At 42.2% G+C, this 144,179-nt stretch overlaps 7 protein-coding genes and 1 long non-coding RNA gene across 15 annotated transcripts in view; 5 read left to right on the top strand and 3 right to left on the bottom strand.

Annotated features, from left to right (window-relative positions):
• The first annotated feature begins 20,280 nt into the window (after window positions 1-20,280).
• Window positions 20,281-29,259, top strand: LOC118222549 (pantothenate kinase 3-like). Its single transcript, XM_035408216.1, has 7 exons — window positions 20,281-20,754; window positions 22,195-22,547; window positions 23,098-23,336; window positions 24,821-24,997; window positions 25,715-25,838; window positions 26,508-26,636; window positions 28,407-29,259. The coding sequence occupies exons 1-7, from the start codon at window positions 20,727-20,729 to the stop codon at window positions 28,536-28,538; spliced, it is 1,182 nt and encodes a 393-aa protein (XP_035264107.1). The 5' UTR covers window positions 20,281-20,726; the 3' UTR covers window positions 28,539-29,259.
• A 6,757-nt stretch (window positions 29,260-36,016) lies between these two features.
• On the top strand, window positions 36,017-58,265 carry sncb (synuclein, beta). 2 transcript variants are annotated; one of them, XM_035407500.1, is made up of 6 exons: window positions 36,017-36,416; window positions 37,569-37,703; window positions 51,686-51,715; window positions 52,727-52,845; window positions 55,225-55,302; window positions 57,347-58,265. In XM_035407500.1, exons 2-6 carry the CDS (start codon window positions 37,583-37,585, stop codon window positions 57,380-57,382), a joined length of 384 nt encoding a protein of 127 aa, XP_035263391.1. In that variant the 5' UTR covers window positions 36,017-36,416; window positions 37,569-37,582; the 3' UTR covers window positions 57,383-58,265. The 2 variants fall into 2 exon arrangements, with proteins under 2 accessions (XP_035263391.1, XP_035263390.1); XM_035407499.1 differs by having other exon boundaries at window positions 36,018-36,416; window positions 37,517-37,703; window positions 57,347-58,264.
• A 7,833-nt stretch (window positions 58,266-66,098) lies between these two features.
• On the top strand, window positions 66,099-69,378 carry LOC118222527 (flocculation protein FLO11). Its single transcript, XM_035408179.1, has one exon. It carries the CDS (start codon window positions 66,277-66,279, stop codon window positions 68,593-68,595), a length of 2,319 nt encoding a protein of 772 aa, XP_035264070.1. The 5' UTR covers window positions 66,099-66,276; the 3' UTR covers window positions 68,596-69,378.
• A 1,758-nt stretch (window positions 69,379-71,136) lies between these two features.
• On the bottom strand, window positions 71,137-94,217 carry cdhr2 (cadherin related family member 2). The gene is made up of 31 exons (XM_035408345.1): window positions 94,144-94,217; window positions 92,220-92,284; window positions 91,535-91,600; window positions 90,992-91,146; window positions 90,078-90,128; window positions 89,886-89,972; window positions 89,365-89,454; window positions 88,323-88,442; window positions 87,979-88,122; window positions 87,596-87,671; window positions 86,530-86,648; window positions 85,877-86,104; window positions 85,386-85,535; window positions 84,785-84,949; window positions 84,595-84,656; window positions 84,146-84,392; window positions 83,432-83,671; window positions 82,979-83,048; window positions 82,111-82,701; window positions 81,565-81,636; window positions 81,059-81,108; window positions 80,784-80,932; window positions 80,334-80,439; window positions 79,747-79,835; window positions 79,136-79,204; window positions 78,477-78,615; window positions 76,081-76,202; window positions 74,046-74,150; window positions 73,374-73,457; window positions 72,499-72,562; window positions 71,137-72,136 (listed from the first exon to the last, which is right to left on the bottom strand). Exons 2-31 carry the CDS (start codon window positions 92,260-92,262, stop codon window positions 71,996-71,998), a joined length of 3,894 nt encoding a protein of 1,297 aa, XP_035264236.1. The 5' UTR covers window positions 92,263-92,284; window positions 94,144-94,217; the 3' UTR covers window positions 71,137-71,995.
• A 4,716-nt stretch (window positions 94,218-98,933) lies between these two features.
• rnf44 (ring finger protein 44) lies at window positions 98,934-124,874 on the top strand. Of its 3 annotated transcripts, none has more exons than XM_035409325.1 (11): window positions 98,934-99,242; window positions 112,156-112,353; window positions 113,469-113,691; window positions 114,556-114,723; window positions 116,220-116,393; window positions 116,967-117,128; window positions 117,442-117,557; window positions 118,192-118,279; window positions 118,429-118,550; window positions 118,740-118,839; window positions 120,324-124,874. In XM_035409325.1, the coding sequence occupies exons 2-11, from the start codon at window positions 112,247-112,249 to the stop codon at window positions 120,384-120,386; spliced, it is 1,323 nt and encodes a 440-aa protein (XP_035265216.1). In that variant the 5' UTR covers window positions 98,934-99,242; window positions 112,156-112,246; the 3' UTR covers window positions 120,387-124,874. The 3 variants fall into 3 exon arrangements, with proteins under 3 accessions (XP_035265216.1, XP_035265218.1, XP_035265217.1); XM_035409327.1 differs by having other exon boundaries at window positions 98,936-99,242; window positions 114,556-114,675; XM_035409326.1 differs by lacking the exon at window positions 98,934-99,242 and adding an exon at window positions 109,196-109,763.
• A 1,555-nt stretch (window positions 124,875-126,429) lies between these two features.
• On the bottom strand, window positions 126,430-135,548 carry faf2 (Fas associated factor family member 2). The gene is made up of 11 exons (XM_035409324.1): window positions 135,411-135,548; window positions 134,213-134,281; window positions 132,961-133,095; window positions 131,904-131,980; window positions 131,374-131,512; window positions 130,549-130,634; window positions 129,962-130,053; window positions 129,463-129,640; window positions 128,799-128,970; window positions 127,659-127,802; window positions 126,430-127,433 (listed from the first exon to the last, which is right to left on the bottom strand). The coding sequence occupies exons 1-11, from the start codon at window positions 135,471-135,473 to the stop codon at window positions 127,251-127,253; spliced, it is 1,338 nt and encodes a 445-aa protein (XP_035265215.1). The 5' UTR covers window positions 135,474-135,548; the 3' UTR covers window positions 126,430-127,250.
• A 242-nt stretch (window positions 135,549-135,790) lies between these two features.
• LOC118223145 lies at window positions 135,791-137,191 on the bottom strand. The gene is made up of 3 exons (XR_004764405.1): window positions 137,104-137,191; window positions 136,612-136,709; window positions 135,791-136,046 (listed from the first exon to the last, which is right to left on the bottom strand). It is a non-coding gene; the product is annotated as an uncharacterized LOC118223145 (long non-coding RNA).
• Window positions 136,108-144,179, top strand: part of cltb (clathrin, light chain B) — a 14,556-nt gene continuing 6,484 nt past the window's right edge. The window contains exons 1-7 of one of the 5 annotated variants that reach the window (XM_035409328.1): window positions 136,108-136,255; window positions 138,245-138,602; window positions 140,713-140,759; window positions 140,999-141,034; window positions 142,313-142,435; window positions 143,278-143,395; window positions 143,905-144,016. In XM_035409328.1, the coding sequence (XP_035265219.1) occupies window positions 138,416-138,602; window positions 140,713-140,759; window positions 140,999-141,034; window positions 142,313-142,435; window positions 143,278-143,395; window positions 143,905-144,016 (623 nt within the window). In that variant the 5' untranslated portion in view covers window positions 136,108-136,255; window positions 138,245-138,415. The remainder of the gene's footprint in view (window positions 136,256-138,244; window positions 138,603-140,712; window positions 140,760-140,998; window positions 141,035-142,312; window positions 142,436-143,277; window positions 143,396-143,904; window positions 144,017-144,179) is intronic. The other 4 variants (XM_035409329.1, XM_035409330.1, XM_035409331.1 and 1 more) reach the window with 4 other exon arrangements.

Raw genomic sequence — 144,179 nt, forward strand, 5'->3', positions numbered from 1 at the left:
TTTGTACTGTAAATCCTGAAATTACCAAAGTCACGACTGCGTGTGTCTGTCCAGTATTAACAATTCAGTCATTGCTGAATTGTTCCTGCTGTCATTGTTTTATCATAAAGTCCACCAGCACTCCAAAACTGAAATTCAAAAACAATCCTCAAGACGGCTAGCATCAATACTGGAGCAACATCAGTCACAGGCCTTTCTTGCACTTTACTGTTCACCGTTGAAATTTAAACTCATCATAGATTAAGGCCAGCATGCACTTGAGCCATTGAAGAAGTTGCTACTGTACAATATCCCAGTGGTTGTCTCCACCTTCTGGTGGGCTTCAAGGGCATATCCCTGTGCTAGGCGAGCTGGGAAAACCGACAATGTGCCGGCGCGTCTACATTTTCCGTGAGTCTCCGATGGGTGGAAATGTCCCCTTCCGGAATCTTCCTGTCGCTTCCAGCCCTCGCCCGCCACTTCCACTTTCATGGTTGGCATCATCCGTGCATTTTCTTGATTCGGCCTCTTGTTTACACTGCGAGGTAGGACTGTGGCAGCTGATCATTTTTTTCACATAAATCAGACGTGGTGCGATAATCCAGACAGGCTCTGGGCCTTCGCCTCCCGCGTAGTAGAAATCGCAGCTGCATAGCTGTCAGCCAAATGAACAACACAGCTGCCTATGTGGCTAGCTCTAATAGGCAAGCCTATTACCTATTGTTCAGGGCAGTGCCAAAAAAGGTGTTGTTGATTGTGATGTCAGCTTGTCACCGTTCAAAAAAATGATCTGTTTGTGTTGTCCTCTATCAGTTACACAAATAATCCCTCCCTGTCAGTAACAATGAAGACTGGTCAGTATTTCAAAGCTTTTCAGTGTATCTGATGTTTTCCTTGATGAAATGTGTGGCTGCTGGTTATTTTATGGAGTACACACAACAGAATCCACTATATAGCACAATGTATTAACTTCAGTGTAATACGTTTTCCATGCATATGCCTTAGGTGATGGTAGAGAAAGGTTTGCATCAAGCCAACAACTTATGTGTACTAAAGTTACCACAAGGCCCCTGTGCTGTCCACACTCTTTTGTCTATTTTGTGCTTTAATGAATGAGAAGACACATTTACAGTCTAGTGGGAAATCTACACACTGAAGAGGCAGAAAAAAGGTTACTTCTGGAGCTACAGTAGAAATTCTTTTCTTTCTAATTTTTTGACAGCATCATGGAGAACAAAAGGTTGTTTTGTTTGAGTTTGTGCAGCAGCTGAAGTCGATATATTGCAGACTTTGACCTTCAAATGAGCCACTCACAGTCACAAAACATCTAATTAAAAACTAAATATGTAAACCATTTACAATCTGCAGTGACCTCCCACACAGAGCGGACACTGGCATACATACCTCTCCTCTCCTTCTCCAGCGTTATCCCGCTGCTCCTTTGGGTCACACATTATCTTGGTGCCACATGTGAAAAATAGCCAGGCAACTTCCTACAAAATCCCACAGTCTCATAGAGAAATTGACCTGGAAGTTTCTAAGAAGCCAGTGTGGAGGTCCCCAAATTTACAGAGTCAACTTAGCTTACTGATGTAAATTTCCTTGTACACACCTGTACTGTACCTCTGATATGTACTATGCCATTCTGCTGTATCTGTTTTACCACTTTCTCTATTTATTGAGGTTGGAGGGGGTGGGGTGGATTGGGGGGGGGGGGGTTAGTATGTGCTGCAGTATGTGGGGAATCATTTTGAATTTGAGTGAGCGTCTCTCATGAGTGATTGTGATAAATGATGTTTGGATGTTTGGATTTTGGTTCAGTTTGAATTGGACCTTGGTTTTTAAGATTGAAGGCCTTTTACCCATTATGATGAGCTACTGTGACTTTAAGTAGGTAATTCTTTGATATGAAACTGCCAACACATCAGATCACACAGCCGCGTGATCACTGAATATAATGACATCATCTCTTTCGCGGGATCATTGAGCAGAGACCATGTACATGCACATCATGGCGCATTTTAGCAATTCCTTCCAGACAAAAACGACCCGGTAATGAAATGTATCAAATGTGTTCATCAATTTGTCACATTGTTTAAACATAGCATTATGTATATACAGTCCCTGAATATGTATATAACGACCTGTGTGTAAACCCACTACACCAATTTCAATTTAACAGCGTATGGATTGATGGGATCATTAGCTCCTAATGTGAATGTCTAATTGAACAATTGACAAAGTGACTTATGTGTCTGCCCGTGACAGATGTCCCAAGCATTACCTCTTGCAAATCTTATGAAACCTGTGTCTACCCACATTTTCCCACCCCCACAGACTCACAACCAAACATCTAACAAAGAAATAAATGATCCCTAAATCAATGATTCTTGGATCACACAAAAGGAATTCATTTGAAAAAATATGGAGCAAAGAACCAAAACTGTAAAATAAGGCTATCTATCCACAAGTGCTTCTCTCTTATGTATCGGAATTCAGGGCAAAGAAATAAATCATTTGAGAGTTCAACCACAGAAATGTGTAGCGCACCCTCAGTACAAAGGTCAAAACCATGAAGCCTGCTTCTGTATTTCATATAATTATAGTTTTCATTTCCACCTGTTACCTTAAAATTGAACCTGACTGAGTGAGATTTATGCATTCAACATGCCTGCTGTGTGCATATTTAACACAGCCATCATAAAAAGAAATAATCACTACAACCTTAAGGGAAAAATGACCCATGAATTAAAAATGCTAGCACCAAATTCTCCTCCCTGGTTTAAAATGTCAGCCATTTTCTTCAGTGTCATTGCATTACATGTGTGCTCAGCTATCACTTTAGTCCAGAGTGATTTACAGATCTTACTTTTGCTCAATATCCATTTGTACAACCTTGACATTTTACTGAAGGAGGCATACAGATGAGCTGTTAGGTGCAACTGAATTATCTTAATCAGCATCTCTGTGACTGTGAAGTGTGAAACAACCACATCAGTAGCAGAATATTGCACTCGCATTCACACATATAATATTTATATGTATATTATAAAAACTATGGATGCGCAAGTAACCAAACTAACTGTTTGATTAATCAAAGCTGGCATCAGATTTTTTAAAAGTAAATGAAAACTAAAAAGGAAACCATAAGACTTGAAAAAGCCAAGCATAGGAGTACCTAATTAACGTAATTAACATTATGTTGAATGCACATTAGCTCACAAGAACTATAACTAGCAGAAAAATAATTGATATTAGTTTAGGATAAACTCACATCACTGTGCTAAAATGTTAGAAGCTTTGCAAGAGACATGGTCTGTATTTGCGACAGCTGCAGTGGCTGATTGTGACTTCAGCTGCAGGTGTGTTCAGATTCAGAATGTTCCAACAATGTTAATTAATGGGAAATGTTTTGATATCAAATCATAATCATCTAAAAGAAAGTATTTACGCTATTGAGACAAAAAGCACATGCAACACAATCACATGCTTGGTGAAGCGACTGGCTGAATTTGGTGAAAAGTAAGTTTTTTCAGGCCAACTTAATAAAAAAATACATTGTGAATTTTCTCTCAGCTTTGGTGTTTCCATGTGTTTGCCACCAAATTGTCAGCCAATCTACGCTTCCATTAAACATTTCCGAATGACTGACGCGCAGGAAATCAGATGAGATTTGAAAATCATTTTTGAGGTTAAATTAAGTTATGAGTTATTCTCTCAGCTGGAAACTGTTCTTGAGAACAAATGTTGCAGTGGTAATTACCTCAAACCTCTTATTTTTAAAAAGTATCTTTATCTTTGGTATTTGAAGCGGGGAGATAAACTGTCACTGATAATCCTTCTGTAGACCCATGAATAATGGCTCTTTTTAATATCCATCTACATTAATGTATGCACTCAGTAACCCAGGGTTGGAAACCTCAATGAAAAATGCTTGTTTGTTAGCAGAAACCTTCATATATTGCAATTTTACGCACAAACACACACATACACACACACACAGACACACAAACACGCACACATACACAAGCACACGCACACACACCTAGTCTTTAGTTAACTGTTTTTACATGGATTGCCATTTAGTATAATTAGATTTTAATAAATGGATATGTCATAATTATTTACATGTCACCCACATGTTTTGTGAGAAAATAAAGTCGATTTAATCAAAGGTTTTATCCTTGGAGTGCTGTTTCACCTTCAAACTTTTTTTGTTAATCAAATACTAAAGTAATTCTGGGAAATCATCAAATGCAAGTCAAATTGTTTAACCCCCACGATTGCCCCTAGGCATGTAATAACATCATCTGATAAATTTGGAAATTCAAATATTGCTTTTCAAAACTGAATGTCATTACAGCACCTATTCATGACATTGCATTACATTACAGGCATTTAGTAGAGACTCTTATCCCGAGCAACTTACACAACGTTTTAGCATTTTTACCTAGTATCTATTTATACAGCTAGATATATGCTGAGTTCAGGTTAAGTACTATGCTGAAGGTACCTGCAACCAATGGGTTACAAGTCCAGTTCCCTAACAATTATACTACACTGCCACACATTCAAGTGTACAGTAATGGTCCCAATCCATCCCTTCTACTCAAAAACCACTTACATACCTTGAATCAGAGTGTTATGATAGATGCTTTCTTCAAAAACAGGTAATTATGCTCTCAAACTGAGAATACAACTTATATGATCCTTTCTAAACCCATGGCTAAACAATAACATCTGCACTTTAAAAAAATGCAAAAAAGACTTTTAAAAAATCAAATAAAATGGGTGGAGCTTTCAAGTCATTGTCTCACTATATGAAAACAACATCCCATTCTGCTCTATGTCATAGTGCAAATTGTTTTTCGGTGTGTTTGTTCGCTACTGTTTTTTTTTTTTTTTTCTTGTTTGTTTAAAGGTCATTTTGTGTTTGTTGCTTAATCCTGTTCCTCTCAGAATGTAATTATCCTGTCCACACAAGACCACCTCAGAAATTAGATTCTTCACCTCAAGGGGCTTTTTGGACCGATTGGAGAGTGAAGCCTCATGAACTCCATAATTGAAGAGGTAAAACTAAACTGTCAATCATTGTCTTTAAAAAATGCATTGGTTTAAACCAATAAAAATATATATTTGTGCTTCTCACAGAAAAGCAATGATTGGTTCACGTCAGTGACCTGTGAATAGAAATGAATGAAAACTTCACCGAATCTTGTTTTTTTTCTCCCCTAGTTTTGTCCTCTCGATGAAGGTAATTACCAGTACTTGGTCACTGCTCTCATTATGGAAGGTGATGAGACCACAGTAAAGGAAGCCCGTTGTTTGCCAAAATTTTGTTGGTTCACACAGAGTCGACAGTGTATTTTTACTCATGACAGATCTCCAAGCCTGCTTTACGTGAGAGAAGTTCAGAGTTTCCAAACATTTGCCTTTCCAGAAACGTCAGTAGAGACGCGGTGTCTCAGGGCTGAGAGGTGTCTTTCTTTATCCTGTGATGACACCAGCCTGATAATGCCCTGCTCCCGTGTTTCAGAGATGGAGATTTGCCCGCGCCCTGTTCGCTAGCAGAGTACATTCTAGCTCATCTTTTTAAAATGAGTGCGGTGAGTCGCTTTCCCTCCCTCATCTCTTATTCATCAGCTGCAAATGTTTTTTCTCTCGCCGCGATGGCGGGATCGTCGTGTTCCCCCCGAGAGAACCGCTCTGCCGTCAGCGCCCGTCTTTCGCTCAGCGCCTCACCCAGTAATCTTCGGCGCGGCGTTCCACACACCCTCAGACAATCTGTTTGTGCCACCCAACACCCCAGACAGAGGTGCTTCTGCAGCAATAACGGCAACACAAGAGCAAATTCTGCTAAAAAAATAAAGGTGGTATAGTGTGTGGAGCACACCTGTGCATCTCAAGCTGAAGCAGTCCCTCCTAAGTTTATGTCAGGGGTAGGGGAGCCCCGTTCCTGGAGGGACACGAGAGCATTCGGCAGCTTTTGTTTATTGGGAAGCTTTTTTTGCAAATGCAACTAAAATGTCGGCTGAAGTAGATGGTTCGGCTAATCAATGATTAAGGGCAGAAGTTGGCATGAAATCCAGAAAGAGGTACGATGCTCCAGGAATAGATTTCCCCATCCCCAGTTAAAGGACTCAAAAGGAAAAATTATTGACAAATCGCGCTGCGGGGCAACAGGCATTAAACCCAGGGTCTCAAATTCCAGACCTGGAGGGCTACATTTTCTACTAGACTTTTGTGTGTTTCAGCACTTTTTTTATTTGAAGTCATTGATTGGCTGAAGATTCCAAATAACTTTTTTGAATGGCCTAAACTAGCTGGTGATTGAAAGGAAACAACAAAAACCTATATGCACTGTAGGTCGCCGGGACTGGGGTTCGAGATCCCTGCAGTAACGGTCAGTGGTGTTTTCATCTGAAACAGTCTTCAGGAAGCCTTTGGAAAAGTTTGATAACCACAGTGCTCTGATCAATGGTGGTTCCATATGAAATGCTCCCGGGTCTGGAGCTGGCTTCCTTCATTTTCACCCACAATGAGTTCATTAAACATTAACACACAGGATTAATCTGATTTGAAGAGCTCACAGGCAGCCATTTCTCCCACGGCTGTCTGAGCCAATCAGAGGCGGCAGCCCTTATCTGTGATAAGCTCCCAGCCAATCGGACGCCACGGTCCTTATCCGTGATAAGCGGGGTGTGAAAATGGAAAACTGATTAAAATGTGTGGGAAAAGGGTTTCACTTGACCTCACCACTTACCCTTCAAAGTGTGGCACAAGACACAGATTTTTATTTTTTTTTATTTCTTGCATTTGATGGTTTTCAACATGCCATCTCTTCACTTCAGACACAGAATCCATACACCAGTCAATGGGCCAAATGTACAGAGAGACATTCATCAATCAACTGAATTTAATGTAATGCAGCACTATCAACAGAGGAGTGCTCATTGAACAGGAACAATATTCATTACAGATGTCATGCATTTATAATCAGGGCTCTTTCTTCCTGACGTCTTCATTACATTTTCCCCACTGAATAGCTTTTAAATCTCTCTCATTCCATACAGTTTGTAATTGATTGTTTCTATGATAAGTTCTGGACAAAAAGCCATTAATTAACCCTATGTTGACCCTTAGCCAACATTAATCATTTGCAATATTGCCAAGTGAGATGAGCGTCCCCTAGGGTTAATGAAGGAAAAGCACGTACACTTCAATATGATGTTTGACTGTCTCTCTTCATATTTGTAATTAAGTCGGGGCTTGCAGAGGGTCAATAAAGTCGTGTATTATTGAACCATATCTTAGACAGCACTTCATAGTATGTTCGTTTTATGCACAAACTGGATATAATGAAAAAAATGTGGGTTTATGTATAGCCTGAATAATTCACATAAAGGTGGTTTGTATAATTAATGCGAAGGTGGAGGTGTGTACAGTATTATTAAAGTGAAGATGGAGTTATGTACAGCCTGTGTATAAATGCTGTTTGTAATATTAAAGTGAAGGTGGAGGTTTGTATAATTAAAAGTGGATGTGTGTATAATTAATGTGGAGGTGTGGTTAATTAAAGTGAAGGTGGACATTTGTATAATTAAAGGTGGAGGTGTGCAATTAATGTGGAGGTGGAGGTAAGAGATCGCTGATTCCTCCTTCATTACCTTTCAGTCGCGGTCCAAGGTCACAGTCTCTCTCTCTCTCTCTGCTCAGTGCAATCTACACAAATTGCCAGCGCCGGATGACCATAATCTCCATGTGCCTTTAATGGATCTGAGATCTGTTTACCAAGTAGGTGAGACCTTACAAAGTCATTTTGCAATTTTTTGTTCTTCGCTTACACAGTAATAGAATTGGAATTGGCTCTTTGATCAATGACATCAGTGGTTTACCTTGATATATTTAATAAGTTCTGCAACCTTGAAGCATCACTGCATGCTTGTTCAGAATAACAGCCTAGGAGCAACCCTCCTCTTAACTGTCATTCTAAGGTTTCAGCTGTGGCACACTTCGTAAAAACAGTTTGCTAAGCCGTTGCCCTTTTTCAGGGTGAACCGTGAAGCTAATGGTCAAATATATAACGAATTTATATGAGTGGAAGCATACTGTTGCCGGAGAATGTAATTTAATGTGCTTTGTATTTGGCATGACAGGGCAAAAAGATGACATAAGAATAGGTGATATAAGAAAATAATTCATCAAGACCCCATTATAAATTGGGAAAGACAGAAGGGGAACCGCAGAATCAAAGCAAACCCCCGGGCAAAGGACTGCAACTGACGACTAATCAAGATCAAAGTCCATAGAGGACTGCTGAGCACCCCGCTGCTACTGCACTGATTATAAGAGGGGTCTCTGGTCCTTGCAGCGTCGCCATGGTTGTACAGATAAAACATTTTCAACCTGTGCTGGCCTGGAGTTCTGCGGCCTTTCTTCAAGCTGGGTTCCTGAAACATTTCCTTTTATAGTCGATAAAGTAAACGCTAGACAGGACTGAATCCTACAACCTTCAGGTTATGAGACCGACAGTGAACACAACCTGTAGCCCACAGATCTCATGTAAGCAAGCTGATAAATATTTCTACTTAATAAAACTGCTATTTATGCAGCGTGGTCTTTCTTTGCATGCATGTGAAGATTATGTGTTAGGCCTTGGTCATCCACAAGGTCACCAATTCACCAGGAGGACAAGCACCACTCTCAGAGCTGCTTACGCTCAGTGTGTAATCCCGCGGAGGAGTTTTTATTGCATGTATCTGTAAATGCGCGTGTGAACTAACATTAAACAGGCATATAACTCCATTACCTGACTGTGCTTGGAACCTCTGTTTCTAGCAAGAGGGTTTAGTCACAGCAAGCAGATTGTTGCTGTCTGCAGATAATGTAGACATATTAATTTTTCTCAAGAAAAACTTGAAAATTGTGGCACAGTTGCCAGATAAATCTTTTGAACAATGCAGTGCCGTTTGTTTAGCTGAGATGACATCTGTTTTTATCACCACATTTTGCTTTGTTTCATTAAAAGGCTATGCTTTTATTTTATGTTGATATATGTTGCCCCAAAAAGGCATTCTAAATGCATCAGACAAAACTCCCTTGTTAAATTACAGTGTCAAATATTATACTTTTATCATGTCAAATGTTTCAATAAATTTTAAAAATTTAATTTAAAGCATGTTCTCAGACATTCCTTTTTATTTTCACTGTAAGGAAAACATCAAATCGTGAAACTACCATATTGTATCAAATCGAATACTGAATTTTGTGAATCATTACACCCCTATATATATATATATATAAAACGGGTGTATTTGTTTTTGTTGTATGTATATTTATTCATTTTACGATGAACATATACTTCTCTTATTGACCTCCATTAAGCTGTAAGTGTTAATGCTACATTGAGTCAGCGTCACTCGGTGTGTTGCGGGTGACCCTGTGTGTTTGTGCCTGTAAGTTGAACCACAATTTGCATAAAGGGAAAGGGGGTCGGCTGAGGGACGGGCCGCAGCGGCGACTGCTTCGTTTCTCTGCGGTCTGCTCCGTAGCGTTAATGGCTGAATAGATGAGAACGGACACGGCCGAGGCCTGTAACCGGCCCGGAGGATCCCCGCAAGGGAGTCAGGGCCACACGGGCTCCATCTGTGCCTCAGACACACACAGGGCCTCGCTCTCTGCCGGGCGTGAAGGGTAATCCTGTCCGAGATTCTTTATTTTTCTCCCTCGTTATTCGGCAATCTTTCCAAACAATCCGTCTCGCTGTTCTGTCCGCAGGGTCCAGCAGGACCAGGGCTCACTTGGCACCCGGCCGGCAAGGGCGCCATGTTGGGAAAGATGCCTCTTACTTTAGCCCGATCTGACCCCTCATTTGCGGCAGTGGTTTAGCAGGCCGCATTTCATTGGAATTATGCGTCAGCACCATGACAATTTAAAGAAGGACAAGAGGAAAATTCCTGTGTGCAAACCCTGGCGCTTCTCTGGACCAGAAGGCTCCTCCCTCCAGGATCTCAGTTCGGCATTCAGTCTCTCGGGCGGAAAAGCCCAATGTTTTGCTTTAAACAACAACAAGCAAGAGAACAAACCCAGATTTCAAATGCTTACGATGAAAGAAAGTGAGAGAGAAAGAGAGAGAGAGAGAGAGAAGCACAAAGGGAAAAATAGCAAAGGAGGGATGGAGGGAGGAGGAGAGAGAGGTAGGATGAAGAAAATAGAGGGACGAGATAGATGAGCAATAGGCCTTTGGAAAAGATTTATTTATTCTTGGGAAGTTTTTTAAGCAGAACCTTTGAATTGTTACTGTGCATTGCACCATCTTTGCCATTGGCTAATGATTTCCCATTGGAATGTTTTAAGAGCAGCATCCTTCTCAAAGTACCTCTTTGTCATTTTCATTTCTCTGCAGCAGAAACCCATAATTCACTCAAACCCAGCTGCTTCCCTTGTCTTCCCTGTGCGAAAACAGTTTCATGGCTGGATTTCCTAATGATCGAAAAACTAAAAAAAGGGGGGAAAAAATTCTAGAAGAGTTCCATTAAGTGTATTTGGTGCAATAAACGAGGAATCTTGGCACTGGAGAAGGAACTGAGACAGACAGATCCAGACTTCATGGAACCCACCAGGGTTCTTAATCATGTCATATTAAGCATACCCATTATTGATGCTTTAATTCTGAATGATGTTTCAGATAATCTGGACTTTCAGCTCTGCTTCAACCACTGGGCCCATTTTATCACGTCTTCACACTGTGATTATGATGATGATGATAATGATGATGGAAGAAGAGTACTCAAACTCAGAATCCGAAATATTTGTTTTATGACAGAGAATCTTGATTTATTGCTGTTTGAGTGCTGTCCTCTTTTTCCACTCATTTGGGCACCGTTCAAACTTTTGAATCTGATTGGCTTTGAGGAGCTGTGGCAGAATGCAGAACTAATCTGATTGGCTGATGAGGACCAGTGGCGGAACTAATCCGATTGGCTGTTAGGACCAGTGGCAGAACTAAACGGGGTCTCATTTGCAACGGGAAATTCACAGCAGGGCATCATGCGCAGTGTGAGAGAGAAGTCATTACTACAAAATAACTCTCAGCTTGACTGCAGTGGGAGCTCGTTGTCTCCTGTAAATAACAAAAAAACAGACTCTTTGTAGTGCAAATGATGCCCTCACACACAAATTCACTTTTGACTTATCACGAGGGTGCAGGCTGCTCCCTTACTTTCTTTACTCTGCAGTTTTTTGCAAGCCCGAGCAGGAAACTCTATCCCAGGGCCGTGCAAGAACCTACCTAATCTACCAGTGGCAAATTAACAAAGTAGCAAAGTCATTTCTGTTTATTTATTTATTTATTTGCAAATTCACAATTAAAGCCTGTGTCCATGCATGACCTATTTACAGTCCTTTATCTCCCTCTCAGGTATGCTTGCTGTTCATCCTGCTAGAAAATGTGTGTGTTTGGGAGGAGGGTGCTTCTCCCGATTAGAAATGTCATTATTTATTTAGTTATAATAGATTGCGGCGGTGTTCCACTCTTTGGTGCAGACTGCCTGCAATATGCAAGCAAAGACTTTCTATGTAGGAATTTGTTGAAACTCATAACAACATAAGTTTCTACCACCACTCTTGACTTGAGTCAGAGTCACCATCTATATTAAAATCTATTTTATCAGACAACCTTATCCAGAGTGACTTACACATATTAAATTCTTAATTTAAAAAAAAAAATTTTAAGCAGACAATCCATATATGCACTTGGATATTTACTGAAGCAATGGAAGTTATGTACCTTGCAGAATGGTACAATAGCAGTGCCACACCTGGGAATTGAAACTACAGATTTCCAAGCCTGATTCCATAGCCATTATGCTACGCTGCTGCCCTTAGTGGCACATACAGTGGGGTGGGGGAATGAACCTGGTGATAAAGACATTTCTCCCTTATAAAACTGTATAATTTGGAGAAAGAATAGCTCATGCTGGTGGAAATTCAAACTACCAGCTTAAAACTGGGTATAATCTGTGCGACATTTGCCACAAGTTTGCAGTCGCAGAAAAATTTTTATCATATAAGATCATCGATCGCCGAAATCAGCCATCTTAGAGCTCCCACTTAGCCTCCGACGGAATTAGCTGCTACAACCACAGGCTACGGACTTCTAATGAACTACCAATAGGAGCACATTCTTTTGAACTTATCGCACAAAAGTGAAAGACAAGATATTATTGGGACTACATTGCACAGTCTCACATAAATCAAACTCAAAAGGAGGCCTCCAGTGGCGTAGCCCTTAGAGCGCTTTCCACATGCTCATTGCGAGCCGCGATGTCGGCGGTTTGAGTCCGACCCTCAACCTTTGTCGCATGTATTTCCCTCTCTCTCTCCTCCTAGTTCTTCCTGTCTCTCTAAACTGTTCTATCAAATAAAGCTGAAAAAGCCCAAAAAACTATTTAAAAAAAAAAATCTTAAAAGACAGTACACACCCAGCTTAAGATGGAATCTGGCTGAAATCAGCTTCTGCTCCAGGTGGATACCATCTTGAATTTGGTGTAGGTCTGTTGTCTATACCAAGCTGGCCCACCAGCTGGACCTGGTCTTGCTAGCACGGCTGCTTTCTGAACCATCTTACTGCGAACTTGACCATCTCCAAAACAGCTATAAAACCGGCTTGGAACCATGCTAGAATTTCCACAACGGTACTGGTCTTTCCGCCCAACTGGCTCATGCTAAGAAGTCCCTTTCTGACAGTTCTGCTGCTCTTGTGTGGCTCCACTGCAGTGAATTGGGGACTCTACATGGACTGCTACGCCCCATAGCGACGGGTGAGTGACAGAGTTGAAATGGCAACCAGCTTACATCTAGCCCTGCCAGCCAGCAACCTCTTAGTCACAACATTGAAGAAATTCCAGCAAGAGACCTATTACCCCTGCATTTCAATTTCACAAATAAATGTCCTTCAGCATATTTCAGGAGTTCGGTATTTTACAACTGTGAAATTAAAATTTAAGTGTAGGCTTTTGGGAATATTACTGCAAGTAACTAGATATGCTTAGAAATCTACAGGGGCATATTCGGGGCAAAAAGAGAGTTTACTTGAACTTGGTTTGGAAAACAGTTCAATAGTCTCTGAAATCATTGACCAACATACAAACATCAATGCAGACACAAACACACATTCACACACTCAGACATACATGTGTACAAACACATTCAAACACAGACGTGCTTCTGCAAAAATATGCACAAAACACACACAAACACACACACACACAGGCACCCACACACAAAAATATTCATGTGCATGTGCACACACAAACACCCACCCACACACACAAGACTACAATGCACCAAGCGATAAGATTATGTTCCCTATTGTTATAACTCACTGATCAATACTCCCCACCCCCAAAGGGTTTATCTCCTCTTCTTTTCTGCACAGATTTCAGGGACCATGATTGATGAGTGCTGGACTGTTTTGTACCAAACCCACAGTTTCTATAATTACCCATGATACACCTGAAGAAAAGGAATCGGTAGAAAGGAGGGGAAGAAGAGCAGATAAAATTGCTCCCTCCCCCTCTCTCTCTCTCTCTCTCTCTCTCTCTCTCCTCTTCTATAAAACAGAGGGTTCCGCCTCACTTCTTTCTTGGCCTTCAGCGAGAGATGAAAGTCGGGGACGTGTGTCTATGCATGTCTGACAGGTGCGCAGTAGGTTCATTCTAAACTCGCCATCAGCTAGTGGGTTTCTAAACAGACAGGCCAACAGACAGCGGGGTTCTTTCATTGTATCTGCAATGCACCTCTCTAACAACCTGAAATGAATCAGGCTTTCTGCTTGGGGCCGCAATACAAAGCAAACACCACCAAACGTGTGTTTGCTTTGTGCGCAGTCTAATCTAATGAAGAGCTACGAAAAGGATGACAGTTTTGTCTTCAACCCTCTGTTTTTTTTTTTTTTGGCATACAAGAGAATGCTTATTTTATGAAATAAAATATTTAGACAGAGAGGCTGAGGAGCACATAAAGTTCCAGGCGTAGTGGGGCTTGCAGGAGCATAACACAGGCTTGTGTGTTTGATAGCTCTTGCAGAGACATGGTGTGACTTAATCACCAAAAGCAGAATATGAACAATTACCATGGTAACACACTGACAAATGGAACACCAAAAAGACTGGTCAGCCAGCTTCAAACAGACCTCTCTGTGGCTGCAGGGCAGACGTGGGTGAGCTACCGAACACGCCCTGCACCGCACAAACCCTGCGCTGCACACACCCCGCTCCCCAGATAAGCACTGAAGGCATACTGTCTGTGCTAAAAGGGCAGCAGCTCTACTTGCAAAGACGTATTTAAGCGAGTTAATCATGCAAAGGTGCGGACGCAGACATGTGCCGTGAGGACAAAGGCCAATCAGAGAGAAGGTTTTTTTGCCCGGGGCCCCTCTAGGTGCTTCTTTCCCTCTGACGCACGGATTGATTTTTGCGCTGGCTGGACTGACGCCCGACCCGTCTTCCTGGCACAAACTTTAAAGCCGTCAAGCCCGGATCCAAACCCCGGCCAGCCAATTCCGCTTTGTTTGCATGTCACTTTGTTCCTGTCAGATTACTTGTCAGCAATCAATCAGAACCCTTCCCTGAGCTGCCTGAGCCCGATCAGCAGATGCTGCCCATCAACTATTGATGTGGCATGTTAAATTCAGGCCTCCAAAGGAACACCACCCCCCCCCCCCCCCCCCCCTTTACTCAGCTGCATGGCAGGGTGTGAATTGGACACGGTGCATCATGGGACTAACACAGCCACCCAGGTCAGGTGTCGCATCCCGTCATTCAAAACTGCAAGTCATTTTGAGAATAGACCCACCCCCTCCTCCCTCCTACCCTGTCCCTACTCCTATAGGGGGTATGTACCCTTTTCCTGCAAGTATGCATGCATGCACAAACGCATTAAGATGCCACTTCATCTTCAGTACGCTAAATGTTCCCTGATGGCTCTTGTCAGCTGTCAGGAGGCTAAGCACTGGGACATCACTGCAGGGGAAACAGAGAGTGCATCTCCACGATGCGTCACACATTACAAATGGACAGCCCATACTCCTGCAATATGGCAGTAATAATTTCCATGAAGGACCATTATTAGAATTAAGCCTCAAGGCCCAAATTCAATCTTTTTTTTAAATATATGTTGATTGTATAAGGTCATAGATGCCCTGAAGAAAGGCTTTCATATAAAACCCTCAAAAACCCCACACTCTGCAATGGCTGACTGCTGTTGAGAAAAGTACTGCTAATTGATATTGAGAAGAAAAAAAATCAAAGCATACGAGTTCAACTTGCAGAATAAAAATATGTTACATTTACATGTATTTCCAGAGTATAAGGTCATGTTTCGTGCAATAAATTTACTTGTCAAAAAGAGACACAATGGAGTAAAACAATTAAGCCTTTAACTATCCTGTTTTTTATATAATATTCAGCAGATTATTTTGCTCCATATCTCTGTTAGGTAAAATGAATGAATGTGATTTAGCTGCCGGAAACTTTATAAGCTCTCTGTACTTTGTACGCTTCTGTTAAATATCTGAAAAGATCCAAATGATTAATTTCAATATTTTTATTGCTTTTACAGAATTAATGGGCCTTCCATTTTCTCTGGCCACAAGCAGAGTTTTTTTTTCTCTGCATAAAGCATGTTATATCTGCTGACTTGCACTTTTGAGAACATAAAGTTTAAAAACGGTACTGCATTCCCCCATAATTTTTATTAAAGAGGAAATGTGTGGGTGGCATACATTATGCGGGAATGTAAGCATTAAGTTATTATAATAATTTAACAATATTATGTATTATCAGGGCTAGGGGACTCCTATACATGTTAGCATAAGAATTACCCAGAAATAAAACAAGTAGAAAGGGCTTCTTTCTTTTTTTTTTTTTGAATGGTTTCATACTGTTAACTTTCAACAGACTGCAGTACAGGCCTTTCCTCTGTTGTCCAAACTCTTGTATCATAGTATTTGTTATAAATAAATTTGTTTTGCTTGTTTCATTACAGATGATCTAGTTACCATTTTTATTACAGGAAAAAAGAGCTCCTGAACAGTTATCACATTGGTTCTGTTAGTCATACATTCATATATATATATATATGTGTGTGTGTGTGTTTGTGTGTGTGTGTGTGTGTGTGTGCGTGTGTGCGTGTGTGTGTGTGTGCGTGTGTGTTTGTGTGTGCGTGTGTGTTTGTGAGACCTCAAAGTTCCAGTCATTTGATTTAATGTCTGCCTTTCAGCCCTGTTAGAAGTAGGTGCCTTCAAAGGGCTTAATCCCAGACTTGACCATATTATTTCCAAGTTATTTGCACAGTAGATTTCTTTATCCAAACTGCCTCACATGGCTTAGCTTTTGCACAAAGCCGAATATGTAAAGACAGATTTTTTGATATTTAGGCTATCTTAAGTGCTTTGAGAACTGAACCTGAAATCCACTGGGTGAGATGCCATTACACCAACTTTGTTACTGACTGGTGAAAAGTGTGTTTGTAAAACATCCGTCAAACTATCGGTTCTGACACACCACAGCTTTTAGGTCAGTTAAATCCTTTTATATCCTTTATGTCCTTTAAAAAAAGAATAAATAGGCACCTGAGGAGTAATTAGTTTGGTGTGAAGAAATTTTAGAATTTAAAAGTACTTTCCAAAATAATTTAATTTTGAATGGACTTTGATGGTGAAATTTGCTTTCTGTTACCAGAGGTTTGTAAACTGAAATACCTCGAGCAACCACTGGAGTTTGTGAGCTTCATAGAGAATGGCAATCCCAGGACCCCCGCCTGCAATATTGCGACACTGGAGGGAGGGAGGAAACGAGGTGGTGGTGGAGAAAAGGAGGATCCGTTTTTTGAACATTGGGACGCACCCCCAGAAATCTTTTTGGGCTGCTAATTAGTAGTCCGGCTGTCCAAATAAGGATTTAAATGTAAGCCTACAAGATGGTAGAGCTCCAGGAACAGGGTTGGTTACCACTGCCCTACCGCAATTCACCACCAGAACTGTAGCCCTGGATACAAATCACAACATAGCTATAACGAGCTATAATTTTGCTACATTGACAGGAGCACATATATAATTTCGGACTGGCAGGATTAAGGGGTACCTGCATGAGAATTAATTTGTTCCTTAAATATGAAATATATTTCTTGATTCATTTTTGCGTTGATTTGCATTACAATGCCAACACTTGCACAAAACAGACTCCCCTGTTAGTTTAGATTTTCACCCTTCCAGACACACCACCCCATTCTGGACTGGTAACAAACTGTCGGAGGAATGTTAAAATGAAGCAGGAAAAAGAATAAAGAAGAACGCAAAAAGTGCGGTCTTTGTCTCCACCAAGTGGTTCTGTAGCGCCAATAATTCCTTCTATTTAAAATGGGCTACGAAGGCTGCATTTACCCTTGGAGTGTGTGTGACTGCGATTTTCCTGTTTGAGTAAGGCTGGCAGCATTCTCAAATCCACTCAGCACAGCATTCCCCTTCCTCTCACCCTTTTAAAAATGATGCGCAGTCTAATGTGTTGGGCACGCTCACGTCGCCGGAACCCACTCACAACCGAAAAGCCTGCATGAAAAAAACAGCTGTAAATATAAGAGGGAGTCGTGACAAGGTGTCAGGATTTTACAACTCAGATTAATGGAAATAAAATAGCGCCGGCTAAGCATGACGAGCACATTGGTGCAATTTCAAAAGTAAGCGGTGAGGCTGCCCTGGAAGATGTGATGATATTAGGTGCATTGGGCACCGAGACTCTCTCCAATGGTTCTGATAAGATTACCGCATATGCGACAGTTGCTGAGGAATAACGTTGTCCTATTCCTCGGTGCGGGTTGCAAGGGACTACCAAAAAAATGGCCATCGATTGCCATGAGTGGGTAAAAAAGAAGGGTTCTCTGGATCCCTTGCATATTGGCTAAATGATGTTCTGCTGCAAAATGGCTGCCTTGCATCACCCAGGAGGGTGTTATGCTTTGGTTGTGCTTTGAGTGGGTCACTCCCTTCCCTCCAATCCTACGGTTGCCAGACATTCGACTGAAATGTCCGGTTTTTTTAATGATTTGTACAGGTCCAGTTTGTGGTCTCGAATGATGGAAGAAATTTACCATTAGGTGTAGTCTTTAATGAATTTGTGTGCCTTTTTCTATGTCTGTGCAAACTGTTTTGTTTGATACTTGATACAATGTTTAGTTTGATCCTTATGATACAAATCTGATTCTGTAGCAGAGCAGCGGTAAGCAATGTAGTAGCCGTGACATTTCCCCTATGGGCAAACTACCTCCACCTGCGTTGCTTTCCTGTGTGCTGTCTGGGTATTACCTGCTTTAACAATGAAGTGGTCTTATACACCTGTTTTCTATAGAAACTCTTTGTGACAATGCCTCACACACACAAGTGCTGAGACTCCATGTCAGAGCAGATCCCATCAGGGGTATAGGAGTGAGTCTGACAATGGGGAGTGCATTTGCTCCCCAGCCTCTACCACAGCTACCCAGTAGAGCTACTCTACACACCACCTCCCCTCCATCTCTCTACCCACCCTCCTTTCTATACCCACCCAAACGCTCTACTGACGCATATGGAGTCTATCAAATTTATCAAAAAACATTTACATCATTTGAGATCATGACGTAGAGAAATACAGAAAGAAAGATAGGCTGTATAACCATATGCAGACCTTGTTAATGCAGCGCCATAAATTGGACTTTTGTAAATTAAATCGGGCTGTTTTACAGCCTACTTCCATGGAGTAGGCCTACGCATAAAAAGGGTCTGTGTAGGTGTTGTGAAGCATGTGCGGCATATGCAAAGGTTGTCACATCAACCATTAGCTCAAAAGATCTATGAAGAGAGGAGAAACGAAAAATAAACGAAATAAACAAAAAAATCGATTATTCTTATCGATTGATTATAAGATCGATTTTTACCCATGTTTTTTTTTCACATTTAGGAGATGGTATAATGTTAATTAACTTCCTGTTCCAAATTTTAAACAAGGACTAGTTTAAATGCAGACTAGTTTGATTAAAGGTTAGCTGAAGAGGTTTGACGATACCAAAATACTTTATCAATATTTGAATATAAAAATACCAGAAACGTCATTAGGCGGCCTGCGCAACCTGTGCGACTTGCCGCACAGGTATGAATGCTTAGCCCGTTCGCGAGTGCCGCAAACAACACAAATCATGCAAACTATATGCACATTATGTAATAGTATAAAACAACCTTTACAATCACAAATCTATTACAAGACCTCATCTCACACCTGCAGGTGCCCAGAGCCGAGGAAGACGAGAAAAAAGAAAAAAAAAACATTGTTAGGGGGTTCAAATGGTAGATTAGCAAGCAGAGCAGGAGAGACCGAGGTGCCTGCGTGCGATAAGGAAAACCCCGGCAGAATAAGGCTATGGCAGCATAGCTAAGGGAAACAGAGGCAGGGGCCAACGCAGCCATGAGGGCAGGCTTGAGACAGTCATCACCAGACCATGACCGCTTCAGCTTAACACAGCACTACCAATGATGATCCAGTGACAGCACTAACCGTTCAGTCCACCAGAGACTCTATAGCTATGCCCGCCACCCACTCCTGCCCCTCAAATATGAGAGAGACTAAAAAGATATGTTTTCAGCCTAGCTTTAAATAAGGTGATAGTGTCTGTGCCCCGAACATGGGCAGGCAACTTGTTCCACAGGAGGGGAGCACGATAGGAGAAGGCTCTACCACCTATGGTACTTTTAGCTATTCTAGGAATAACAAGGAGGCCTGCACCCTGCGAACGGAGCGTTCGTGAGGGAATATAAGGAAGAGAGTGGTCAATGTGTGGACGTATTCTATAATTATAATATAGACTGCCAGTAGAGGCAGAAACTCAGGGGATTTTCAAGACCAGGCTTGATTTGGTGTTAAATACAATATAGTCCACAGGTAAGCAGAGCACTAGGTACAATTTAGTCCAGAAAATGGCGAGCATTGTTGGGCTGCATGGCCTGTTCTCCTCATTATTTTATATTATGTAATTGTATGTTATGTTTTGTATGTTTTATGTTGTAATACTGAAAGCACCATTGGCTTTCAGTATTACAAAGAAAATACTGTAGTCAATTCACTTACAGGATCCCATTCATGCAATCAAAATCAGTTTTAAGTATATAGTATGCCTTTAACTTTTGGATACTGGTGTCATTTTAAAGTAAAACTGCTAGCATCTCCGTCGCCAAAAATAAAAAAATGAAAGGCGATACTGGATTCCACAGCCTTGCTTTATCCCGCGCCTGATGTTAAAATCGAAGGGAGGTTCCATGAGAATAGATAGGGAGGGGCAGCCTCTTTCATCCCCGCTCCCGTTCCGGGTATCGCTGAGTCAAGTTTGCATCTTTCGCTCTCAGCTGAAACTTCAATAATTAACAAATGGGGGCAACAGTCACGCCTTTTTCACTCACCAGGAAAACCTGTTTTACAACGGAGGAGCAGAAATATATGTTCTGCATTTACACTGAACAACAGCAGTGGATACAGGAGAAATATATGGACGGAAAGTAACCCTGGCAATTCATCGAATTGTAAACGTGTTTACCAGATGATTCTGGTTGTTGTACCCTGTTAAAAGGCTGAAGGGAAATAATCGTGATAGAGAGCCAGATAGTTGCTGTAAGCTAAGTGCCATTGGCAAGTGCAGGCACGCTGTGTTCCATCCGACAGGAAAAAATGAAAATCGAGGATGACAAAAGACCCTGTAAGTACCATTCTTTTTTTCTATTTGTAATTCATAGTAAACATAAGAGCAGACATTTTCGTGGAAGCATCTTTTCGTCAAGAGTTATGATGGCGGTGGCTAGCTAGTCTGCTAATGTAAACGATTCGTGTTCGGCTTATAGACTGAAGGTTCTTGTGCTTTGCTATCATTTGCCAGCATTGGCTAGCTCGCCTGTCATGCAGTCATCTATTATCACTAACGTTAGTTTTGTACACTACTGCGTCTAGCTAGCTTTAATCATGCGTTGCAGAAGGATGCAAGCTTAAATTGTTGCTTCTAATAGCTTCTGAATTTATTTTGCTCGTGAAATATAATACTTGATATTATACGGTCTCCGTCTAGCCATCGGAACAATTTAAATATTCCATTATTTTATTTATGCCAAAAAAACCTTTATATGGTATTGCAAAGAAGAGAGGTAAATTGTGTAGGCTAATTAGCGTGTGAGCTAGATCTCAGTTTAAATCAGAACCCTATGGAACCACAATGTCACTAAAATGTCTTTAGACAGCTACTGTCGTTAGCTGATCCCTTCCATTTTGTTTTCTGACTTAGACTCCAGGTAACATTGACCAAGTAGTGTATAAACTTTGACCAAAATCATGTCACTGTGTTGTCGACATTACGAATGTTCACTTGAAAGTATTTCGGAGGCTTAATACGGCTTAATAGAACTGAAGAAACTGGTCAGGAATGGAAACAGGCAGAACCTTCCTTTTTTCCTGAATTGGTCACAATTAAGAGTTTATTCTGGCATACGCATAGCAGTTTTAGTTTCCCATTTCACTGATTTAGGATATCCAGATCAGTATTATAAACTCTGACACCCCTGGCCTGGGCCTGGATCATCAACCCTTGTTCTGAAGAGTTAAGCGGTCTGCTCATTTTTGTTCTTACAGGACTACAATCAATTAGCCTAATCATAACAGCTGACGAACAGTTAACTTGCTGCACCTGTCTTTCTTGAGTCTAATTGGTTGTTGATTAAAAAGAAAATAATAAATAAACAGGCCCTGCATCTCTAGGATGGGGTATGGGCAAAATGGCATGCCTTGCTTGGCTGACCATGCTAAACTGCAATTATCTTCTTCACATTGGTGTGATTAGCTGTATATGGAGGGTACAGTCTTTTTTGTACAGCCTGTATATGAAAGGTCCTTAACAACGCAAATTCCTCTCAGGCCTCCAGGTTGAACCAGAAGTCAAATCCTGATCCTGATGTCACACTTAGTCTTTTCTCTGCTTTTACTAAGTAACTATACTTAGGATGTGAAAAGTAGCAATACATTGATTGATTGATTATTGATGATGATGATGATGATGATTATTATTATTATTATTATTATTAGTGGTAGTAGTTGTTGGCTGGGGTGTTTTTTTCCACACACCCAAGACTAATCCACACCATTGTTTTGGCAGCTTTCCCCTGGGTTGGCATGGACATTGGGGGATCCCTGGTGAAGCTGGTGTACTTCGAGCCACTGGACATGACAGCCGAGGAGGAACAGGAGGAGTCAGAGTGCCTGAAGAGCATCCGGTGCTACCTGACCTCCAGCGTGGCCTATGGCTCCATGGGTATCCGCGACGCCCACCTGGAGCTCAAAGACCTGACCTTGCTGGGTCGCCGCGGTAACCTGCACTTCATCCGTTTCCCCACCCAGGACATGGCCACCTTCTTCCAGATGGCCCGTGAGAAGGACTGCTCCACCCTTCAAGCCATGCTCAGCGTCACCGGAGGCGGAGCGTGCAAGTTTGAGGAGGAGTTCCATGCAGTGAGTTTATTGTCCAAGCTTTTTTATGCTGGCTAACGAGATAACTTGCTATCTGTTTGCACATATCAAATGACAAGAATAGGCACTTAGCTATATGGATGGAGGAACTGAGGGGGCTACAAGGGGTAGGGCTGTCACTCAAAAAAAAGAGTTACAAAAATGTTTTTAATTTTCTAGCATCAAAATTTCAATAATACGTTGCCTAAATGTATAATTATTATGGCTCAGTTTTAGTTTTGCATTAGACTTGTAGCTACATAGCTTCAATATGTTATGCCATAACTAAGAATTAGGCCTAATGGCAACAGTGTTTGAAGTTTTTTGGAAAAAAAAAATCCAGTGCCAATGCCAATAACTCCGTAGATGAGCTGTTGATGAAAAAATAATAATAATAATTATAATGCTCAAGTATCTTGTTTTCTTTTAGTGGAAGGAACAGTTGTGAAACTGCAGAGGCTTCACTGACACGTGATACTTTGTGCTCATCTCTCACTGACCTGTGAAAATTGCAAAAAAAACAAATTGGTTCCTTGTTCTGTTCCCTCTCCAGATTGGGAACTTGCAGCTGCACAAAGCTGATGAAATAAACAGTTTGGTGCGTGGGGTGCTGTACCTGTGTGGCCAGATCGAGTGCTACTCCTTCCAGAATGTGCAGGACATGGAGTGTTGCCAGAAGGCTCCCTATGACCTGCAGGACCCCTACCCTCTGCTATTGGTTAACTGCGGGACTGGGGTCAGCATTATCGCCATCCACTCCCAGGATAACTATGAAATTGTGGGCGGCACCAGGTACCCCAGTCTCTTACTACCTGCTGTACTATATAATTATAATATTAATAATAATAATGGTAACAACAGTAATCATTTTACAGTCCCTCTTGCCTTTACCAGTCTGCCGCCCCCTTGGGTGATGCACTGTGGCCTCTGTCTGGCAGAACTCTTACCAGATCAGCTGAAATGTGGAGGAAGAGAATTGCATTACATTTAAATGCTGAAACCAGTAAAATGGTTGCAGTTTATTGTGCTATAATGTATGACAAGCCTACCTGCATCAGTATAGGTACTGGTTGAATTGGCCATTGGTGTAAATATTGGTTGTTAATATCAGCCTAGAATTCCTCTATCTTAGATCAGTGCTTTATTATTATTGTTATTATTATTGTTATTGTAAGGAATTAGATTTAGTTGCAGGGAGGAAAACATGTTTATCTGACTCCATTAACTTCAAATCCTGTAAAGTGAAGATGTATGTGAATACATGTGATCGCGTACACGTGCATTGGCTGCTCTGAAAAAGGAAAAAAACTTTATTATGACACAGTATGATCGTTGGCAATAACCAAGGATAGGCAGTTTCAACGATGGAGAAGGTGACCACTTTAATTCACAAAGCAAGACAAAAGACTGCTATGAAAATAAAAGACATACAAACTAACAAATTAGGACAAAGAAAAGGAACACAAAGTGAGTATTGATGAATGCCCAAATATTCTGTACAGCAAAGACTATGGTACCAGGAGAACTGCTAAGCAGATTCTCCTGGAATGTTTCTTTGGACTTCCCTTAAATCCAATCCTGAGAAAGCCTTCCATACCCCACAGCTCCCTGGGTTTGCTCAAATAAGGTTTGGACACAAATAGGCAGGTAACATCTGCCCCACCAAGAACCCCCCCTACTCCTCCAGAACGAGAGAAACTGCACTTCCCCCCCTACTCTGTAGACAAAGGAGAAGTATCAAAATCCAGTGACAGTAATAAGATAACTTTATAACTTTGTACGATGGCACGTGATCCTATGATTTTACCTATCAATTCTCCAAATACTTCTCTATGGGAATCAATGGTGGTGACCCATCTGTGACCCAGACACGTATGTAGGCATACCTATGTATAAATATACTATGCTTTATATACTTGTGATCATAACCCCACATACCATGTCATACCCATTCAGTGTGCTTGTCTATGTGCTGCTCTCCCCATCCTGGGGCATTTTATGGCTCCACTCATGTACAGCAGTGGCATTTTTACAACTCCACCAGTGTGCACGCCATGGAAGAATATGTCCCGTTGTGAAGGAACAACAGAGTTGATTGGGAAAACTGAAATTTTACTTTACATTATTATTTTTATTATTATTGACCTTTGATTATATACTTCTGATGTGGAGTGCTTTGTGATTTGGCTTTAAATGAAAAGGGCAATAGTAATATTATATCATATACATTAAAGTAAGTGTTATCGTGACGTGTGTCTCACATCATGTCGTTTCAGCTACGGGGGCGGGTCCTTCTTGGGCCTGTGCAGCCTGCTGACTGGGTGCGAGACGTTCGACGAGGCCATGGAGCTGGCCTCCAGAGGAGACAGCAGTCGCGTCGACGTGCTGGTGCGCGACATCTACGGCGGGGACTACGAACGCCTCCACATTCCGGCATGGCTCGTGGTCGCCAGGTGAGTTTCGGCGACCGGCCGGCAGGATTTCGCCTACCGGCGCGCGCCGAAGTGTCCGGAGATGCTGTGCATCGCCACTCCCGCTTTCGGCAGTTCCCACCTTGCGGCGACCCTTATTTTTCAGGCATGATTACCACACACGCCAAATCGATATGTCCTGTCGTGAGTATGTGACACTAAGCGCGAGAGTGCGAAAAATGTGGAACGCACCTGTGCTCTATCACCTTGCATAGAACTTTTAACTGTAAGTTGTGTAGGACACCTTATTTGAAGTGGATTTCCGTGCGTACACACAATTTATGCGTTTGAGCTTTGGAACAGTGATGAATCTGCCACTAGCTTCTATACTTGTAAGTGGTCAGGCATATTTGCCTTTTGGAACACCCAAGACCCTTGCTGAACAAAACCAGCGCAATGGAGGAGTGTGTGTTAGCATGTGCGTGCAGATGACAGCATGTGTGAGAGACGTGTGAGTGTTTGCATGTACGTATGCGTCTGTATGTGTATGTGGGTGTTAGTGAACGTGTGTGCGCATACAAGTGTGTGTGTTTGTGTGTGTGTGTGTGTGGGGGAGAATGGGAGGCAGGATAACCTTTCATTTACACACCCAGTTTAGTAATGAACCATTCACATTCTAATCCTTGTGTACCGATACACACTGTCTCCCTCCCTCTGTTCATAAGCCACTCAGCTCAACCTGTGCTTGTTTCTCTGAAGCTTTGGGAAGATGATTCATAAGGAGAAGAGAGAGGCGGCCAGCAGGGAGGATCTGGCGCGTGCAACGCTGGTCAGTGTCACCAACTGCATCACCGGGCTCGTCTGTTCCAAAGGCATCTTGAAGGTCAGGCCTCTACCATTCTTCTCTGCTCACTTGTAACACACACACACACACATGCACATTCACTCACATACACATACCCATACACAAACTCACACACGCACACCCCTAAACATTAACACACACACACACACACATGCACATTCACTCACATGCACATACCCATACACATACCCATACACAAACACACACACGCAAATTCACACACACATTCACACACACACACACGCATATACATTCACACACACATTCACACACACACAGACACACACAAACACGCACAGACACACGTTCACGCACACACCGGGCTTTGCGAGGATCTTCCTGCTGTCGGCCTCTTTACAGTGCTGCCTTGTGGCCTGTCAATCAAGCAGCATTGTACAGGGCTATGACTGCACGGAGAGATGGCCGTCTGCACAGAGGCTACGCACTCCTTAGGGCGGTGCCTCCCGGGCTAGGGCACGCACCCCCCCTTCCAGGCTGTAACGCAGCGTTTTTGCAGTGTTTTCACACCAGTCATTTCTCACCTCTTCAAAACCGATGTTGGTTTTGTCTGTGGGTTTGTGTTCGTTTGTGCGGGCAGGTAGGCGATACGTTACTCTGACCGATTGCGGCCGTAACCGCCCTCTGTCTAACGTCACCCGACTGGTGTTTGTGTCGCCCATCCTGCAGGACATCCTTGACCGGGTGTTGTTTGTGGGGAATTTACTGCGGGGGAACACTATCTCCAGGAAGCTGCTGGCCTTTGGAGTGCAGTTCTGGTCCAGAGGTCGGATGAAGCCACTGTTCCTGGAGCATGAGGTATTTTCACTCAACTGCACGCGCTCACTGTAAACACACTTATTACATTACATTACATTACATTACAGCACAGTGACCTACTTGAGATATCCCTTTCTCGTGCACAGCCTACACATGCACAGGCTCAGAAACTTTGACTCCGTTACTCTAAAACTCACCCTCACAGTCATTCAGTCTCTCTCTTCCTCACACACAGTCAGATTCACTCGCTTACACTCACATATGTTATTACATATATAATTACATTTTTTTCGAGCATTTATTTCTCAGCAAGCAGGAATATGATTGTGCCTCTCCTACTCCCAGCCACACAGCACTGCTGGTGAAGCATTCTTCTAATACACTCACGCATGAGCCAGAGCCATACCTGTCTACCCACAAAACTACAATGCCCACAATGCACCACTGTCACACCATCTCCATGGCAACAAGTTATCCTCCATCTCAAACTGGAAAATCCTGAAACAGATCCAGAGCTGTACACGCTATTAGTAGGAACATACAAGAGTGCACAGTAGCTGGCAGTATGATTACTGATGGATTCCAGCATGAATGTATTTTACCTATTTTTCTCATTTAGTAAATAACATACATTTTCCTGCAAAATGATCATAAGAAAAAGAAAAGGTTTTGTTACATGAAATTATGAGCGCATTCTGTCAAATAGTTTTTTATTAACACTGTGACAGCTGTAACACTTGACTGTCAGTCCATACACTGGATCCCCCATCTATACAGCAGTTCTTAATTCCACAGCGTCCGTCTGTTATCATTAAACATCTTATCAGTTCAGTTGTCCTGTTGCAGACAGACAGCTATGGTTGGGAATGTCCTGTTAGTATCGTAGTCTCTTCATTTGGTGGTCCGCTGCAGCACCCTATTTATATCGCACCACTGGCATTTACATATTCCTGTAATGCCTCTCATTCCTGAAGCGAAAATTGGCCTTCGTTCTTAGCTGAGCGATCGGCTGGTTTCGCTTGCGATTTTTGCGATCACTGCTCACCGTGTGTGTGTGTGTGTGTGTGTGTGTGTGTGTGGGGCCTGCAGCGTTTCAGCATGCGGCGGCTTTGCCAAAGGACACCTCAGCCCTGCTCTCTTATTGCAGTGATTCTCCGTCCGTTGCTAGGGACCTCTCTGCCGTTGCTAAGCTGAGAGTTATTAATCAGCGTGGTTTTTTTTTTTTCCCCTGGTACCTGCCTGAGCCTTCAGTTAGTATTTATTTATTTATTTATTTATTTATTTATTTATTTATTTATTTATTTATTTATTTACTCATTTAATACTTTTAGTAATGGCTGTTAGTATATGGACCTTGAGTCCGAAATAAAGTTTGATTGATTGATTAATGAAGTCAACAGCTGGACTGAGTGAATAAACTGGGCTCAGTGAACTCAGATGTTACAGATGCTCTATGAAATGGAACTGAGAGAGAAGAGCAAACGTAAGGGTGCAGATGTTCCATAATAACAGGCCTTCTCCAAACCTTCCCAGCCTAAAACCAAATTGACCGTGTGGCATGTGGTACAGTATGTTATGGGTATGCAGTTGACTTCTTGTGAACATAAGCCAAAACGACTGCCGCCTCAAACTAGCACTGAGTATGTGACAGGCACAGTGTTTTACTGTGGCTGTGGTGTGTGTCTGTGGGAAGGGCATCCGTTCTGTACCGCGGGTATCTTGTGATTGTCCTGGGCCCCTGTTAGGGCCCTGTCGTAACGGATTCTAACTCTTACCCCCCCCCCCCCACTCCCACTCGCTTTCCTGCAGGGGTATTGCACCGCAGTGGGAGCGCTCCTCCATCGGCTGAACGGCTCAGCCCCAGAAGCCTCGGAGGGACAGCAGCCCGGGTTCGACACTGAGGCCTGCTCTCCTCGGGAGACCGAGGATGATGAAAATTAATTCATAATTAAAGGATCAGTGCTGATAGATAGATTAGTGGAGAGTGCGAAGCTCACATTGACAGGCACACACACACATACACACACACACAAACTGCACGGGAGGGGCAGGACCAAAAATAAGCGGTCTCCTCACAGTTTTATCGGCGCGGAAACGCGCGCCCAACCTTTCGATCCGCAGAGATCTCCTTCAGTAGGGATGATCGACCGCCGCAGCGTCGCGGCGGCTTGGCGGCATTGTCCTGGCAACCACTCTGCACCACATAAACATTACGCTCCCAGCGTTTCTCTCTTGAGAATCCACAGAGCCGTACGTGGTTCTCGGCCAGAGCGTGTGTGCTCTGTAACGGATACTGTATCGGCTTGTAGAAATGAATCCATGTTATTTATCTGTGCTGGGGGACTATCTGGCTGTTCATGACCTCAAGGGTGTGTTCCCGGTGATCAGCCGTTTGATCTTTTAGTATGTGTGTCAGAGCTGGCAAGCTACGTTTTTATATAGTCACTACGGTACTAAGGGAAGAGTGGAGGCACTACGGAAGCCTACTGGGGCTCCTAAAATTTGTAAAGTTTAAACAGTCCATGACAAAAAGGCCTTGCAAATGGCCCAACCTCTTCCCTCAATGGGAACAGTTATGCTGTTTTGACATTTCACTTTTTCCCTTTTCTCTAATGGTGCATTTATTTTGTGTATGGAAATGGTTTCTCAAAAAAAAAAAAAACAGAAAAACTTGAAGTTCTATTTTTGATAGCATATCTTAAAATATGCTGATTGTACAAAAGCAGATCTGAAACCTAAAATGGTTGCTGTGCTCAGTAGCAGCCTGAAACTCATATTGAAATTGAATGTTTGATTAATCGCTATGAAAGAAGTGGTGCATATACCTGGGTTGCAGTTTTGTCCATAGAATTGTGTGCACCTCAATAAGAAAGAAATGGCCTTTCCACCTCTAACACTGTTTAGAGTGTTCTTAAAGCTGATAGAATAACGGCCTGCCTTTTGCACATCATTTTGATGCGACCGGTCCACTGTGCTTTGGTTCATTTCTGCTCTCCTGTCTGAAGGCTGTGAGCATGAGAATGGGTGGTAATGATGTGAATATTGGTGCACAGGTCAGTAGTGCCATAATACATCCTGCCTCAACAGATGCAGGCACCTTTAAAAGTCAGCTCTAAAATGTTGCCAACAATATTTCTGCAATGCCTACCTCAGTTAAAATCCAGAATGACTGTTCATGAAGGATGTGTGCAACATTTTTAAGAACAGGCAGAGGGCGCTGTTTAACGTCCACTGCTTTCAATTACCAGTAGAGGGCAGTGTGTAGCCTGTACTTTGTGCAGCTGAGACTCCATTTTGCTCTCAAATTTGCCTTGAGTGTTTTTTTACTCTCTGAAAGTAAAACGATCATTTCCTCTTTACTTCTTATTTACTTCTTATAATTTACTTCATGTCCTCTTACATTTTTATATTTATGTGGATGTTTAGAAAGAGGTGACTCGTTTTTAAAAGGGGAGAAATTACAGAATATTACTGATCACTGTGAGAGTTTTGTTAATATATTATTTTTAAATGCTTTGATTTTTTTGTATGCATTCATGTTGTAATGACTTTCCTGTTGAGTCTAAAACTACAATCTAATGTATCAGATGTACAGGTTTGTTTTTTAAGATGCTGCTTTTCACAGTTTTTCACAGATAATCTTTCATTTTTGATTTGATTTCTATTATTAGTCTGTATTAAATACTGAAATTGCACCTGTAATTCAGATATCAAGTGTTTACTGTATAATTAAGTGTGAATGTTAACTTGAATAAATTAACTAAACTTTTAACTCTCTATACTGGATTTGTTTCTTCCAAGCATTACACTCAGAGGATTTAGAAGCATCAGTTAACGAAGGTCTGTTACATGTACATGCACTGGGTTGAACAGTACTGCTGTTAACCGATATGTGTCCACATTCATCAAGTTTCATTGATCATATCTTGTTGCTGACTTGCACCTGAAAATGGTGTTGGAGATGGTTCCATTTACTCGCTTTTGGTTATCACACTGATGAAAAGCTTAATAACAGATCATTGTAGAAGTCTGGTTGAATATTACTGATAGTCAGTTTTCTAGCTAGCTTACCACTTACCATTACGCTTGCTAATAAGTCCAGACAAAGGAATTCATGAGCTTGCATTGAGTTTTGTACACACAGCTGCAGACATGATTGGTGTGAAAGCTCCCTGGTTCCTATGCATACTAGGAACCAGACACGTTTAGTCAGGGGACTTTAGTCTCTGGCTGTTTGGCATGTTGATATCCTTGGGGACCAAGCCGCGTGACTGCATGTGTGCACCACATGACATAGCGCGTGGAGGGAGAAGTGGTTTTATGACACATGGTACAATCAGAGAGGAAACTGCTTGGGAGTCCTCAAGCTTCTGAACCCCATGTTGGATAACGGCATGCTTCATTTTATTGCACGGCTTGCATCTTGTCCCATGTGAATCTGACTGATTTTGCTTACTCTGTTATGTGCATACACTTGGAAGGATGTGATTTTCCCTATGACTGAAATGCCAACTTGTATTTCCCCCTGTATACTGATTCTGAATAACCATTGTGTTTTCTAATGTCATCCACTTCTCATAGGTGTTTGTGTGTTGTATTAATTTTTTGAATAAATAAAAGGATCAATTTATCAATTTAATGGTACCTTGGTGAATGAAAATATCAGTTTCTTTCAAAAACATGAAAAGTTCTCAGTGATTCCAAACTTGTGAAGGGTAGTGTATGTAATTATTATGAGCTCACTGTGCATTGTCATTGCAACAATACAACAGCAGAGGGCAGTTTGGGCTGAAATGTGACCTAGAGGCCCTACTGACATCAGCAGAGCGTACCGGAAACAGTGGTTTTAAATGGAGGGCTATCCAGAGACATATGCACGAGACTAGTATATGGGAGCACAGCAAGAGCTGCTTAGTTCGGTTTAAAAATGTCACCTGCAACCTGCTCCTTGTGCAGCCAACCTGGGAGTCATCCTCTATAGAACGAAGCAAATGTTAAGAAGCAATCCTTTTAAGCACCTTTTCTGCCTCACGGATGCGGTAAAGTACACAAACGCGGTAAAGGAAACAACCTTATCTCACCCCCAAGCTTCCTGTTTGCAAGCACCCCACATCAAATGTCAGATTTCCTCTGTAGAGCAGAGGAAGCAACAAATCAGATCTGTTCTAAAACAACTATCAGATCTGCTCTCATCTCATCATTGTATCAATAATGATGATGATAATAATAATAATAATAATAATAATAATAATAATAACACTTCAAGTGATCTATATCCTCTTGAGACCCAGCAAAAAAAAAAGGTTTCTGAATTTTGTATGTCTACTGTAGTGGTATAGTAGCATGCATGGCTATGTCAGAAAAACATGTCCTCTGGAGAGGACAAAATTGAATGGCCCAGGTCTCAAGAAGATACAGCAACATTAAACATCAACAAAAAGAAATTATGTAATTTTAGCAATATGGTTGTCACGCTCATGGAGACAGGAAGAAGGAATTTGATGTCATTACAGACAAACATCCCTGGGGGAGTAGCAGAAAGCTCCCATAAGGGAATATTTTGCTTTACACCCTGGTTTTCACTGACGGTATAGTTTAGAGCAGCCAAGTTTAATTGTAAAGGTGGAGCAGTAGTTAGGGTGTGGGGAGCATGGGGTGTGCAGGTGTCAGTTCTTCTAAGGCATCATGGTTGATTTCTAGTGGACTGGAGGTGAGGTTTGAATATTCCACAGAGATTTAATATTTCTGATCCCAGCTCCCTGGCTTGCAGTTCCGTCTTTCATGAAAAACAAACAAAAGCACTGTCCCACACACATTGTAATTCTGAGAGTGCTTACTACATTACTGTATACAGCATAACAGTAATGACACTCAGTTTCAAAGCCATCTCACCTTTACCCCTGAACACGGCCATCAACCACTTCCTTTCCAGCGCTCTACCTCTGTCAGAAGAGATGAGCGACAGGAGACACACAAAAATGGACAAGCCAGAGCTGCATATGACATCCGACAGAACAGATGCGGAGGACGTAGAGGGAACAGAGAGAGCTTCTGCGAGGAATACAGTCAGTTCCACACTCCACTAAGATACCGCACGGAGCCATTTCACAATGTCTTTGGGAGCACAACGGGGTTAGGACTGCCGTGGGTCTGAACCATGGCCTCCACCATCCACACAGGACAAAAGATACAATTAGCCCACTGATTACCTAGGTGCAAAGGAACTAATCGCACTCTTAATTGAAACTGCGAGGTAAACTGCTGTGCGTGAGGGTGGCTGTTTGGAGAAGTCTTAAACCTTCCTCAGGAAGATATCCATGTATATTTGTAACATATTTCATTTTTAAAGGGATCCTAATGATTTTTTGCCACCCAGGGTCAGTTTCATAGTCAGCATTAAATAATAAATGCTGCTGTTATCAGTGTGTATGGTACCACAGTGAAATACACCGGTCAGCCACAACATTAAAACCACCTACCTAATATTGTGTAGGTCCCCCTTGTGCCGCCAAAACAGCTCTGACCCGTCGAGGCATAGACTCCACCTCTGAAGGTGTTCTCTGGTATATTTGGATTTCTGTATATATTTGTATTTACTGTATATTTGTATCTGATATTTTGTATATACTGTAAATTTGTATCTGATTGTGTTACTTTGTTGTCTTGCTGCAACAGTGCAAATTCCAATAAAGTACACTACTACTACTATTTATTGCATTATTGGTTTTTATTACATAAAAAATTTGAAATGGATGACATTATTGGGAGTTATTACACTATTGGTAGTTTATTACATTATTAGTTGCTACTGGGCTATAAAAAGCTAAGATATTGTTAGAGGGTGAATTATTTCCACATGATTTTAAAAACTCTCGATGAGTCAGAGCTGATTTGGCGGCACGAGGGGAACCTACACACTATTAGGCAGGTGTTTTAATGTTGTGGCTGATCAGTGTAGTTGGGTGTCAGTGCGGAAGGGTTGCTGAAGACTGTTGCTCTCTGCTGCCAGGGAAATTCTTCATATTGAGCGTAAGCGTATTGACTGGTCATAAAAGAGACTCCAATTAGACTAATTACCCACCAGAGCAGCCAGGTTAATTGCATCACAGATCCTCTGTCTCAGAGCTATCACATTTAGCTGGTTTTTAAGACTGCGCAACTTTTGCGTGCAGAAAAGATGTTGGACTAGGTCGGTGTGGGATGCTTCGTATTATGAAGTGAGACATTTGTGACAGTGGAAATCATAGCACCTGATGGCCTTGGAGATTTTGTCTTAAGGCCTTCAAAGAAGAATATTTTTTCAGACAGAGGTCGAAGGTCAGTCTACCATGTCCATTTTAAGGCATTGACAGGAATATTGGCCTGGTTCATAAGCAGCACATGAGATGGGTCTTTGAAGCTGTTCTACAGTGGATTCCAATTTAGGCTCACGGCAGAATCAATAGTCCAATAAGCCAGCATTTGAGGCCAGCTGTTATCTCTCTATACCCCATAGGATGATAGAACAGAGATCCACAAAATGGTGAATTGCAAATCCTCCCTATATCTTTCTCTTTCTCCCTTTCTCCCTTATTGTTAATTCTACTAATGATGCCCATATAAAACCATGAAAAACACATAAACACACTTAACTGCATTGAACTAGACTGCACACCTCAGATGTTACATTGTGGTGCAAAAAGAAGGGAAAGCTGGCTATGTGTGTAGGAGCCACATACAACCAGGGGCCACCCAAAGCCGCGGGTGTGCCATGAAAATGGCCTTGAGAAAGACATCAAGAGAATATAATTACTGTAAGCAAAACCACCTTGAATTATGTGTACCAAGGAAAATAATAAAATAACGAAGTCTAATGATGATAACTGCCATCCAGCCAATCTGCAGCCGACTGGTCATGTACTTGTCTCCAAAACAATGTATTACAAATACACTTTAATATGAATGTGTAAACCGTATTACTGCCCATTTACTATCTGCATTGATTCTCAAACATTACATATATATATATATGCGTGTGTGTGTGTGTGTGTGTGTGTGTGTGTGTGTGTGTGATTCATATTTACAAATCCCAAAAGATACTGTCATTGAAGAAGCGCTCAATACCTGGGGAACAATCTGTTTAAAAACATAACGGTACGCGTTGTACAGCGAACACCCTCTACCGAGGGCAGGTAGTGGCAAGAGTAATAACACTGATGCACAATTTCTCGGTCAAACGGAAAATCTATATAACATAAAGAAGAAGAATATTATAAAATAATTGTTAAAACAGCATGAATGCGGACAGCAGGCATGTGTTGCGAAATTACTAATTATGAATGGGACCGGGGACAATCCATGACATAACATGTACACTGTCGTGCCAGCCACAGTCTTACAACACTAAGGCGGAATGTGTGCGTAAAACACGCATTTACGCAGTAAATCTTGGACACATTTGTCCCGCTATAGACCTTTGCACGAACTATCCCTTCCTTGTTATAAATATTTTCTGAAAAATTATTGGATTTACGTGTTGATATGCATCTATGCTGTTGTTTTGTTTGGATTACTGAACACGGGGCGACATAATTACGTCACCTGACATAAGTGGGTGTTAAGTTAGGTTAACAGTGGTATATTGCTGCTAAGGCGAAAAAATCTCATTAGCCTTGTTCTACTTACTGCTCCGACAGCAGCTGTCATGTCGCCACACCATGTAATTTTGGAAGGGCGCGTCATGGATTCCAGGCGCACCTTGGAAAGGACTTCGCTCTGCTTTAATCATATGTGAATCGTTTTGAACGAGTCTGCATTTGATGAATTGAATGGATCGAACTCAGTTCGGTGCTGAGTGAGGTTCGGAAGAGTGGAACGATGATGTGTGGTTCAGACCCCTCTACCCCCCACCCATCTGTTCAACCCACCATTGCTCTCCTCTAAAAGCCAGCATCATGTGCTATGGGATGGGGATTCCTATTGCAGGGGCTTCCGTCCAACCCGTGCACTGTAATTCTTATTGCACATTAATTTTTTTCTGTCTTACTCCATCTGATTACCCCGATTGCTTTCCCGCTGTTTGCAGTTTGGGGGCTGACACTGTGTGTCTCCAAACAGACGTAATGAAGCAGAGATGGTTTGATTTACGCTTGGCCATCAAAATAAATAAATTAATAAATAAAAGCATTCGCAATACTCATGTAATTGCATGATGTATGCTATTCATTTGCATATATAATTGCATAAGCCTACCCTGTAATACATACATATCAGTACAACAATCAGTGCAACCATGATGTGAAAACGGGATGAAATTTCTCACTTATTATAAGAGTTGAGACTTCTGGATGACCAACAGGGATGACTTATTGTGGAACACTGGTTGGGAGGGGGTGGAAGGGGGCGGTGTACCACGTTCATAACGGAATGATGGCATCTCGCCTTTCGTAAACCTTGCACTGAAGCCCGACACTGCAAAAAGGTGTGGGGGTTGTGTTTAGCGTGCGGCGTGTCACTGTGTTAATTACGGGATTTGTAAGCCAGCGTTGATGAAATCCGCAGACTAAGCAGGGCGTTCGTCTATAGGGGGACGCTTCTTGCAACATTAAACAGACATAACAACATAGGTCCATATACAATCTGACATCTTCGGGAAGATCAATGACAGGGTCTGACTAACTCTCTCATCCACACCACGAGAAGGTCTGCAGCTATTGGCTGAGAACGGGGAGAGGAAGTTCCACCTCGTGATCATATTCTGATTTTACCCCCTTCGACGATATTTGAATCTACCGGAGTGCGATTGAACGACAAGGGAGTAGGTCTCACTGTTTCTGAAAGGTACGTTTCTTATATGAATTCGATTTTCTGTGTGTTTTGCCAACGCTAGAATAGAGACCAAAACTGTATCGTGATGTAGGCTAGATATATACAACATCAATAGATTTTTTTTTTTTTTGACCAAACATGCCACTTAGCTTTTTTTCTAAAAGCAATAGAAATATCGGTTTGTGATTGACATGGATGTATCCAGTAGCGGCATCGCAAGTGAAATGAAATGGATCCTCATCAGTCGACGCTTTTTGCTTCACGGGGGTCCTGTGGCCTGATTTTGAACACTTGCAATAATTCGTTAAATATTAAATTTTAATACAGTATTCATTTATATGTATCTATAAATGTCTTATGCATTGCAAGTCTCTCGAATGGACTATTCGTATAGTATACATGTATTGTATCTCAGCATATTAGGTTATGTTATGAATTAATATATAATTCCATTTTGGAAATAACACTACAGTAATATTATGTACACTTCTCAGGGGGGAAAAATGAATAGCAAGAGTTTCTTGTCAAGTTGTTTGTTTAAGCCTATTAAATCTCAAAATTCTAAATTTTAATTTTATTTTTGGCTCTCCCATTGTTTGTGTGTACCAATAAAGAAAAAAATAGGATATAAATAATGAAGTCACGTACATCCCTCTGTCAGACGCGATCTGTTTCAAACACGGGGTGCTGATTAAAGTAGTATTACTGGCATGCAACGTGTTCTTGGTTCGTGACAGAAACGTTACTCCATACAGTGAAATTACAATTCATGAGCGCGTGCACAGTTAACCCTTACACCCCCCAGGTTGTTGCTGTTCCCAATGCTTGATATCTAGCATTTATATGATAATTATTGCTGGGAGGTGAGATTTTTGTTCTTTTATTCGATTATTCATTTATATTTCGTGTTTGGGTGAATATACTGGCTTACCTGCAGGACAGCACCGTAGCCTATTCCTCCCTTCGTTAAGGGAATTGGCAAACACGGTAGCTAAGTGATTCCTCGCCTACTTACCCCCCTATGCCGTGTGCAAATATCATATGGTGGGATAAATAAGGGCGTACATTTTAATTAATTAATTAATGTTTTCTTTTATATTTTCCAAACACAGCTTATTTCCCAATCAACGCATACCCGTGTTACTGAGTCGCTCTCTTCCTCAGCACAAGGAGCCAAGATGGATGTTTTTATGAAAGGATTGTCTAAAGCCAAAGAAGGAATGGCAGCGGCCGCAGAGAAGACCAAGGAAGGGGTGGCAGTCGCGGCCGAGAAAACTAAAGAAGGGGTCATGTATATGGGTAAGGTGCAAATTAAATTATGTTTCATATTTGTGTTAGCAAGAAAACGGCGTAACCTACGAGAGGACCATGAGGGAAGCGACCAATTGCTTGTCCCGGTTGTCGTAGCGCAGTGATGGAAAAAAAATCCTCCTACGTCTCCAGTTAGAGCGACGCAATAGGCCAGGGGATAGCTAATCGTGTTATGATTGTAGATTGGCTGGAATGGGGGTGGAGTGTTCATTATTTTACCATCATGCGTTCCCACCGAATCAGGTTCTCCCGTTTAAGGCTTATATAAATATTTTTAAGAAGCATTTATTTCAACGAAAGTCTGCCAGCAGGGTTATGACTCCTTTGCTTCCTTTGGACGCCTGTGTGAGGTGTGGACTCAGCTGTGCTATTCAGCGTGTTGCATTCGGTAGCAAAGTGTTTAACCACAACTCTGTGTGGCATCTCAATAGGCTGCCTCTGAGCCATTTTTACAGAATTTGATGAAGTGGGAGAATTTCGTTAAACATATTCCACTAAATAGTCGGTTATTTAATAATACAACAGTTTAATTGCGAAGGTATTTTTTTGCTTTTATTTCAATTGTAAAATTAAGCGAGTATAAACCTATACCCCATGTACGTAAATCGCACCGTAGGCTCTCCTTGAGGTGCCCGTGCCCTGTACATGTGTGATATGAGTTTGAATAGACCTCGAATGAGATCCTCTGCATTTTTCAGATTGTCGGGATGGATCGATTTGGACGATACACTTTTAGACCCTACAAAGATTATTCACAGTTACAAGATGGTGCGCTCTCCTCACCCTTCAGTGACATTTCAGCCTCTTAACGTTGCATTACTGGAGCTCGATGTAGCTACGTCCCCCGATTAACGAAGCACACTGCATAACGTCTTTTTATTGGACGTTTCATTTGTTCACGTTTTATTAGTTTTCATATAATTTTTTAACGTTTGCAAACTGTTGCTGAATCTTAATTTCAGGACACGGTAACGAATGTATGCTGAACACTTAGGAAGTCGCATTTAGAATTACGTGGAATTGTGTGCTCAGCAAAGATAGTGCCTGGCTACTGAAATATAATCGTAACTACGTTAATTTTGTCAGTAGGCTATTTTGATTGATTGAGTCACTTACTCTCATCTTGTATTTTAAACACCTGTTCTTTTACCTTTGTTTTCATTCTGCAGCCAGGTACACTGGGCAAAGAATGCTACTTGTTGATTTTGTTTCTATGATTTATTTGAAGACAATGACCACGCGAACCCCTAGTCTAGGCCAAGAGGAAAGCAGACAAGCTTAATGCAGACTTCCTCTGCCCAGGTTTTAAAGCTGACCGACTTGGCAAATCTTCAGGATACCCGTGCATTATAATCTGTGCCTAGCGGTGCAGTGGGGAAGTGAATGTCTCGGAGCGGTGTCCCGGAATCGTGGCACGCTCTGTGCGTGAGCGTGCTCAGCAGTCTGCACTGTTTTTGTCAGCATGTACACACTGTTGAGCCTCACATACTTTATGAAGCCTTGGACTTTCCTTCAAATTAACATAGCTCCAGGCTAGCGTACTCTGGCTAGCTACCTAGAAACTCTGGATTCTTTTAATATTTAAACTTTTCTGTTATTCCGAAATCTCCAGGGGATATAATTCCTTTTTATTAAAATTTGGCTGTATGCCAGGTGATTATAATGCCAGTGTCTAAGGTTTCAAGTACATGTCATTTTGAAGGACTGCAGTTTTTCTCTACTAACCTGTAGCTTTCTCATGGCAAATTGCTGAAGTTAAACTGGGGTGGGTTTGGTTAGTAGTTGGATGGGAAAGTTTTTGCTGTGTGTTTCCTGGGCCATCTTCCCTTTTGGCCAAATTAAGCCCAGCGCAAAGCTGTAATGGCAACACTGTGCTGTAGGAGGCAGGGTCTTAGTTTTGGGTGAGACATTAAGCTGAGATAGCCCCATATTATTTATAGCAGAGAGTAGGGGGTGCCTCATTGTCCTTCTCAACCTTCCACCTATTCACCCCCCCCCCCCCCCCACCCCCACACACACACACACAGATTTATTTGTTCAGTAATTCCTTTTCTTTTCACTTCATCTGATATGTGATGAGCATTCTCATGCAAAATGGCTGCTGTGAATGATCCAGCATGAAGAGAGAAATGATGATGATATGGAGATGAACAGTTACCATCAATACCAATGCAATTATTATTATTATTATTATTATTATTATTATTATTATATTAAATTATCTTTAAAAATGACCAAACCAATCCAACTTTATTCAATTACGATTACATCACAAACACTGTCATTGCATATTGCTGTTGTAAGGTTTGTATTGACGTGTGGGGAATACATCTATGATCATACTTTAAATGAACCCCTCCTTTTAATCTCTCATATTCTTCCTGAGGCAGCGTTATCCATATGGAGAAGTATAGGTGGGGATGAACAGAAAATCTCTCTCTCTCTCTCTCTCTCTCTCTCTCTTCCTCCCTCCCTCCCATAGCTTTGGGCTTGTAAATGCCCACCCCTCCCCCTTTACCCTGCACTGTCCAATCAGATGCAGGACACATTCACCATACAAGCCGGTTGTCTCCCAGTACACCCAGAGAGATGCATGTCTCCGATTTGGAGATTAGCACTGATGGTGGTGGTTAGGGGTTTTGGAGTTGATTGTTTTATTGTTTTATTTTTATTTGAATATATGAATTTGGGATTGAGGTAATATATTACTTTCTGTTACCGGCACATATTAAGGATGCTCTATTATTATAGACGACAAGTGACCTGGGCTTGGGGTTGCGCAGAGAGGAACCCCCTGGTGTGATTGAGTCACATGCCCCCCTTCCCCCTCCCCTTTTCAGCACAGCCATGCACGAGCCACCAGCCTGCAGCATGTCTGCATCACTCGGAAAAGGCTGTATTTCATTTTATTTCATTGTTTTTTCACCCCCACTTCCTATTTTATTATCTCCTGTCATTTGCATTCTAGGGATGCAGCACTACTACAGTCCTGCCCCCCCCCCCCCCCTTCTCTCCTTCCTCCAGCCACTCCCCCTCCCCCAAGCCTGCTCACACAGCAGGTGACATTTGTTGGGGGGCTGCAAATTACCTGTAGCCACAGAAGAACAGGCTAAGGCCCCAGTGCGCATGTCACATAATATTGGTGTCATCACAAGGCGCTGGTGAAATTTAAGATTGAAGGTGGAGGTTGAATTTAAGTTTATGCTCACAAAATGATTATTATTATTATTATTACTATTATTATTATTATTAGTATTATTATTATTATTATTGTGAATTTGCTATCTATAAGAACTTGGCTACAAGCAATAATTTTTCGATTATTTTGAATCTTCTGAAAAACACGAAAGAATCTTCTCATGAACCTAACAACATCTCATTTCCCTAACTAATGTTGGCTGAATGGTGAGCCAATTAAATTGACCTATTTGGCCATGTCCAGTAAAATCCCTGTCATTTATATCAGACATGGCCTTTGGCCTTGAAACATGTTCTGAATTGAAAGGCATGTCATCCTGAACTAGAGACATATTGAATGATGTCAATAGCTTGAAAAACATGGTCGCTGTTAAAGAAATGTTATTTAGTATTGTCAGCCATTGTTCCATCGGAAAAAATAATATTTAAAAATCTTCTCCTGATGAACCGTGAGTCTGATCAAACTGCCATTTTGAACAAGGACACTTCAACTGCCTAAATATATTTTGAAGGAAAGATTTCTACATTCAAATATGGTGAAATGACAGTCAGTCATATTTCAGTGTGTGAAAATTTGCATAATGCTATGTCACAGCTTTAATTCTCGGTCTGTTTAATTCCAGACTTTGACCTTGATACACTGAATTGAAGGGCAAATTCTCCTGCACAATGGAAAAATTGAGTGGCATCTATAGCTTGAACAATATGGCTGCCAGTCTGGTTTTAGTATTCAACATGCATTGGCTGTTCAGGGTTGTGACAATTCATGGTGTTGTTAGATGGACATGTCTGATTTGCAGCACTTGAATGATGATGAATATTCAGAATATTAGGCCATTGTTCCTTTTGAAAAAATAATATTGAAAAATATTTCTCCCATGCAGCATAAATCAGATCACATGACATTTTGAACATGAACTCTGTGTTCAGCGAGCATGGACATAGCTGATTGCAGCATCATGTTCCACAAGCCGCTCAAACTCTGAAATTGCTGCTATGTATTATTATTATTATTATTATTATTATTATTATATGTGCTGATTGCTTTCTGTAGTCCTTGTGCACTGGAAAGCTGTGCCACAAATACTTCAGCTCACCAGATCCGCATGTGTTCCTTCCATTCTCCCTGCTCCTTGACATCAGGAGATTCCAGACGGTAAAAGGTTCAGAATGTTCAGTTCCACAGTGTTGTACTTGGTCAAGGCCTTTTTTATAAGGTGCATCAAATCACAATGTTTCACCATTGATGCAAAGGAGACAGAATGTTCAATGCTGAACATGTTCAGCATTCAAATAATGTAGAACTGTATCTGGTGAGTACAGAACTTGTGACTGCACTTTGACGCTCTCAGTCAAGAGCTGGAAAGAGGGCAGGGCCATATAGAAGGAGTTGTCAAGATGTCATAGAGTGCAAAGCCATTGGGTGCATTCCAATCACTTATGTTTTTAACTCCTTGCTTCCTTTCCTTGCGTCCTTTCCAACCTCCTTGCTCCACCCATCAGTGGATGCACGGAAAGACGCGAGGACTGAGGAATCAAGTAAACATGTATTCAGCAAATGGAAGGTCCTTGTTCAGACAAGTGTCAGTTCTAAGCCACGTCAATTACAAGTATGGCAAATGTGGAGAGGTAGATCCACAGGTTGATCATTTATATGTTGCACATTCTAAAGAAAATACTAATTAATGCACCCTTCGGGAGTCTCCTACCTCCTCGCTCCTCGCTCCTTCAAGGAGCATTTAACGGGTTGGAATATCCTTGAAGATGGCGGCCCTCAATCGATTTCTGTCAGGCAAGGACCGAGGAGGCAAGGAGGGATAAAATAAGCATTTGGAGAAGTAGCCCATGGAGAAAAATGGGGGAGCAGTTACAGAGAAGGAGGGGTCAAGGAGGGGAGAGGACAAGAAGCATCACATCTGAGGAATATGTTTATTTTATTTAATTTTGGTTGCAATTAGTAGTTTATTCTCAAATTTTCAATCTTCTCATTTCCGCCTGAGTGACTTTTATCTCAACTCCCGCTCCCACACTTCACTTCTTTTAAAATCTTATATTTATTTGGGGGAGAATGAGGTTAAAGATGTTGGCAGAGGGGTGTATGGAGTGCTTGAATGATGGATGTTACAAGTATTGCTTTACCGCACAAAAAAACAAAAGAAATTAAGTTTATGACAAGCAAAGCAAAAATACCATTCATCACTGTGACTTGCACTCTTATGTATTCTTTCCCTATCATATTGAAATACTAGTCAAAGTAGAACAAATCTTCCGGCTGTATGTAGCTTCCTGATGTTGTGGTATTGTGGCCTGCACTGATTGCAAAGCATTATGGGAAAATCCCGATGATGATTAAGTGAGGCTGACCAGCTGTCACCAGTTACTAAACGCCTATAAAACAAGTGCCTTTTATTTTCTTTTCTTTTTTTTTTTTGGTGTATGGAAGCACATCTTATCTTGCTTGAAGCGCATTTAAGACCGTATTGTTTATTAGATTTCACCCCCTCTCACAAGTGATAAAAAACAATGGGTCAGCTTTTAAAATATACATGTTTTTGTCTGTCTTTGGGAGTATTGCATCTTACCCATTTCTTCCACAGAGGTGGGGGAAATTTAGTCATTTACAGGCATGCACTTTTTGGAACTGGCAACCCCAGTTAAAAGCTGTGTGTGCTTCTGACATGTGTCTTGTGAGAGAACCAGCCAGGGGGTTCTGTGGAAGGGGGGGCAACTGGGTACATTGTCCCAGGCCCTGAAGGAGGGGGGGGGGGGGGTAGTAATTTTACCCAGCAGCTCTGACCATACTGCACACCTCCAGCACTGCCAGTTACTCAGTCACCCGAATAGCACGTCCAGTGCTTTGTGTCTGCACACCGGCCCCTCTGAACATCACGGCTGTGAGACCTGGACCTACCCCAGGAGACAACTCTCACGTGGATTTTTTTTATTAATCATTTTTCTGTTACCCCAAAAAAGCTCCACCATAACCCCCCACGTCTCCAGCCAGACCCAGCTAACTCTCCTACATCCGGCCCTCTCCGACCCCCAGCCCAGGCAACTCGTTTTCTTTGGCCTGTGCACTCCCTCAGCTAATAATAATAATAATAATTGGTTCAGGGGAAAATATCTTTCATATGATTGTACACTTTGGTTGGCAAGGTTTTTTTTGTTGTTGACATTTCTCAGGGAATCTGCAGGATTGTGTTAAAATGTTTCCCTTATGTAAAGAGTTCAGGACTATCACGTATGTATGCACCTGTCCCCATCCTCTCATGCCAGCCAATGGAAAGCAGAGAAAAGGGGGGGAATCAAAAAGAGAGAGTGCTCACAAGGTGACTTCACCACAGAACAGGAAGCTCTAGCGAATGATGTGCTTGAGCCTGTGACAGGCATTTAAACTGTACTGCGCGTATGAAGAAAGAAAGGAATGTAAAACATGTGGGCCAGTCCTCTACAGTTCATTTTCTTCCACTTAGACTTGTAGATGTGCCAGGTGAGAATTTATGTTGTGACGTGCCATAGTATCAAGTATTTTGCTTCTGTCACATACAGTCTGGATGTATTGAATCTATACTGAGTATACTGAAATTATGCTTATATAAAGGAAATAGCAACAGTAATATTTTTTGTATATTGTCAGGAGCTGGTCAATATGAAACATAATCCATTGTTTTCAGTGGGTTAATATATTGCCCAATTTGATTGATCCCTCTGTGAGTCTAAGAATGGCTTTTAGCTTGAGCATCACTCTTCTTTTTAAATAACCAGGCCTCTTGCTTGAGTTGGTTGTTGTATGCTGGATATGTGCTGTCAGGCTAAAGGTTAAAGAACAGGATTAAGGTTTGATCACAAAAGGGCATGGGTTTAGAACTTGGCATATAGACATGCACTGACTGTACTTTAAGTAAATGGACTGGCTGCACTGTAATTAGCTGCTGCTAGTTTTCAGTCTATGTTGCTTCTCCTCTGTGGATGGTCACCGTGAAATCAGTGTGTGCGTGTTTGTCTGTGTGTGGGGAGGGGGCACTGTGTGTGAGGGGCTGTGTCTCCGAGCTCAACTGGCTGTGACTGTTTCCCCAGAGGTGACACTTAAATGAGCGGGGCTTTTTTCTGGAGGGGGGATACTCCAGTGGTGGGGTCTTGGACTGAAGATCAGGGGTCTGACTCAGCAAGCTTCATCCCCAAGATCATTCCTTCCATAAAAAGCGTATGGCCACATGTGGCTGTGTGTTCTAGGCATAGGCAACAATGGCGGGCGCTGGGGGTGGCGGGGGGGGGGGGGGGGGGGGGGGGGGGAGGAGGACGGAGCCAAACGAAGGAGGAGCAGAATAAAGCTTCTCAGATACTGTAGTTCAGGTTCCGCCAATATCTGATACTGGAGAAACACACATAGTTTGAATGTTTCTTAAGTTCCATGGTTCATTCCAAGTTTGCTACACCACCGTAGAAAAGCCACAGGCTAGACTTTGTTTTGTTATGGAGCTGTGGTGATGTGGAACTTGCTGAGTAAGCTCTTTCTAGGAGGGAAATTGATAGCTATATGACTGATTGAAATTCTCCTCTTTCTGGGAACCAAATAGCTAAATAGATATAGAAGGATTTAGATGAACCTGTCTGAAATCATTGTGTGTCGGAAAAAAGAACAAATTGGATTATAGGCCTACTTGTTAAAATTATTCATTACTGTCAAAACTAAAAACCTAGAGGCCCTTCCTGGTACCTCTCCCATATCTGACCCACCTGACAACTCAGAAAAACCAAGCTGAAGACTCAATGTATAGCCGTCTTCTCCGCCAAGAGCTTAGTTCAGTTCTGACTCAGTTCTGACTGGTGCTACTGCAAGAAAGTCAGTTACTCATAATGTTAGAAATATTATTTAGAGTAATGGGCCAAACCCCCTGTGGTTTTCAGCTGCAGTATAATGTCCCACTATTCTAAATAGTATTCCTTGTCCCATTTTCTCACTGAAGGACAAAGCTTGGGCTGTTTGACAGCTGTGTCTGTAACATGGAGCTGTACCTCTGTGGTAATTAGGTTATACCTCAGCAGTGATTCATTAAAGAGGCTCTCTCTCTCTCGTTATCGCCCTCATTATTCCTGGGCACTGAAGCAGTGGGAGGATTGGAACCCGAGCAGTTCTGCTGTGGGCCTGGTGTGAGTTCAGTCCAAAATCGCAATTTTATATCAGCCTGACTGCCCTGCTGTTTCCTGTAGCCTGCAACTTACCGGCTGGCTGACTGGCTGACAAACTGCTCTGCAGTATCCTGGAGCTTGCGGCTTACTGACTGATTGGGTGGCCAGCTGACTTACTGTCTGACTTACATACTTATTGGTTGACCAGCTGACTTACTGTCTGACAGACTGACTGGCTATCTCACTGAATCTGGCAGACTGTTCTGCAATATTCTGGAGCCTAAAACTGACTGACTGAATAACTGTTGGCCTGATTGGGCTGAGTTACGGTCTGAGTAGCTGACTGACCACTCACTGTCCGGCTGATTGACAGACTGCTGTTTTATCCTGGATCATGCAACTCACCAACTGACTGATTGGCTGTACGGTTGACTTGGTGACTTGACTGACTGACTGACTGACTGATTGACATTTGTTTGTTACAGTAGATGACCGCACCGGAGTTAAGTGGGCAGGGACAGGCCGTTCCTGTAAACTCTCAGGGCTGGGCTGGTGGCTTGATTTTTAGCAGACAAGTCGTGAGAAGCCAAGCCTCAGATGCTGTACAAGTGTTAATCATCAACACGTCCCATTTCTCTCCAAAAAGTCATCCAGTCCCAGTCTGGGAGCCTGCACATGAAATGAGCTCAAGGTAGGTAAAGACACAGAGATTCACAGCACGGCACGGCACAGCAGAGGGAGATTAGCTAAGAAATGCATTTTCATAGGTTTCGCATGAGCAAAATGCATTTGGCACTTATACATAGACAAATACACACACACACGCACACACCTATACATGTATGCACATGCACACACAAATAAACACACAAACTCACTTGTTTGTCGGATCAATACCCCAGCTGTTATACGTTTTGGCTACCATGAGGGAGGGGGGATTTTTAGGGAGGGGCTGTTGTTAGAACTGAGTGCGGAGCTGCATGAGAGAGACCCATGGGGCTTATGGGTGTCTTCACCCGTCCATTAGACCCCCCCCCCCCCCCCCCCCCCCCCCCCCCCGCCAGGTATCCCCATCCCACACCCAACACACAGGGGATAAGAGTGACCCATAGCAGGATTAGGGAGAAGAGTTCCAGTGACACATGCAGTGCCCAGACTGTTAGGGGTTTACAGGTGATAAGTCACTAAACCCCTCCACCCTCCATTGCTACGCACACCTAGCTCTTGTCCCACTCTTGCGTCTGTCCCAGAATTCTAATTTTGTCATTTAGGTTAGTTTCACCAGTGGCCCCGATTCAGTCACACAGAACACCGTTTAGTGATAAGCCACTACAGAGACTTCCCACCGGCCATTTTGCACACCCATGATTCAGCTCTGATCCATTACTGTGCACATACTCTTGCCAATCATAGTAATTTTTCTGTGTTGCTCTTTGAAAAAATAATTAATGTAAGAGCACTGTGTACAGCGTGTGGCCAAATGTTCGCCTGATGTGTTTGTAAAAATAAGTTTCAGTGCATTGGACATAACGGCATCGTAACATCCTTTGCTAAATAAGTTATAAGGTGTTAGATGAGCTTTGTGGATTTATATGGCTGTTATGCCCTTCTCTAATGTAGCATATTGGATGTGCTTGTGTGCTTTATGAAACTACACTTAATGTAGAAAAGCTCTATGGCTTGCTCACTGAGTCAGTGAAGCATATATCCGCGATGCTATTTCCAAGGTAACAGGAAGAGGCAGTCGTGCACACTGGAGAGCGTATTGGAAGTGTGTGCGCCTGCTTGTTTTATTCCCGAAGACCATTCTCCCAGAGAAATGAAACGTTATTGTTCCCTCTCTTTTACCACCAAAGGAGAAGTACAATAAAGCTTGGAGCTGTCAGCCACAGGAAATGCGATAATTGCATAAATAAAACATGAGATGTATAAATAGGAGAAGCTTTTCATATACACTGTCTGAGCCTTCCCACTGCCCTGCCCCCCCCCCCCCCCCCCCGCAACCCCCGTCAGCCACTTTTCCAAAATCCAGCGCCAGGCAAAACAACACGCCAACCCACAAGTGATAAAACCTGCGACTGCACCTTAGCATTAGAAATAAAATACTGCTTATTTTAAATCATTGCTGCTTAGAAACAGCATGGTGCATCATGGTGTATGTTAATTCAAAAGTGGTGACTGATGACACAGGTTCACATCACTTTGTCGGGGCTTAACCAAGGGAAAGGTGGTAGGGCATACAGACTTATAGGGATGACTGGGTACAACAGGCACACCAGGCAGTGCACACAGAGGCCACAACACACAGTGCTGTGGACATGGACTGATTGGACTGATTTGGCTTCTGTGTCCACGGTGCATTGATTGACAGGACAGGCACTTTGTCTTCATTGTCTGGTTTCTGAAGTTTGAAGTTTGTCCTATGCGGAACTGTAATTCTGTGTGTGTGCATTTGTGACCGCAATTGGGGCATCAGAAACCTCACCCAACTTTATTTTTTTCATTCTCATTGCTTACTCGTTCAATCATTGTATAGAGAGACTCTAGCACTGAACGGCTGTCTATCTGTAAGTGTTTGTGTGTACGAGTGTGTGTGGATATAAGAATGTGTATGTCCTAATAATTTCATAAGCCATCCTGCCAATTTAAACTTTAATATTGCAATATTATAATATTTCAGGTGGGTATTTTCACTGCATATGAAGACTGGTATATGCTTTTTGGTTGTCCCTTGTGCTCACATTGACTGACTATGGTGAATCCAGTTCATTCATTTAATCATTAGATGGTAAAAGTAACAGTGCCTGAAGAGTGCCTATCCCCTGCTTGTTTTCCAACAGGATTACAATTGATCTCTTATTACAGACAGATGATGGCCTTGCAAGCGTCTTGAACGGAGAGCTTAATCTGGGCCATGGTCCAAATGTACTTTGACTGTAAAAAATGGCTTGGCTCTAACTGAACCCCTATTAATCAGAGCCTCATCACTGCAACTCCCTGAGTCAAACACCGTCTGGAGGAGGTGTCTCTGACCACATCCACTGTAAATCAAAATGGCAGTCCTTGGACAGGAAGTGGAACAACTTCAATCAATCAGCTGCTCGATCGGTCAGTTAATCAGTCAGACTGTGTTGCAGAGACCCTCAGAGATTTACAGAGAATTGCACAGAGACAGCATCAGTTGTTGCCAGTATGAACGGAGAGGAAGAGCGGTGAGCTTTGGTTGAAGAAGAGGAAGAACGAAAGAGAGGAGCGTGAGGACAGAGTGTTAGCGGCAGAAGCAACGAGATCTAAAATGGTTGATTGGAGACAGAGAAACCATCAAAAAACCTTTTAATATAAAAGTGGAAAAAAGAAATAGCCCTCTGTGGCATAATAGCTACAGCATATCTATTTCGCCTTTTTTCCCTGTGCTGCAATATAAGGCTTCCAGGCAGTTAACCATGAAATGGTTAGGTATGTGCACAAAGGTTAGGCATGTGAACACCAATGTGCACCCCCAAATAATAAGGATCCTCTTTACTTCTGATGCCAGAATGATATTCTGTGCCAGACCCACGAAATGGATGGATCAACCACATGTCAGTAATATCAGAGATGTTATTGACCATTTGTGGGGTATAGGAAGCCTCACTGTCCTATACTCCCACCGCCTCTTCGGGCTTCTAAGCTTGAAAACTCTCCTTATACCTGACAGTTTTCCTGAATCTTAGTTTGAAAACGTGTCTTTATTCCCAAATTTGGACTGCATAATCACATGTCCAGGGGTGCAACACCCTTCACTAATCCAGCAGGGCTCACATGGGCCTTTATGTCGTAAATATGCACAGCCAGCCGCCATCGCTTCTCTTCACTGCAGTCTGTCAGTGGTACAGCTACAGTAGTACAGGCAAACTGCAGGCGCAGGAAATTAACCAGTGACATCGCTATTGTGCTGTAAGTTGGGAAAGGTCTTGCTGATTTAAACTCTCCCTCCCTGAACAAAGCGATTGCCAATCACGTGCTTTCCCTAGGGTCTCCTGGCAACAGTCGGCGCGGGTGTGGTTAAGGATTCGGAACGCGCCAGAGAGCCAAAGCTTCAGCCAGAAACGCCGCCCAGGCGCTCGCTGTTTTGGGCTCATTTTTGATTGTCATGAGAGATTGACAGGCGAGTCCATCTAAACATTCACTTCAGATTCAGTTTTTTTTTAACGCAAAACTACATTTCCTTCATTGTAGGAAAACAGAAATATAGAAACGTACGCGTTTCAGTCTGTTCAGAAGGCTGAGGCCGGAGCGTCAGCTGTCCTCCTGACAGGCGGAGAGCCAGCAGGTCATCCTGCTATCAGAGCAGTGGGGGAGAGGGCTAAACAGCATCTATCCACACAATGATTAGCTGAATCCGGTCATTAAGTCCCTGCTGAAACCAAGGCCTGTAAACCTGGGATGGGTCATCGCAATGTTCCGCATTCTCATTCTGTATATCTAAGGCACGTATGCCATTCATTCACAGAAGCATCCTTATACATAGAAGAGCTCATTAAAGCTGAAATTTCATTTTTGTGTATTGTACATCCATTTCGAGATAGAACCCTGTCAAGGAGGTTAAAATGTTTCAAATGCATTCATACTTTTGAGTCTTTACTTACCTTGATAAGTATTCATAATTGTAAGGAGTTAATGTACTGTATGCGGTGGGATTGGATTTCTTAATCCTTTTTTGCACCCTTTGAGCAAAGTAAATATTTGGGTCGTCAGATTTGAGCTGCGGAATTCAACCTGGTCAAAGGCACCTGCTAAGAAGACAGGTAACACATTTGGATACAGTATAATAAACGGAGGAGAATGCAAATGGGATGAGACACAATGTAGCAGTGGAAAGGATGAGAATGCCAGAGCCCCCCGGGGAAGAGTTTCCTTTTTTATGAGAAACACTGTGAATATGAGAGCCACTGCAGAGGTGTGAACCGTGGGGAGTTTGGGCAGGGGAGACGGTTTATGCCATCACAGCGTCTGTTCGGATGGGGGGGAGGGGATTGCCTCTTGGGGAGGCTTGTGCTTTTTAATACCCATAAATCTGCTGGGAGTCCCCACAAGGTCACCCCCAGGGGAGCAGGGGGTCCATGACTCACACTCTAAGGACAGAGCTTCCAGCTGTGTTTCCACACACTGTTTCTGTCTGCTTCGTCGGTATTCACTCTACAGGATTTATGGGTGAAGAAGGCATGGTTTTATTTTCTGAAATGCATATCGCATTCATATAAATGCATTATTATCATTATGATTAGTACTATTATTATTATTCAGTCAGTTGTGTTGCTCACAGGTATGCTGTGTCTTCCCGTTGAGAATTTCCTACCTCGGAAATAATAACGGTTTTATATTATGACGCACCAATGTTCTATTTTCTTTCGTCTTTTTTTCGTTGTGCAAATGCAAGCATGGAGTGAGAGAGACTCTCACCCCTGATCTTGCTGTCATATGTCAGTGTGTCGTCTGTCACCCCGGCTCTGATGAGGAGCCATTTTGGCTCCAAACACCATGAGAAAATCCTCCCCAATTATTTCTTTTTGTAATGTTGTTGTCCTTTTGTTGTTAGATCATGAAACATTTTTTCATTGTGAATAAGTATTATCTCTCTCTCTCTCGTTCTCTTTCTGCAGGTAACGTCACCAAAGACAGTGTTGCGACTGGTAAGTTTCAGTTTCACAAAGGCAGTTTACACATGGTCTGGTACACACAGACACTAGTTCACTGCAGTGTTAATGCAGAGAGGAACCCTGGAATTTAATTGGAATCTTGACTATTTGAAGCTATTTCGGAGCTGAATTTGATGCATTTGATTTGTAAATCATTACATTTAAATATCTCAATTGGGATTTAAGTTGAATTTAGATATTTTGAATTGGGATATAATTAATGGCCAGAGCAAGTCTTACTCCCAACCTAAATGCTGAAGAACCATCGCTGCCTTAGAAAGTGCTGTTTCCCCTTTCTTGTGAGGCTGCCATAGCTATTATTAGCAGGGTGGATGATAGAACTGCCTGACGGATTGTGTTTGTAGTTTCTATTTATACACTACGATCCTGTTCCTCGGTAACAGACTCCTCTGTGAGGAGTCACACAGCCAGCTGATTAGATTGTATTTGTCTTTGCTTTCATGTTGAGGAAACATGACTTATATTTAAATTAGATTCACCAGTAGCCAGTGCACAGCCTGGTCTGGTAAACGCAACATTCCATTTAATGGATTTCCCCCCCTGCTTAATTAATGCAATTAAGACTGAAATGCATCTCATAACCAGTTATATATCAGGATTTAAGTTGCACTATACCGTGAAGAAATTGTGCAGCTACAGTACAAAAAGACAGTGTTCATCTCAGATAGTGCTTTCTCTCTCTTCCATGAACTACATTGCAAGCAAATTGTAGCATAGCCTGCACAGTTATTTTTTAGAACACCAGCAGAAAATATATCAGCAGAGGTCACTGTACCCACGTATTAGTGATTTTTTTTTTCTTTTTCTTTTTTTGTGGATTCTGTAAAAAATACTTTTAGCATTTGAGAGCTGTGTTAGCTAAGACTGAAGGTCTATCAGTGTGCACAGATACTTACCTGCTCTACGGGCAGAGTGGTATTTAAAACTGGTGAGTTTGCACAAAATCTGTGCTCTGTGACACCTTGTGCATTCCCACCCCCTCAGTGGCTGAAAAGACAAAGGAGCAAGCCTCACAGCTAGGGGGCGCTGTCTTCTCTGGGGCTGGCAACATCGCTGCTGCCACAGGCCTGGTGAAGAAGGAGGACTTCCCTGCTGATATGAAGGTAATGCTAACGTAAGAATGTATCATTTCACACTTCCCATGGAACTACTAATACTGCTACCACCATGGCAAAAGCTAATACCCCTGCTACTACTATTATTATCACTCATATTATCACTAGTATTACTACTACTAATACTATTAAGAATAATAATAATAATAATAAAATAAATAAATAATCATTAGAGGATAAAGGGCTGGGTCATAGGTTCACTCAGAAGGCATGTGGCCCCGGGCCAGGTCTTGTCTCCTGTGTTTCCTGGTGTATCAGAGGGAAAGAGACAGGAGACCTGGCCCAGTCCATCCCTGGGGAGGTATCGCTTATTGCCACATCACCTCTGCTTCTCCAGGCTGCCTCTCCTCCCCTCTCCTCCCCTTCCCTCCCCCATGACCTTCCCCCACCTCAGTCAGCGCCATCGATCCAACACCCACACTGCTCTTTCATGCAGGCCTTTTAGCATGGACCCAGGGAGCACACCCGTTCAAAGCCGCCAAAGTCACCCCGTGCAGTTAGGTGTGCAGTAAACTGAACGATTGCCATGTTCAACCCAGCACTTCCTCTTAGATACATTTGACTTGCCAGAGAAATCTTTGATTTCCTCAGAAGATCTTTGATTTCCTCATTTGTGGGGAAATGGTGTAAAATAAGTGAACACATCCTTAACCAGGCCGGTCGAAAATACTTTATGTGAGATCTTTTCCTCAGGCCATTGGTTGCAAAAATAATGGGTAACTGGGGCCTGCTCAGAATTGCCCAACTGTGAGCGTGCAGGGATGTTAGCTTGCTTAAATAGCACACCTGTTTGGAATCCCCAGCCTTCATTTACCCAAGCGTTTCCCTTTCGTTCCCTTTCGTTACCCGTGTGTTGTTGGCCTAAAACCCCAAATAAAATGTCAATAATTACCAAAACATCAATGTTACACAATGCACCTTTTATTATACCATGAAGTCAAAACATTGTGAAATGTTTTAAATTGTGTCTCCGCAGTACAGCAAATAGGATTGATTTTTTTGTTGGATTTTAATTAGAAATTGTGCCGCGAGGTTTAATTGCCGTTCTTAATTTGTTTATTGTTTTTTATTGGCCTTCTCGAAAGGTTGTAATAAAGAATATAACTTTTTCAGAACATTACATTTGCATAATTCAGATGCAAGTAAGTCCCTGAAAATGGAAAATAATGCAGACTGTTCCAGAATATATTTGCCTCGTTCTCACTACATTGCCTAAAAGTATCTAAATGTCATCCATGGGAAAATTGATATTACAGCCACACTGGTTTGCATCATTCTGCACTTCCCCTCTGGCTATTTTCTACTTTGTATTTTGGGGGGGTTGTTGGTTCTTCCCACAACTTGGGGGAGGGGGGAGGGGTCACATGGCACAGGTTCGCTGGGGGCAACTATAAAGGAAAAACGCTTGAAAGTGTCAGATATTTGTGGCTCTCCGGCTCCTCTCTCACCAAAGCCCACCTCCGTCTCCACCCTGCCCGGAAGCTCCTCGTACTGTTTCTGGAAGGGGGCGGGGTTCACGAGCTTGAGATCGCATTAAACGCATCCTTCCTGCTTTCCCATGGGGCTGCGTTCCAGGTGTGGAGCGTAAGTAGGGCTGGGCCTCTCCCGCGGGGTGGAGATTTATGGGGCCGGTCCAAGGTGACCTCATTGACTTGATTAGCGGAGTTTAAAAATAAACACGCTAACGCTGGCCGCGGTCCACGGCTTAGCTCCAGAGGAACCTGAGGAGCGCGGGCGAGCAGGTGGCAGGTGTTCGGGTGTCAGCACCGCGCTCCGTTTCTCTGGGAGGAGACCGCTTCAGGCCTCCGGCGAGGCAGCGTCACAGTTTGGTCTGCGCCTTCACGAATAATGACGGAGCCGCATTAAGTTAGGTAATGTCATCCAGCTGGAAGGCTTCCGTGCTCTGTTGCATCGTCGAGTCGTGTCACTATGGCAAGCTGTCAATGCCTCCTTGGCGAAGAACGATGATCTTCCTTACACACAGAACACACGTGTTCAATTATGCATGCTCCCACTACTACGCAGTCAGTTACATGAAGGTACACAGATATAAACTGATAGAATATCATTCCATGTGGGTCTATTGCACATTCCAAAGCACATTGAAGCCAATGAAGGATGGATCTGAGTGAGAACTGAAGCTTGGAGAAGGACATACGGATGTTTCAGAGGACCGTTGTGCTGATCAACGTTTGATGAGTGACTCCACTTTGTGCTTAAAGCAGCCTGTAGTACTAACTGTGGGAGGGTACTCAAGGGTCGAGTTAGACTGGGGAGAGAGCTGTCACTCAGGCTGGTGCGTGTGTGTGCGTGTGCGTGTGCGTGTGTGTGTGTGTGCGTGTGTGTGTGCGCGTGTGTGTTCCACAGCCAGAGGAGCTGGGACAGGAGGCCGTGGAGGAGCCCCTGCTGGAGCCAGAGGGGGAGACATATGAGGAAGCCCCCCAGGTAAGAATTCACACTGTCATACATACATTCTCTCACGCACTTTTCACGCACTCACACGCACTTGACATGCACACATCCACACAACCAATCACACACACACTCGCCTGCGCACACGCTCTCACACACTCACAAACTCTCTCTCTCTCTGTCTCTCTCTCAGACACATACACCAACTCAGATAGACACACACACGCACATGCACACACACATGCACACACACACACTAACAAACTCTCTCTCTCTCAGCCACATACACCCACTCTGACAGACACACACAAGAACACACACACACACACACCCACTCGTGCGGTAATAACACGTGGGCACACATGCGGTGCCCTCACATGCTGCTGACACACACAAACAGACGCGCACGCACACACACACACACAAACAGACGTGCGGTGCGCGCACACTGTCACACAGACTTTGCTCACAGCTCTATGCTGAGTGTGAATAAATAAGCCAGGTCAGGTGTTCTTGCTTGCTAAAGAGAGAAGAGGCCATCATTGTGCTGCTTTTCAGTTATTCCTCCTGTCTCCACAGGCACTCAGTAAGAAAACAACACTGCAAATTGGTTTATATACAGGTCCAGCCAACTGCAGGGCATATAACTGCATTTTCAAACTTGATAATATATTAGCAAAACTGTCCTTCATGTCTTGGTATAACCACATCCTGACAATGTAATTTTAAAGGGTAAATACAGTTATGCCCACTTCACTCTGGCTAAAGGAAAAATCCACTCTCTGATCTGGCTTTGGCTGTCCTGCTGTCGACCCCCGTCAGTGTGCTATGGAAACACCCCAGGATCACCCTTGGTGTTACCAGTCAGAGGCTTATGAGGGTCAGGGGATTCAGGGATACAGAGGCACACTGCACAGGCTTGTAGATTCGCAAGATTTTTAAATATTTTAGCGAATCAAAGCTTTCCCTCGAGAGCAGAGAGAAAAACAGCCATGCATCCCCCGCCCTTGATCCAAGACCACCCCTCCCCCCACCCCTACAAGATCTATTCCCCCTTTTTTATTATTTCTGTCCACAGCACTGGACATATTGTAAGAAGCAAATTCAAAGGAATGGCTCCTAGCTGACATAAAGTGTGCTACCTATACATTAAAAGTGAGAGGCAGAGAGAAAGAGAGAGAGAGATAGCTTGTGCTCCATTGGAATGAATCCCCGTGGTTTTATTGAATGGGTTGATAGTGGCTTAGCCGTACTAGAAAGGGGATTTTACTCTAACTGGGATTTTTTTCTAAATGGAGGCTGAACACAGAAGCATGCAGCGATGCTTAATTAAACTGCACATGGTGACCCAGATAGAGAAAATGAGCATTATAAAGATGTGAATTTACACCAAAAAAAAAATAAAAAATCAGCCTAGGAATGACAGAGAGGTCGAGGCAAAAAATAAAAAATAAGAAATGGAGGTGCACCGATCCTCCTCTCTGTCTTTCTTTCCCTCGCCCCCCTCGCCTCTCCATCCCCCAGCCTATGAAGCTCTGCCTTGCCCTCCCCCCATCTCTCCACGCACCAGCGGGCTGTCACTAACTGTGTGGGTGTGGCAGTGATGCAAGGCCTCACAGTGCATTGTGGGTAGATGAAGAGACCGCCCCACATTTGGCTGTGAATAGGGAATCTCACTGTGGACGATCCATACAAACGTGCAGAGATTCTTTTTTTTTTTTTTTTCGTATAAAGCAAAAATATCCCAAATGGGGCTTGTCATTTCACCTGCCATCCTTCTTTTAACCTTTTTTGATGCCCCAATGTGTGGATGAACAATGAATAAGAGGGTTAGAAAGACAGCCGCTGAGATTGCTGTTAGCGTCTCGGAGTCGGTTTCTAAAAGGAACCACTGCCCTCTGGTGGCAAGCAACATATATTACATTCAGTAAAGCAAAGCCTTGTGCACCACTCACGCTGCACTGAACAAAAATGGTTTGCAGTGAAGATAAAATAGATATTCAATAAATTTAACTTTATTTTTAAGTAAGTTGGCCTCTGCATCGTAACTATTTTTTCTTCTCCTTTGTTTCTTCAGCAGGAGGAATACCAGGACTACGAACCAGAGGCGTAAAACCAGCTATCGCAAATCTTCAGTCAACCAGCAGCACAAAAAAATGAATAAAAATAAATCAAAGTTAACAAGAAAGGACAGACGCCAAAACCCACACACACGAACCGTTCTAGCAAAAAATAATAATAAATAATAAAAGTTTCCCACGGATATGTTCTTCCTGAAAAGTTTAAGAAACTAAAAAAATTAATCTTTTAATAATGATATATTGTAAAATGTCATGTTTCTCCTGTAATGTGTTTGTTGTAGCTGTTTATTGAATGCCTGCTCAGCCAGATCTCACGTCTTTGTTTCCCTCCCAAAGATGTGAGACCTTGTGCTGTTTGTGTTCATGTACTTGTGTTTGTGGGCGTGGTGTGTAGGTGTTTCACATCGTCAAATGAGAATGAGAGAAGTTGCAATGCCCTCTGGGAAACGTGTACAAGAACAATAATCCTATATAGCTGTGTACAATGCCTGTGTGTTGGATCTCTTTTTCTTTCTGTTATTAATGATTCGGGTGTTTAATGGATGTTTCACATGTTGGGTTTTTATACATGGTATCTTTACAGTTGCTTGTGAAATCATTCCTGTGAATAAAAAATCAGTTCGATATGGATATGGGCAAAACATGTATATGTATATATGTGTCTGGGTGTGCGCGCATGTGTGTGCTTGTGTATGTGTGTGTGTGTGTGTGTGCATGTGTGTATGCGTGCGTGTGTGTGTGCACATTGATGATTTAAAAAAAAAGAATTAAGTAAAAGTCAGTGTAAATGTGTCTCAAAGTTATTCTGGGTGTCAGTTACAAATATGTGCTTCGAAGAATGCAGGAATCCACATTGTCTTTGTGTCGAGCAAAAATAACAATTTTCTCTGTAAATAATAAAAAATGAGAAAAGTTGGGTTTTACGGTTGTTCTGTACATTTCGTTTTTTGTTTTCTCCTTCACCCGTTGGATCTTCTAGGGTGCGGCTAGCATAATTATTCCCTCCATGTGGTTGTATACCAGAGGGTATACAGAAGAAAATCAGATCTCAGTACAGGAGCTATTCTCTCCCAAACATCCTGAACTACAAGTAGGCTGAATTCAGGGATCCATCTCCAAGCAGACAGTGGTCGGGGAACTTGATTTGCAGCCAAGGTAAACATAAGTTCTATTGGCTACAGGTGGTGGCCCAACATCCTATCAAATGATGTTAAGTTTAATATTTGTCACTGGAGAACTCCAATCATGCTGCTAGATTTGGGAAATGCAGGACTTTTGGAGGTGGTTTACTCTCATGCTGAAATTGCGGTTGCTACTGTACCTGTTTTTCTACTATGATTTCACCATGTTGAATGTTTGCGTAAATATGTGCAATGGACTATTTTTAAATTAATCTAATATGATACAGGAACTTCATTGCACTATCTGCCAAAATGGAAACATTTCTCTGACAACACCTGTTTACTTTTTGTTGAATGAGTATTTATCTAGAATTTAAACCAGGGGTACACGACAAAAGCAGACAAACTTTGGTGCATAATTATCAAATCAGCACAATGACTTATTTTATGTATTTTTCTGTATTTTCATTTCAGCTACAGGTGCACATATATCCTAAAAAAAAACATTTTACTGTGGTCTGACACTTGAGTGAACCAGACATGGTGAGATCAGCTTTTACAATATTATGGCAGAATAATTGGTTTGAGCCAAAAGACATCATTCACACTCTGGCCCTGCAGGAATGGATCTGCGCCCTTCTGCTCTGAACTCGCCCTCTAAAGTTCAACAATAAAAGCTTCATATCCAGACAGTAACCAGGGCAACGGCAGCTGAGTCCCCAGGGGCCACATTGCTTGCGTCACCATTACATCATCATAGGGTCAGTTGACCCATTACATCACCACAGGGTACATTGTCCTGCAGGAGACACCAGTCTTCTGAGGAGATGTTGAAGTGGGATGCTGATTCATTATTTGAAAGACTAGGTGGTGGTAGCTCCATAGTTATTACTAAACTGTCTATTTACACCTGGTCACTTAATCTTCTTCATTATTCCTGATTGGTCAGCCATGGATTTTGATAAAAGATACTACATTTAGCCCTGTGTTCTTAGAAAGTTGTATTGGGATAATCCCTGGTATGATGATTCCTATTGGATTATGCAGTGTATGAAAAAGCCTTCCCATGTTCCCAAATTAATTTGTCCTTTTGATTTTTTCTTTTTTATAAACCCATTAACATGACAGAATTATCTGGTCATGTATTGTCTCTTCTGTAAAAAAAATAATAATAATTATGTCAAATCAGGGAGTAAAATGGCTTATTTCAATTCATATGGCCCTGAAATACAAGCAGAAATGTATGATTGTAAAAATGTGCCTCTGGGAGTCTGATTAAATATATATTACCGTAACTGATATTCTGAGCTTCACAAGCCAACTGTGTCACCACCTTCAATCGACAGCACTACTGATGGTTTGCATCACAAAACATCAAAAATATTATGGATGCGCACATTTGCATGAGCAATGTTCTCCATTTAAATTATATTGAGGCCTTTTAGATCCAGAATGTGATCATCAGCACCATCTTGACTTTGCCTCTCTGGTGAACTCATCATTATTCAGCCAATATGTTAGTTAATTCATCCACTTGACGATGATGGAGTCAAAGGACAGATTCCCTATAAAAAGCATAAAACGTTTATCATTTAGCTGTGGCAGACATAACAGGCCATCCCCTGTCTCAATGAAATGCAATACAAAGCATTACTACAAGACCTTTAACCAAAACATATTTTTAGACCCTTTTAATTGAAGAGTTACATCATTGTTGAATTTCACATATTGCCAGACTCAAAACCTTTTATTTCCAAAAAAATAGAAATCTAGGGAACACAAAATAACACTGAGAATTTACCAACATAACATTGTTTATCCATAAGGGGGTTTTGAGACAACTGTATTGGTTATAGGCTTATTCAGGATTTACGGCACAAGCTGCAAAAGAACTGTTAATTTACATCACTTTAAGACAAAAGCCTTTTTACAAGTAATAAACTAGATTCCAATCTGGCGTTTGCATTGGCTCTGCGTGGGAATCGTTGGTTTTTAGCTTCTTTATACGAGAGTAGCATCTGAGCTGAATCTGCCATTTTGGAAACCAGCTCCAAGCTGCCTTCTGCATTTCCCTTTCAGTGTGTCCCCAGGTACCTGTCATGTCTGACACCGGATTCTAAAAAGTAAACAGTAGCCAGTGTGCACTCTGTGTTGAAGAGAGAAGGTGAGCAGTGATGGAGGAAGAAAGGAGTCTCTCACTTTCTCTCCTGTGAATGGTCTGGTAATACAAGAGAGTCTCAGGAGTGCTCTACGCCCACACATCCAGCCAACATTCAATCCAGCAGCATCACAAACACCCAACTACATGGCTTTAAAACGACCTCCAGCTCAAATGAGTAGGTGTGCGAGCATGTCTCAAGTGTTTGTTTGTGCATGGAAGTGTGTGTGCGTGTGTGTGTGTGTGTGTGTGTGTCGGTGTGTGTGTTTGTGTGTCTGTGTGCATGGAAGCAGTGTTTGTGTGTGTGTGTGTGTGTGTGGGTGTGTGCTTGTGCATGTGCATAAATGCATGCATGTGTGTGTGTGTGTGTGTGTGTGCTTGTGCATGTGCATACATGCATGCATGTGTGTGTGCCTGCTTGTGCGCACGCGTGACTGTGTGTGTGTGTGTGTGTGTGTGTGATATTCTCATTCTGTTTTTGACATGCACTGAACATTAGGCACAAGCTGGGGTGGGGGGGGGGAGGGGGGTCCTTCTGAATAGAGGCACTCCATTTGCAAGGCCATACAGAAATAAAAGCAGAGCACTACTTTTTTTTTTTTTAAACCTTCCGGCAGAATGTATTCTGTCACTGGTAATCTGTGCTTCTGTGTTCATCAGAGATTGTTCCTATCAGCCCCATCACATCACACAGTAATGAATGTATTTATGCATCCCTGCTGGTACACAAACAGAGCTCTGAGTGGGGATGCATTAAAATCACATATTTATTGGAACCTTACCAGAACAACAGATTTTATATCAGGTGCTCTCAAAGGATTTCAGATAAATTTGTAATTCACGGTGCAAGAAGACATTTTGTGAAATTCAGGAGATAGAAATTGGATTTGTAACCAACAACACAGGAGTAAAATGAACTTGCAAAATTTAATGAGCAGGTTACACTTGTCTCCACTCGCTGTGACCACAAAATTGTTCATATCACCGCATGATAGGAAACAAAAACGCAACGTTAAAATATTGACATCCTTTCTGCCTCCCCTTGAAAATGGGTGCAATTAAAACGTGCAGTTTAAAGAATGCCATTGTTGTCGGACCACTTTACTGTAAGAGCGTGCAGGCCACGTCACACGAGCTGGTATCCGTAGCGTCACTCAAAAGGCCAGTGTAGACTCATCTGTTGCTCGTGCGAAATGATAGGTGGTAACGGGTATACATCTACGTTTCCTTCCGTTAAGAAATCTCTCAATTAGGAATCTTACCATGTATGGGTAGCAGTGTATTCAAGGTTAGCCCAGTTTGCCATTTTAGCCTATGAATGTTCTGCTAGGGAACAGTATATGATAAATGTCTGTTTAATTTAAGGATGTGTGAATGCCAATCATGTCCCTAACATGAAGCAATATAATATGTTTAAGATGTTTGACATTCGTTTAAAAACATATTTATACGCTCATTGACATGCTGTAATTCACACCGGATGTCAAAACCATGTCAACACATACTCATTTGCCAAAAAGACACGTGTTGCGACAGCCTTTAGTGCCTCCTCTAGCCTTCTCCGTCTTGATCGTTTTATTTAAAATCGAGAGTTGTTTTCAGACCACAAAATCTGACCCGTGTTAAGTGAAATTCATCCACCGACAATCAGTGTGAAATAGAATTAAAAATCAGTGGCTAGCTTCATACTTTTTAAACACTGGTGTTATTTCAGCTGTTTACTCGTAGTGTTATCACAAGACCAAGTCACCCACTTTTCGCAAGGCTGGTTGCTAGGAAACAGGATTCTGAGGCAGGCATGGATTGGTGGAGGCGTGGAGCCGATGATGAGAGCGCAGCTGACAGAACACACGGCTTGCAATGTTGCCTAGCCTAGTGAGATTTGACAGAATCAACAACATAAAATGCTTCTGATTAGGCTACAACTAAAAGGAAGTTGTCTTTATCCTACTGTGTCGTCAAAAGATGAAACCAACCAAATTACAAAACAAAAAAGCACAAATAGGCATCAGTTGTGGGCAAATGCCATCTGAAATCCTACTTAGTTGGAATTCGTTTAAATATTGTTACATTTTTAACCACATTTTGCATGCTGAAATCTGTTTTTAACTTTTTTTTAAATAGGAAAAGGTTGAGGCAGTAGGCTACCTACTGTCTTTCCAGCCTTCCACTACGTTGTCTTACTCACATTGTGCCTTGTCTGTGTAAATATTAACATTATTTTGCGCTATTATTGTTCGTGTGCACGTTCATTTTCTTCTTGCATTTCCGTTTATGCTTTTATCAGATTCTCTTATTCAGAATGACAAACAAATGTGCAGTGGTCCCTACAGTGTAAGGATTCTCTTCGCTGTCAGTGAAATGAGTGGCCGTATAAGGGTAGAAAACAGTTGCTTGCCATTGCGGCCGAAGTGCTTGTGGGTTGATTGGATTTGGGACTCATGGCATCTACCCATAGCAGTCTAGGCATATTGTTTTCTACACACAGATACAATTACGAAACGGGCTGTATTCATAGTGTTCAGTCACGTGACTACTACGAAGGGGTGGCAGCATGGACGACAGAAAAGGGGAACAAATCCATTCCAAAATCGAACATAGAACTAAAACTACCCCTCTTGACACAACTTGACTGCAGATTTACCGTGAGAGTTGCCGTAAATTCGCTAGCTATGTAGCTAGCCGTGCTCTACCAAACAAAGCAACCTTATGAGGCAATGATGCTTCTTTTTTTCCATGATAAACATTGGTGACTTTTCTTCAGGACACGTCGCCCAAGTTCTTGTTATTTTGTAATGAAATCCACAGAGCAAACACTCACACAATTTATACATTGGGATATATCAGTTAAACAGTCCAGGTGAGGTAGCCTCCCTTGCTCAAGGGTACAACAACACCCCAGCTGGGACTCAAACCCACAACCTTTGCATGGCAAGCATCAACATTGTGCTATACTGTACCATCCCAAGCAACAAACTGCTTTTCATTGAAACTGCATGATGGTTTCATTTTTTGGTGACACAACGCAAGGTGACAGCCAAGCAGTCAAGCCCTTCGTAAGTTGTATCTATTATTTACTGTCCATTGGAGAGGCACAGAGTGTACTGGTTTATGTTTTCATATTCCAATCTGTCTCCTGTTACTGTGCCTTAGATCAATACCAGCGAGACAAAGTGGCAGGCTTGATAGATTAAATTTCCACTGTGAGATAACTCCCCCCCCCCCCCCCCCCCCCCCCCCAAAACACACACGCACAATCAAACTCTTCCTCCGACATGCACACTGGTTAATTGGTTAATGTTGCATGGGTTGCTAACATAAATGGGCCCATGTTCATTTATACATTCAATGAATTAGCATCAGCTTCCAAAGGACTTTTTCAGTATTGATTCGGATTCAAGAAGAAGAGTGTCACTTTCAGTTACTTAAAAGTGAACATAGGAGAAGTCAGGGCACCAAAGATTCACAGGAGAAAATAATTAAGTTCCAATAAATAACAAACTCACAGTGGTCAGCCTTATGGGATTATATATGGGAAATATGTGAGACATACAAATATAAAAATTCCCAATACAACAACATATAGTTTCCCTTAGAAAGTTTTCGGACAAAAGCTAAACTGTCCCAGTTTACAGCTCAACTTTGAGGGACTGTCATGATCAGTAGCAATTATTCTAGACGCTGCTTTTAAAAATTCACCCACGGCATTCTTTTCCAGCCTTTCTTCCGGTTTTCGGCACGCATCACCAATGGCCGAAATGTGTGTCAATAATTTATTATCACTTTTGAACATTTAATTGTTTTGTGGCAGAAATGCAGCGGCTTCACGACAGCACCATCACGCGTGCACCGTTTACCGTAGCTTAAACTGTAGTGTAGGCTACTGGAGAGGGCTGTTGTTCTTCAATCACCGTACATTGCCAGAATGGCAGCCAGTTTCCAGGGAGACGGAAAAACCAGAGGCTTTCAGTGCTCTCACCCGCAGCAATATCCAAGGATTTTCAGAAAGATCCTTGTGGTGCTAACTCTACCTCACAGCACAGCCGTTCTATACGCAGAAGCACGGCTACACGCTCGCCGCGATCAGCGATAAACTACCCCAGGAACACAGGGCAGGAGCAGTCTGGTTTTACCCCACAAATGGTCTGACTTCCCCCTCAGCTACGAGCTTCTGTGGCGGTATGTGCAATTTATCTATTTCAGTACGTCAAATGGTATATATTTTTTCTTAATTCCTATTAAAATGAGTATGTTTGGTTAATAACTTTGATCAAATATTTTTGTTTGCATTTGCGTATACATTTTTTGTTGTGTTGTTGTTGCCTTTTTTAAATAAACTCTGGGCAATCCGGATGCTCTTTCACTTGTGGAGAAAAAAACGGGAGCATATGGTGGAAGGTTTCCATGGCACTAACCTCTGAAAGCATTTTTACAACCTGTTTCTAATTTGCTTGTAGCTTAGGATGGAGAGTGTAGTGGATGCGTTTGCAAACTGGGTCTATTCATTTAATTGAGGGAGTCAGCGTTCTCCAAAGTGCTCCTCTGAGAAAGATTTTCAACTAATGAAAATTACATCTGTTATATGTTATTATGCAGGAAATGCAATTAAATGCAATGTGGAATTGTTATCTCTCATAACAATGGAACATATAATATCTACTGTAATGATGCAGAAAGAATAAGAGGTCTTCATTGCAGGGTTTGGTTTGGAACTGAATTTAATAGTTTTTTAATGCCTTCTAGTTAGTTCCAAACCAGAATGTTACCTGTGTATGTGTATGCATGTCTGTCTGTGTGTGTGTGTGTGTGTGTGTGTGTGTGTGTGTGTGAATGTGTGTAACGTGCTGTTATTGCACAGATCAGGTTCTTTCTTGTCCTATCCAGAGACATCTTGCTGTTCTATCTTTGCTTTGTTCTTTGGTTCGTTGCATAACGTGGCATTTTAATTTTCTCTGGTAGAAGTCAACACCTCATCCTGTCATTTCCATTACTCCTCAGTCTCATGTGATGTCACTTTGGATGAAGCAACATGGTTGGAGATTTTGTACTGTCTTTGCTGAGCAGTAATACCAGATGAGTGCCTGTGTTTCCCTCTCAATATGTCCTGCAGGTAACTGTACATCTAGAAACATACCCCTTCTCCCCCCCCCCCACCTCCTCCAAAAGGCTGTGGTGTGAAATTCAGGAACCTCAAATCTCTTAAGGGCAGGAATCTTGTGGGGGTTTGGGTGGGGTGATGATGGAAGGTCCCACTATGACCGAAAGTGGACCGAGCCTCGACCGCCACTGCAGCCAAGTACTGGAGGGTGCAGGGATGTGTGAGGTGAACTCCAGCGGCGACCTGTCTCAGTCTGCCGCAGGTGAGGGGGGTGAAACCAGGCCCTCAGAGTCCCGGTTAGTGGAGGACGCGTTCAAGGGGCACAGCGATGGGGGTACCCAGCCCTCCAAGCATGTAGAACAACCCAGGGTGAATGCGAATGAAGAAACAGCCTTAGAACATTTCTCCATAGAGGATGGCGCACCGCAGGCCAATCCTGCTTTACCAGTGACCAGCGGCATACCCAGCGAGCTCCGAAAGGTGTCCACGGGCAAAGGTAGGGGAGAGGAACCTGAACAAAGCACAACACAGCAGAAATCTGGGGAGGGCATGACCGTGACCAACCAGGAGCCAACCATACTGGTGACCAACCACGACTCCCCCAGTCAAGAGGGGGACGAGAGAGAGACGTCATCGGAGAGCCACTCCTCTGAGCCTGAGGGGAGAAAGGAGGGCGGCACGGGGCCTGCCAAACCCGACTGTGAGGCGGAATGTTCTGGAGACGCGTTACCACCACTCAACACAAGTGTGGGAGAAACAGTGGCTAAGGAGGTGAAGAAAGGGGAAGAGGATGTGCTGGCAGGCATTCTAGAGGGTTCAGAACAGAATCATGCCAACACGCTTGGGGAAAAGGTAACGGGAGCCTGTGGCTTGAACAGACAGCCCTACAATGCACCTGCAGAGGAGGCAGGGGTGGGGACGGCGGGTTTGCTCTCACCCCTGCTCTCTCCCGCCCCTCCCCCACCCCCCCACCACCAACACATCCAGACGCAGGTGAGCCTGGAGACCCCATCCTGCCACTCAGTTGCCACCAGCCCCATGACCCCGCCCCAGGGCTCTGGGGACTACTTCTTCCCCTACTCCTTCAGGAAGGCAGGGCTCGACAGCGGCGAGCTGCCCCAGCCTCTCTACCGATCCGTCGCCACGGCGCCCATGAGCCCCCTCACTCCCACCATCACAGTCCCAGAATCCCCCTGTCCTGAGATCACGGTCACAAGGGCAGGAAATGGGAGCAGCCAGCAGGGGCCACCACAAATTGCACATGGGGGTATTCAGAAGGGTGTGGCCCCACAGGTGGGTGGGAACACTGACATGCTCATTGGGGGGCCAAGACCAGCAGAGTCAAACATCAAGAGCACTGAGAGCATAGCCCCTGAAGGGCCCTCAGCCACGACCTCAAGTGCATCTGGCCCCACCCCAGGTCAGGAGACCACAGAAAGAACGCGGGACCAGTGCATCAAGCCTGGTGCTGATGCGGGCGCCGGGCAACCAGGCCCTTCACTGGCAAATCACGGGACTGTCTGCTCTGTCACACCACAGGGAGACACCAGAGAAAGAGGATCAGCACCACAATTAATCGAGCTTGATACAAAGGCCTCTAAAGTACAGAGTGTTGACCTCGGTCCCCAGAAGAGTGGGGGGCATGCTACAAATAGGGCTGAGGGTGTGCCAAACAAGTATAGTGGCAGGGGACACTGTGACCTAGGGGAAGCCAGGCAACTCACTGTGGAAGACTTCACCTTTGATGATGGGCAGTCCCATAATGCACCTGCAGAGGGAGTATCAGAGAAAACAGCTGGCCTGCCATCGCCCCTGCTCTCCCCCGCTCCTCCCCCACCACCTCACCACCATCACATCCAGACGCAAGTAAGCCTGGAGACCCCATCCTGCCACTCAGTCGCCACCAGCCCCATGACTCCGCCCCAGGGCTCTGGAGACTACTTCTTCCCGTACTCCTTCAAGAAGGCGGGGCTCGACAGCGGCGAGCTGCCCCAGCCTGTCTACCGATCCGTCGCCACGGCGCCCATGAGCCCCCTCACCCCCACCGTCACAGTTCCACAGTCCCCCTGTCCTGAGATCACGGTCATGGATGTCAAAGGGGATGTGGATGGGGTCACAGAGCTGGGGAAGGTGAAAGCAGGAGATGGGCAGCAGGAGGTGGTGCAGGCGGTGCGCTGGGATGAGAAGGGCATGACCTGGGAGGTGTATGGGGCTGCAGTGGAGGTGGAGGTGCTGGGCACAGCCATCCAGAAACATCTGGATAAGCAGGGGGAGGAGCCAGGAAAACAGCCTCCGCCCCTTTCCCCTCCCGTTTCTCCTCCCCTTTCCCCACCTCCGGCTCCGCCCGTAGATCCACCGTCCTCCCCTTCACCTCCCACATCCTCCCCTCCTCCTCCACCTGACTCACCTCCTGCCTCTTCCCCTCCTCCTCCTGCTCCTCACTCACCTCCTGCCTCCTCCTCCCCTCCTGCTCCTCCTCGCTCACCTCCTGAGCCTGTCTCTGTGCCCAGCAGCAACGGCGGCAAAGTGGAAGGAGAGGGTGTGGCCAGTAAGCCGGACGTGGGCGATGAGGTGGGAGTGACCAGTGAGCCGGGCACGGACGGTGAGCCGGGTGTGGCCAGTGAGGTGGGCATGTCTGAGAAAGTGGGCGTGGAGGGAGAGGTGGGCGTGACGGGAGAGGTAGGCGTGGTGGAGGAGGTGGATGCGGCTGAAGACGTTGCCGTGGTCGCTGAGGCTGGCATCGGCGAGGAGGATGTGGGCGGGCAGGAGCCGGAGGAGAAGAAGAGGCGTCGGCGCAACCCGTTCCGTGCCATGTTTAGGAACATACGCCGCCCACGCTGCTGCTCCAGGACTCACGCCATTGACTGACAATATCGCCGTCCAGCAACAATGGGCCTTTGCTAATGCCCAAGGATCGTTCAGAGCAATCAGTGCATCCAAGCTCACACACGGCTGTGTGTACAGTGCATAATTGTGCAGCTGTGTGGAGCATTTAGATGTCTTTGTGTAGACTGTAATTCTGCAAAAGTCCTCATGTTAGAACAGTATATTTTTCTAGCACTGTATTTAAAAAGGTATGTGGACTGCACTAGCCAGGGGTGCAATATCCTGTTGCTATGATTGATCACTTCTTTTTTGTGATTCGGATGAGAAAATTTAATCTGAATAGATTTGATTTGTTCAAGGATTTATGGGAAGGGGAATTTGGGTGGGGGGGGGGTGTTGGCAGTGTTGTCTTTTGATCGTCTTTCTGGATATTCTGGGCATTGCTTATTTTCTGAATTCTATAGTTTTAGTATAGTTTTTGCTTGAGTCTAAGAAACATTTGTTCATGTTGTTTTTATTATCAGAGTTATTCTAGACTGCCATGAAACAGAATTAGTCAGAAATGCCAGTTTATGTATTTTCTCTGTATTATTATTATTATTATTATTATTATTTTGTATCTCCACAAAGCATGTGATAAAGATCTTCATAGAAAAGATCCGGCTTCTTGGTTATGAAAACAGCAGTACATTCTTTGCAGTTTTGTCCACTTTGTCATTGTTGTTGCATCTGGATTTTATTAGTGGCATTTGGATATTGTTTTAAAATGTGAAGTTTGACCTGTTATTCTGTGCACAATAATAAATCATCACTAAATCTAATCTATGTAAAAAGTGTATGACCCCCTGCTTCCCAAACAATAGCTCTATGCTTCTATTTAAGTCTCAAACAAGTATTTTTGCCTGTATATTCCTGCACACATTCTGGGAGAAACAATATTGTGTGTGTGTGTGTTCATAACATTAAATCTTAACAAATATTACCCTTTAGCTCATTAATTCAGCTTGGATCTTTCGGGACAAAGAAATGAAAGAAAATCAATTATTTATAAGTTTTCAAGGAGAGTTTTTTAGAGGTTGTCTAGAGCAGTGGTTCTCAACCTTTTAGCCCCCAAGGCTCCCTGTGTCCATGAAAATATTCTGCCCCCCCCCACACACACACACACACACTCACAGAAGACATGATAACCTGTCAGCCTGTCATCATCATGACTCTGTATACACTCCGATGCAGTTAGTCAAGCTGATTCATTTTACCCCCTGAAAGCATAAAAGTGATTTTTAAAATGTGTCATTGTAGTAATATAAAAGATTTTCAAAACAAAAATCCTTTGTTTCCTTTTCCCTATTCATAGCAAACAGGAGTGTGTGACATCTTAAAGAAAATAAGAGGGCTAATAGATTTTACATACTATTATTTGCTTGCTTTGTGTAATTTATTTAACTGAATAATTACTTATGTCTTGATGTTTTGTGATGGAAGCTTTCAATAATTTCCAGAAGTCATCTCCAGACCCCCCTTGTAGCTCCCCTGGCCCCCCTGTTGAGAACCAATCTTTTTCATGGCTGTATGTTCAACAACATGTTTTGTTGAAAATTTTCAGAAATGTGCAGGAAGGTTTACATATTTTTCCAATTTATAAAGCGTTGTACACATTTGACCAAAGTCTGTTTCAGTGATTATCCTCAGATTGTAGATACTGTAGATCAAGGGTGGCCAACTCAAGCACTGGAGACCCTGCAGCTGTGCTGGTTTTTGTTGTCTTTCAATGCTTAGCTGACAGATTGAAGCAGTCAATTTCACACTTACCTCGCTTGCTTTCTTGGGTCTGAATTTGTTATTGATTTGAAGTTTAAATCAAAACTAAAACCAGCACACAATGTAGCCATCCAAGACCAGGGTCTGGGATGCCTACTATAGATGAAGAGTCATCATTCAATTCTGTCAGTGTTGTGAAAGCCAGACGTATTTTAAGATATCTGGATTAGTCACTGGAACAGTAGCTTCACGGTCTGTATTGCTTTTTGTACCTACTGAGAACTAACAGTTCCCGTCACGGCATACACGGATACTAAAATCATTTAAAATATTTATATTTTATATTTATTTTTGTACAACGTGATTTTTTTTAATTTTTGGAAATGCTTGACTATAATGCTTCACTGGCTGATTCAGACATTTTTCAGTGAATACTTTGGGGAGAGGAGGGGTGTCAGCAAGGCCTTTCTTTACCAGGACCCCCATTAACTGAACTCCATCGCTGGGAAACAAGGTTATGTCCACCTTTTTATATATAAATTTGGGAGTTTGACATTCACACTGTTAAAGGGACCTGATGGACAGTAAGTTATGCTAAAAACACAATAATCATACTTAAAGCAACCTGGAGTTGAGGGAATTGGTGTCACATTTGCATTTAGGTACATTTGTCCTGCACAGAGAGAGAGAGTGGCGCTAATGGAAATCACAAAGTTTCTATTGAAGTTCCACACTCGATAATAATACACATACAAGAAGTATAACTTCATCAGAATTTTACCAATGTGTTATTTTGAAAAATAAAATACCCCCAGATACGATTCCTGTAGTTAACATGCAAGCACACAGCAACCTTACATATTCTTATAATTTATTTGCCAAGCAACGTAAGACAAATGCAATCTGATGCCTTTATGACAGGTGTTGTACACAGGCTGCATGATTACAGAACTGAAATCGGAGAGAGAGAATGAACTGAGAAGGTTGCAGTCAGACTGCAGCAGTGTGCCGTCGGGCACTGTACGGCAGAGCTAGGGCAAAAGGTGAATCTTTTGTACCGGTGAATCATCTACCCTTAATTCACAGACAAATCTTCGGCTTCGGAGGGGCTTTTCTCTTTTTTCTTCTCCTGTTCTCTTCGCCGCCATTATTCTGGGTCAGAATAGCTGACATTTTGCTCTCCGTAACCGGGGGTATCGGACAGAGGAGCGCCGCCATTAACCGCCACCCTTCCGCTGGCCAAACCAGCCTCTTCACCCAGCAGGTTGCCCGTTAAAAAAAAATCTGCAACCCACTAATGGTAATTTGTCCTTTCTTCTGTGAGGGAAGTGTGAGAGGAAAAAAAGGTGCTTGGTTCCAGCACTAAAGAACCGTTTTTTTTACAAATAAAAAAATACATTTTTATATCATTTGGTAAAGCACTCTACATACGAGGATTTACATATGGAGCAAATATATTTGCATTCGTTCAAAAAATAAAACATAATTCACATAATAGCCAGTTTGTCCCTGGTTTCGGGGAATGTATGGCCTTCATAAATACATGAATACAATTACAAATTTTCAAAACTTGGATTGCTTCAGATTACTGGCAAATTGATGTTTGCTTTACGATACACATCACTGTATTGGTGTCATGTGGTGGGAGAACGAAAAGGTATGACCCTTGACCCCCAGGCAGAGGTTATAGGTCAGTGGTGTCAAGGGTGGGGTTTGTGAAGCCGTGGGGAGCCGCTGGAGCATGCTTCTTGTTCCCACGTGCAGCCAGAGCAGCGTCCAGTGGTTCAACGTGCTCCTCCATCTCCTCGTTCTCCTCCTTTATCGGCTACACACACACACACACACACACGTGCATAATTAAGCCTCCCAGCAGATATATGGATTGCATTGTGTCAGTTGAAGAATTTTCCAAACTTGTTCTCTCCATTTCATGCTTGTGAGATACAGAGTAGCTACTGCATTTTCCATGCAGAAAATATAATGATCTTACTGCAATACTGTAATACCTCCATAGACAATAGCACAACCTGATCTCAGTAGCATAAAATCTGAGAACAGTATGATCTCAATACTACTATATCAGCATATAGAATGCAAATATCTTGTTGGGCATGTTTGACATCCTGAAAAGCTTACAGGCAGATGAATGTGACAGAGGGGCTGGTTTGAGGTAAAACGAATGCTTACTATCATGGGCATTGTGTCCTTCTCAGTCATGTTCATATCAATGTTGTAATCCAAGGAGTCCACGCTAAAGACCAAGACAAAACCCAGAGAGATATATTTTAAAACTCAGACAAAGCTGCAGGAAGAAAAAGGATGCTACTCTCAAGGGATGTTAAGAGAAAATAACAAAATGGTGACTTGAAAGAAAACCAGAGGAGAAACTGGATTTAATTAAGGAGAGCACATGCACAGAGAGAGAGAAAAACATTTACTAGTGAAATCCTGAGAGGCTTATTTCTTAGAGTTATTCAAACAGGGGTCCAACCCAGAACTAAGATTTTTTTCTGGCCCAAACAAAAATCTTTGGAGAATTTTTTGGAGAAAGTTTTTTTAAGCCAAAAACCTTGTGATTGCTACAATAGATGTGTAGCTGAACTGCATAAAAGATGACAACTCATGGTCTAATAGCAGTGGTACCCAAGAAGGAATCTAAGGACCTCCAGGGGTCCATGGCAAAATGGGAAGAAATATTTAACTTTAACAAACTGTTTTTATATTTTAATACTTAAATAGCATATTTTATACTTTGGGATAAAATACACCTTGTCTGATTTATATGTTCTTGGTGTAATTGTGACCATTGTATACAGTATATTAAATATTCACATTGTAATAACTAAATTTTCATTAACAAACTTGAAACTGGTCCTCAAGCCCCCAGAGTTTATTATTATATTTCTCAAGTCTAGAGATGCTCAAACAAGCACTGCAACCTGTAAATTTCATGTTGTTTGTTGATCTACAACATCCTACACAGTATGTAATATAATTCTAATAAGTGCCAAATAGCACACATTCTCTGTTACATTCACGTTCCGAGATAGATGACATCCTACCTCACTCTGTCTGTGCTGGAGTCTTCCTCATCAAAGCCAAGGTCTGTCGATGTGTCAATGTTCAAATGCAGCACAGGGTTAGCCCTTGAGTGAGTGATTAAGTGAGAGAGAGAGAGAGACAGAGAGAAAGGGAGAGAAAGAGCTTGCATCAGGGTTGAATCCCAGTGAACCAAATCATACAGTGTACAGAGTACAGTACATGTGTGATATTTATTTTCAAATGTCGTAGTACAGTATGGCTGACATGCATTTATTAAAACCAGTGGATATATGTGGAAACTGCAGATTCCTTTTAAGAGAACATTTTTCTTGGCCTGATACAGTACATATCTTCAGGAAATGGCATTTTTGATAATTATGAGGTGATAATTATAAGTGACTGCACAAAATAAAGTAAAAGTCTATTCAGATGACTGACAACCCATCAAGCTAATAACAGGCATTTAGTAATTGTCTATCATGTGTGGACTGTGAAATTCCAAGTGCAGGATGAGAATGCCGCACCCCCTCCCTTAAAAAGGTGAAAAATTCAACACAACGAAGCAATGCTATGAGCTCTGTCCACTCAGCTCTTTCATTGTGGACCGAACCGAAAGCTGTAGGCTGAGAGCTGTAGCTGTGGACAGACTTTTGGACAGACTTTGTATCTCTCCCGTGGACACGCTCACTCACTTCATTACGTTGGTGCCAGGGACGATGGTGCTGGGTTTCTGGTTTTCTTCTGCCACCATTGACGCTGTGTTCAGGGCCTTGGATGCCTTCAGTTTCCTCTTGTAGCTGAAACAACAGACGGGAGCCATAGTTGGCCGCAAATACACTGGACTGCAGACACGCGCCAAACACGGTTGGAAACAAACCAAACTGTGAACAGATGCTAGCAGTAGTTAGCAGCCAAAGATACTGAACTACAGACAGATGCTAGCGGCAGTTGAAAACAAAGACACTGGACCGAACTGAGATGTTAGTATCACCGCAAAAATGGCACTGGAATGGAGACAGATATTATAACATTTTGCATAAATTAAACACGTTGACAGTACTCGCTCGTAAAATATTATTGCATTTGTCTGTAACTACACAAATATAACATGCTACTTTGTATATGCATTATTCATTAAAAAAAATAATCACCTTAAATGAGGTGACATTATAATGTGATGTGTTTCTCCTGTATGCTTCCCATAGATTAAAAATTACCTGCCTATACTGATCCATTACCCATCTAGCAGTTTACATAAGATGTAAAATCATTAAACACCTGTATCAACATTCAATAAAGCTAATGTAAGTGCACACTGCTTTTGGCACATACTGTAGACAGACATAGTATCCATTACAGAAAGCAACAGCAACGCCACAATATCTTTTTTTTCTTTTAATTTTTGAGCACATTAATCAAATTCTCTCTGACAAGAGTATTTGCTCAACTAATAAATATAATAAAAAAATACTAACAGAAAAATGAAATGAAACGAGGGCAATGGTTCTGTGCGCACTGTGATTCTACGTGTTGAGTAAGTACGTGTAAGCGACAGTTTGAGTAAGAGTGTGCGCGTGTGTGCAAGTGTGGATGCCTGCGGTAGCTTAGTGTTCTGCAACACTGGAGAGCCACTGGTCTGCCTTTATTTCCTTTATTTACTGCCAAAGGTGCAATTATTTATTTGGCTGGGAGCCTTGGTCTTCGGCTCAGCAGGTTTATATCTCCCGTTGATGCGCCCGCACCAAGTTCCCCTTCAGCAAAAACCCCCATCAGCCCAATTACACATGCAAAAAGGCAGCTTGATTTTCACAGCAACAGCTTTAAGCTCAAGCACCAATTCAGATTTAAAATAATTAGAAAATCTTTGAACCACCCCACAGAAACCGCCCTATTTTTAGCAATTTTCTTATGTTGAATTTTCAGGTTCCACTTGACCCAGAATTCTTTTAGCATTGCTCAGTGTTATGATTATGGTCATGCTTTAGATTTTTAAAAAACAATTGTGGTATCAATATCCATGCTTTGTAAGTATCAGGTTTGAGTGTAAGCCGCCCCTAGTATCTTCACACCCTCTGGATGTCAGGCAAGCCAGCTTCCACAATAAGAGATTTTTTCCTCCATACTTTTTAAGAGCTGCTTGTTACCATAGCGACGGCAAAGGCTTAGTTCCAAGTACAACAAGAACCGGCACACTACTGTCACATTTCACGCTGAAATGTTACACACTGGCTTCTATTTTTTTTTTTTTTTTTTTTTTTTTTTTAAGCATTATGCAGAATATAAAGTATTCTGTGCCAGTGTGCCATTTTTCAAGAGACGTCCTCAGAAAATCTACATTCATCTTTGCATGTAAACACTTCAGTGTGATATTTTATTAGCAACCTTCATTTCACCACCAACCAATTTCACCAACCTTCATTGTGGATACCCTGGGGAGAGGGACAAACTCTTTTTTGTGATGTGTGCTCTGATTTACATCAGCAGTTTAGTCATGTGTCTGATCATCCTTTCACTCCTGATCAACCTCCGCACGGTCACTGCACAATGCCCTGCCTACAGCGGCCTTGCTCACGAGAGAGCGATAGAGTGAGAAAGAGAGAGAGGAACAGAGTCAGAGGGAGGGAGAGGGAGGGAGACAGAGAGAGAGATAGAGAGAGAGAGAGAGAGATGTCTTGGCAATGCCAAGAGCTGGCTATGTGCTAGGTCACACCCCTTCTGGTTACTCACTTCCTCTGGGTGCAGACAAGGGATGTTATCATGACAACCAGAACAATCAGAAGACCCCCTACCAAGCCCAGCAGGATGAAGCGCACAGGGTCAACGACCCCCGGGTCTGTCGCTCCTGACACCTGAAACAGAAGAGGGGGAGGAGAAGTAGGCGGAGCTTTCAGTGACATAACCATAGAACCCAGATTGCTAGCACTGCATGGCTAGTAAAACTACCCCACAGACACAGCCTGCTGTTGCTACTAAAATTTAAATCCTACTCCACACAGTTGCTACCTAACAGTCATTCAATGGAGAATACTCAAATCACATCAAATCCTAAGAGTAATCAAAGGTAAAACTGAACAAACTAGGAAAATAAGATTTAAAAATGAACGATGCACTCTAATTATAAAATTAACTGCACTACACAAATGAGGGTTTAATTACTTTAAGTAAATAATTTGCATAAGTAAATAAGGCCTAAAACCTGAGTCAGAATGATGATAATTGTTATCTGTTTGTTTGTTTGTTCATTTGATTGAGCTCCTGAAATTCCTTGGCCACCTATTCCTTCTGCGCCAGCTGTGATTTTTAAAATTTCCCTCACACCGTTTTAGAGTATAAAGAAAAAACTTCATGAGAGTTTCAGAAACAGTTTAGCCATGAACACCCTAATCGAAAACATACAAAAAGGTGCATGAATAAACGCTTTGAAAATAAAATGCACACACCTAACTGGCAGCTTGTGAATAATCTTACAATCAAGCTGTAGGCCTACAGGAAAAGTATGTACAGTGAGCTCCATAATGTTTGGGACAAAGACAGTGTTCCTTGATTTGGCTTTAGATTTACAATCAAATGATACACATGTGGTTAAAGAGCAGATTCTCGGTTTTTATTAGAGGGTATTTTAATGCATCCTGGTCTCACAATTTAGAAATAATTGCTCTTTTTATACATAGCCCCCCATTTCAGGGCATTATATGTTTAGGAGAAATGGGTTCACGGGAGTTTCTGATGAGTCAGGTGTGTTCAATTTCTTCTTTAGTGCAAGTACAAGAGAGATTTCAGTATCTAGTTTTGATTCTAGGCTTTTGATTGCTTTTGTAGCCTGTTATTGACGTTTGTCAGCATAAGGACCAGAGTTGTGGCAATGAAAGTCAAGGAAGCCATTATGAGTCAGAGAAATATGAAAAAAAAAAAACAGTCAGAGAAATAGGCCAATCTTTAAGCTTACCAAAATAAACTGTCTGGAACATCATGAAGAAAAAAGAGAGCACTGGGCAACTCAGAAACCGCAAAGGGCCCGATAGACGGAGGAAGAACTCCACAATTTATGACAGAAGAATACAGAAACAGCCGTCTGACAGATCAGAAACACTCTTCAGGAGGCAGGTGTGGATGTGTCTGCAGAAGACTTAAGGAACAGAACTACTGAGGCTACACTGCAAGATGCAAACCTCTAGTTAACCACAAAAACAGGGTGGGCAGGTTACAGTTTGCTAAGAAGTACCCAAAAGGGCCTGTAGAGTTTTTGAAAAAGATCTCGTGGACCGAAATTCACTTGTATTAGACTGATTGCAAACAAACAAAGGAAGGAGGCCAAAAGGAACTTCCCAAGATCCTAAGCACCCCCTCTCCCCTTATAGGTGAAACATGGTGGTGGGGGGTATTATGGTTTGGGCATGTATGGGTGCTTCATGTACTGACTCACGTCTTCATTGATGATGTAACTGCTGATAGCAGCAGCAGAATGAATAGGACAGGTGTTTGGGGGGGGGGGGTTTCTTATTTATTCAATTCTTTGAATTTCATCAACTCTAAAGGTCTTCCTTGGCATATCAAGCCCTTTGGCAGTACTGAACTAACCAGTGATCTCTTTCTTCTAAATGATGTTCCAAACAGTTGAGGTTAGCCTAAGATTTGGCCTCTGACTGTATTCTCTTCATCATATTTCTCTGCATCATGACGGCTTCCTTGACTTAAATTGGCACAACTCCGGTACTCATTAGGACAAAGGCAAAGAACAGACTCCAAAGGCAACAAAAAGACTAGATACTGAAAGCTCTCTTATATTTACACTAAAAAAACAATTGAACACACCAGGCTAATTAGAAACAGTTGTGAAGCCATTTGTCCTGTAATGGGGGGCTATGCATCAAAAGTGCTGTTATTTTTACACATTGAAACCAACATGTATTAAAATATCCTTTAATAAAAGCCGAGACTTTAGCCACATGGGAATTGTTTGCTTACAAATCTAAAATTGTGGAGTAGAGAGTCAAATCAAGAAAAAATATGGCTGTATCCCAAACATTATGGCGCTCACTGTACATGCGTTCTCCCAAAGCGGAGAGGACCAGCTGAATTTGAGGGCTGGTCGTCACCTGTCACTCTAGCGCACCCAGACTTACAATGCCTGTGAGTCCAAAGTCTTTGAGTATATTTGCGTGGTACAGGTCTTCCTGTAGCACCTTCTCAACAGTCTCCGACTGGATCGCAGTACCGTTGAGGTAGACAAAGTAAGCTTCCAAAAGTGTGAGTGCTGTGGCTCTGGAAAAAAAATAGATATAAAATAGGAAATAGCTGAACAGCAGTAAATATCAACAGCAAGCCTGGATGCATTTAAAAAAAAAAAAAAAAAAAAAGCTTTCTGTGATTCCAGTGTTTATTTATTTTGAATTTACATTCAGGCTTTTAGTAGAGCAACTTACAAAACACACATTCTGCTCATTTTTAAAGCTGGATTTATTTTTACTGATGCAATTCAAGTGCAACCTCCAAACAAACATAATGCCTTTAAGAGACTCGACAGGCGCTTTTGTCCATAGCGACTTACAAGGCTTACATTCTCGATCAGATATAATCCATTTACACGGCAGGATTTTTATTGAAACAGTTCAGGTTGAGGACCTTCCTCAAGGGTCCACTGCCAGTGCCCCACCTGAGAAGCAAACCTATAACCACGCAGTTGCAACCCCTAACTAGTCTGCCCACAGCTACTTCATAAAGCACTGCAACATGACACAAGGAAATGCGACACAACACAGCTTTATTCTTTCAAAATTCTCACCTTTGCGCAGAGCTCACTGCCGCCGTCCTCAAAATATGCACCGTGGCCTTGGTCGCAGATGACAGGGTCCTGCGGTAAAAACAGAGATCACAGCGCTGCCATAGTAACACCACTTCTTAAATCAACAGGGGTCAGAGGGGGCTGAGCACAAGGGCTGTTTATTGGTGAGGTTAATCTCAGACATAGCTAATCAATTCAAACTAAAGTACAGCCAGCAGCAGGAGCTAGACCCCAACCAGGCAGTGTCCAGATGCAGTTCACTTGTTCTCCAGCAGAGGACTCTGTCTGTCTGCTGAACTCCCCCAAACTGGATATGGTCAGTAGCACGGTCCAAAGTGGCTCTCAATCAATCAGGTTTGACAGAACCATAAATTGATAACGTATCTCATAGCTCAGGTAGACTAAGACACAGCGTATCAATGAACATTTGATTGGCTTAAAATCTGCGAGTCACTGAAAAAATGGGGTAGCTCCACCAACCCTGGACTCCGTGAAGCCTCACTCTCAAATCACTGCTCTAATGGGCCACATTCAGACATGGATGTGGGCATGATCACATGCAGGCTAGGTATGAGTGTGGTGGTAGAGACAGGTGTGGGGCAGGGTCTCACCTTCTGATTTCATTGATGTTGTCATTGATTTGATCCACAGAAGACTCAAAGTAAAGTTCAACACGGAAACTGCTGTCAATGGTATAAATCTGACAAAACAATCAAGCGTAATTATGGATGCCTTAGAATGTGTTTACAGTACAGTGTTTTTCTAGTTTTTGTATTGCAAACAAAAAACATGTCGCATTCTCAGATACTGTACCATGCCCTGCAAAATGTTCATGGATGAGTTGTGTTGAGACAAGTTTCAGCATTAAAACCTGCAATGACTAAATTAAATATTTTATTCATATTCCCTTATCATATATTACAGAATAGCATGGAAACTCTTACTGTTCCATTTAAGTGAAGACGAATATTAAAGTCTCCGCATTAGTTTAAAGGTTTAATTATATCAATTTGAATGTGTAAAGTTAAATGACAAATTCTGATATGCTCAACATGAAAAGAAAATCTAGACCTGTCAAGACATGCATAATGGCTAAACTTTATTATACATAAGATACTGGCCACCATTAATAAATATGCAACAGTGGTCAAAGGATTTACAAGTGTGTTTATCTTAAGAAGTAGAAAAGAAAACAAACCTCAAGCTGAGTGGAGTTTTTGAGCTGCGGTTCCACTGCTATGTTTGCCGCTTCAACTGTGACCAAATATTTCCCTTTCCTGTCACTGGCTAGACTTCCGATAGTCCTAAAACAAGAAGGCAGTATATTTTCAGGACACAGTTTAACAGGATAACATTTAAATGTTTTAGCAATAAATAAAGCAATAAAATGACTATGCTAGGGTCTAAGTTGTTAAACACAGGTATTGTTTTCACAGGTTAATCTGTCTAGGTAGGTCTACAGAAAAAAAAAAAAGATATTTGCTCAGTAATTTTTGCATTTTCACTACCGTTAATGGTCACTTGTCTTTTCTTGTGGCTTAGGTCTTTTGAAAACCAGTTTATCCACCACCCCCTCCCCCAAAACAAATGTTACGCAATGTGACATAATGTAATGGCCATAAAACTGATCTTCAGCTCAGATCTTTACTTGATTGTTCCAACGTAAGCATCTTGTTCTGCAACCGTGTCAACATAGAAGAGGGATTCTTTTGAGATCTCGTTATCTGAGCTGATAAACTCTGTGGTCAGCACGCTGAAAGTTATCTCCTTGTTTTTGCCAGAATCCAGATCGGTTGCCTTCAGAAGAACAGAAAACGAAACACACAGACAAGGGTGAAGTGTTGAGGGTGAACTGAGCATGCAGCCGATGAATACCAAGACAGCTTTTCAGTATTGAGTGGGGCGAGGTGGGGGGTAACTTACAGTGACAACCGCAACTGAGGTCCCTTTCTCTGTTTTTTCATTGACAACAACTAGAAGAAAATATTACAATAAAATGTCAACTGATCAGTGCATAGGTGACTACACTGAAAAATATTAAAGCAAGCTACCTAAAAGCACATGAACACTATGCAGTTTACTTGCACGTGTTCAGCTCAGTAAATCACTATAAATTCTCCTGTAATCACATCATAGCAGTCCTACAAAAATGTGTTTTCAACGTTGAGTATTTTAACCCTTTAGACACAAATAGAATTCCTCCTTTAAAATGATTGTACATAGTGGTTGTCAACATATTTCACTGAAGAATCTCAGAAATATGTAAGAGTATTTCAGGGATATGCAAACATTTTCTGACATCTTAAGTGTTAAAGTATTTAAAATAATATTTAACCCTGATCTGGTTTTCTCATTCAGTTCACACAAGCAGTTTATCAAAAGAGCAGCTACCAGAGAACAAACAAAAAATATATTAAAATCATATTTACTGAAGAGAGCCTCAGAGATGATGAACTGCGGCACATTGTCATTCATGTCCACAATGTCAATTTGCAGCTGACCTGGGAAAACAAAGCAAAATCTTCAGCAGCCAGAACAGGAAGTAAAACGACAGTCCCCCATTTAAAATACAGTGGAATAACCCTTGTGTGCCAAAATTAAATTTACACCACAGAGAATAATCTGGAGCACCTTGGCAATTCATCATGAGGAGCAAGAACGAATCAGAGTTGACCTTTTTAAAGTCCTATTTCGGGCATTGGGATTTCTTAATTTATTTGAGGCCATGTTTGACGTATCTAACTGAAAGTCAAACGTTTGCCAGTGCATTGCTGGTTTTCATAAAATGTAAGCTGCAATGTATTTCAAGCATATATATATATATATATATATATATATATATACACACATATGCATGTCGTTGTGGAGTGGCTAAAAGTATTGTCACACATCTGATCATACTGTGGAGATAACTGGCATGTTTGGCGAGTTCCTCCCATCGCACGATGAACCCGCCACGTGCAGAAAGGTCCCACCTGCAAGGCTGTTGTTCGGCCCCTTCTCCGTAAAGATGTCCACCACTTGGGCGTCCAAGATGACCTGGTCGCACTTCTCATAGTCGACGGCGAACTCTGGGTTAACGGTCACCTCGCCCGTGGGGAGCAGGTTGAACCAGTCCTCCTGGCACGGCCCCATTACGCCTTCGCAGCGGCACTCGGCGGAGAGGAGCTCGTACGTCAGGCTGTGGTTGCCGTCCAGGTCTTTCCCTACGATGGTGCCCACCACGGTCTCGTTGGTGTTCTCGTTCACCCGCACGGACTGACCGGACGGAAAGATCGGCCGCTCGTCGTTCACGTCCAGGACGCGCACCTCCACCCAAGCCTCGTCCTTGTTGCGGCCCTCGTCTCTGGCCTCCACCTTGAAGACGTAGGGCTCTTTCCGCTGCTCGTAGTCCAGCGCGATGTCCTGGTCCACGGATATGTTCCCCATGTATCCTTTCCCATCCCCTTCCTCCAGGGACACGATGGTGAAGCTGGCCAAGCCGCCGCTGGTGATGTCGAAGGAGATGCGGTTGTTGAAGACCGCCTGATCGGCATCGTAAGCTGACACGGAGCCCACGAAAGCACCTGAGGGAGCAAGTGCACAGGTAACACAGGTGCACAGGTGATTTTAGGACAGGAATAGAAACAGCGACAGGACATTTTCAGGCAATTAATTTTCAATTGTCAGCTCTTTCTTTAAATGCTGACAAAATTGAGAGCAAATAACCACTCAAATCTACAAATTTGACTGGACATATACCTGTCAGAGTGTCCTAATGTGTAACATATCTACCAAACAGCACCCAAGGTAAGCATTAGCTTGTAATAATACAGTTTTTAAAAATTAAAAAAACAAGCGTACCTTTGATGCTTTCCTTGACGTAGAATAGGTAATTTTTCTGTCTGAATTGAGGTGTGTTATCGTTGATGTCCTGAGAAGAAATTTTGTTGTGAAGTGTCACCTTTGAATGTCTTTCTGTGTACTCTTGTACTTGGAGAAATTAATATAACCACCTTAGCAGACACTCTAATCCCCAGCAACATAAAAAAAATTTGGTCCACGCACTTACAGACCTTCATTGACACGTTAAAATTCGGAACTGTTTCCAATTGCATTCTGGACTATTTTAATTGAATTTGTCCTTTATTTACTCAGGAAGAAAAGCCATATTGTAACTGCTATCTCTTTATCATCATCTCACTTCAGTAATGTACACTGTAGCTGGGCCAGTCAGAAGGTCCTACAGTTTTTCAGTTACACATGTGATCTATATTTATTCAGTACGTCAGTGAACTTTGTCTTGCTGCGCCTCACCTCTACATTGATCAGGACTGTGACCTGTGATGACAGGCTGGGCACGCCCATGTCATACACCGTCACATTTAGCTCGATGACGCCGTTAGCCGAGGGGTCGATAGCCTCCCTGTCCAGCGGTCCGATGTTCTCCAGTTTGCCCGTGTTCTTATCGATGGTGAAGTTCGGGCTGAACTCACTGGGCATGATTTCATAACAGATCCTACTGTTGTCGGTGCCTTCTTCATCATCATCACGGGCCTGCAGAGAGAGAGAGAGAGAGAGGAAAGTAAAGAAAGCCTAAAAAAAGCTCCGCCCCTAGACCGCCATTCACACAGCAAGGAGGAGGTGCCTTGGAGATCCCTGTCTCCAGAAAACTGTCTCACCTACAGTCTGGATGTAACTATGGCAACAAGACACAGCTGGCCTATTTGCCTACTGGTCAGACATACAGAACTCAATGGAATATCATGAAAATGTGAGATACACAGATAAGTATACATTGTCTTAAGTATATCTCTATAACTGCGAGGAAAGGGGGCTGCCAGTTTCTGCTAGTATTTGAGGCTTCTTTAAAGTAACATGCTACTGCTTACAGAAATGGAATACACAAAAAATGTATTGAAATGAAAACATTGGAACCCGCAATATATGGGCACCTATACTAATACTTGCTTTATATAAAATACTTAAGTATCACAATATATAATATTTTTAACAAAACTCAGTCCCAACCTGAATCTGAATCTCCAGCTTTTTTCCGGGTCCCTCCTTTATAAATTCCTCGTACTTGTCCCGCATTATTACGGGGGCGTGGTCATTGATGTCCAGTATGGTGATCTCCAGGGTGGTGAATCCCATTCTGCCGGCAGTGTCAGAGGCTTGCAGGGTGGCTGTGTAAGAGCTCCGGATTTCCCGGTCTATATTCTCGCTGTTCACCATGACGGAGCCGTTCTTCGGGTCAACGGTAAAGTACTGCAGTCTAAAATTAAAACATACACAGTCTGATGAGGGAATCTCCAGTATCAATGGTGGAGCTAATGTGTGCTGTTAATCACAGACGTATTATTATTATTTACATTTTTTGTAAATAAATCCTTTAAATGTTCTGCTAAGTGAATGTGCACTTAAGAAAATAAACCAGTTAGAGTAAAAGTCCAGCCCTTGTAGGGAGGACCACATACATGCTTCCCGAAGCCAGCGAGTAGATGAGCTTTCCCTCGTCCTCTGTGTCTGGATCTGTAGCCTGTATGTCAAATTACCACAGAAGAAGAAAAAATGCATTAGTGTGTGAAAAGAATAGGGTTGTCGTCATTGCCTTTTGTTTCACGGGACGAGCGTGACATAGATGAGGTGTAAGTAGAAAGAGCCTACCGTAATGGTGGCTATGACAGTGCCCACAGCACTGTGCTCTTTGACCTCCAGCCTGTAGCTCTCATTCTTGAAAGCTGGGGTGTTGTCGTTAATGTCGTTGATCTGGATGGTGACCGTTGCTGTGGAACAGCAGTTTTCGGGTATGGAGGCATCCGTGGCAACCACCTGGGGAGGGAGGTGGGGAGGGGGGGGAGGGGGAGGTGGGGGAGGTGGGGGGGGGAAGCCAAGGCACTCGTGGGGAGTTGAGGGTAAAAATTCTTTTCTTAGGCGCTCTTATTACATTTTAAAATTCTATGAAAATCTTCATATTTAACAAAGAAGAGAATTAATGTATATTGTTTATACCTGTATTTTTTTGTATGTTATAATATATTCAATATATTTCACAGACATCATTACTGCATATTCCATCATATTTTTCCTTATTACATATTCAAAATGCACTTTAGTTCTCTGTATCTGTAAACCCTGTAACTTTGGGAGCAGTTAATCTTAAACGTGTTTGTCTTTCTTACATAAAGCCTGGCTTAAGCTGGGGAAATTCAGCAATAATTCTTAGCTAGTTTGGTTTAGTTTGCTTCCATTATCACTGAACCCTCACCTGCACGGTCATGATCTTTTTCTTCTCATAGTCAACGTCTCGAGGCCTCTCGATGCTAATCTGCACAAATCCGGTTAGTGGGAGGGGCGTGACCGAAAACGCATCTTTGTCCGGCCCCTCGAGGTGAAGAGTGAACACGGCATTCGCACCCTGGGTGTACGGGAACGCAAGGTGTTGTCATTTCATGATGTCAAGATTCAGGTAGCCCGCATTCACTTTCTATTCAGTGGCGTTAACCCTGCTGCAGGTTTGCTCAATCAGAGTACACATTTTGATGATATCAATCATCATAGACTCTCACAGAATTTCCGAAGTTCTGAAAATGTCTGAAAATTAATTTTAAATTGAAAGCCGATTTTTAAAAAATGCTCACAGACAGACAAACGCACACAGACACAAAAATAAAGTAGGCTTATATCATAGCAGCCTACATCCAATTAAACACTGTGTAGTGAAAGAACGCAAAAAAAAAGATGCAAAAAAGTTCTGACCTCATCCAAGTCCTTAACACCCATGTTCAGCCCCGCAACGGTCACGCCCCTAGAGGACTCCTCATCAACATTGCCACTGAAGCTGTGTGCCACTGTGGTGAAGTCACATGGGTCGGCATTGCACGCATAGAACAGGGGTTTGTTGTCATTGATGTCCAAAATCCTGATTTCCACTTCGGCCGAGCTGCTGGCCTGAATCCCGTTAACATTTAAGTTGCTTTCTCTGGCCTAGGGGCACAGACAAGTGAGATTACTACCCAGCTCAGAATATGTGGTTCCCTGAACACTGGATCTAGAGGAAAGTCAGGGTCAACGTTTCCAGAATGTAATGCTTAATACGACTACTTTTCTGGATATCTCTTTGACATTACCTAGAAGTCAATAGGCACATTGTAAAAATGGTTTTAGAATGTTGTTGTGTTGATATTGAACTTAAAAAGAACCTGAATTGTTGACCAATTCAGGGTCCAATTTTAGAATAAATGTTATTTATTTATTTATTTATTTGAATCACTTTATTTGGAACATTCTCAAAATGTAACTGGCACACATGCTTCATAATGTTTTCTTAATGATGTTTTTTAGTTAGTAAATAAGTTGCATCAGGGAAAGGATTCTGCCAGGTGTAAGGGGCATGTGGGCAGGAAACTCACCACAACCTGCAGTATGACCGTAGCGTCAATATCCAACAAACTTTCACGGTCAAGTACGCTGCTGACTGATATAATTCCGCTGCTTTGGTCGATGCTGAACAACTCTGGTGCAGAAGAATCTGGATGACAATAAAAGAATGGATTATCGAACTGCAGCCAATCTGCACATAAACTATATAATGCCAGCCTAAATGGATTGTAGAGCGTTCAGCTGTGCATAATTACTTATTTGGACACACTTAACCCTTGCGTTGTGTTACTAAATTGGGTGGTTCATTTTCATAAAGCAATCATAAAGCATAAATTACCTAATGTTGTATTGCACCTTCTAACCAGCTTCATTCCCAGTCATTTATACATCTTTTTGAAATTATTGGCCTATAGACTTCATTTAAATAAAATTATACCACTTTTTTAGTAAAATAAGCACAATTTATGTATTATTTTGAATTCAGACTGGTATGTGGCAAAGTATAACCAGAATACTCTGAAATCACTTCAATTTTTTGTAATGGTGCCACATAATCTGTTGTGTTTCTGGTCGAAATTGACCAATGCAATTTTATTAAAAGAGAACAATCATAAAATCTAAATATTTCTGAACCAATGGATACTAGCAGTTGACCAGTTTATAGAATTGAAAAATCACTATTCGGTCAAAAAAAAAATGAATACCAGAATCAAATTCCTTTAGATAAGACCTACAATTCACCTAAATATCTAAATGTGTGTGTTTTCCAACTGTTGGACGAACTTAATACAGTCTCACCCATTCATTTCCTATGGCCGACCATATTTGACCAGAAACACCAGAGATGTACAAAATTTGAATAAAACACCTAAAATTTAATGAAAGTGGTACTCATTACTTTTTTATGTGAGCAGATGCCTAGTATGGAAAGATTCATGGAAGCTTGAGGCCATTAGATGAAAGAGACCACATTTCTGATACAGAAAGGTTGTATATCGGTCAGATTTGACTGGAACACAACAGGAGGGTTAAGATACTTTAAATTATGTTTACTGTGCATTTGTTGTATAAGGCTTAGACTACTTATGAACTCACTTGAAATACTGTAGAGGATAATGTCTCTAACTTCCGTGTCTGGATCGAAAGCTTGCACTTGAAACACAGAGTGACCCTAACAGGAAAACAAATATTTGTTAGAAAAACAAATTATTGCCTTGTAATTAATAATAATGTTGCTGTTGTTGTTGATTATGCTGAGTTCACTTTTTTCCCCAACTGAATAAATTAATGTTAATATTGGAGTAAAGGTATGCATATCTGCAAACTTTCCGTATTTCAACCCTCATCCTTTCACTATGAAGAGCAATGAAACCCTGTTAAAAGTGAACAACACCTGTTTCCCGTTAACTTCAAAACCCCATAAAGGAAACGCTTAAGCAATTGTCTGGCAATAGCAAGATTCTGTGCGTAATACTCACTATGGTAGCGTGTTCATTCACAATGGCGGAATAGGGAAGCCGTAAGAACTGGGGATCAAGGTCGGGAACGTCCTTGACCTTGATGAAAGCTCCCGTAGTGGTCCACCGAAAAACTGTCTGCCCTTCAAAGGGACCCCCGCCATCCTGTAAAGGCAGATTAAGTCACTTTAACCAGATTCTCATCTAAATCACTTAAACAGCCAACAAATCATGTAAATTGACGAACCACATAAACAAAAAAGATGATATATAAGTTGATATATAGTTATAGCTATACAATGGAAATGCATGTGAATGAGTGGTCATGTGCATCCATTTAAGCTGTCATTGTCAGAAAAACTCACAGTGGCATTGATCTCCAACTGGTAGAAACTGCTTTTGCTGAAGTCCAGTTTTCCCATGAGCTTGACTTCACCGGTCGATGGAAAGATTGAAAAAAGTGACAGGCCCTCCTCTGGTATAGCCTGTGGACAAAAACAAACAAACACAAATAATATAAACACACCTGGAAACACCTCACTACACTGATAATAACACATCTGGACACAATCCTCTGCATTAATAATAACACACCTGGACACAACCCATTGCATTAATTATAACACACATGGACACAATCCATTGCATTAATAATAACACACCTGGACACAACCCACTGCATTAATAATAAGACACCTTACTGGATTAATAATAGCACACCTCACTGTGTAAAGAACAACACACCTTACAGGATTAATAATATCAACTGCACACAACTTTCTGCACACCTTATTAAGTCAAGGATAAGACACTTCAATGTATAAATGATCTGAAGAAAAACACGTTTTCAACAAACGAAAACGCCAAGCTACTTGCACATACAGTCCAGTAGGTAACATTACTGTCTAATGTTATAAGTCTATAATGCCTATAAGTAATTTATTCAAACTAGCTAAATCTAGCCCTGCCATCAAAAGTATTTATATCAAAAGGTATTGATATCAAGTTACAAGAAACTAAATGCAAAAGTTTGGGGCTTCATTGTGTGGATGTGCAAAGTTATTTGTGAATTCTGTCTGTTGAAATGAGGTTGCAAGGTACAGAAATAAGTGTTTTTAAAAGTTGAGTGTCTGTGGTCATTATGGTTATTTCTGTAGGGAACCCTGAGAAGTGCCAAATTCTCGGTACTGCATAGGTATAGGGCATGCTGCTCCGCCATGGTGTGACTTGGCGGGAGGGATGGCATATCTGCCATCCCAATAACATACTGGTACAAACCTACACACCTGAACAAACATCACTTGCATTATTAATGACATACCTCGATTATAAATTATAACACCTGTACACTCCTTTCTGCAAGCGAGCAAGCGTTAAATAGAGAAAGGTAAACTGAAGTGTGCTTACTTTTGAAATAGAGTACGTCACAGCTGCCGCTGTGTTGAAGTCAGCGTCGGTGGCAATTGCTCGGAATAAAACTGTGTCTACTGCTGTGTTCTAGAGAGAGAAAAAACATTTAGATAAAAGCCAGAAAACACCTGATGTTTGACTTTTACAGTTTTGGAGTGCCATCAATATAATATAATATAATATAATATAATATAATATAATATAATATAATATAATATATAGGCAATGAAGTTTTCTTGAATAAATGTCCGATGTCTACCTTCAACACCAAGCAGTTAATACAATACTTTCAAAAACCAGTTGTTAAAAAATCTATTAATTCAATTATTACATGGTTGTCAAATATCATTTAAATACGGTGAGGTGGGTACAAGGTTCTGCTCTAATCTAGTAATGTAACACTCAATTCAGTTCATTAACTAATTGTGGTCTTATTCAAGAACTTGATTGCTTAAAATAAAAAAACTCATGGCCCTAAATAAACTGTTATGTGGAGTACACAGACAGAAATCACTCACTTCTGGGACTTCTTCATTAAAGGGCCCATTTTGGAAAACAGGCCAGTTGTCATTGGCATCCTCCACAATTACAGGAATGACTGCTCGCTATGCAAACATACAGTATCCATTAGAAAAAAAATATGTAAAAATAGATGCACAGGAAAGATAATATATACAATTTTATTCAATTTTTATTCGGGCTTGACTTACATCAATTTCGCCACTGGAAACTTCGACTTGAACTCTAATCACTGGTTTAGTCTGGAGAAGAGGGGAAAAAAACTTACTTCACCTTGCAGTGCCAAGGCAGCCATTGTTATTATTTAAGAAGACCAAACTCCTGGTTTCTATGCACTGTGAGTTTGCCATTTCTCCTGTTGACCTTCCAGGTGGGTGTGACTGTCTTATAAAATTACTTTGGATCAGGTTTACTTTAATACAGTTTGGGGGTGTTCCTAGGTTTCGTTATGCCTTTGAGGGGATGTCTTAGCCAAATGAACATATAACGTATTTAGTTCATTTTAAAATAATAATAATAATAATAATAATAATAATAATAATAATAATAATAATAATAATAAAACAACTGTTGTTAAATAAAGTTAAACATATTTAATACAATCTTCAAACGCTCCATAGCGTAAGCACATAGCTTCTTTCTACACCTCATGTTAGCGAGATTAAACAATAAATTAAAATTAGAAAAAATATGTTTTTATCATTAACTCTAGGCCTAGGCCTACACATAACGGAAAACTCCACCAGTCCGTTAACTACCACATTAGGTTTAGGCATGTCCTGTAATAAAGGCTATCTAAAAATACCTGCACTTCAGGATTGTTTCACTTACAAAATATGTGCATTGCAGATCTTTGCCATGAGTAGTACATATCCAATTTCTTTATGCTAAATTTTTAAAAAGCCTATCACTAGCCTAACTGCGGAGAACTGGCTATATCCGATCATAATGAGTATTTTTGCGAATTGATCGTTGTATTGTCAGGCTATTGAAGGGAAATGACTGAAAACAGCTTGAGACCAATGATTAGTTTCAAGGGAAGTTTTCCGCCCTGCCGATTTTCATCTCAGCAAATGCTACTGTTCACCTTAGGAAACAAACTTACTTCTCTGTCCAACTCACGAAGGACAGTAACTCGTCCTGTATTTGCATCTATTTTGAAGTAGGATGCACCTTCTCCAAACTCCCCCGTTGTTACAAATTTGTAGGTTAATGGCGCTCCGTTCGTATCAGTAGCTTCAACTTGGAAAGCAAAATCACCTGATAGGGAAAATACATGTTAAAAAGGCAATGTTTTCCTCTTAATTATTTTTATAACCTTACATGTAAACATGTTTGATTTGTACTGTATCTCCAAATGCAGGGACGGGAAAAATCCTGGTAGCAAGCTCAAGTGTAATGAATACATAATCTCTGCGGTGTAGAAACCAGATATGCATGAGATGAGAATGTGAGAATGATTATTTAAAAAATGGTGGGGAACATGTTTAATAATTGAGTCCAATACATTGGGGAAATAATATGATGTTCAACTGAAAGATTCTTTGTAAAACCCATACATTTAAAATACATTACTGATCATGAGCAAGGCATCGCTGATAACATGTAAATGGAGACATGAGAAACTCCCAAAAACAAAGGCACGGACCTGGGGGAACGTCTTCCAGCACTCTTGCTTCTATCGTATTTATTTCTGGAAAGCCTTGAACATATCCTGACACAGAAATCCAGACAGGTTGGTTAAAAACCACTTTAAAACAAAATACTCAGCAAATAAACAATTTTTATTAATGTGAACAATATGCTAGTTTATCGTGAACTGAAGTTATCTCCATAACTGCACAGATCAGATAGTAGGTAAAACAGGAAAAACGTACGCTGCAGTTATTTTAAAAAATACCACCAGCCCTGGTTTCTTTAACTATTTCATCCTAGGGGCTAGATTTTTCTTTTTTTTTAATGGTGCACATACATCAGACATTTTCCACAAACTACGTATAAATAGTGTCAGAGTAAGACATGTTGTACATAAATCTTTTAAAATAGATGTCTGATAAAATTATTATTATTATTTTTTTTTTATATGAATGTTTTCATAGTGATCAAAAGGCCACAGTTGTGTCTATAGCTATGAATGCTGTCTATGGGCCAAGGTTATGTCTCTGGTCTACGACAGGGTATTTCTCAGTATTATTGTTTGTTATTGAGGGTTTTTGTTTTTCTTTTGAGGCATGATTACAAATAATATTATTCTCTTATTGAAAAGAATAGTGCAGGTGCTCCTTGATTGGTGGACAGTTCACCTCCCACGTAACGTTGACTCAGCTACTGACCTGCAAGCATTGGTGCCAAAATTAGCAGCCGAACCAACAACATCTTCACTGCTCCAGTCAAAACTCTAAAAAACAAAACAGAAAGTGTAGAGTTGGTATAAGTGCTCAAATTACACACAGTACCGGTATAATCTTGCATGTCAGTATGCCACCATTTCAGTAAGTCTGTTTTATGCCACCAGGCTCACACTTTGGCATACTGCACAGTTTTAAATGTTTATGCTAACACCATGACACAATAATGCTTTCAAATCTTGTTAAAGTCCATTCATTTGAAATAGTGATTTGGCATAGGCTGCTCAATACAATTTAAATAAATTGTAGAACATGACTTTAAATTATAATGACTGTAATGGTTTGTCTTCAAGTGTTCGATATATGACCTGTGGGATTAAAGCACCCGACAGACAGAGATTTCACATTTGGTTGAACACGCCAGGAATAATCCCTTTTGATGGACTCTATTCAATGGCATATGACAGAGTGGCATGGCAAGAGCTGCTCTAGTGTAAATTGGAAAATGTTGCTTGTTCCACCAATACCTTAGGTGGGATAAGTGGGGGATAGTGGAGGTAGGTGGGTTAAGCTTTGTCCCATTTTCTGTGCCACATAGTACCCCAATAAACAGGTCATAAATAAATGGGAAAAGCTATTATACCAAACTATTTTTCCATACCCCCCTTTGTGCTCTGCGGGATTCCTTAGAGTTACCAGTGCTGGTTCACCCAGTCCCTTGTGCCTACAGGCTACACCTCTCTTACAGTAGACTTTAGCTCTCCTGCAATAGTTCTACAATTACAATAATTATCTTGTAGTACTGACAGCTCCCTTAGCACTGATTTACCGCTCTCCAATCAGCACAGGCTGTCCTGTAGTACTGATACAACTCTTCTCAAATAAATTCTAGCGGCCCTGTTGTACTCTATAGTCCCTGGTGTAAGAAGCAGCCTGTGTGTTATAGGTCAATTCATCACACTATTTCACATAGAGAGATTGTACACACAAAGCACCTTTTTGCAAAACCTAGTTTTCTCCGAAGATAATCTCAGAATTTCCCTTGGAAACAATGTTACTGTTTCAAAGAAATTACCATCCTCGTATGTCACTTTGCTATTTGTTTCTTTGCGATTTATTCATTTTATGGCAAGTGTTAAGGCACCAAAGGTTTTTTTTAATAAAAGGTGTAGTTGTTTGACAAATAAATGTATTATCTGCCGTTTATTGAAGGAATGATTTTTGCGGAAAGATGCCTGCATGTGATTGGCAGGGAATATTAACCATTGCTGATTTATTTCAGACTGCAGCTTCCGTCTCCTGAGATATCAGCCATCTTGGCTCTTTTCACTTTTCTCAACATTAAGGTGATCAAGCAGCAGATATGGATGCAAGAAAATGACAGCTAAACATCCCGTTTCATGCTTAAATTATAACTGATTTGCTGCGTCACCAAATTCAGGATGTGCATTCACAACAGTGATTATATCTTCTAAACCCTCTGTGGAAAAAAGTCAATTATAGATTCTGTAATTATTTCTATAGATCATTTTGTAAAGCTATGTATAAAATCAGTATATTAGAAACATTATTCTTTCTATTTAAAAAAAAAATCTTAGTTCTAATATGTAATCAGTTTCTCCCTTTCTGTCATAAAACTGAATTCAGAGCATCTTACAAAAACGGAAAAAAAAACACAAAAAGGTCATTTTTCTTTCAAAATGTATTCTTTTTGTATCAAATTTCTGTTTACATACACATATGTTTTGAAATGCATGGTATTTTGAGGTTAACTTTTTTCATACAACATATAGCAATTGACACGATTAGGACTAGAAACAGGAGCCACGACTATGTCATAAGCATAACATGCTGAATTTTTAACTGGTAAATATAAATGCAAAAATCCACAAAAAACGCATTGACTTACTCAAGAAAGAAGCACGGGTGTTGCTCTTAGCTCAGGATAGCTTTGTTAAGTAACTGGAGAGTTAGGGATGCAAACGACCTTTGCCTTTGCTGCAGTAATTAACTGCTTTTTGCTGATTGCATGATGAAGGCCATAAATGTGAATTATTAACTCTGAAAAAGATATACGGGGGACAGTGTAGTGACTCCATTTGTTTGAAACACATTAAATCTGCTTAGGCCAGAGATGCTCAGAGCAGAGAACCAAGCAATTTGTCCCTGATTGGTTCATGGTACCTCACTTAGCTGCCATTATTCAGCAATTAGATCACATACAGCTTTTCCACTGTGTTTCCACTATTAGGATGCAGGACACTTGCCACAGTAAAATGCAATTGTAAATTGCACAGGGCCTGTGTTGTGAAGTCAAAATGAAAACTGGCCACATTCACACACAAAGCATAATAAATGACACTCATTTACACATTCATAAATTCAGTCATTCACTTACACAACCATTAATTCAACCATTTACACATCCATTGATTCACATAGTCCCTTTCTTAAACATCTATTAGTTTACTCAACCGCTTATACATTCATGTTTTCACCACAGGAACCACCACAACTTTTCCTTCTGTTCAGGCAGGGTTCTTACAACGTCACACTTTAGTAAAAAGGAGGAACTCTATTCAATCCTGTTTTCACTGCTGATACTAAGACAGCTTCAATAGTCTGAACATCATGTAGTTTCAAACATCTCGGTGAGTTGAATGCTGTGCTATGGAGAGCAACATTGCTAGCTTCATTTGAGTCAGTGATTGACAGCATGCTCCACCTTCAAATGGGGTTCTTGAAGCCTTACTCCAACCTCTACTAGTATGGTCTCCATAAGCAGAAAAGAACAGCCTTGTGTGAGCCTAAAATATGAGGCTGTAAGGCAATAATAATAATAATAATAATAATAATAATAATAATAATAATAATGTTATTATGTGACTGTGCCTATTCTAAAATATTTTATTATAATTTGTATTTTTTATTATTTTTTTAAAAATTTTTATTATTATTGTTATTATTATTATTATTATTATTGTGAAGGCAATATGCTTTGCTGTCACTAATTGTAAAATCCCAGCCATCCAGGGACTGTATTTTAGGATAATGAGAAAAAAAAGACTTCCTCACTATGTTCTCCTGGACTGTTTTTTTATGGCACTGAACATTTATAACCTGTCAGACCCACCCTGGCTCTCTGGATGATTGCTTTAAAACAGGGAAGTGATCGCTGCAGTTTCAGTAAGGCCTACAATTAAATCATACAAAGAGTTGTGTCACAGTCTGAAGTTCAGAATTTATCATGACATTGCCTTGGTTCAGAAAAATTTAAATAATGACATTACCAATATGGGTGATTTTAATATTGTGAATTTCAACTGTATTTCAACTGTGCCTCATCAGGCAAAAATAAATCAATGAACAAACTGGTACAATATTACAATTCATATTTCAGAAACTTCTTCTTATATAAATGTCTCACCCTGTGATTACAAACATAAATTGGAATACCATTTAAAATGACACTTTGTAATTCTTACTTGTGAAATTACATAATTACTTAGGTTTGTAAACCCAAAAATGTTTTGTATTTTTTTATTCAAAGGTTTTTTATTCAAAGGTCTCCCTTGGTTCACTTTTATTTGTGTAGCTTACATGCACCTAAACACCGGCGGTTATGAGGGTCTAAAGGTTTGCATTATGGTAGCGTGTTCTGATATGATGTGGGTGTGTATGGAACGGAATGTGGTATCAACAGTGCTGACCCCGCCTACTGTGAAAGATAAAGAGAGCTACAGGACACGTGAGAACATAAGTCAGATTCACATCATCCAAGCCTCTCCCTTAACACACACACACACACACACACACTAACTAAAAATTGCAAAAATAAAAAATAAAATATTGGCTAGGACAGCTTCGCTGACATCAATTATCAATAATCACTCACATTGCAAAATTAAATTATCAGTCTCAAAACTATATTATTAAAGTGCTTCATTATCAAAGACTTATCCATATATTATTATATAATTCTCAAATTGCATCAGTGGACCTTCTGTGGTATTGCACACACAGGTGAAAATATAATAGTACATTGGATCTCCAAAAGAACTGTTATCTGACAGTGTCTATATATGCGAGGTTGCTGTCCCATGCCAACCATTTATTTCCATGAATATCAAACAATTGACAGATATGTATGGTCTACTGTACTACACTACAACATTTGACTATGGCAAAGACTGTATACAGCGGCAGAATATCAGTTGTGCAGGTGCTGCCCCCTATAGAAATTATTGTGCACTGCACAATACAGTAACACTGAGGATATTAAATTATTTCATTTTGAAAGAGTTATGGGTGTTGAAAGCAGACATAGGTGCATTAAGAGCACGTGTATTGGAAACTTTACGCAGTTTAGTCCTTTTTATAATATCAATTAATACATTTAAGAATGTATTAGTAAACACTACGCATGAGGGTAAAGGACACTAGATTGCCACGTTGTTTTACGCAGTGGATTAACCTTGTACAATATATTCAGAAACCGTTGGGTGAAATCATATCCTCTCAGACATAATGAGCAGGCAAGTTGTGTTAGACGCAATTCTCCCTGTTGTCACTTGGATAGGAACGGCACAACTTCTACTCCAGGGTTAAGATCTTTCCGATGGGTCAGTGCACCACCCTGATGGGAGTCCAGCATGAAAGACGTGAACCAGCGGATCATTTTCAGGGGAGTAACAGACATATAAACATTACAGAAATTATATCTCATTTGCAACAGTGTTAATTTTGATATACGTGTTCACTAACTTTGGGCCATTATCATCCGCCAATGTAATGACTGTGGAGTCGTCTAGAAATAGCCTTTTCAAGGTTAAACGTTTTTAACTCACTTTCAGCTTTCAGACTCAGTAAGCTTTGGTGGGCTGCATTAACATTAATCCGGCAGTAATTATATTTAATTCCTTTTTTTTACAATAAAAATACATTTATTGTAAAATCTTATAAATAAATCTTATAAGCGAGAAAAAAATGCAAAGAAATGTCCCCATCTAGAGGCGGAGATATGACATGAAAACTAAAACTGTGGAACGTTTGAGACTGAATGTGACATCTAATCATCCACCTGTGTACGAATAGGCTAGAGCAAGAATGCATTGCATTGCATTGCATAGCATCATGGAATTATTTATGTAGTGTATCAGTTTAAAATTACGACAGGCATGTCTGCTCCTATTATTTGTTGAGAAAAATGTCACATTTAATATCACTTTATCGGCCTCAGGGGGAAACCATTAATTAGCCAACTTGTTTGTCAGAAAATCTAAATTGGCGTCCATTAATTTGTAGGCTATATATTTTCAATGCTAAGTTAAAACTTACAAAGATATACGGTCTAACTAATGTTACTCTTTTTATGTAGTTTTTATTTAATTATTTATTTTGCCATGAAAAAAAAAATATTTAGCCTTATTTGTCCAGGAGAAAAAGGAAATTAGTAAAATGAAGCATTGAGCCTGACACCTCTTATTCAGTGTTACCTGGCTCTATCTCAAGTAATTAAAGATCTCTTTCCGTTTGTAACAAAATGACGTTCCCTATTGCCCAGGCTAAAAACTCAGTGTGGCCGTCTAATTATCCTCCAATCAACAGTTTTAACAGCTCTAATATGCCGATTTGTCAGCAGTCTTCATGCGCAAAATGGCTGCTGCATCACTGCGCACTAAAGTCGGTTAAAGTATGGTTATAAGCCCTTATATATTTGAAGATTATTAACCTACAGTTCTTACGCAATTCATCATGGTGTTCCTAGGCATTATCCAAAAACCATAAATAACGCATCCCTTAATTAATAGGATCAGCTATCCTTCTGATTTTCTTCAAGTGGCCAAATCCTGGCCCATTCCAGCTTGCGTTTCTTGACTTTTCACGCGTAGTACGAACCGACGAGTCTTTGATTTGTCAAATGACACCTGGAACTGTGCAGCGTGCTGGATAAGATAAACATTTATGATGCTTCCTGGGAAATTTTGAGTCGCTTTCAAAAGTGGTTTTAAGAAATACACTAACACATAAATACAAAATAAACAGCCCGTAGCCTACATCTATTCTTTATGAGAGCTGTCTTAAATGTATTCAAGGATTAGTTTATAAATCCATAATCAACGCATTAAATGATTGGTTTCTTAAATCTTATAAGCCAGTTATATATTTTACACAATGCTGTGAGAACCTTAATGAGTGAGATGTCTAATTATTTTCCACATGCTAATTGGATTTTCTATTCAACAAATTCACGTCTGTTAGTGCAAGCGTCGCCTACACGCCACAACAAGAGGGCAAAGGTTGTTGACAAATACCACTGCACAGTGGAGATCGCATTGCGATTCTGTCGCGTTGTTAGTGCAACTGGAAAGGAATGACCTCAGTCTAGCTCAGCTGCATAAGCGCTGGAAAGCAGCAATCGACCAACAAATAACCTAAATGCGACTGCAGTAGGGAAAAACGGTTGCTACACATGCATTTCTCAACAAAAAAAGAATGAATAAAAATAAAATATTTGGGGACAATTCATTTGTATCTAACCGCATTAAATGGTACAATATTCAATTGTCTCGGTTAAATAAATTTGCTCTTGACAATCGAAACATGACATTGGGATCTCAGTGACTTTAATACAATCATTACGGTAACCTTGTCACAACACACTGCGCTCTCTCAAATGCTCGTAGAAGGGGGGTGCAACCACAGAACGGACGGCACTGGGTACAGTCCCAGGTCACACACCCAGCCTTCTTCGATGGCTAGACACTCAATCCTATGAAAATTAAGACGTGTTTTAAGCGTGGGACCTTAATGGCGTACAGATTCCAAGCGCTGAGAGAAGCTGATAGTAACGTGTGCACCTTTCGCCCAGATAGTGGTCAAATCCACGGAATGTTCCATTTTCAGGAACGGCTCAAGATAATACCGATGCACTGAAAATGTGAACGAGATGTGGAGGATTACGCTGGGAGAGATGAATGAATAAAATGCTTGCAAATTAACAATCAGGTAACCGATTTTGGGTTATATTTATTCATCGCTTCCGCCTGTGCATGTTGTCTTCTGGGGTTGTATGCGCGCGGTTGCACAAGGTAGCTTGCCATCAGGGTTTCTGTGGCTTGCATTTCGGTCCTGTTTGTCTTTTTACCCATAGCCTTGAGCCCCTCCTTGTTTTGTAGCTAGCTATCTTGCAATGTTTACATTTGGATCAGCTTGTAGCTATAAAGGTACTGGACACCGTCCCTCTGTGGATGTATAAGGGTCCTTTGTGTTCTCCAAAAACTAAATAGAGAGGGGAACAGATGCTCTTAAAGGTTTTGTCACCTCAACAATGGCAATATTCCGGTCTGCAACATTGCAGCGTTTTCCCTGCATTAAAGCAAACGGAGAGGCCTGCGATGCTCAGGTGCAGCTAGTATTTAGCCAGCTAGTTTTAGCTATACATTGAACAAATTGCAAGGAAACAGGGCGAAATGATCCATGCAGTCGTAACTTGAACTGCCAAGATAGCAAAACACGTTAGCGAGCGAGCTAGTAAGCTTTGCAATTAGTTCAAACCAGCAAGTCGTATTGCTTGTTAAAATACAGAATGGCTACCTGCTAGAAAGCTGCAGGAACACGAATAGAACATGGCTTGTCACTGTTACCACAACTGCTTTATAAACTAACGTTAATCGTTTATTTCCGTGCCTTAATTACTGATGCAGGTATATATGCTGCGTAGCTTTTCAGTAATTTAACTTCGCTAACTAAAAATGAAACTACTAGCTGTAACCTGTATCCACGGCAAATAGCTAGAAAAAAATCCTAGGTAAGTCAGGTAGTTATGTTAAGCCTGTGTTTTATAGTAAGCAAATTCAGTGTTTCGCTTATTATCTAAGGTTAGTTAACTGGACTAAAGTGTCAGGTATCATGAACATCCAACCTATACCCAACCGCAAACAACGATTTCGGGTAATGTGTTCTGTACCCAGGCATACATAATCTACGTTACCTAGCTAGCTGTCTGACAGACGTGCGGGCTCGTGCACACACTGATAAGAAGTAACAAGAAAGAAAACTGTTGTGTATTAACTAGTTAGTTCATTCTTAAATGTGTGTATATGAGTCCTGTGACTTTGCCGACTAGCTGGCTAACCAGCCTGTATCATCCCACGTTGCCCGTTCTTCGGATGCATTGCCACAGTCGAGGCATGTGATTAAATATGACACGTTAGCACGTGAACTCGTTTATTAATTAATTAATTTATTTATTGGTTAGGCGGCTATATCTTTACACAGGTGGGCAGATGCAATGGGTCGCCGTTGCTAGCCCACTCGCAGAGTAAAAGGGTCTATCCAGCCAGTCAACTTTCACATCATCGAGGAACATACTTTTATTCGGTGATCTCCAACCCAATGAGCTTCGTTCTTCTTATTGTGACGGGAATGGTGAAATAGTGATGTAGATGTGTGCATCCCGTGTAATGATAGCTAAATATGCTCCATGTAAGCTATCCAGGCCTATAGCTGTGTCTATTTTTGCATGGCCATTTGGGAACCTGCCATGATTGTCAGTGCAAATTGTAACTTACATTCTGTCGTCAGAGTGTTAATTGCAAATTCCCATTAGACTGCAGCTGACGATAACTAATATGGATAGGCGTATGTTATTATTATTATTATTATTATTAGCCACTTAGGGTGGCTGACAATACATGCTGTCTTTACATTGGTAGGAACACAGAAGATGGCGTGCATTTTACAGGATGCATTTTCCATTAAAATTGTGAAAATAGGTACTGTTTTTTTTGGGTTGCTTTTTCTGTTTTATTTTGTTTTATGCAGCTTTAAAGAAGCCACAATCCTTCTCTTTGTTTGTTGATAATAAAATTTAAAAAAAAACAGATCAGCCATACAGGGCTAAACGGCATTGGTTTCATGGCTATGTCAGCAGTGGTATGAAGTAAATGTAAGAAAAGGTCTGTGCTCCCTTAGACCAACATGTAGGTTAGAGAATGCTTGATAAATATTCTTGTTAAGACTTCACTTTGGTTCCTGTAACCTAAATTACATCTGCACTTAGCGCCACTGTCCAGGATGCTTTCTGTGGATAACATTACTTCTCAACTTGAATTTAAAGCAACATTTTAATGATCGCCTTGTTATTATCGTGAAGCTTCAATGTCAATAGCCTAGGCAAAATGGAGGAGATCTGAGGTAACCACATTTATTCCCAGACAAGAAAATTGTGACTTTGTAAATATGTATGTATCTATGTATATATTTATGTATTTATATATGTATCTATGTATGTATTTATTTATGTATGTATGTAAGTAAGTAGTATTATATAGTATAGTAAGGGTGTGGATTTTAATCTGTTAAACCCTAGATGTAGGTCTACTTATATTTGGTTTGTTGTTGGGATTACATGGCTGAGTCAGTAGTCAAGGTGCCCTTGAATTCTCATTTATGTAGAAATACTTTTTTACTTGCAGTATTTAAAAGCATCAACACAGGCTCCTGGTTCACGTCAGGCTAACCACTTTTCGATGTGTAACCTTTAAATACAGGGAATTATTCATTGTGGTTTAGCGGGTCTGCTGTTGCTGTGAATATGTGATGGCTGGGGTCCTTCCACAGGGGGCTTTGACTGTGACCAGGGGTGTTTAAATGGCTCAGAAACAGGTACTACTGGTGAAGCTCACATCATGCAGACACAAATGTGCACAAGAGGAAGTGGGTGTGGCTAAGTCAAGTGTATTACCAGCTTCCTATTTTGCTAACGGCTGCCTGCTTTGTAACTTCAGCGGCTTTTGAAATGGGTGGTGTCCCTCGCATGCTGGGGGATGGGCTGCTCCCTCAGAGTAACTGCAGTACCTTAATTTAACCGGTAGATGATGAAGAGGCACATGAGGCCATGTACTGTAGTAAATGCAGCCCTTGAACAATGTCTGTTCTTGTTTATCACAGGCCTTTAAATAACAGCGCTCTGAATATGACAACGGACTCAATGTAGTGGTAGCAGTGCAAATGATTTTGTAATATGTAATGATATTTAATGCAGTGGCAGCAGACATGCACATTTAAATAATGCTTATTTGGAATTCAAACAAATGAATGGAGCTGGACTTTGAGTAGAGGGCTGAATTAGGTCCATCACGACTGATCGTTTTAAAGATGTTATTTGCTATTGTATACTGCATGAGGGATAAACAATAAATAGGCTTCCTTTGAACATGGTATTGTGTCAGGTTTTATTCTGTTAATAATATGTAAAAAAAAAAAAAAAAAAATTGGTAAGCAAATATTGTTGCAAATTGTTAATATTATTCATGTTTCCACTTTTTTCTATTTGGAGTGGTCAATTGTGACTTTCTGGGGTCCTACCGCTGCAGAGCTGTGTTGTTATTGTTATCTAATGTAGAAGCCCCAAATTGACCCCATCTGTACTGATGGAGCCACCTGGGGGCTATTCACAGGCTATATCTTGGCGAGTGGATTATATCTAAATGTACATTTACATTGTTTTATATGCAATCATATACAGGGTATACTTTCTGAAGCAATCTGTATTAAAAACCCTGGTTAAGGGTACAACACCAGTGTTCTCTCTGGGAAATTGAACCTGCAACCTCTGTGTTACGTAATGGCACACTGCTGCCCTGTCTTGTCAATCATGGCGGCGATATAGTTTCTCTATATTGGGTCCCTGTGGCAGTCTTTTTCGAAACATTTAAACAGGCGCCGGTTCTATGTCCTGATCTTTTATAGTAACAAGTAAAATTGTGTGGAGACTAGCGAGGTGAAGCTTGACAACAAAGAAAATGTAAATCTGTGTTCCCAGGTAGCCCTTGAAAACACGCACCACTCTGTAACTTCAAAGCCACCCCCTACAGTGGACACAGATGTGCAGGCAGCATTTAAAATTGCACATACTTTTCACACACTCCCTATATCAGGTCGTACCCTTCCAATGGCAGACAGTCAGGCCTGCATCCTGCCTGTGCGGAGGAGTGTGTAGAGGAGTACTTGGATCAGAGGGTTTTGATGACTGTCTTCGAGGTACCGCACGTACGCCATCTTCAAACGCGTTTGCTCATTTCCCTTTCAGATCAGCTCCGCAGTCACTGGTGAACTGCTACTCTTCTGTTTGTTATTGCACACATGCCACCGTTGTCAGTGCTTGTGGGCAAATTTCAGTTGCTTGTTCTTTTGGAGAAACAGTACCTGCACGCTAGCATTGCTCCAAAATGGCACGTGGCCAGAAGAACAGTGTTTCAGCCACACTGCTGCTTGTCAGGTCACATCCCTCCAACATTTGGAGGCAACAAGAGTTAGAGAGGATGGGGCTTGTCCTCACTGTTTGCGTAGTTGCATCTGTAATTATGTTTAATCTGTGTACACGTTGCTTTGTTCGTTTAGTTCCTGAGCCACATATTGGGTCATTGTTTTTGGTGTGTCGTATTAGACGCCAGGGGAAGCAGACTGGATTCAGAAACTGACCTGGATTTTCAGTTTTTAACCCTCCCTCTGGAAAATGGCAGGAAGATGTTTAGATACCCAGTAATTACTGGGAATTTCCTCAAGAAGGCCCCCAGTACCCCCTGGGTCAAATTTAGGGTGGGTGTTGAGGTTCCAATCCACCATGGTTTTTAAATGCTTTTATATAGGAGATTATGACACATAAATTGCTCCAGACCTACCTTGCAGTCCGTAAGTATTTGGACATTGTTTTTCTTTTGGGTCTGTTCCCCAACACATTGGATTTGAAATGAAACGGTGCGGACTGTCAACTTTAATTTCAGGGTAATTACATCCAAACTGTGAACAGCGTAGGAATTGCAGTGCTTTTTATACATAATCCCACCATTTAAGTGCCGGAGTACAGAGCCAAAACAGCAAAAATTGTGTCACTGTCCAAATAGGGACTGCATTGTATACGGATTTACTATTGATAGGCTTCAGTGTGAATGGTTCTTGAGTAGCTGTCACTGGATGAGTGGAGCCCAGAATTCCTCAAAGTTGCACCTGCACTGTGAGGAGGGGCATGGAACTCACGCGACTGAAGTAAATCAGGGTGATGTCAAGCATGAACACACCTGGGTTTTCCCCGTGGAAGCAAAGGCTGATGCTCTTGCTGACAACACGCTTGCGCTTGATTATTTGTGATGTGACTTTTTGACAAGTGCGAAGGACTATTTGCTGTATTTTATGCCCCTGATAGGGTGGTTTGAAATGTATTGCACGTGATGCAGTGTGATGGTGTGTGTGTGTGTGTGTGTGTGTGTGTGTGTATGTAAGGGCTTGTGTGTGTTCACGTGTGCATGCATGGGCTTTTTAGCGCTTGCATGTATGCCTGTGTGTGTATGCCCTAGCATCCTGCCTGTAGTCTCTACTAACTTAAGGCTTAATTTATGTTTCTATTTTAAAATGCCATTCATCAGTTTTATCACCTCATTCCCAATATGTCAGTTCAGCCTCAAGACAGTTGGTGCTTTCCTAGCTAAACGCTAATATTGATTTTCATGGGACTGAAGCACATAAACATCAGGATTTTGCTCATAGGTAATGAAACTTCAGTAAGCTCAAACGCTGTCATTGTAACAGTAGATGTTTGTAGTGCTGGAGGTAAATCTGGAGTAACAGAGCACTTATGTGGTACTGTATGTAAAGTGAGATGCATATTGTTAACGACATGACTATTTCATGTGGCTCGGGATCATTTTCCTTGGTGGCTTTTGGCCATGGGCTGAAATACTGTGTATTTAGTGTCCCTCTATATCATGCTTCTCACGGGAAAATGGCGTGGAAAATGAACACATTAAAATTCAGTCCACACAATCCTGATCAAAATCCATCTATTGGACAGCTTTGGAGATGATTGTACTGATGGCAAACTGTCATTCCCATCTTGTCAGGAAGTCGCATTGCCGCTGCTAATGTAGCCAAATTCATAAGCGCCTTGCTAGTCAGCAAGGCAATCATATAATCTCTTATTGGGGAATGGAGAAGGATGGTGTAGGAAACCTGTAGCAGATTGGCCCCCTTACAGTATTATGAGTGTTGTTGAGTTACTCATTGCAGTTACCCAGCTCCCTGTGTGATAATGGACATCCCTGAAAATAACAAACCTGCTCTTGTCCTGTGAAAATGCTGCAGATATTTCAATAGAGATGCGTGAGCTGCTCTTTGTTTTTTCTCAGACAGACCTCTTTCTGAAATGTATCAGCATATGGAACAGAACTCTTCATGTTCCCTCTGGCACTTCTGCGCAGACGTGGCAGTTGTGCCACTGTACGGGCTGTGATGTCACCAAATTGACCTCACAGGTGGGTCCCTTGGTCAGAAGTAGTGAAAATGGTGCCTTTAAACAGGGTGGAATCTGCAGGACTGAAGAAAAATCAGGGCCTGTATTCACAAAGCAATCCTAGAGTAGGAGTACAGATCTGGCATTTTTAGCTGTTCTTTGATGGTAGGAGTTAATGCTACCTGAAAGAACAAGTAGGCTATTCCATAGCTTTCCCAAGCACTTTTTCTGATTTTTTTTTTATAACCAAATGTATCAGTTTATTAGAAACTACTGCTAGAAGTAAAGCAGGCCAGGAATAAACAAGATCAAAATCACCTTAATAATAGAGATATTTTGTTGTTTTAGGTATTAATATGCAAGTTAGAGTCAAATAGATTTCTGTGTCTTTATTTTAAGGACATGGACTGCAATGTTGTTATTTTGATTAGGGGGTCATAATAAAAATAGGTTTGCAAAAATCCAGTTGGGAGAACTACCCGTATGACCCTTCTGTATGCATTGGGAGATGGATTGCCCAGAATTTCATTAATCAATCAAGGCTAGGGGCTTAAAGTAACAAAGGAAAAAGGAGAGCAAATGAACAGACAGTCTGCCTGCGTGCTGAAAAGCACTCGAATAATCCGAATGCAAATGAGATGCTGGAGCCTCATGAGAGAGCGCGAGCTCGTTGGTGATCATAAATTTACCTGGTAGTTTTTTTTTTTTTTTTTACATGATGGGTTTCAGCTCTTTTCTTCTTTTTCTAGTTTGCATTCTTTTTAATATAACAATACCAAACGCGTCACATAACTCTGTGAAACGCTTTGGGAAGGCTTGGCCATGCTGGCGAGCAGCGAGCCCCTTTCTGCGAGCGCTTGAGGGACTCTGACTGCAGACGACGTGACTAACGCCGTCCCCTCAGAGCGATTGTTCCCCCAGACAATGGCTCCATTGTGCGGGGCCAAAGATAGATGGAGGGCGGGGGGGGGGGGGGGGGGGTCTCGGGTTCAGATCGAGGAGCGCCCGGAACGGGGACCCCCGGAAGGACGAGGCTAAACGCAGGCTCCGCGTCCTGCTAATTTCATCTTTCAGGGGGGAAGAGTAGGAAGGCGGGATATGACATCAGCCCCGCTGACTACTATGCCCTGCCCCCCCCCCCCCCCCATTGCCCCGCCTCCTCCATTTCATTTGATATTCTCTGGGAAGCCACTCTATCCTTCCTGTGCTCTCTCAAAGGCCTGTCTTTTAAGGACAACAAAGCAAAAAATTTAAATAAGAGGAGATACTGTGTTGGTAGGGTTTTTTGTCATTCATGCAGTGATTTTAGCGGCTGTGTCACACTGTGTCTACTTTGACCTGACATAAAGCAATTTGAACGATGGCATCTTTTGAGCCGTTCAATCTCAGCATAAACCTCTGTAATCGTTACTGCTCATCTAGATCAAATTTAAAATAGGACCATACATTCTGTGTCTCTTTTTCCCCACCATGATGAGCATTGATTTTCCCTACCTGTGACAATGAAGATTATTTATGTGCTGTAGACATCAGAAAAAAGATCTTATTTAACTAGTTCTGCATTTGAATGATCCTTTTGCCGTCTCCCTCTCTTTGCAGTCTTACAAATTGAGAAATGGTTTTCTGCAGCTCGATTTATGAAGTAATCAGAAGGAGTGCTCGCTGATGCCCTCAAACAGGCTCTGGTTGCTGCTGTTCCTTCGTTTTGTTGTTTTCTTTCCCTACACTTGTTGAAAAAAGGTTGGAAAACAGACATCCTTGATCCTATCTTGAATGACAAATGAGAAGTGGTTAATTGTCATTCCTTATGGAGGGAAACTGGCCTTGCTGTGATTGGCTCGTAAACATCCTCTTGGTGATGCAATTTGCTCGGAATAGTAAGCATTTGGAGGCCCCACATGATGTTGTATCAAATGTTTGTTTGATGTCCGGCTTTGCTCAAACTAAGCTTGTACCTTACCTTTCCTAATACCACATGGTTTTATTTCCATTTTTTTTTGAAGGATGCCTTTTTCATGCATCTGAGAGGATGCCTTTTTCATGATCCCTATTAAAGATTCTGCAAAACAGATCAAGATGGACCACTGCAGCCCAGCTGGTAGCAATAATATACTTCATACTGGGGAAAAAAAAGTATGCAGCACTGACCGTGAGAACCAACACACGTTGCCATAACTCAGAGAACAACCTGACCTTGTATGCAATGTGTATGTACCGAAGATTTGAAAAATGGGGGCTATTGAGGAGCTCACATTGTTAAAGCAGTGTTCTGATGCTTATATGGGCCCTGGTACTGTATCCGAAGCGTGCAAATTCCAGCTGTGGCCAGAAGCCCTGCAGGGCAACACCCAGTTGGCCCTAGTGTCACCCAGGGATGGAGGGTTTCCAGTAGGCGCCGATGGCAGCATCTCACTGCACACCAGCAGCCCTCACTGGTCGATTGGACTCCTGCAATTTCATCTGTTGATCTGCACATGAAGCGTCTTCCTTGGTCTCACGTCTGTGCAAGCATGACCTACAAAGCGCAGTGTGATAAGAAGGAGCGGCTGACATCATCTGCTTCTGAGGAATCGGCAAGGGAGGTTCTGATGAGTGTCGCAGTGTGAGCATAATCTGGCATTCCAAATTGCAATAAGGACATTTTTTTTAAAAGGATGCGAAATGGATCAGAATCACTTATATGAGAAGACAAAGAATGATGGGATTGAAAACATGATGCCTTGGAATCACAGTGGAACTACCTCAGAGATCCTGAAAACCAAATGAGCTATGAAATCGGAAGAGAAGAGGATTGGAACAAAATGCAGATGACCACATTTTGATGTCTCTGAATGGGGAGGAGAGAAATTGCTACGGGACACAAGCCAAAAATAGGAGTAATAATAATAATAATAATAATAATAATAATAATAAAAACAAGCAACTTGAGTCAAATCACTCACAAAAAAAAAGAAATAACATTAATATTAATAACATTAATAGATGTATTAATAGAAAGAATAGCCTCCTGGAAGCATAGCTTAATATTTCTTTTTTTTAAGGGAACTCTTCACCTTACAGGAACATATAGCTTACATATAAATGTATATTTTTTTCTAATTTCGGACAGTCCATCTTAATATTTGTTCTTAGGGAAACAAAATTAGTTCTGTGACCAAATGTCAAGTTTAAATGGAACTGCAGTGGTTCTTGACAAGCACTTGAAAAATAATAATCTGAAAAGAAAATGGAATGTGTGTGTGTATGTATAAACAAGGAGCGTGCCTCCTACTCTATAAGAGAATGGTCCAATTTACGTGAACAAAACCAAAAAATCTGAAGAACTGTAAGAAAATATCGTGGACAGTATCGAAGCGTTGTGTTTTTACATGACAGGAGTCTGAAGACGATGTAGGTCCATAAGCCTACCAACATAAAAGACGGCTGCACTCGTCAAATGACCCCTGACCATCATACCGCAAGATTGCATTAACTGCAGCAGATGTAATTATGTCCAAACCAGATCTGCTGCGATCAGAATTTCTCAAAGTAACAAAACCGCTTGTTTTTTTTATTTTTAAACAACGTACCTGCGAATTGCCATTGGAACTGAATTTGTACGGCAGAATGAGGAGGAGGCACCTACATCGAGCACGAGTGCGTGGTTCTACGTGAACGCGCGCAGCAATACTTTTATTTCCTTGACTGTTCTGCGGGGAACGACTGCACGCGCACCCGAACAGACAGAATTAAATTGGTGCTGGAGTGCGACTAATAATTCCAAAAAAAGCGGTTACAAACAATTTAAATAACGGGTGTATAAACATGAAACCCATTATTTTTATGGGCCAAATTGACTAATTTTTATGATGACAATATCGGACTTTTGTTGCATTTCGTAGAAGTAGCAGATAGCTAACATTAGCTTCGGGTAGTTGCGATCAGCTAGCTAACAAGAGACAATATCGACTGCTGTTTTGGCTAGCTGGCCAGCTAATCTTAAACACAAGAAACTGGAAGATCGGTGCCTGTTTTTTAATTTTTTTTAGGGAGCAACGAGCGTGCACGTTTTGTGTATACCTACTTATGGTGTCGCAACCGTAACAAGTACACTTGGGGAAACCCTGCGTTGGTTAGCTAGCTATGTAGTTGGCTAGCTTGATTTTTATTTCCTTGCAGAGAAACACATTGGCCGACAAAGGAAACGGAATATTTTGTACATGTCTCACGTTAATTACCCTGCCCAAATCACAGCGAGGGTAAGTAATATTATCTAAATTACGTATAATTTGTATACAGTGAGCTACCAATTCAGCTACTTAGCAAGAGAGGTAGCTTTGTTTTGTTGAAAAATCAAGCGGAATTCTGTGCATTTCTGTTGATGGCCTGACATTGTTGGAAAGGCGCATTATCCCACAGGTTAAGTTACCCAATAATTACCGCAAACTGGCTCAATTGCTCGATTAATGTATTTCGACTGAACTGCATTACACGTGTAGTTAGCCAGCTAGCGTAGCATTTAACGTTATGCCTTTGTTGTAACTGCAAATGTCATGACGGGATGCCATCTCAAATGTTCGTTTCTATCGTGAGTCGAAACATTGCATGGTTTTAAAATGCCTATGTATCGAGCAGGTCGAACGGATTAAGTACGGGTATATAATTTGAAATAAACGGACTCCCATGACGAACTACATTTTGAACGTTGATCTCTTTGTGCGGTAAGGTTCTTTTGTTATTGCTTTGTTTCTGTCTGAGAGCACATGGCCTGGCCAGCCTTCTCTGTCTGTTAAAGTCGCAGTACCCGCTTTTTCACTCATTCGCGCAGGATTCTGCAGCGCTTGTCTTCAGTCTGGTGAGCGTTTGGGAAAATGTAAAACTGCATGCATTGCTGTAATTAATATGTGCGTTTTATGCATTTTCCCCCCGAAACGTTTTTGGTAACTTGACTTTCAATGAGCGAGTAGCCCTGTGCAAGCTTGCTAGCTAGCCAGTACTCGCTCGCTGGAAAAAAAAATCGGTGGTGCATGGGTGCAAGGATAGATGAGTAGCTAAACAACATATTTAGCGAACGCTATGCAGTCTTAACCGTCACACAATCGTACTAGGTATAATATACGGGGTAACGCAACTAGACGCAGATGCTGCCCAAGTTACTGGACGCCAACTGTGTTGCTAATGTTAAATTTGCTTGGCTAACCAACGTTACATTGTACGGGTTGGGAGAAACCATTAAGTTAGCCATCTTATGATAATGCTAACGTAAAAATTCTTGTAGATGTCAAAAAATCGAGCGCAGATACACCTTGGTATGTGTTTGAGAAGGTGTCGGTGACGTCATCAATTACGTTATTTCAAACCAATTACCGCCTTTTCATTGCTCAACTGAACTGGAGCCACAGAGTGGGCGTTGCTTTTTTCGCGCAAGACACATTAGAGGCCTCGGCCCCCCTATGTAACTGCTGTGAGCCAATCAGAGGCGAGTGCGAAGAGGGAACCAACTGGCCCCACTGCTAATAATCTGTTTTTTTCTAAATAACAATGTTTTTTTCGGGGAGTCTTATTCATCCAGAGATTGACTTGCCACATCTTCTGTGTTCTAATATTATTATCAGTGCATTTTGTACGTCTTTTAATTGTAATCCTTCTAAGAATTCTTACAAGACGTTTAGATATGTTTGACCTGAAGCAGGTTTTGTAATGCATGTCTTTTAAAAAATAATAATAAAGCAGAGCAGTGTTATCACGATTATCCCGTGTCCATGGAGTGTTCATAAGCCCAGGATACATCACACTTTGGGAAATGTAGGCAAATTTTATTCTGAGCCAGCTTACATCACTCTTTCTCTTGAGAAACAGGACAGCATCATTGTTTTCACAATTGTTAGAGGAAATGGTACACTGGCAGAACTCTCAATTATATAAAAATGGGAATTTGACAGGACTGCCAAGGAATGAGATTTGCTAATGGGTAAAATTGGGAGCCCTGGAAACCCATATAAGTGCTGGCTAGCTCCATCCTCTTCTGATCAGGTGCAGCTTTACCATAGTGGCCTGCTGTCCTCACAAATGAAGCCATAAATCCAGGATTATATCGATTTAGCAGCATGCAAGCTTAGTAATCAGACTTTGTCCATTCAGTATATTATTGTAATATTTGGCACAGAATTGTTTTGCATTTTTATGCATCTGACTCAGTAGAAAACATGTTTGAGGCCTATCATGCTGGCCTGCATTGGTGTTGCTGTATAACTGTGTATGTGTGGTTTGATTTTTACTAGCCAGCTATGGAGTTTAGTGTCACATGTCTACAGGTACTGCCATCTGTCATATGGCTGGTTTTTCAGGATGTATTGGAGCTGGTTGTAAAATTGTCCGTTTAGTAACCTCAGATGTCCTACGAGGGGTCAAAACAGTGTATGAGCAGGCATGGGCAGTATTTGAAATGTATAAATTTGAAATATGTATTTTCATGTGTACCTTTCATATATAATAAGGGTTGCCAGATTTTTTATCTTCTCCACACTTTTGACTAATTTGCAGATAAATTCTTAAGTTTTCAGTATTTTCAAATAAGATGAATGTTTGTGTATTTTTGCCCGTCACGAGTGGGAGTGCCCGTAGAATAAGCCCGTACCCCCCTCTCTGCAGGGTGAAGACAATCCCAGATTTTGAGACACAAGTGCCTCCTGTGCTCACGTTCTCCCGCTCCTGAGCGTGGCTCGTCCTCACGACATCACCAATGCGACCATGGGAAATCGCAGTGAATAGGCGGCCACCAACAGCCCCCTTAAACCAGAGGAGGTTCCCAGGGGAACCCTGCAATACCCCAGTGCATCTCAGGAGAAGGTGAGCGAACCCGACCGCGACTTTGACCAGGATGGCGACGGCTAACGCAAAGAACCCGAAGCCACAGCCCTCAAACGTTCAGAGGAGACCTCGTCTACGAGTCATGTTGCTTGCATTTGTTTCCGATTGTGGTTGTCCACAGTAATAATGACAATAATAATTATAATAATAATAAAGGAGTGCATTTATTTAGGGCTTTTCAAGATCTGATTGCTTCATAGTGAAGGGGGTTAAAATGTCCACAGTCACCACTGACGTTCATGGTAATGGTTTAAATTTAAAACAACAACAACAAAAAAAAACAACTAAGAGCCCTCAGTGTTTCCATGTAATGTTGAGGTAAAAATAGTAAAGGGATTTGAGCAGTGAATTTTCTTATTGTACAGAATTCCACCCATTTCAATTTTAATTGCACTCCTGTCATTCCTGTACAAAAGCATTTTTTGCGGCCAAAGTTCAGTAATGCTGTAAGAAACGAGCAAAAATAAGAAAACAAACATTGCACTGGCTGAGTCAGCTGTGTTGTTAATAGACACGTAAAAGGATTTGAGCAAAAAAAGAATAATGCAAACAATTATGTAATCATAAAAGTTGAAGTGAACTTGGTTTAATAATAACCGTAAAAATTACTAGGCCTATATGGTTTGGGTTGTGGCAGTGTTCTCTAGCCAGTTGCTAGAATGCTTCTGTCCATGTGTTTCTCAGTATCTCTGAGCAGAAACTTTCCTTGTGCTGTACTCAAACATTCTCTATGACCAGGAGAGAACTCTGTTATGTGAGTTTATGGGTCAGTTGGCGACCAGTTGATATGTCCCATCTGCCCATTGCTGAGTGCTTTTCTCTCTTACTCTGATGGTTTTAAAATGGTTACATGTACTCATAGGTTCTTTTTTTAGGATAAACTCCATTACTGACAGGACAGTAGTTTCTGAAACTGTTCACCTTGATTAGTAAAGGCTAGTTTTATCAGATAAACTGCTTTGACATAGCCCGTAATGTGTCTTGGTCATAATACATGTGACTTGGATTTACCTGCTTCTCCTGTGTAATACCCAGCTGTGTGCGTGCGTGCGTGTTTGTTCGTTTGTGTGGCTATCTGTGTGTTCTCTGCTTAGTCCTCCCGGGAGAAGACAGTGGGGGAGGAGAGACAGGCCCATACTGCACAGCTCCCTGCCCCAGGATGAGAGCTTCCAGCACCCCCTCTTCCCCCAGCATCAGCAGCACCTTTCCTTAGATGAGTCCCGAGCGTACAGCCACACCAGCGTCCCGCCACGAATGCTCCACCCCGCTGCACACCCCCCCCAGCAGAGCCCCATCATGGTGGACCTCCACGAGCAGGTAACCAACCTCCAGCCCCCCCCCCCCCCCCCCAAAAAAAACTTCAGTGTTCCCTTCCCATAATCTCAGTGATGTTCTGACACCCCCCACATAAAGAACTATAGTAAAACTCATCTGCCATTGTGGGATTCATTATTATTTGAATTTGCCCCAACTGGAAAGATCCTCCCCTAAAAGTGTTTACCAAAACAAAATGAGTAAAAGAGGTCATTGTGGGGCCTTGATTTAATACTTTCATCTTTTCAGTCAAAGTGTAGAGCGGGGGTGTCTAATTAAATTCCTGTAGTCGTGTCCGCAGCTGTTTATGGTTTCCTTTCAATCGGCTGCCAATTAAGGCCTTAAAAACAAGGTGTGTGGATTCTTTAGCCAATCAATGACGTGAATGAATCACTGGTGCCAAGAATACTCTGAGAATTAGCGTACACTTTGGCCTTCCAGACTGGAGTTTGACGCCTGTGGTGTAGAAACACGTAAAGTGACACTACCTCACTCATAAATGTGCTGCTGCAATTTCCTGTGCTGTCCACCATGGCCCCACCCACATGACTGTGTCCCCAAGTTCGAGTTTTGCTCCTAGCAACCTGCTTCATTAGATTAGCTTTTAACCGTAGTTGTTCCCTGGCTGCTAATCTGGGAAACTGCAGCAATGCAACGTGGGCTGCGTTATCTGGGCTTTTCATAAGCTTTTTAATGTTAATGAATTATCTCCATTGCACATTAGGGTGCTGATGAACATAAAGGCCTCTAATGTCCCATTTTCTATGCTCTAAAGTGTGTATATGCAGTGCATACTGGATAAAGCAAACACTGGCTTGGCTGCCCTTCATGTGTTCACACCTTTTTTTCCCTGTGTCTGTCTGCCAGATGCACCAGGGACCAGTGCCCATATCTTACACGGTTACCACAGTGACGACCCATGGGTTCCCCCTCCATGCCGGCCAGCCTATCCCAGGGTGCAACGCTCAGCAGCTCCCAGCATGCTCGGTAATATTGAGCGGACAGCACACTCTGCTCTGCTGCCTACCTCCTCCCGTGAGTTTGAAAAGGAAGAGCCGGCATAACAATCAGAAACTACCGGGCAACCAAACGCAGCTGTGAGACCCTAGAAAATGTATCATACCAAACAAAAGCACAGCTATGATTCCTGAATACCGCAAATTCAGCTACATATCACACATAGCCGTGATATCAAACACTGTTAGGATAGCAAAAGCACGGCCATGATGCTGAAAGTACATTTACAGCTCCTTGTTCATTGGTTCCTTACCACAGAACCACGGAACCATTGGTAGCTAATGATACCAAACCCTGGAATACATTTGGTTCATTTGATGTTGGGTTATCTGATAGCTGAAAAGCAATAGCTGAAACTAGCACGTTCGTCACTATCTGCTAACTGCTTATTTACCTGACTAAACTTTTAACTTTTATTCTGTGAGTTCTTTTTCATAAGGCACAAATTAAAACGCACTTGACATGCAATGTTTGTTACATGAAATGTGGCCGACCTGGATTGATGACCGCAGTGGACACGAATGTGAGGGACCAGGAACTTTCGGTTGCCCGGAAGCTTTTTGTCGTTACGCCAATTTCAGTGCATGTAGAGCATTACCACCACCCCCCCCCCCACCCACCCACTTAGAGATTCTAGGGTTTTCATTCGCTCACCCTGAATCACATGACCATAAACACCCACTGTGCAGCACCCACACTCTGTGACATCATCATTGTATTATTTCAGGATTTCTCCGTGGCTGCACTTTGAAATGACCAATCAAGTGAGCCTTTAGTTGACCGCTGTGATTGTTGATCATCTCCACCCCACACAGTTCCGTTCACCATTGTGTCGCACGTTGTCCTGTGTTTATCTTGCGCTCGGTTTGTGATGGTTCTGATGATGTGGTTCACTCTTTTGTTTCTGGTCATAGGGGTCCCCAGTCCTGCTTGTTGGGGTCCACAGTCTTATCTCATATGGACCTGTGTGTGTGTGTGTGTGTGTGTGTGTGTGGCCTTTGGTACCAGCCCAGCACTAAAACACCTAATTCAACTTAGCAAGGTCTTCGTGGAAGTGTGTCATTCGTTGCGTAGTCGAATCGAATGTTTTACCGCTGGGTTAGAACAAAAGCTACACCCACACTGTCCCTTCTGAAAACGTCAAAAGAGACTGGGTGGGCCCTGTGCTGACTGTCACAGTCACATGACCCAGCGGTCTTTGCTTTCGGCTAGCGTCTACAAAATTGTCCCACTGCACCTGATTCCGCACTGTGTGTGCAGTCTCTTAAAATCTGAGCATGTAAATGAGACCGCTTCTTTTTAAGACGCTGTCACTGATGTGGAATAAAGCTCCTGCCTGTCGGAATGAACAGGCAGATTTCCCTCTTAAACCGTTAGCGGGCTCTGAGTCCAAAGGACTGCCGAGTGCTTTGAGGGGCTGAGAGACTAACTAGCGTAACGTTTCCCTGTGATTGACATGCAGTTTTTCTTGTTTTTTTTTTGTTTTTTTTTGTGTGTCTGCTTTGCCTCCCCAGTTGATCCAAGCCTGTACGATGCAGCACATGCCAGTGTCTTACCAAGCCTTTCCGCCTCTGATCTCCAGCGAGCATTTTATACTGCACCCCCCTCCCCCCGTACCCCCCCACCAGCCCCCCCACCTTGCTCCGCTGAGCCAGTTCGTCCCACTGCAGCCCCAGCCCCCCCGCATGGTAAGTACGCCTCTCGAAGCGTCTACAGTGGATCCCCAGACTACACGCCTTCAGGTTTGCTCAGAAAATCCACCAAGGGTGCCATGCAGAGAGGGACATAGTGTGCAGCAGCCCCCAAAGGCCCTTCAGGGAACAGCTGAGCCAATCAGAGAGCAGGAAAGTTGGGCAGAGCAGATTTGCATAGCTTATAGACATGCTCAAAAAGAAACACATTCAGATATACTTAATGTTATATGTTAAGTTGTGTGTATATTTTTGTACTTAAAAAAATAAAATAGAATGAAAGAATTAAACCGTATTTTGAATAAAACTGTTCCAGCAATGGAATAGACTCTCCTAATTCAGTTAAGTTTATCAGTCTGACCAACCTGCATCTGATAAAATTTGAACTGCTGTGCATTTAGTATAATTTCAGTCCCGGTAGTGGTATAATTGCAAACATGATTTTATGAATAAGATTTAAATTAATAGTTATTAGTCTTTAAGCAAGGTTAAAGATCTTGTTTGGAGTGCTAATTCCATCTCTGTGCTGATTGGTGATCTCTGACCACCCCCACACCCCGTCTTCTACAGCCTCTACAGAGAGTGGACAATGAAGTGGAGATGAGAGGGGAGCAGCACCCTGTCGGGGGGTTCTCCTACAGCCCCACCCATCACCCACCAGCAATGCCCCCGTCTGTGCCCCTCCAGTACCTCCCTCAAGACCCCCTGCACCAGGACCTGCCCTTCGGAGTGGTGAGTGGCAGGAGAGGACGCGGCCCTTCTCAGGCTCAGGCTAATAACTTTATTTGTACAGCGCACTGCATACATGGTGCTTACAAGAAAGCATTGGCGGCCTGTCACTTGCTTGGACGGATTGCTGGTTCAGACATACTTTTGATTAGAGTGAATTGGAATGTGTACATTAGCATATTTATCCAGTAAGAGTGATGTCATCCATCCATCGTTTGTGTTTGCTCACTCTTGATTTAAAAGCCATTGGTATATAATATAATCCTATATATAATATAATCCTCAGATGATGATCATTCTCTCTCACTCTCTGCAGCCATACCCCCACGTGTTGCCACGACGAGTTAGCGGACAGAGATACCGTCTCCAGCAGCCCTTGCCCCCGCCGCCCCCTCCTCCACCCTACTACCCAAGCTTCCTGCCCTACTTCCTGTGAGTGACACCGCACAGATTAAGATGGTCGAAGAACTAACAAAATGTCTGATGGAGAATGGCGTCTGCAGGTTGTAGTCAGATTGTAGGCAGTCTTAATGTGTGCTTTCATGAATATTCAAGCAGCCCATGGGCATTAAGCCAAGCAAAGATCTTGAGAACCTGATTGAAATAAATCTAGCTAGCCAGCCAGCCAATTTATTGGTAATGCAAGGAAATGTGATGGCATAAATGAATGCATTCTTCAATCTGGCAAGGCAACTTCCCAAACAAACGTCAAACCTACTCCATAAATACTGCATGTGAGAGGAAGCACTGTGGAAGGGTGGGTAGTGTCATAATGCCCAAGGCATTACTAATCAGTTATTCAAAGAAATACGGCTAATTTAGTTTATGTGCAAAATGGCTCAGTCGTGACAAGGCTGGACAAAATCCAACTGATTTCCAGTCAAACACTGGGATAGCAGAATGCTGCTTACGATGCATAATGTTGTGGTACACACAGACAGAAAATCCAGGTGCAGTCTTTTTCTCTGTGGCACAAATCCACAAGAAGGCCGTACGAGTGCACTGGCCGTCCCGTCTGCGCGTTGGTAACGGAAAACTGACTGACTTTGTTTGTTCGTCTGCGCAGCTCGATGCTTCCTGTGCCTCCGACTGCAGTGGGGCCAGCCATCAGCCTGGACCTTGACGTGGATGACGTGGAGATGGAGAACTATGAGGTGTGCGAGCGTGTTTGCGTGTGTGTGTGTGTGCAAATGTGTATACACGTGTGCTGCCCACTGTGTGTTCAGTGGACACGTAGCGCACGTGTTCCACCGTGTCTCCCAGACACAGCTGTGACTGACTGCCTGGCATGACTCTGTTACAGGCGCTACTGAACCTGGCTGAGAGGCTAGGGGAAGCCAAGCCTCGCGGACTCACCAAAGCCGACATAGAGCAGCTTCCGTCCTATAGATTCAACCCCGAGAACCACCAATCTGAACAAACTCTGTAAGAAGTTCATTTCAATACACCCATGCATTTATCCCTTCATTCTTTCACTATGCAAATCAATTGATTCCGATAGTTTATCCATTAAAACAAGCAGTGCTGCAGTGGTTATTTATATGTGATCTTGGCTGAAGCTCAGAATGTAGGTGCTGTTTTTCCTCATGCTCTCTGGTCTCTGATTTCTTCCAGGTGTGTTGTGTGCTTTAGTGATTTTGAGTCGCGGCAGCTACTTCGAGTATTACCCTGTAACCACGAGTTCCATGCTAAATGTGTCGACAAATGGTTGAAGGTGAGACTTAATTAAATTCCCAGTTTCCTGCAAATTCCAAAAACATGGAGACAGTGGGAGAAACTGCTTGGGGGGAAAAGGAGTATATGTGTATTTTTAATGACATTTGTATCTTTTTATGGCTATGTTTATTTATTTGCGCTTATCTAGGAATAACAGTACAATTTACCCTTAACTTTTATAAAGGGCGATGCATTTACTGTGCTTACTTTGTACTGTTATATAGTGAGTGTTCAGCAGACAGAGCAACTTGCTATTGTTCCTATTTAGAGCTTGCTGTCAGTTAGCTATTATAACAGTTTAGCGATATAGCAAAGTAGCTATTCCCATAGTCCCAGTCAACCTGACAGAATGGTGAGCATCACAAATTATTGGATGTTAAATGTTTTAATATCAGTAACAAGTAATTGTTGAACATATAATTGAAAATGTGAACATGAATTTGATGAGTTAGTAGATGGTGATAAATTATAGGATGATATTTAGGATTCCTCAGTAGGAAGTTATGTAAGACATTTTGAGCCTGTCTTATGTGACCCAGATGGAATAATGGAATAGTTTGTAATTTTGTATCAATTAAGTCTATGTAGCCCCTTCGTGCCTGGGGAAGCTAACCTTTACCCTAAGCCCTCTTTGGAATTCTCAGGAAGTGAGCTATTGTGACATCACAATGGCCATCACTACTCAGAATTTTCATTCATAGTTGCTGCTTTGATGTTGTTCTGGTTCCATTAGATTTACTGGCCTCTCTTGGCTGTGGCATTGAAGTCATGACGTGTGCTTCCCTGAGCAAGTTGTTGAAATAGTTCAATTTCTATCTGCAAAAGTCAAAAGTTTAGATTGCAATGCTTTTTGAAAATCTCTGCCAGAGAGCACAGTCACCCAAATAGTGAGTGACGCACTTTTTCTGTGAGTGCACCCTTTTGTTGTTTCCAGCCAATCTGTTGCTCTGAGCAAGCTGGTTTTTTATATATAATAGCTGTAATAAAAAGATGCTGCAGCATTGCTCTCTGGGTTTTTTGCAGCAGGTTCACATCTCAAATAAACAACACAGAGTTTGCTTGACTCTGGGGAGGAAGTGAAGCCTTTCACCCTGAGTAGGATAAAAAATATTGGTATAAATATATTGATGAATCATAATTTGCTTGTGTTCCTATGCAGCTCTGCATACCAGTGATAATTAACATTTACCTTTTAAAAAGCGATGTAAATGATAAATAATGCAGAGGTAGGTACAGGTATATTGATGGTAGGCTGTCTCTGGTCTAAGAGTGTTGTTAAAATTGCTGTTGCTAATATAACTGTAGTTCTCTTGCTTTATAAGTCCCTTGGGATAAGAATATCTACTAAATGAAAGTATTGTAGCATGAAAGAAGTTCTCTGGTGTGGCTGCCTGGGAACCAATAAATGGCTTTGGTTCTTGGGTGTGACAGGTTGAAATTTTGGCATTTGGCATCGCTAACGTCCCTCTCCCTGCATTGCAGACCAATCGTACCTGTCCAATCTGTCGGGCGGACGCATCGGAGGTCCACAGGGACGTCGAGTGAGTCCAGACTCCAGTTTGTCCAATGGGAAAGCAAGCGCGTTAGTTGGAGCATGCTCCATTTGGGATCACGGGACTCCGCCCACCTGTCCCGAGTTCCCTCCCCCCCCGCAAAACACACACAAAAAAAAACTCCCGCCCCCCTCCCCATCTCGAACAATACTCAATCTCGGATCGTGTTTGGGGCCCTCTTTCCACCTCTGCTGTGCGTTGTGTGAGTTTGATGAAAGCTACTGCCTAGTATAGCCACATAGCCACAGAGCTCTGGAGTTGTGTAGTGTGTACTTCTCTCAGTTTTTCGCCCTTGTGTTACCGATACTCCAAAGATTTAACCTGTAATATCTGTTGTTGTGTTTTAACTTTAAGGGAAACAAAATTAGGCTTTTTTTCTTCTTTGATTATTTTCTAGTTGATATTAGAATCATTCCAAGTACTTCACCAGTGATAGGGTTACAGGAGTGTGGGGCTGTGAGATTGGCAGACCAACACAAAGATGAATTTAAAAAAATAATAATAAAAAGGTTAATAGGAACCTGAAGCATTCCGCTGGCTTGGAGAAAAGGCTTGACCATCAGAGATGCATGTTCGTATAGGTGATGGGCAAAAGTGACTTGTTGTTAATAATGTATGTTACGCAATAATGTATTGATGATTTTAATATTACTTTCCCACTTTTTTCTTTATAATTTTTTTAAAAACCTGCGAATGCTATTGTGAACGTCTGACTTGCTGTGGTTAAAGTTGCAGTATCTCTTTAAGGCCTGTGGTTAAAAAAAAAATGGATTGGAGCTGACGGACAGACCTCGGTTCAGTACCCTCCACTAGCTTTCCCTCGGCAAAAAAAAAAAAAAAGTAGCTGAAAGCTGTTTGGAAGAAGGAGCGTCGCAGTGGAGTTTCTGTCGTTGCTCTTGCAGCAGGCGTTCGTCCCGCTACGGTCGGACAGACGGACAACGCGGGCACAGAAGATCACGTCCTGCAAGCGCCACGCCCAAGCGCCACGCCCTCCGGCTCCGCCCCCCCCCCCCTCCCCCCGGCTCCCCGAAGCCGAGCTTTTGGCTGAGCACGGCCCGCAGGATCCAAGGGGAATTCCCGGGGGGGTGAGGGGGTTTGCATGGACTGTTGATTTAGATTAGCAATATTTAAATCAAGAATCACCACCGTTTAACCATTAACAGAGAAAAAACAAAAAAAACAAAAAAAAAAAAAACAACAGCAACAAAAAGCAGAAGAAAACACACACAAACGAGGAATACTAGATAAAACCAGGAGGACCCGGGTCTGAGGGACGGCCGACGACCGGCCGCCGTCTGCACTTGTGCGGCGGGGGGGAGCGGCGGGGGAGGAGGGGCGCCGTCGGACCGCTTTTGCAGAGAGCAATACGTGCAGCGAGTGCCGGTTTTCAAACCGAACACTTCCCTCCGTTCGGGGATGGCCAGGTTTGTCCTGGTTCGTGAGCCAAATATTCAATATGCTTTCAGCTCTGCCTTCTCAAGACCTTGACAAAGCACAAACATCACCAATCTTAAAGAAGAAAAAAAAAAAAAAAAACCTCTGTCATTTCCACTTGTTTTAAGAGTGTAAGGTTTTTAAAATTGTCATGGGTTTTAATCTTTAACGATAGAGGACAAGAAGGATGAAGTGACAGTACTAACATGGTATATATGTACGTGTGATCCCTAGGCAAAACTTGGTCAGGTCTCGATCCTTGTGTTAGGTGGTGTAAAAAGATACAGCATTTTTCAGCATAGCTATCGTGTGAACGGCTTAAATTATCGTCTTGTTTTTGAAGACAGAAGAATGTTTTAAACGGCTTGAATTGCATTGCATATTGAACCTTGTGTGTGTAATTGGTGGCAGTTGTACAGTGGGGGGAGGGGGAGGGGGTGGGTGGATGAGGGAGGGATTTTGAGTGACAAAAGAGCTGAGCGATGCACTGGACTCTTCTGTTCTCAGATCAGCTGGCTCGGACCTCCGTTGCTCAGTCCGGAGGCTGAGGGGAATATGAAATGCTGTTCTGGGGTCTTTCCAAGTGCTCTGTAATCAGGGGGGACTCCGTAGTACCGCCCCTTAAAAAAAGCTCTTCTCCGCAGTCTTAAGATGGTGGCTGTCCTGCCCAGGGTTAAGGAACCTCGCCATGTTTTATAGAGATGTGTCTGGTGCCACAAGTGTGTCCGCTCGAATATAAGCCATTTTAACAAGTTTAGCCCACAGTTTAGGTAACAAACCTAAATATACATATCTGTTCACTGGCATATATATTGTGAGTTAAAAATAGATTTCACTCAGGGCCGTTCAGCTGATTTAAAAAAATATATATATAGAATAAAGGAAAACAGTTGATTTCAGATGGGGTTGATGCCGCGATGGAGACAGGTATTTTTTTTTTTTTTGTTCATGGTGGTGGTTTTCCTCAGGCCGTATGTAGTTTCTAATATAACCAATTGAACATGTACTCCTAATTTTTGCCAAGTGTAGTGGATATGGCATCTTTTAAAGACAGGCATGCAAGCAAAAAAAGTACAATAAAGAAGTTATAAATAGAGAAAGAAAAAGAGGCAACGTGTCACTGCGACCTAACATCAGAACGTATGTTAATCAAACTGTTAAAGTTCGGTTTCTGTGTTCTTGTATTTGAATGATATACATATAAATATATATATATCTATATCTATATCTATATTTACACACATACACACTGGTCGTGTTTCTATTTTAAACGTGTGCCTTTGCACACACTATCCTACCTAAACCACTTCCAAACTGATCCTAAAGGTGTTTGCATGATTTTAAAAGATTTTAAAAAAATACGAAAAAACGTGTGTATTTTGAGTGAAAGATATCTAGAAAATGGGGCGGGGATGTTATTTAACTGTGCACAATATGCATGCGTTTCTGACCAGGTCCCAGCTGGTTTTTAGCTCTAGTTGGCTTTGGGTGTGGGAGGGGGGGGGTGGGGGGTTGGGGGGGGGAATTTGAGGGTGGGGTCGGGGGGATTTTTTGCTCAGCTGATGACTGCCACGCACTGTACTGCACACATTTGTAATATTCCTGAATGACTACAAGATTTTATTGCTGTAGTAGTGTCATAATTCAAGTCTTTTGGAACTGTGAAATAACCTGCTTTTGTAATTTGGCCTGTGCGTTAGGGGCTGAGACCACATTGGAACCTCTTATCACTTCAGTGACTGAAGATGACAAGCCTGGGAACTAGATATTTGAAAGCCATATAGTGAAAAGGTGCTAGATGTTACATTTTAGCTATGTTGCTACTCTTCACTTAGCGGAATGCAATAGTTTGCCATGTAATCTAACAGCATGCAGTGCTAATGCCCCCCAAGAAAATGGTCATCTACAGTCATGTGATTGTGTCCAAGGGAGAGAGGGTATCAAGGAAGAGATTCTCTTGTTACAGTGGCATTCAAAACCACGAAAATCGAGCTTACTGTCTGGGAAACAAAACCAACTATTGTTTTTTTTTTCCATTGATCTTACACAGGTAGTCTAAAATCACCTACTCGTAAAAGTCTGCCTTAAATTAGTTGGATTTGTAGTGTCCAGGACATGTTACGAAAATGTTACGTCTGTCGTCATACTGCCACCAGTCTGCTTAGAATCAGTGTTTGACCCAGCCTTTGTATCTTAAGGCTTTTAACAGCATTGCCAAAATTTTTAGCAGTTTGGAAAAGGCTGGCCGTTTAGATGATGCCGTCGTTTGGCGTTCCAAAGGATTCCTCACCAAACCCTTAAGTCTCCGCTCACTTCAAGTGCCACATTTGGGCTGGTGGAAGTTTCGTTTAGAGTTGGGAAAAATCAAATAGAATCTTGTAGTCCTTCTGTGGTTCAATTAATAAATAAGTAATCTCACAGCTTGTGTGGTGCAAACTTGTATTCCAATAAGCAGCTAAAATTCTTTAGGATTTTGTGATTTGTTGATTGCTCCGTAGATGCCACTGATTGTTTACCAATGATTTTTTGCTGCGGTGGGATAGTGGATTGTTTACTGTTGTAATACTCGCCCTGGCCTCTAGGGGTCCTCGCCTGAACTCCAGACTACCCGCCCGCCAACCGGACCAGGGGCACGTGTTCTGTGTTAGGAAGATTTTTTGCTTTGGTACTTGCACATTTACAGTTACCTCATTTTTGCCATGTTTGTATTTGGAAGAAAAAAAAAAAGAAAAAAAGCTAATATATATTATATATAGGAAATGGTTCTTAATGCTATAATTTTTTCATTCCATTGGAATCATATTGTTTGTAGCATTTAACATATAACTAGTTATAGTGTATTATATATACATCTGTATACTGATTGAAATTTTTAAGATTTGTACTTTTTTTAAATGAAAGTTGCTAGTTCTGCTTTACCGAGTAGTGCAATCATATTTTTTTTAATTGTTGTGGCTGATTTGAGAGGGTTGTTCACTAATAAATGTATGATGTATACCAGTATAACCATGACTACTTGTTCTCATTAAAAACCATCATCATGAGATTCACTGATCCTTCAGTAGTGTTTGGTATTTGCTTTAATACTGAGTGCTAGCCATTTATGGTTTGTTCAGCATTTGCTCTTCCACACAATGGGTGACATTCAGTAGTTATCTCTATAGATGGAGATGAACCATCTGGTTTTTAAGATGATGTTTTAAGATGCATGAAAGACTACTTGCAGTAGTACACTTTCCATACGCATTAATACCAATCTAACCAACTACTGTGCACAGCTCTGGTTATGTGCAGCTATTTTGACATTTAAGACTCCATGGGACATGTTTGGCTACATTTAACAAGGGGTGGATCACAAAAAGTTTTACTCTGTGGGTTGTGGGCTTGGTAAGTTACATTACATTACAGGCATTTAGCAGATGCTCTTATCCAGAGGAACTTTTACAACATTTTACAACTTATAAGTATGGGAACTACTGCTGTGGACCTTAAGAGGTAGTGGTACTTTGACCACAGAACCTGGAAATCGATGGGTTTAACACCACAAGCCTGCCGCTTGCCTGGGAGGAAGGAAAGAAATGGTACGAAGACCAGTTCAGTCGAAGCCACAGTACAGGTAGGCTAGTAGATCCGTTTCTCTGAAGTGGCTTGCTCCAGAACCTGGTCTCAGTGCATGAATCCAATGATTCGACCCAAACGCTGCTTTGGCCCGTGCAGGAGTCACTCGGCAAGTGCCCTCCTCTCCTGAGACGAGGTCGGGTGCTCACAGACCGCTGTTAAACGTCTGCTCTGCAGGAGTGCAAACGGTACCAGAGCCAGGTTACACAGTGTGTGCTGATGTGCCCCACCCTCTGAGAAGAACAGCTATTCTCCAAAATATCGCTGCACCAAAAACTGTCCTTGAACAGGCAAAGCAGATGGAATCCTTTGATTTCACCTTAAATCGACAACCAATTAAGACCCAGGGAGGTATTTCACAAAGCACAGTTAGTTGACTAACCGTTGTAAATTTTCTTAATTTGCAGAATTCCAATGAGATGAAGCCAGAGCCACTTGGAAAATATCAGTCTGAAATTTAAGGGATTTCAGGTTCACAAAATACCCCCCTGGTGAGGTCACTTAACCGAGCAATCAGCTGCACTGATCTATCGATTAAGTGTCGAGTAAACGAAAACCAGGCTCTCCAGAAACGAGGAGCCATCCAAAAAGGTGACCAGGAAGCCTTTAGGCGGTGCACAGCTACACAACTGAAGTACACATGGCCCCTACAAATGGAGGCTGCCCGGGTCTGGCCAGCTCTCTGTTAGAGAGAACCTGAGGCACAACTCCTCAAACTGGGGCTGTGCCAGCTGCTTGGGGCTTGGGAGTGATTCCAGTGGTGAAGGAACATCCGCCATATTCATTTCTCAGGATGGACACATCCTTTCTGGGTTCCTTTCAGTTGCAATGCCTTCACATATACCACACAAGTATCAATGCAGGTTAAATTCATTCAAGTATGAATAACAGTTAATTTCTTTCCTTTCTTTTCTGTTGACATTGCAGGGTCAGGTTCAAACTGTATGAAGCCTCGATCCGCAAAGAAATGCTTTTAACTCAAGTTTTGCATAACCATTTTCTTTTATTATTGGTTTCCACATACCTACAAAAATATTAAAATCAATGGAGCTCCTTGAAACACAAAACCTCTGGAAACGTGTAAACAACATCCAGAGCTCAAAACTAAATGTTATTTTCAATAAATAGAAAAACAAAAATGTAAAATGTTTTAATTTATAGTTGGAAAATGACATCTTGACATGACCGGCCCCTTCAGGTATTAGAAGGGCAAAATAGGCATCTATGAGTTACCACAGGCACTCCCCTAGGCACTGGAACTATGCTATGTAGGCTACAGCCACATGTGAAAGCAGTCACCATTTCTCGTGTTTCTCCAATTTTAATAAGTTTTAGAACCGCAAGCAGTCCATTTCATATTACCAATAACACTCCTTTGGTCTTTTGATAACAAATACACTTACAACCGATGTTAAATTCAATTTTCTTTCTTTTTTTTTTAAGAGGATATGGTCAATTCTCAGGCCTTAAAGAGGACAAAAAACAAACAAACAAAAAAAAACGGCTTCATTATTTTTTAAATATCCAAGTCATTAATGTACAGGCAGTTCGCATCACACTCCTTGAGGGGAAAAAAAAAGAAATTGTTTTTTTTTTTGCTTTTTTTATTTTTTGTTTTTAAGTCCAGTCCTGGAGGAGGTGGGAGGTTTTAGATAATATTTCACAAATAGTTTGTATCACTGATCCCCAGTGCACAACGGGTGTATGACAAAAAACAAAAATGGGCGCAGGGGAAATAAAAATATATATATGCGTTTATATATATATATATGATCCTTTCCGTGAATGACAGGTTTGGTAGGTGTCAATCATCTGTGAGGTCCTGCACGAATAGGACCTCGGAGCGGCTGAGCCCCGCCTCTTTGAGTGTAGGGGGGTTGGGCTGTTCCTCGGTGGGGAGGCAGGGCAGGACGCGACGTGGGAAGTTTGTCACTATCTGGAACTTCTCCGGAGTTTCCTTCAGGGAGAACAGGAAGTCGTGTATTACCTGTCGACGGGAGGGGGAGAGGGCCAAATGAGATTAAGAACATCGTGGCGGTGGTTCTGCAGCAATTTATTTTTCTCCATTTTCAACAATACACAAGAGAGGGGGAAAGAGAGAAAAGAGAGTACGAATACAAGACAGAGGGAGGGAAGGAAAGGGACTGAAACTCGCAGGAAAGAGAAGGACGATAACAGAAAGAGAGACGGGGGGATAGAAAGGTGTCATTACCGTCAGAGACTGGGTGAAGAGAAACCGCCTCTCCACTCGCGAGTCGTTGGGCAGCTTGAAAACAATTTTGACGGCGTCTGGGTCGTCCAGAGGTGGTTCCGGGGGAAGACATTCGGACTTGCGCTCCTTCTCCTCCTCCAGCGTCTGAAAGCACAGGAGAGCGCCCCGTTACATGTTAGAGCAGGGATTCAGGCCGTGCGTTTCACTCAGGGCTACAACAGTACGGACTCACTCACAGGGACTCAAACCTCCAATCTCCCTCCAACAGGTCAGTCTCCTCACTCAGTACCTCACACCTACACCCCAACTGGGGTCAGGTTAAAGGGTGGGGGTGGATTTTGCACTATGTACAGTGGGGACCAAAAGTCTGACGACACTACCAAGCACTGATTGTTTTCACCGTTTGACAAGGGCTAATACAATTATGATACTCCGCTTATACTTCTCATTCAAGAACACATCGTTTTAAAAGTATTCAACACTTTTCTCAACAGTTCCCATAAATTTGATGTTTCTTGATGTCTGAACTTTGCCGTCTTCAACTGCTCCCGCAGATGTCTGCTTAGGTTCAGGTCCCACGACTGTGCTGGGAATGCTGGGAAACTGGATGTGCACAGTGCTTGATCGCAACTAACTGGTAGGACAAATGATTTATTAGCCTATCACACTGCTCTGCTGATGGGCCGCCATGCCTTGGAAAGCTGAGTAGCTCCTGTTTACTATCCCATATGGAAATCAAATATAGCCAGTTGCAGTATGATAATTATTGCTATAACTCAAGCGCAAAACAGCTGAGCAAAGCAATGTAAAACCGCGTCCGAGCGATTTCGGTTTCGGTTTTCAAATTCGGCAGTACCAGTCGGGCTTGGTCGGGTCTCAAAGTCTTGGGTATGGGTCAGGCTCAGGCTTAAATTTCATGCCCGTGCGGACCTCGACCCCCTTTGTTCTCAGCGATGTATCCTCGAATAAGAAGCGTAATTGGAGCATGGTAATTGCATCATTCCTTGAAGAATAATGAAATCGACCAGATAGTGTCCTCAGACTCATAAAACCGTGGGAACGGGCTCCTCAGTCACACCCTGTGATGTGCTGCCGTACGCGCAGCGGGCCCTGGGTCAGGGGTCAGGGGGGCGGTCTCACCTGTCTCCGCCTCTCCTCGGCGAGGACGCTCTGGCGCGCCAGCTCCTCCTCCTGCCGGCGCTGCTCTTGCTCCGCCCTCTTCTTGCGCTCCTTCTCCTGGTCGGCGCGGAGAGACTCCAGGTAGGCCTCGTCCTGCTGCTGCCTCAGCACCTGCGTCTGGTTCCTCTCCTCCCTGAAAAACGCGCGCGCCAACACGCACAAACACGTCAAAAACATGTATGCACATGCACCCACAAGTAAAGGCTGTAGGTGCGTGCATTATTTAACCGGTACTTAAGTCACCGATAGATGCAGTGCGGTGAAAACAATACGGTTTGCAAAATAATTCCTTTCTGCCGTAGCTTGTACTCTGACAGCTTGTTTCTTCCAGTTTTCCAGCATTCAGGTAAAGCAGTAATTTGTAGGAGTACATCAAACTCATTATGAGTGACTGATCTCTTAATGCAATTAACCCTGGCATCATCAGCTTGTTAGGCATTTAAAAAATTCCTAGAGACACCGTGGATAAAGATGGCATGTCAGGCAACACAATCAGATGGCATCTGCTCAGAAAACAGTCATGAGATTCTGCAAGCTCCAAATTCACAAATCTGCACTTGTCGCGTTCCTGTAAACAGTAACTGTGCCATGTTGTTATGTCCCGACCCCGCCCCCCAGTGCACACCTCTCTAGTCTCTCCGAGGTGAGGAAGGGCTGGTTAGCCTCCATGATGAAGTTTAGCTGGTTGATCAGGTCCTCCGGCTGGATGAGCCCCTCCAGCCTGCCCACAACCGTCATCTTCCGGTCCTTGAGCACGATCACTGCCAGGAAGGGGTAGGCGTTCTCCCGCAGGGCCTGAGACACTGAGAGAGGGCACAATGTCACATGCCAGCCACCAGAGGGCCACCATGCTAACAGCAGCGCAGGCTAGAGCTCTGGGAGTACACAAGGGGATAACTCCCTCTGCACCTGACTGACACACACCCACACACACACACACACACACACACACACACACACACACTCCTACTGGGATCAGATTCCAGCCCTCCAACTGCTCCATTCAAATAACATTACAGAGGCCATAACTAACCGTGTTTATGAATCCAATTTTGATTCAGGCAGTGTTGCTTGGATATAAACATCATCCAGGAAATTGCTAAGAGCATGAGAGCGTTACATACCTCTGTATCCTTCGGGCCTACTGGTGGAGCACGCCCAGAATAGCATTCGGGTATTGATGAATGTTAGAACCTCCTCTGTGCACAATGTGTTCCTTTGAGGGGGGGGGGGGTGTTAGAGAAGTGAAAGAAGAGGAGGAGAGAAAAAATAAACTCAGTTCAGGCTCAAATCAGCCGGATATGTTTCACTCTCAAATGTAAGATTTAGAGGTGTGTTTTCTGCAACCCTCAGGGCTACATTTTCACACCTTGAGGCACATTACTTTAAAAAATATTTTGCCACAAGAAAAGTATACACTCCATTTTCCAGTGACTGATGAGCTGTCCTGCTAGTAAGTAAATTAGCATCAACAGTACACTCAGAGGAACTGACACCAAGCTAGTGAGCAAGCAACAAAGACAGACAGATATCACTCAGTGTGAAGACTCTTTTGTATTTGGACTATTTACCTAGTGTTTTAAGTGTACTATTTGACCACTTGCCGTGACTTTTCATTGATTGAATTAAATATTTTCAACAACCTGCAAGCACGACGAAGACCATGCTCGACACCCCGAGCGTCGCCCGCAAACCGCGACACGGAACCTACCGGCAAAAATCGTCTGTGTCCTGGTGGTCGTCACCGTGGAGGTACACCAACAGGAAACGCAGCTCGCGCTTGGCGTCATTCAGAGCCTGTGGGTGGGGGGTGGGGGTGGGTACAAATCAATTCACAAGCCATCCATCCGTGCCCCAAATCCCTCCTGCCCCCTCCCCCAACCCCAAATACTCCATCAGTTAATCAACAACAAACAGACAGGAAAAGGAAGTGGGTATAACCTGAGATGAAAGGATCAGCCCTGCTGAGATTTAAGCCCCACCTGCTGGGCTGCTGGGCTGCACAGGCCACACAGGCACCCTGAATATGATCCTGACTCACCACCAGTTTAAAAGCAGGGTCCCTCACTAACAGCCTTCACCTGACTGCATCTGGGTCCATTTCATTATTGGACATTTGAGGGGGGGGGGGGGGGGGGGGGGGTCATACAAATAATTCCGATGGCCGATCAATCCGTTATAATGGATTTATTTAATGGAACCCCAAGTTTTCGTTGTAATCTGAATAATTTTGGCTGATGAGAAGCAATCAAGGGTAGTGCAAGATTAAAAACACAATAACGGGGATTGACTGGTGGCGGCTGATCCTTATTGTACTTGGCTCATTCACCATGGACAGTGATCCAGATGGCTGAAGACGACCATCAGTTAAAGTTAATGGTCTCCGCGCTGCTGGCTCAAACTGCTGAAAATACATGATCCACAAAAATGAATCACACGCACGCGCGCACACACACACACACAGTATTCTGACAGTCCTTCAGTCACACACACACACAACACTAAACACAGCGTTTCTAAAGTACATATAACTCACCTGGCTGTATGTTCCCTGGTAGAAGACGGGATGGGATCGTCCGTATTTCTCCTCGAAGCTGTGAATGAAGGACACGACATCGCCCACGGGGTCCGTCACTCGCCCCCGCGGGTCCGGCCGTATGAAGCTCAGGGCGAACCTGGGAAACGACAAACGGGTCACCCGGCAACCTGAGAATGCTGAATATTACAACTGCTCATCCTACAGCCTGAAAGCAACACAGATGGTCACCCGGCAACCTGGGAATGGTAAATATTACAACTGCTCATCCTACAGCCTGAAAGCAACACAGTTGGTCACCTGGCAATGCTGAATATTACAAATGCTCATTCTACAGACTGGAAGCAACACAGCCGGTCACCCTGCACACTGAGAACAATGGTCACCGTGCATACTGCGACAACTCCTGCTTATAGCCTGCGTGCACCCAGTTCTACCCAAGACAGTGGGTGACTGAACACTGGCAGCATGGCAGACACCAATTCTGCCTACAGGAAATGGGTAGTGGGAGACAAAATCATTTTCCTTACCTGAATATGTCCAGTAGTGTGTAGTATGTAAATCTAAACGGGAGCATTATTAAATAGTAACTCCATCCTAGCAACCCCTGGAAAAACAAAAGAGATTTGTTATAATCAAATGTTGAGTTGATAGGATGATGCTGATTTTAATAAACTTTTTCACACTTATTAACCTTGTGGAGAAAAAGGACAGACAGAATGACTGTCCAGCTATTGCTGTCCAATACCAGGAACCTCGGCCGCCATTTTAAAGTGGGACCCGTCCTCACTTATACAGAAATGCATTTTGGGAAAGTTCTAAACCTAAGAAGTGGGCCAATGTCGGCCTTTCTTTGAATTCAGCTGAAATGATTGACTATGTAACAAATGTTTTTAACCAAAATTAGCTCAGACCATACAAACACTGTTGAACGCAACAGCCTACACATTTATACACTGTCCTGACTGCAGGCGTTGAAACGCATACTCTGTCGGTCCTGCTCCTGTTTATTGGCCAATTTTTTTTTCTGACTAATGTTTTCAGAAAACTGCTGTGTCTGTCGTCTTCCATCAGTTGCAAAACTCCTCCACAATTGACAATCAATCATCTGACTGCACTGTGGAGGGGAGTCACTTAAGCAATGGTCCTCTTCATTTTAAAACTACGCCAAAACGCATTTCTGTTCTCACCACAAAGATAAGGCAGATTTATGAAGCGGGGGGGGGGGGTGGGGGGGGGGGGGTGGCTCACAGATGTTTGGTTTTACGTCAGCTGCTGATTCAGGCCCAAAAACATAATCTCCAGCTACCAATGCATTACATTCTTTTTGGTTGTTAAAATGGAGACCGCTGTGGTGAAAAAAACCCATTCTGTGCACCAATTTCACAAGGAACTTTCAAAAAATATTTTTAGGCTACAGCGGGACATTGGCCAGACAAATAATCATTTCCATCAATTCACTACTGCAGACAGACACTTACAAAAAAGACATGGAGTTTGAGAATGAAAGGATGTAAAGTAAAACATGGTGGAACTGGACAGACAAGACAGATGGATGGACAAACAGAAACAGAAGGGGTCACTCACGCTGGGTTGCGTCCTGGAGACGATATAGCTATAGACTCTGTGGTCGGCCGTGTTGACCTGCAGGGGTCTGGTGGGCGGGGGGTTGAACACGCTGGGAACGCCTTCCTGCTCGTTCAGCCTGTCCTGCACAGCTGCCTGCACCACACATACCAGTCAAGCCCCCACAGCTGACACAGCCTACGCAGGCTAATCTCACCATGGGCAGAGCTTCTGTTGCCCCTCCCTCAGAGGCATCTGTCCCTCAGATCAGAGTTCCCACACTTGCATCCCCAGCTCAACCTTTAACATCGTTCCCAAGCCTTCTCTCAAAATATAAACCGTTTGCTCAAGACCAGCAAAAAAGCAATCACATCACTTTACAGAAATTTCATGTCCATAATATTTTTTTTTTCTAAAGTTAAGGGCTTAAAAAGATTTCCAAATAACATGGAATGGAAACCCTGCTGGACTCTTTTAGGAGCACGCACTGTGGCCCTGTACTTATTGCAGTGTGCTCACTGGCAACACAAGGGTCATCAAATACTGTCAAGAAGCACTTGGGAAGCCGGTGTCTGAAGCAGGTTGTTCAACTCGGAGAAAGGGATGGATGTGCAAGTTACAATCGGAACCAGCAACACAGAACAATGTCCTTCAATGCGTAAGCTCGTGCCAACTGTTTCCACAACAACTTTACCTTAGAATTCCCTGTTTTTAAATACCAAAACCATAGTGACACAATAATGGTACGAAGCTGTTTTCTTAATTGTATTAGCGCTATAACAGGTATTGCTTCACCAATGTATTTTTGCCTAAAGGCCAAATGCTTGCCACAGAAGATGGCAAGGATGATTTCGGTCAGTGTCCCTAACCAAACTCTAAGATATCAGAGTAGAAGAAAAAAATGAGCCGGGGGGAGGACAAATTAGGTAAAACATCTCAATCAACAACAGCATCGCTGCTTTGAGTTTAACAAGACTATGCAGTCCTCATGTCCTGGGGGGGTTCAAAATCACTGCTGCATGTACCTCTCTGAACTAATAACCCTCAAAACGGGGGATGAAAATTGACTTGAGGGCAATACATAGTTGAATCTGGTGACTGAGGAGTTTGTTGTAGTCACAACCCGCAGGCACTGTGGCCCTCTAGGATCAGGGTTAAGTAGCCTGTAGGCACTGTGGCAATCTAGAACCAGGGCTAAATTGCCCTGCAGACACTGTGGCACTCCAGAAGTAGGATTGAGAATTGTGTTTATTTTAGGTGGGGGATTTCTCACCTCAATGTTCCAGTTATGCTGTTCTAACGTGCGACGACATTGGTCCATGGACTCTAGGCCCGTTAGGTCCTGTGGGGGAAAAGGGGGCAGAGGAACACAGATATTACAGAAACAAGCAAAGACTGAATTAAGTTTTATTTGCAACCTGATATTATTCATCCAGGAGTCGCATCTAGTTATGGCAGACAGCAAAGACACAAACCTGTTATATTATGTGAGGTAATAATATTTACAGAGAAAGGGTGCATCAGCTGGCTATGAACAGGACCATTACAAAATTCCCTAACTACGTAATTTCGTCCACTCACTCTTTTCCTGTAAACAGAAAAAATGTCGTTTTGGAGTTGCACGGAAAGGAAGCATCAAGTCCACTCGTGATGCTAAAGACCAAGGTTTAGAGCGGACAAAACGTCAGGTCGGAAGGGACGGACATGTGTAGCTGGTTTTGGACGCATTTTGTCATCAGAAAATTCAACTAACGCCAACTGACTACCAAGCTGTTGGTTAAACATCCCGCTGGCTGAACGCTTTGCGAACAATTGATCTGGTTTTCGCAATATTTCCAAGGGGCTGCGCACGCGCCTGTAGCTACAAGGGTAATAATGACTGTTAGCCAACTTAGCAAACCAGCTAGCTACTAAATAAAACCCTATTGAACGAAATGAAACGCCACTCGATTTGACAGCTAACACAACGAGATGGTCCTGTTGATTGGCTGGCAAACTAGCGAAATAAAGTGCTTAACGTCAGCTAAATTTCTATGAAGCTATGCATGGTATAACGCTAGCCTATAGAATGCATGGTGAATTCCTGAGTCACAGTAATGCCAAATGGAAGTTGTCGGTACCAAGTCGAGCAGTTATACATCGAAATAATTCACTCTTAGGAAAAAATATGGTCTCTAGATTCTGCAACTAGCTAGTTACATTGTCCAGTTAACTAGCAACTAGCCATAGATTAACAAAGTTATCTAGCTAGCTAGATGCCTTTTGAAGTTTTACCAATCCAATGTCTCCTGTTAGCGATAGCTAGCTAGCTAATGTTGGCCACCTAGCTGGCTGCTAAAAAACGACAGCTAAACCGTTTATTTAAAACAAACACCATAATCACACCCAAATATATTTGGTACTGACTTTTAAAACATTTTCCCTCTGTAAATACTAAGCTAAGGAGAAATGCATGGCTACATTATGATCACCTGAAACTGTAGTAGTTTCTCAGTCTGCGCCTGAGATAATTCCTGTTCCTCTGGCGCCGCCATCTTGCCTCACCAATCCCCTAACGGGAGAGCGAGAAACCAGCGGAAGTGACGTAAAACGTCAAACGGACTGGGCTGATGGAAATCGAAGCAATTTTGCTTCGCAAAGATAATTTTTAAAAAGTACCTAATAACTAAAAAAGTGAAAAACATTTGAAAATGTGTTAGCTTTAATTTAGAAGCGAGCAGGTCAGGCACAGACATCACTGACTGACACCTTACTTTGGACTAAATTGTAATTACACAAGCATGACACTTGCCTAACACCTGCAGAGACAAAATAGAAAACATTCACATGGAGACAGAGTGGGTAAGGCTGTTTTTTCATTCTTTTATTTGTAGAACTTTACTGACAACTTTGCCACATACATGCATACATACATACATTTAGAGCTTAAACATACAGCAAAGTTTCTTTGGCAGGACTTCACCGACTTGATCAGCATCATTTAGACATTCACAGTGTAGGTTGGAAAAAGTATGTGAAACTCAAGGCTAATGACTTCTCCAAAAGCTAATTGGAGTCAGGTGTTCCAATTGATGAGATGAGATTGGAGGTGTGGTTTGTACCCTACCCTATAAAAAAAGGTACACAAAGTTTGGTTACTGACAGATTCTGCTCTTTTCAAAAAAACATTTGTTCATGTGAACAATGCCCTGAACAAAACCATTTTCAGAGGACCTTTGAAGAAGAATTGTAGAGATGCATAAAGCTGTAAAAGACCTTTGAAGAAGAATTGTAGAGATGTATAAAGCTGGAAAAGGCTACAAAAGCATTTCTAAAGGTTAGGATGTTCATAAATCTGCAGAAAGACAAGTAGTCTACAAATGGAGGAAATGTATTTCTATTCCTACTCTCCCTAAAAATGGGCATGCTGCAAAGATCAGGTCAAAGTACCTGAAGAAATCTCTCGAATTTACTAAAGCGTTTGTTCATGTGTCCACTCTAAGAAACTCCAAACAAGAATGATATTCATGGGAGGACACATGGAGGAAACCACTGCTCTCCAAAAAAAAAAAAAACATTGCATGACTCAAGTTTGTAAAAGAACACCTGGATGTTCCACAAGGATGAGATAAAAGTTGAACTTTTTGGCAGAAATACACAATGCTATGTTTAGAGGGAAAAAGCACTCCTTACCAACACCAAAACTTCACCCAACTGTGTATCATGGTGGATGGAGGGAACACAATGGTTTGGGTTGGATTTTTTTTTTTTTCGCCTTGGGGCCTGAAAAGCTTGCAATCATTGAGGGAACAAAGAATTGAAAACTGTATCAAGAAATTTTACAGGAGAATGTCAGGGTAGTGGTCTATCACCTGAAGCTTAATAGAAGTTCAGTGATGCCACTAGACAATGACCAAAAACGCATGAGTAAATCGACAACAGAATGCTATGAATGGAAGAATTTGTGCTTTGGAATGGCAGAGTCAGGACTCAGACGTCAACTCGGTTGAGAGATTGTGGCATGACCTGAAAAGGGCCGTTCATGCAAAAATCAGAAATCTCAATTAACTGAATCAATTTTGTGTTAAGAGATATAAAATTCCTCTTAACCATTGTGCAAGTCTGACCAGCAGCTACAGGAAACATTTATTGAAGGTTATTGCTGCTGAAAGGGCCCTACTGTACCTGTTTCTAGATACAAGAGTGCACATACTTTTGCTAGCGTGAAGTGTGAATGTTTAGACCAGGGGTGACCAACCCTGGTCCTGGGGAGCCATCGGGTCTGCTGGTTTTTGTTTTCACCTTAAATACAGCAATCGCTTAGACTGAAGCAACCAGATGAGGTGAGTTAACTGTGTAATCAACTGCTATAATTGATCAATTAAGTGCAGAGTAAAAACAAAAACCAGCAGACCCTGTGGCTCTCCAAGACCTGGGTTGGCCACCCCTGGTTTAGTCCATGTGTTAAATAAAGACAAAGTGCAATTGTGTGTTTGTTAAAGCAGAATGTTTGTCTGTTGTGACTTAGATGATCAGACCACATTTAATGAGTAATTAATGCAGAAATCCAGGTAGTTCCAAACCGTTCACTATTTATTTTATTCTTTATAACTGTATTTGGTAATACTGAAATCACATTTACAAAGTTTATTTGTGTGCTGTTGCTTCTCAGCCCTCCTGGTCCTGGGGGCCCACTGGTTTTTGTTCCAACCTTAGTAACAATCTTTGTATTGTAACTAGCTGCTAATTGGCCTTAATTAAATGCTATTAAAATATATATATATACTTTTTTTATATCTGTTGAAGGACAATTTACCCTCTTAAAGCCACAATATGCCAATAGCATCTATGTGTCCTAAAAAAATAAATGTCCCATATTCACATCCCAGGTATTTCAAATGGTCAGACCAATGAATGCAAGTATATGGAAAATAATTCCAATTGAAAAAGGTTCCATTGTTAATTGACTCAGTTACAAACTGACAGTTGGAATCAGTTGGATGCCATTTCCTGACAGTTTCAGGTTTCCGCACTATGTGCAAAAAGAATACTGAGTTTAGTGACCGCAAATGGCAACAAGCCAAACTTGCATTGTGTTAAAGTACGTTTAACCACACAATTATGGTAGATCCTAAACACATTTTCAACCTTAATTGATCAAGGGATTGACTTTGACAAAACTAGCATACATAGTAGGTCCCCTGGAGCAAGATTGAGAGACTACTGTATACGTGTTGCCTGAGCAGTTTTTTCCACATTTAGTTATAAATGCTGATTGGTCGTCAGTTTTCAGCTTTTTTTCTCTTCCGCTTCTGTCCATTAACAGGGTGCGCAGTTTGTGACGTCATCGACCACAAGTGCTTTCTGTCTGGGCGGACGCCTGCTTGGCGAGCGCTTCGGTAACTACCTGAACCTGTTTGGAACTAGCTGGTTTTTCAGCGAAGCGGCGGCGTTATCCGACAAGTTTTTGGCCTAAAAGCTAACTCTGCTCTAGAAGATGGCTGACGACTTCGGGTTCTTCTCGTCTTCTGACAACGGAGCACCTCCGACTGACGACGACCCGGCCGCTGCGTTTTTAGCGCAACAAGAGAGCGAGATAGCCGGCATTGAGAATGACGAGGGGTTCGGAGCGCTGGAAGGGGCCGGGCAAGTTCAAGAAGATTCGCCACCCCAGTCAAATTACGGTGGGTATAATAAGTGGTTGCCCTGCCGGGTTAATGATATGTCGAACTAGCTAGCTAACTGTAACGTTAAGATAGATATGACATGTCTTTATTCGGGGAGCTTGCTGGCGTGACATTGACGTGAAGTAGCTAAGTTCATTTAATGTTAAAACGTACCATAACGTCTACAGCTAGCTGATGCTAATTAGCTAAAATAAACTTGTCTGGAGATTGGCTAGCTAGCTAGCTAAGTTGCTGGCTGGATGACAGTATGAAAACTCATGTGGGATAGCATTTGTGGGCTAACTGAACCTGTAAAGTAGCAATAACAATACATATGCGTTTGGAATTAGTTTTTCTTTAGCCGACGTTGACACGACGCTTGACTTTTCATGGCTAAACAAAGCTGTCTGGCTAGCGTCAGTTAGCTTATTGTAGTGCACCTGAGTCTGAGAGCAGCGTAGTTTTCTAGCTAAGAATTGATCTAGAGCGGCTAAGTTGTACATTCATTACCGGTCATCAGGATGGTAGTAAACGTTACGCCAAACGTTGCTGGACTTTCTAGACAGCTACTATTAAGGTAGGTAGGTAGGTTAGAATCAAATAAGTTGCAAGGTAAATAAACACACTGTCACCAGTGGGGTTTATAGATCATGTTCTAACGTTAACGAAATTATCCCATTAATTTCCAATGCTAATTTAACGTTATTTTCTCTGGACGATTTAAATATGTTCTAATAGCAACCCATTTTATCCTATCTGTGCAAACTAACAGTAACATTACATTACATTACATTACAGGCATTTGGCAGACGCTCTTATCCAGAGCGACGTACAACAAAGTGTATAACCATAACCAGGAACAAGTAACACGTCCATAACCAGTAACACGTCAACCTTAGCTGATCGACCAGTTGAATGTGCTGCATTTAAATTTTACTCTTATCTCATCATGTCCTGGTTATTGCTGGCACCGACGTAATTACGTTCTGTTTACAATTATGTAGGCAGCGTTTACCTGGTACAGCCGCTTAGATTATAGCACACAGTTTAGATTATAGGGGACAACAGTTTCAATGAGCTGGATGGTTAGGCAACACATTGTTTTCTTTGCTTCACTGAGCCAAGAATCACTCATGTTGGCAAAGACAATCAAAATGTCCTGGAGGGGCGGGCGGCGGGTGGGGGGAGGGTATTCCATATTCCATTCCATATTCCAAGATTTTTCTCGTAATATTTCCTTGCTTCCGGCAAGCATATGGCTTTGGAAGTACATCACACCAGCCTGTAACGTTGAGTAGTGTTGCGACCAGGAACAGAAGCTGTGACAGCTTGTGTGAATTGCGTTGGAAAGTCGATTTGAGGGGGAGAGCCAGTTTATTGCAGTCATTGAGCGGGTTGTTTGCAGGACAATTATCTATATTAAGTATATTTAGGATCAGAGTTTAAAAAGATTGTTGTGAAAATACTGGAATATTTCGTTTAAAGTACCCATTCTATAAAATTATAGGTGTTAATACATTTCAAATAAAGGCACTGCAGTATGGTATGAACAGGCTTCTATTGTGCAGGAAATTGACTTGTGTGGCCTAAATTGTACACAGCAAGTTCAGCTGAAAACAGTGTGGCCTGATTCTTGTGCTCTGTCGCTGTAATCGTTATTGACTTCTAAAAATATCCACAATGAGAAATTGGACACCATTCAAACTGGTTTTCCCTGTTTGAATATTCCCACCTCTGCAATTAATTCACAAAATTCACATTAAATTTGAGTTTATTTTCATTGGTTTTTGGAGAACTTAATATCTCACACAAGAATCACTGGTTGCCTAATATTGTGGATTTAGGTTTTCGATGAAAACATTGACTTGTTAAACGCTTTTTCTCAGTTTTACTGACCAGTATTGCCACATTCCCACGGGCTGCTTTTAAACAAGTGAACCTGCTTCATAATTTTCAGTAATTTGCTATCATTCTGGAGTCATCAGGAGAAATGTATCCCATAATTGTTTTCAGAAATGTTGGCTTTGACTGGCATTAATACTCAAATCTTGTTTTACTTGGACATACTGTCATGCGTTTGGTGATGGAAAATCGGACAAACTGATGGGTTCTTTTGTGTCTCCTGTAGATGGCTTTGGAGAGGAGGCAGCTACAGTAAATGGAGACATGTTTCAGGTGAGTGTGAGCGTGTGTGGAAGTCTGCCTGTCATTTCAGTAAACAGGCCTCCGCTTCATTTCCGAACAGCTGGTGACATTACTGACTCTTCAGTTGTGTAAGATTATATCATGTGACTGACAGTTTTGAAACAGTCTTTTTAAACTATGTATACTGCCATGTTGTCATTTAAAAAACTTTATTGAATAATAATAATAATTATTATATATTTTGAATCATTGTCTTAATGTTCTCACAGGAAGAGATCAGGGAGACAGATCAAGAAATTGAAGAGGTATTATTGCAACGTTAAGCGCCTGTATTTGGAGAATGTTTTACACATTCACATCACATCCTAATGTACTTTAAAACGAACATTTTATCTGGCTTGTTAATTGTATTTCAGAATGGATGAATTTGCACTGATTTTTTAATTTTTTTGGGGGTGTGGGGGATGTCTAGTCCACCTGTTGCTACTTGTTGTTACATTTTGTGAGACTGGTTCTAGCAAGTTTTAGTTCATGTCATTTTATGGGACAATGGTTGAGTTGGCACCAGTTTCCCCTCTGACTGGAGCTGCGCATACACAAGGTGATTACTGGTCAGAAGAAGTATCTGGCAACTGGTTTATTGGCCAAGTGCATGGCCAGAGGTTTGGTGCACTTTTGGTGAGGCTGTGTGTGGAACAGAATTCTTAGTTTCACAGTGTAGCTTCTCATTGTTGCTGGGTTTTCTTGCCATTTTCTTGCATGGTTCAAATGTAGTTGGGCTGCAACACCTAATCTAGCTGATTTATTCAATTTTTAAAAATCTGTTGTTTTTAATTTTGACATGGTGATTAATTGCTGTAATAATTCTATCTGCTAATTGTTTGCCCAAGGAATGCTGCTAATCGCTTTGGTGAAAATGACTGGCTATTTCAGATAAATGGGTCCTTTTCTTGAACATAATTATTTGTTTGAATGTTTTTGGGGTGAGTGGGTGTCTTGATAGAATTTGCTTTGCAATGAAAGCCAATCTAAGAAATTGTTAGTGGGCTGGAATGGTTTGTTAAGCATTGTTCAGATCTTTAATTGCGTCAAACTGTTCAGTGTGGTTTCGGAAGAATGTTTTTAAAGAATAGTTTATGGAATAATTGATCGTCAGTTTCTGTGTTGTCACTGCTGTTAAGGTGCCGAGTGTTTGCTTTAACATTGCACACATTTTTGGTGGACCAATCAAAGTGTCAAATGCACCGATTTCAGTTCCAAACCACCCCTCTTTTGTGGTCTTGTTTTGGTAGTTTTATTTGGCATTCTGGTACCAATACAACACTGTCAGTGGTTTCACCCATAGACCAAAATTCAGCATAATGATAATATGACCCAATTAAACTTTAAACAAACTAGGCAGGTGGAACAGAGCCCTCATGTTTGAACTATGGGGAGTGTATTTATTTTGCCTTGTGTATATAAGAGTCTCCCTAGTTTCCCCCCGATTAGTGAAATGAACCATGACCAGCTGTAAGACAAGCTGTTGCCCGTGGCATGCATGTTCCTCTTTTGAGGCAGACGAACTACACTTTCTTTGGCAGTTTGGACTGGCGGAAGCCCCTCCTCCCCCTGAGACCGCCCCGATCGACTCCTCCCCCAGATTGTCGCCGCTCAGCAGCGAGGCCTTCCCAGAACACGCCCTCTTCGACCCCCTGGAGTTTCAGGCACGCCCCAGCTGTGTCCACAGTCTCTCTCTGCATCACATGGGCAAGGCTCGGCGAGAGCCGTTCACCCCGCTCCGCATGCGCATGGCTCGGGCGCCGTGACCTTAACAGACTTTTAAAAAGTGAAAGCGGGATGAGAGTCAGTAACGCGCATAGAGCCGTAGAGCCGCCTGGCAGGGTGAAGGGACTTTGATAAGCGCGGGACCGGGGGACGTGTTTTTTCTCTACCCTGCACCGTTTGTCGCTCGCTCTAAGGAGTGTCGGTTTCTGCGTCCTGCTTGTGGGCTGAGTTTGAGATCTCGGGCGAAGCTGGTGGGATTTGATGCTAACAAGGTGGGAATCAAGCCTGGGAATCTAGCTACTGTTAAAGGTAGTTCCGGGTGGCGTTTGTTTGTGGCGTCTTATTATTGACGGTAGCTGTTACGAGGCGGCTCGTTGACAACAATTTGTTAATTGCTCCCTGTTAACAGAGGTTTGTTCGGTCCAGTTCGTTTGGGGTTATTAATGGTGTGGACGTTAAGTCATTAACAGTAGTTAATTAACGGCGGTTTGTTCACAGCAGTTTAAGGCCAATTTAACGGCGGCTCGTTTACTGTGGTTTGTCAACGGCGGCTTGTTTGAGGTTGCCGTGACGCTCGGGATCCTTGCTGCTCGAACGACAGTCTGTTAGTCCCTTACTTCCGATTTGGTTAGTCCCTTACTTCCGAGGCATTTACTTCCGATTTGGTTTTTCTTTTTCGGGTGTAACCTGTGTGTGGACGTACAGGTCTAATGGGTTTTTTCCGATATGGCCAAACGTATAATGGTCTATGTGTAGCCTAAGTGGGAGTGTCCCTCCGCAGGAGTCCAACGGGCCCACGGACGGGTACGCGGCCATCGCCCGCGCCGACCTGCAGAGGGCGGAGCCCGAGAGCCTGAAGAAGTGGAGGGAGGAACAGAAAGTTCGCCTGGAAGAACTGGGTAACTCCGCCTCTTACGTGACCCCTCCCCCAGCCTGTCAAAATTACTCCCCTACTCCCAGTCTGGTCAGTTCTAGTGAGCCCTGGCCATGTTGTAATATAGGTCAGTGGTTGTGTTGGCTTAAATCACTGCCTCCCACAAGATCATAAGTCATGGTTGAAGTGCTGGTGGAAAAGCTGGGCAGACTCATCTCGTATGAATGTCAGCCTGGCTCATTCACCGCACGGCTGTGAGCTTCGCTGAGGGCCGACCCTGCAGTTGAAGCCTGGTGTTCCACAGACGGTGCTTTATATTTATGTGCTGCCATTCGTAGATGTCCTAGCTCTTTTCAGTGAAGGGGGGAGGGGAGTAATTCTCCACACCCAACATTGGGCCTGCTGCGGAGTAGCCATTCCGTAGCGAAACACGACATCAGCTCACTTCCCCTTCGCTCAATTCCGGAGCGTACGGTTTTCTCGCTTCATAACATCTGTTTGCTCACTTCCTGTGCGGCTCCTTGGGGTCTGCAGACACCGCCTCCAAGGCTGAGGAGGCAGAGTGGAGGGAAAGGGCCAAAAAGGAGCTGGAGGACTGGCACCTGCACCAGAGCGAGCAAATGGAGAAGAACAAGGCCAACAACAGGTGCAGTATACACGCGCACGCACACGCGCGCGCACACACACACCCACCCACCCATCCAAAGAATGCAACGGCAGTTACAGTACACCCTGCTCACATGCACACGGATGTCCCGCCCTCTGCTCTGTTCTGGTGTAACTAAGTTTTTAACTGCTGTGCCTGCGCC

This window comes from Anguilla anguilla, chromosome 3 (assembly GCF_013347855.1).
Source record: "Anguilla anguilla isolate fAngAng1 chromosome 3, fAngAng1.pri, whole genome shotgun sequence".
Classification (NCBI taxonomy): domain Eukaryota; kingdom Metazoa; phylum Chordata; class Actinopteri; order Anguilliformes; family Anguillidae; genus Anguilla; species Anguilla anguilla.

Coding starts and splice junctions, on each gene's coding strand:
- LOC118222549 (XM_035408216.1), top strand. CDS start 20,727: ATGAAAATCGAGGATGACAAAAGACCCT. Junction 20,755..22,194: donor CGAGGATGACAAAAGACCCT/GTAAGTACCATT, acceptor TTGTTTTGGCAG/CTTTCCCCTGGGTTGGCATG. Junction 24,998..25,714: donor GCATGGCTCGTGGTCGCCAG/GTGAGTTTCGGC, acceptor GTTTCTCTGAAG/CTTTGGGAAGATGATTCATA.
- sncb (XM_035407500.1), top strand. CDS start 37,583: ATGGATGTTTTTATGAAAGGATTGTCTAAAGCCAAAGAAGGAATGGCA. Junction 37,704..51,685: donor AGAAGGGGTCATGTATATGG/GTAAGGTGCAAA, acceptor CTCTTTCTGCAG/GTAACGTCACCAAAGACAGT. Junction 51,716..52,726: donor CAAAGACAGTGTTGCGACTG/GTAAGTTTCAGT, acceptor CCACCCCCTCAG/TGGCTGAAAAGACAAAGGAG.
- LOC118222527 (XM_035408179.1), top strand. CDS start 66,277: ATGACCGTGACCAACCAGGAGCCAACCATACTGGTGACCAACCACGAC.
- cdhr2 (XM_035408345.1), bottom strand. CDS start 92,262: ATGTTGTTGGTTCGGCTGCTAATTTTGGCACCAATGCTTGCAG. Junction 83,049..83,431: donor CAGTCCTGATCAATGTAGAG/GTGAGGCGCAGC, acceptor ATTTCTTCTCAG/GACATCAACGATAACACACC. Junction 79,205..79,746: donor AACATCAATGAAATCAGAAG/GTGAGACCCTGC, acceptor TTTTTACCGCAG/GACCCTGTCATCTGCGACCA.
- rnf44 (XM_035409325.1), top strand. CDS start 112,247: ATGCGACCATGGGAAATCGCAGTGAATAGGCGGCCACCAACAGCCCCC. Junction 116,394..116,966: donor AGCCCCAGCCCCCCCGCATG/GTAAGTACGCCT, acceptor CGTCTTCTACAG/CCTCTACAGAGAGTGGACAA. Junction 117,558..118,191: donor AGCTTCCTGCCCTACTTCCT/GTGAGTGACACC, acceptor TCGTCTGCGCAG/CTCGATGCTTCCTGTGCCTC.
- faf2 (XM_035409324.1), bottom strand. CDS start 135,473: ATGGCGGCGCCAGAGGAACAGGAATTATCTCAGGCGCAGACTGAGAAA. Junction 133,096..134,212: donor AGCATAACTGGAACATTGAG/GTGAGAAATCCC, acceptor TGTGTGGTGCAG/GCAGCTGTGCAGGACAGGCT. Junction 128,971..129,462: donor ACCTCGGAGAGACTAGAGAG/GTGTGCACTGGG, acceptor CGCGTTTTTCAG/GGAGGAGAGGAACCAGACGC.